Genomic DNA, 110,975 nt, shown 5'->3' on the forward strand with positions numbered 1-110,975 from the left:
CCACCCTGGCAAAACCCTAAGGCAAGAGCCTTAGGCTGAGCGACCCTGACAACACACTGAACCCACCCACAGTGAGCTGCACCTCACCTTTACACAGCTGCTGGGCAAGCACTGAGGGCTGGGGGGCACCTGCGAGAGGCAGGAAGGGGGCAGCGAGGCGAGTGGCGTCTCGCTGGGGGATTGCAGTGCGGCCATGGGGCAGCGCTGGGGGTGAGCACCCGGCCTGCCCGGGTCACAGGGGCCGGCTGGCACGGGCTGAGCGCGCAGAGGGGATGTGCAGCCCCCGTGGGGACGTCCCCGCGCTGCTCCCCGCGGATGTCACCGGGATGTGCCCGCGATTTCCAAAATGTCTCCCTGAGGGCTCCCCCCGCCCCTACCACCCTCCGCGAGAGGGGGGCGCGACCCCCCCTGCAGCGGCGCCCCCTGCGGCAGCGAGCAGTGAGCTGCGCCAGGCGCTGTCCAATCAGAGGCGGCGCCGCGCCGTCACCGCCGCCCCTCTCCGCCAATGGGAAGCCGCGGAGGGCGGGACCGGGGAAAGCGGGACACCACACCGGAAGTGTGCGCTCAGACACAACTCACTCCCCTCTTCCGCCTTCAGTCCCGCCCCCGCCGCTCCGCACGCTGATAGGATATCCCTGCTGTCTGTCAGACCTCCTGAAAGCTGATTGGGCACTCCGCGCTGCTAGTCACGCCTACATCCGGGTCTCGCAGGAGCGGCGCGGCGCCGCCATTGTGGTGGGGGAGCGCGGGGCCCGCGGCTGCCGGTGAGGCCCGAGCGGGAGCGGCGGGCCCGGGCGGGCCCAGGGCGGGCGGGAGCGACGGCGAAGCGACCGGCGGCGGCCTCGTGGTGTTCCCGTACCTCCCCCTGAGCCGCTCTCCGCGCTGCCCGCAGTCGCGCCGCCATGGCCGCCGTGTTCCCGTACCGCGGCGGCTGCGCCCCGGTGCCCAACCCGCTGGCGCCGCTGCCCGACTACATGTCCGAGGAGAAGCTGCAGGAGAAAGGTGGGTACGGCCCCGGCCCCCCCGGTGCTCGGGCGGGGACAGGGCGTGAGCCGCCGGCTCTGTGTCCCCGCAGCCCGCAAGTGGCAGCAGCTGCAGGCCAAGCGCTACGCCGAGAAGAGGAAATTCGGCTTCGTGGACGCGCAGAAGGAGGACATGCCCCCCGAGCACGTCCGCAAAATCATCCGCGACCACGGCGACATGACCAACAGGAAGTTCCGGCACGACAAGCGCGTCTACCTGGGGTAAGGGGTCCCGGGGTGTGAGGGGGAGCTCGGGGGATGCGCTGCTGCTGCTGCCTTGGTGATTGTTGGAGGGACAGATCCTTCCCCAAAGGGCTCTTCGTGCTCGTTGTAGCTCGCTGAGGGTGCCCTGAGGTGTCAGTGCAGAGGAGGGTTAGCAAAAGGAGTTGTTGCTTTGAATTTCTGAGAAAAAACCTTAGCCTGGATCCATCATTGGAGGAGAAGCTCCTTCCCCAAAGGGCTTTCAGTGTCAGCTGTGGCTCAGTCTGCTGCTGTGAGGTGTCAGTGCAAGAGAGCATCAGCAAAGGGTACTGTTGCTTTGGATTTAGGAGAAAAAACATTACCCTGCAGAACACAGAGCCTCTGAAGAGGTTGGGGAGAGTGTGGATGTTTTTTGAAGGATTAAGAAGCATCCTGAGTGCTTCTTTGCTGTTTGGGTGTAGGGAGCTGTTTAGTGCACACCATGGTCTGCTGCAGCAACTTACCATTACCCATAAAAACTCCAGAAACTCACTTAAAAACTTCAGTTTTTGTTAGCAGCATTCCTGAAAGCCAAATCACTAGAAAACCCTGTGGTGGTCCAAAGGCAGAGGGGAAATTCCTGGATTTGCCTTTTGACCGCGGAGCAGCGCGCGGGAGGGAAAGCCGGGAGGTGGCTGGGCTCCTGGCAGGTGCTTGCCTGTCCCTGAGGTGCACTCCAGCGTGGCCTCCCTTGCTCTGTGGCTGCAGGGCTCTGAAGTACATGCCCCACGCTGTGCTGAAGCTCCTGGAGAACATGCCCATGCCCTGGGAGCAGATCCGGGACGTGCCCGTGCTCTACCACATCACCGGCGCCATCTCCTTTGTCAACGAGATCCCCTGGGTCATCGAGCCCGTCTACATCGCCCAGTGGGGGTAGGTGCCCTCTGCTTCACCCAAACCTTCTTTACATCCACCATAAAACCCCCCTGGCTTTAACTCTGCCCCGATTTCCTGCAGCTCCATGTGGATTATGATGAGGCGGGAGAAGAGGGACAGGCGTCACTTCAAGAGGATGAGATTCCCCCCCTTTGACGATGAAGAGCCCCCTCTGGATTATGCTGATAACATCCTGGATGTGGAGCCTCTGGAAGCCATCCAGCTGGAGCTGGATCCAGAGGAGGATGCCCCTGTGCTGGACTGGTTCTATGACCACCAGCCCCTGAAGGACAACAGGAAGTACGTGGCCGTGGGAGCACAGTTCACTGGGAGGGGGGAAAAACAAACAGAATGCATGAGTTAGGTGTGCAGAGCAGTGTGTGACCTTTGTGTGGAGAAAAACCTTCCCTCAAGGGTGGGAGGGAAAACCTGAGTGTTGGAAAGCTGCATCTTGTGCTTGCAGGTTGCTCAGAGAAGCTGTGGCTGCCCCATCCCTGGAAAGTGATCAAAGCCAGGTTGGATGGGGCTCTGAGCAACCTGGGATGGTGGAAGGCTTGGAACAAAATGAACTTTAAGGTTCAGACCATTCTGGGATTTGGTTCAGCATCCAGCAAGGCCCCTCTATCCAGGAGCCCTGTTACCCATCTGCCTGCTAAAACTGATGTTTGTGACCATGCTGTAAAGCTGACAGCCTGCACTCTAGCTGGAATTTGAGGTTTGCTAAAGGTGCACAGATGTTCTGTGTCAGTTGGACACACAGGAGGAGAGGAGCTGGAGCAGCCAACATTTTCAGGGCAGGAGGAGTCCAGACTTGTCTTTAACAGTGCTGCAGCCTTTTTTCAGTCTAGACACACCCATGTGCTACCTGTCCTTGCTGGATGCTGGGTGGCAGAAGGTGTTTGGTGGCTGTGGTGCTGTGGCAGTGCCTGCAGTGTCCTTGCTGTGCCTCCCCAGGTACGTGAACGGCTCCACGTACCAGCGCTGGCAGTTCACCCTGCCCATGATGTCCACCCTGTACCGCCTGGCCAACCAGCTGCTCACAGACCTGGTGGATGACAACTACTTCTACCTGTTCGACCTGAAGGCTTTCTTCACCTCCAAGGCACTGAACATGGCCATTCCTGGAGGTCCCAAGTTTGAGCCTCTCGTCAGGGATATCAATCTTCAGTAAGTGTTTGTGGCATTTGTGTTTTCTGGAAAAATCCCTTCCCCCAGGATTTTTCTCTTGGGAAGCTGAGAAGCCTCAGAGAAAAAGGAAAACAATAATTATCTGATTTGCTTCTCCTGTGTTTTGCTCGTTTTATTAGTTTCTGCTGTAGGTTGTTTTCACTGTTTGGCCAGTCAGTGTCAGGACTCTGAAAAGAGTCACAAGTTTTCATTATTATCTTTTTAGCCTTCTGTAAGTATCCTTTCTCTATTCTTTAATGTAGTTTAGTATAACATTCTTTAATATAGTATCATAAAATAATAAATTAGCCTTCTAAGAACATAGAGTCAGATTCATAATTCCTTCCTGCCACGAGGGATCCCACAAATACAATAAGTGTTGGGTTTAGGAGAGAGATGAGTGGTTACCTAGGAAAGGGCTGATAGGATGTTTTCAGTCGCAAATGTGTGTTTCTCATACCCTGAATGCCTGCATAACAGTTTCTTGTCTCATTTCAAGGGATGAGGACTGGAATGAATTTAATGACATCAACAAAATCATCATCAGGCAGCCCATCAGGACAGAGTACAAAATCGCTTTCCCGTACCTGTACAACAACCTGCCACACCATGTCCACCTCACCTGGTAAGAGCAGCAGCCTCCAGAGCCAGGAGAGCAGGGAGAGGCTGTCAGAGGCTCTGATGCTTATTTTTTGTTGCAGGTATCATACTCCAAATGTTGTTTTCATTAAAACAGAAGATCCTGACCTCCCAGCTTTTTACTTTGATCCTCTGATCAACCCCATTTCACACAGACATTCTGTCAAGGTGAGTCACTGGGTTAACTGGGATAAACCCTAGGTGTGGAAGTAGGGGGCTTTAGTATCTTGCTTCTGATAGCAGCAGACAAACATACATATTTCAGGAGAAGGCACCAGCCCTTTGACCAAAAAAAATACCACAGTTGTCATTTTAGTCTTCTACTTCTGGAGTTGCACAAAGTTGTCTCCTTTGGTTTCTGTAGGATACAGCCCAATGTCTAATTAATAGTGTTAGAGTTTTCTGACAGGTAATTTCTCTTTCTGGTTGCCCTTGGTGTATTCATGGAGCTGACACCTCCCTGAAGTTACTCCATGACACCTAACTCAGGGTCTAGTGGCCGCTGTTTGCCTTGTTGAGTGTTTTTTGCTTCTCTCATGCTCAGTGCAGCCACACTTCTTCCATGAGACCAAAGAGGTGTTTTTTTAACTTGCTTAACTCAGAAACTGAGCTGAAGTAACCAGGAGACACCTTGTGTGGTGCTTCTGTGTTCCAGAGCCAGGAGCCACTGCCTGATGACGATGAAGAGTTTGAGTTGCCAGAGTTTGTGGAGCCTTTCCTGAAGGATACCCCTCTCTACACTGATAACACAGCCAATGGCATTGCCTTGCTGTGGGCCCCACGACCCTTCAACTTGAGGTCTGGCAGGACCCGCAGGGCTCTTGACATCCCACTGGTCAAGAACTGGTGAGTTCTGTGCTGGGGGAAGGGCTGATGTAGTGATCATGACATTTTTACCTTGTTATAATGAAAATGGAATAAAGACATTATGGTGGCTGGTTTCTAGAGATTTTAGGAGAGTTTCTGGACACTTTTTTGTCTGAGGAATGTGAGTTAGCTGAAGCTTTGGAGTGTGATTTATCCATAGGTACCGTGAGCACTGCCCGGCAGGACAGCCAGTCAAGGTGAGAGTCTCCTACCAGAAGCTGCTGAAATACTATGTCCTGAATGCCCTCAAACACAGACCTCCCAAGGCCCAGAAGAAGAGGTGAGTGGGCTCTGTTCAGTGGGGAACTGCTGATCTCTAGGGGATTGAGCTGATGGTGGTCTCTGCTCTCTCCAGGTACCTGTTCCGCTCCTTCAAGGCCACCAAGTTTTTCCAGTCGACCAAGCTGGACTGGGTGGAAGTTGGCCTGCAAGTGTGTCGCCAAGGCTACAACATGCTGAACTTGCTGATCCACAGAAAGAACCTGAATTACCTTCACTTGGATTACAACTTCAACCTGAAGCCTGTGAAGACCCTCACCACAAAGGTACCAGTCCATGTGCTGTGGTACACAAGAGCAGAGTTTATGTGAAGGTTGTTGTGTAGTGGGGAAAGGGAGGCCACAGTGCCTCAGCTGCTCAGTTGTTAACCAGATTTGAGTTGTTCCACTTTTCTGTGACATTGTTACATAAATTCTGAATATTTTGTCTTTTCCAGGAAAGAAAAAAATCCCGTTTTGGGAACGCTTTCCATCTGTGCCGAGAGGTCCTGCGGCTGACTAAGCTGGTGGTGGACAGCCATGTCCAGTACAGACTGGGAAATGTGGATGCATTTCAGGTAGGCTTTTTGGTTTTTTGGTTTTAAATGTGGTGAGAGGAAGTCGAGAGGAGAATTGGAATATTTTATATGGGATGCACAAAGTGGCTGAATGTTGCAGTGTTACGGAGGAGAGGGGAGACATTGAAAATATGCAGTGTGGTTTGAAATTCTGATTTTATATTACTTTATAAGAATTGATCATTGTCTGAGCCAGCATTAGGAGCTTTCTATGGCCTGATACACTCTGTCCAATAAAGCTGGCTGCTGGAGGTGTTGACTGTTGTCCCTGTGTTCCATGTCTCAGCTGGCAGATGGCCTGCAGTACATCTTTGCCCACGTGGGTCAGCTCACGGGGATGTACCGCTACAAATACAAACTGATGAGGCAGATTCGAATGTGCAAGGACCTGAAACATCTCATCTACTACAGGTTTAACACAGTGAGTTCACCTTTCCACATGATACTGACCCCATGTAAACTGTGGAACAAGGGAGGGATTCTGGAATGTCAATAAATGACCTGCTCTTACCATGTCTCTGTTCCTCCAGGGGCCTGTGGGCAAAGGTCCTGGCTGTGGTTTCTGGGCTCCAGGCTGGAGAGTGTGGCTGTTCTTCATGAGGGGCATCACCCCGCTGCTGGAACGCTGGCTGGGGAATCTGCTGGCCAGGCAGTTTGAAGGTCAGCACCCTGTAAATCCTGCACGTGGGAGGAGCGTGTGGTAAAGATTAATACTGTTGGCTTGCCAGCCAGTTTCCTGTTCATACTGGTGGTTTTTATCCATGCTCCATTGACCAGCTTAGAGCTCTTTCAAGATCTGTGCCCCCAGAACAGATTCTGAATGGAAATGGGATTTCCTGCTCCATAGCCACTTAATCATCAATTGCAGACTCCTGGCAGTGTAATTTCTCCAGACATCCTGCACCTCCATGCACTCCTGAATCAGGAAGGGGGATCACTGCCTGGCAGTGTCAGAATTCCTGAAGGACTTTGCCTTTTCCAGGCCGTCACTCCAAGGGTGTCGCAAAGACTGTCACGAAGCAGCGCGTGGAGTCTCACTTTGACCTGGAGCTCAGGGCAGCTGTGATGCACGACATCCTGGACATGATGCCAGAAGGGATCAAGCAGAACAAAGCCAGAACCATCCTGCAGCACCTGAGCGAGGCCTGGCGGTGCTGGAAGGCCAATATTCCCTGGAAGGTAAAACTCTCACTTGGCCTTTGGGTTCAGTTCTAACATCACCCAAGCGGAGCTGCTCTTGGAAGGCTCCCACTCCTGCTTCCCTCAAGTTCCTGTCCCTCCCCAGGTGCCAGGGCTGCCAACTCCTATTGAGAACATGATCCTGAGGTACGTGAAGGCCAAAGCTGACTGGTGGACAAACACAGCTCACTACAACCGGGAGCGGATCCGCCGGGGCGCCACTGTCGACAAAACCGTCTGCAAGAAGAACCTGGGCAGGCTGACCAGGCTCTACCTGAAAGCTGAGCAGGAACGGCAGCATAATTACCTGAAGGTACTTCTGTCCTCCCTGAAACTGCCCAGATTAATGCTGTTTTCATAGGGAAGCTTTCAGTGATTGATTCTGGTGGTGTGGTTCTGCAGGATGGGCCTTACATCACTGCGGAAGAGGCCGTTGCTGTGTACACAACCACAGTGCACTGGCTGGAGAGCAGGAGGTTCTCCCCCATTCCTTTCCCCCCATTGTCCTACAAGCATGACACCAAGTTGCTGATCTTAGCCCTGGAGAGGCTGAAGGAAGCTTACAGGTAAGCAGTAGGAAGTGATCTTTATCTTCAGGGGCACTGGGAAAGGTTTCTATTTTGTTATCCATTATTCCTGTGATGGAGTATGGTGTGACATTTACCCTGGTGGACTGGTAAAGCTGTTGGTTTTGGTACTGCCAGTTTATCTGGGAGTTCCTATTGACTCTGTCAGTTGGGCAAAACCACACCATGCTTACAAGATTGGGGATGTGGATCGTGAGGATTTACTGGTTGAACATTATAATTCATCACTTTAATGCAGTGGCCCTTAGGCTGCTTGTGTGCAGGTGCTGAGCTGTTCTCCTTTGTTCTCAGTGTGAAGTCACGCCTGAATCAGTCACAGAGAGAGGAGCTGGGCTTGATTGAGCAGGCTTATGATAATCCCCACGAAGCTCTGTCCAGAATCAAGCGACATCTGTTGACTCAGAGAGCCTTCAAGGAGGTCAGTGAAAGCCTGGTGAAAGCCCAGCCATGTTATGCTGCATTCAGAAGCTGAATGGCACAAAGCACAAAAACTGTGTTTTCTCTCAAATACCAACCTCAGTCCCCCCCCCCCCTTTTTTTTTTTAGGTGGGAATTGAGTTCATGGATCTCTACAGCCACTTGGTCCCTGTTTATGATGTTGAGCCCCTGGAGAAGATCACAGATGCTTATCTGGATCAGTACTTGTGGTATGAGGCTGACAAGAGAAGGCTCTTCCCTCCTTGGATCAAACCTGCTGACACTGAACCACCCCCACTGCTGGTGTACAAGTGGTGCCAAGGTCAGTGGGCTCTTGGATTCCGTGCAAAAATTATTTTTCCTGTGGGGGAACTTGTGTCCTATGAGTCCCCTTAGGAGCTGAATTTTGCTTTTGCAATTGCAGTCAGTAATTACAATCAGAGATGTATTTTGTGGGTTGATAAATGTGTATATACTGGAGGAGGACAACTTGCACAGCAATTTATGGTTGATTACGTAGTTTTCCTCCCACTTCTGGATAGACTGGAAGATCCAGAGTGTGAAAAAAGGCATTGCAGGACTTTTGTTGAATTCCTGTATCCAGTGACTGCTTCTGTGCTCTGATGTGTCAGATAACACAAGGTTGTTTGTTCCCTCAGGCATTAATAACCTGCAGGATGTTTGGGAAACGAGTGAAGGGGAATGCAACGTGATGCTGGAATCTCGTTTTGAGAAGATGTATGAGAAGATTGACCTGACCTTGCTCAACAGGCTGCTGCGTCTCATCGTTGATCACAACATTGCTGACTACATGACAGCCAAGAACAACGTGGTGATCAACTACAAGGTGATGGTTGTTGTTAGGAAAGGGGGTTTGTGGTAAGAGGGACCCATGAGGGAGGAGGTTTTGGACCCATGGCAAAGAAGGAGCACAAGACTTGCCAAAGAAAAGTGATGAGGGAGTAAAAAAACCCTGCTGGGTTGTGCTGAAGAGCAGCTGCTCAGGTGAAAGGGTTCTGATGTGCTGGGATGTGTTTTCTCACAGTTCCCCTTCATCTCCTCAGGACATGAATCACACAAACTCCTACGGGATTATTCGTGGGCTGCAGTTTGCTTCCTTCATTGTCCAGTACTATGGGCTTGTGATGGACCTGCTGGTGCTGGGCCTGCACAGGGCCAGTGAGATGGCTGGGCCTCCCCAGATGCCAAATGACTTCCTCAGCTTCCAGGACATTGCCACGGAGGTGGCCCATCCCATTCGCCTCTTCTGCAGATACATTGACAGGATTCACATCTTCTTCAGGTGAGACTTCTGGGGCCCTGCTTTCCTCAGGTCAGCACAAAGGAAAGGGAGATTTAATATGCTCCTGCTGCTGGCTTTTGTTCCCTCTGCTGTTGAAGATCAGGAATATTTGAATTGACAGACTTCCCTGGATAACTGCATGTCCACATGCCTCCTCTTGCTTTCTCAGTTTGCTTTTCTGCAGTTTCACTGGACCAATAGAAACACAACAATGTCAAGAAGCACAAATGACCAATAGAAACATGCTCAGTTGTTAGGGATTTGGTAAATTAGAGACTGGCAAAATAAGCCTTTTCTGTCTCTTCATGGAAAGATAACCCAAACCCTGAGTTGCTGTGTGCTAATGAAATTCCCCCATTCATTGAGAGGACACAAAAATAGCATAGTTACCTTCAAACAGACTGACAAACAGCTTTTCCTAATTAAATCCTTCTCTTTCTTGCCAGGCTGGTGCTGCTAAGTCAACCATGCCATTCCAGATGCTTTTGTGTGCATTTCCAGGTTTACAGCTGACGAGGCCAGGGACCTGATCCAGCGGTACCTGACAGAGCACCCCGACCCCAACAACGAGAACATCGTGGGCTACAACAACAAGAAGTGCTGGCCCCGGGACGCTCGCATGCGCCTCATGAAGCACGACGTGAACCTGTGAGTGCTGCAGTGGGGAAGAAGTGGCAGGAAAAAGGGGAAAATCAGTGATTAATAACTGTTGGAGACTGATAGATGCTCAGGGTGAGATGTGAGAAGTGAGGAGCGCTGAAATCCTGAAAAATTAGGGAAGTGTCGCCCTCATCTTCTGATGTTTACATTCTTGTTACAAACTTTCTCACGGACTTTATGTAAATAATTCATTGTTTTGCATTCTTTTCTGGAGGAGGAGAAATTTGATAGACTGTTGCTTTGTCCAGTGTCATTGGAGAGGTGGCACTTTCACCCTCCAATCCACTGTCACTTTTGGAAATCTATAAAGGTTGGAGTCAGAAATTGAACTGCTCTCTTTTTTACCTTGGAGAATCCAGTGTCCACGTCTTTCTATTCATGTCCTAGAATGACAGGGAAGCTCTGAGACTTTGCCCAGTTGTTACTTGTGCAGATGCTGATGTGTCACTGTGCCCGTGCTGTTTCCCAGTGGCCGTGCTGTGTTCTGGGACATCAAGAACCGTTTGCCCCGCTCGGTGACCACGGTGCAGTGGGAGAACAGCTTCGTGTCCGTGTACAGCAAGGACAACCCCAACCTGCTGTTCAACATGTGCGGCTTCGAGTGCCGCATCCTGCCCAAGTGCCGCACCAGCTACGAGGAGTTCACCCACAAGGACGGGGTCTGGAACCTGCAGAACGAGGTGGGCTGGGAGAGCAATCCCTGGCGGGGTTTGGGCTGGAGAGGGGCTCAGGAGGGGACTGATGGCTCTGTGCTCTCCAGGTGACCAAGGAGCGCACGGCTCAGTGCTTCCTGCGTGTGGATGATGAGTCCATGCAGAGGTTTCACAACAGAGTGAGGCAGATCCTCATGGCCTCTGGCTCTACAACCTTCACTAAGGTAAGGGAGGAGGGAGATCCATGACAGCTTTCTACAGGTTCTTGGGAATGAACCAGGAGCTGATCTTTTCCTTTCCTTTCTAGATTGTCAATAAATGGAACACAGCTCTGATTGGTTTGATGACTTACTTCCGGGAAGCTGTTGTAAATACTCAGGAGCTGCTTGATTTGCTGGTGAAGTGTGAGAATAAAATCCAGACTCGGATCAAGATCGGCCTGAATTCCAAAATGCCCAGCCGTTTTCCTCCTGTGGTGTTCTACACCCCTAAGGAGCTGGGGGGGCTGGGCATGCTCTCCATGGGCCACGTTCTCATCCCTCAGTCTGACCTGAGGTGAGTTATGCTGTTCTAACTTCTCCATGACTTCAGTGTTCTCTTCCCCTAAAAATATTCCAAGAGTGCTAAACCATGCCATGGTACAGAGCTGTGTTGCCTTCACAGTAGCTCATGGCAGTGATCAGGGAAGTCCCAGTTCCTCCTAGCTCATTCTTGTCTCTTTGCTGCAGGTGGTCCAAGCAGACAGATGTTGGCATCACTCATTTCCGCTCAGGAATGAGCCATGAGGAGGACCAGCTCATCCCAAATCTGTACCGTTACATCCAGCCGTGGGAGAGTGAATTCATTGACTCTCAGAGGGTGTGGGCAGAGTATGCCCTGAAAAGACAGGAGGCTATAGCCCAGAACAGGTGTGTGTCCACGTGTGGGGGGACAGGCAGCACTGGGAAGTTTTGTGCTGTATGGGGATTGTGGAGACCTTGCTGGCCCTGTGGTACCTGCAACGCTGTTCCTCACCTCTGGCATTTCAGCATCCCCTGCCAGAGCTCTGAGTCATTTCTGTGATCTCATCAGCTGAGCTACTCATTAATGCATTGCTGTAAATTGAGAGGTAACAAAGTGTGGGGATTTTTCTCCTCAGGCGTCTGACACTGGAGGATCTGGAGGACTCGTGGGACAGGGGAATTCCTCGGATTAACACCCTTTTCCAGAAGGACAGGCACACTCTGGCTTATGATAAAGGATGGAGAGTCAGGACTGACTTCAAACAGTATCAGGTACTGACAGGGAATTTCTCATCACCTGAATATGAAGTTCAGATACCTGTTCCAAACAAAGTCCTTCAACCTTGTATTACTGCAGGTGTACTTTTGTCTCTCTGCTGCAGAAGGAATTTACAGCCTTGGGTTGGGACTGGTAGAGGCTGTTTGGAACCAAATGCTCCAGAATTTGTAGCTTATTCCCTTTGGAATCATTTAGATAGATTGCAGTGTATTGAAGGAAACCACAATAAACACAACATATTAAAGAATCAGTTCTGGAGAGAGAAAAATAATTATCCCCCCCAAAAAAAACCATATTAAGTTTTAGTAGCAGTAAAATAACTTGTTATTTAAAGCCTTTAATGACAGCTCTGTAGAAGGCCAGTCCCTGAAAGACAAAAATATCACCTGGGGTTCCACCCAGAGTGAATTACAGAGTAGTACTGACCATGTTGTAGATGAGCTGTGTCCTCCAGCACTGAGGGCATGGGGCTTTTTACCTGCTCCCTGACCATCACCATGGTGTTGGCTCCTGCAGTTAGTGCAGCCAGGGGAGTGATGTGCTCGCTGTTGTCTCCAGGTGCTGAAGCAGAACCCGTTCTGGTGGACACACCAGCGCCACGACGGCAAGCTCTGGAACCTGAACAATTACCGCACGGACATGATCCAGGCCCTGGGCGGCGTGGAAGGGATCCTGGAGCACACACTCTTCAAGGGCACCTACTTCCCCACGTGGGAGGGTCTCTTCTGGTAAGAGGAACTTTGGTGTGGGCTCTGGGCTCAGGCTGTGCTGCTTCTGTTGAGTTTCTGCTGGTTTTCAGTGGTTGTTTCAGAATGTTGTGTAGGTCACTTGTGAGGGCACCTGGGAGGGAGCTGCAGCTGAACTTTCAAATCCATGGAAATTTCTTGGCATGAAACAACCCTCCCAGCTCATGGCTAATCCCTTTGTCTGTTACCAGTGACACATGGCAGCAGGGATGAGGGACATCTCATTCAGTTGAATCAAATTATCTGCCCTTTCTAGGGAGAAGGCCAGTGGCTTTGAGGAGTCCATGAAGTGGAAGAAGCTGACAAATGCCCAGAGATCTGGTTTGAACCAAATTCCAAACAGAAGATTCACTCTCTGGTGGTCTCCTACCATCAACAGAGCCAATGTGAGTACCTGGTGTTTGTCCCTCTAGGAGCAGACAACACTTTTCCACTGAAATGAGAGCAGTTAATTGATCCAATTAATTATCAGGACATCTCTTAGAGAGGTATTAACCTCCTTAACAGGAGATGCTTCATTTTTAAAAATGTCCTCAGTTGTGCTGTTGTGTGTTCTCACAGCTGCTTTTCCTTTGCAGGTGTATGTTGGGTTCCAGGTGCAGCTGGATTTGACAGGGATCTTCATGCATGGCAAAATCCCCACTCTGAAGATTTCCCTCATCCAGATTTTCCGAGCTCACTTGTGGCAGAAGATCCATGAGAGCATTGTCATGGATTTGTGTCAGGTGAGCAGTGTTGCCTTGGTTTGTTTCTCTGCCCTTTTGGAGCAGGACCAATCTTCCCCCAGCAATTTGGCAGAGAAAGGGATGAGATAGAAAATGGGATTTTCCTGACTGCCTTGGTGTTGAGGATAGATTCCTTATCTGGGCTGCTTGAATCTCATCTTTGGCTGCCTTTTCCACAGGTGTTTGATCAAGAGCTGGATGCTCTGGAGATTGAGACAGTGCAGAAAGAGACAATCCATCCCAGGAAGTCCTACAAGATGAACTCCTCATGTGCAGATATCCTTCTCTTTGCTTCCTACAAGTGGAATGTGTCACGTCCATCCTTGCTGGCAGATTCCAAGTGAGTTTCCCTTTTCCCTCTCCTCAGTCTCCCTGCAGAGCAGAGCTGCCAAGCCTGTAATCCAGAGCGTCTGTGTCTCTTGGGCATCTGGGGGACACTGGAGATTGTTCCAGCAAAGCACAGGGCTTGTTTGGGTAGATGGTTGCAGCACCTCCTGGCACTGCCTTTGCAAAACACCAACGCTGGCTCTGCTCCTGTTCTCTCCTCTGGGTGAACTTTTACCTGAGCTGTTGAAGGTTCTTCTGGAAACCCCACAAAGCTGAGCTGGCCCAGGGCCAGGATCTGGAGTGAATCCTCACCAGACAGTCCCTGGGGGAGATGACCCTCGTGACTCACTGCTGCTTTGTTTAAACCTTTCAAAAGTCTCTGCATCCACTGCTGTGCGAGGAGAACAGCAGGGTCCCTTTCCAGGGTGGATCATGGATGTGAGCTGGCTGCAGTGTCCATGCTGGGTGACAATTCTGCAGCAGAATTTTGTGCCAAATGAACTTATTGTGGCCTGCTTTCTCCTCAGGGATGTGATGGACAGCACCACCACCCAGAAGTACTGGATTGACATCCAGCTGCGCTGGGGCGACTACGACTCGCACGACATCGAGCGCTACGCCAGGGCCAAGTTCCTGGACTACACCACAGACAACATGAGCATCTACCCCTCTCCCACTGGGGTGCTCATTGCCATTGATCTGGCCTACAACTTGCACAGGTCAGAGCTGCACCTTCTGTGGTTTCGTTCTAGGGTTGGCATTGGTGGTTTGTGGGTGTTTCTCAGTGCATCGCTTGTATTCCAGGCAGGAGGATGAGGGGAGAAGGCAGAAGATGGAGATGGGCAGTGAGTGGGATAAGGCATCTCAGGTTGCCAGTTTTGCTCAGAAGTAGTGGTTCAGTTCCCTCAGTTCATTAATAATTTGTTGCTTAGGATATTTCTGTCAGGCTGTTGTTGGAGCTGAAGGACAGGCTGTGTTTCAAAGCCCCTACAAGTGAGGACAGCTATTTCTCACTGGATACAAGGGGCAAAGTCAGAAATCAGTTCTCCAGTGTGTTTGTTAGAGAAGGTGCAGCTTTTCTGGGACTGCAGCATGTGTGTGCTGTGGCTTCCCACTGAGGGGGTGTATAAAAGCCACAGGTGCCCACCTCCCAGGGGCATTACAGAAGTCACACTGCAGTACAAATCTGTATTTGCAGCTGTACAAAGGGGCCTGGCTGCTGCATGGAAAGACTTGAGTGGGGCTGTTGCCTCTTCAGGTGTAATGGTAATAACTTCTGTTTGTTTCCTTCTTCAGTGCTTATGGGAACTGGTTCCCTGGGAGCAAACCTCTGATCCAGCAGGCCATGGCCAAAATCATGAAAGCAAACCCTGCCCTGTATGTGTTGAGGGAACGGATCCGCAAAGGGCTGCAGCTCTACTCCTCAGAGCCCACGGAGCCCTACCTGTCCTCCCAGAACTATGGGGAGCTCTTCTCCAACCAGATCATCTGGTTTGTGGATGACACCAACGTGTACAGAGTCACCATCCACAAGGTGAGGCCTGAGGGTGTCTCAGGGAAAGGACTGAATGGGGTAGAGGTTTCCACGTGTGATGGAAATCTGGGAGTCAACACATGGACCCAGATTTTTGCAGAGTGCACAGAGCAGCTCTTACATTTCCCACACAGCTCCTGCTCAAAGCACACAGAGAGTTGGCTCCTGTGTAAAGGTGGGGGTGGGATCCATTTATCTCCCTGCACTTCTCACTCTCACTTTTTCCCTCAGACTTTTGAAGGGAATTTGACCACAAAACCCATCAATGGAGCCATTTTCATCTTCAATCCCAGAACTGGGCAGCTCTTCCTGAAGATCATCCACACATCTGTGTGGGCAGGGCAGAAGCGTCTGGGACAGGTAGGGCCTGGCTGTGCCTTGGCTGTGAACTGGGGCTGGGCTCTGACTGCTTGGGACACTTCCCTGAGCAGAAAACATCACAAAGTTCTTTGTCTTCCTGCCTCTTAATGAGTTTGGAGCTCCAAAGTCCAAGTGATCAGGCAGGCAGGAGCATGGGATATAAAAGTGGAGGAACACAGACATTGCTGCTGCAAGGACTTTGAGGCTCTGAGGTTTAGAGATCCCACATCATCAAGCAGAGCTTGAACAGTGCTCTGCTCCTTGTTACAGAATTCACTCTGACTTGGCTGTACATCCAGTGCAGTGGGAAAGCTCAGGTGGCAAATCCAGGGAGGTGGAGTAGCCAGCTGTTGTTTTCTGAGCCACTCAGGAGTAACTGAGCTCCAGGAGTGGGAGCTGCCCTCTGTGATCAGTAAGGAGGAAATGCTGGGCCTTGTCACTGATCTGGAGCAAACCATAAATTCCAGTTGTATTTTTAGAATTTGGTTTGTGTCCCTATGGTTCCCAGAGACATGGAGGCTCTGCTGGAGGGCAGGGGGATACTTCTCTAACCCTGCTGTCTCTCTGTAGCTGGCCAAGTGGAAGACTGCTGAGGAAGTGGCTGCCTTGATCCGGTCCCTGCCCGTGGAGGAGCAGCCAAAGCAGATCATAGTGACACGGAAAGGCATGCTGGACCCTCTTGAGGTAAGGCTGCAGCTCCCTCAGGATGTGTAAAATCTGTGGGAGATAACAGTCCTGTGTCCTGTGATGTTCTGCAGTAGCTGTGAGCTAATTCCTCTTGATAAACTCCAGGTGCACTTGCTGGATTTCCCCAATATTGTGATCAAAGGCTCGGAGTTGCAGCTGCCCTTCCAGGCCTGTCTGAAAGTGGAGAAGTTTGGTGATCTCATCCTGAAGGCCACTGAACCCCAGATGGTTCTCTTCAATCTCTATGATGACTGGCTGAAAACCATCTCTTCCTACACAGTAAGCACAGATGTGTCTCCTGCATTTTGCTTTGCTGCTGATAAATGAGGCAAGGAACCATGGCCTCAGACATCCCTGATGATTTGTTTGGCTCTGAACCTGCCTGGATTTTCCTTTAGATGGATTTCCCTGGCAACTGCCATGTGCTCAAACAAAGGAATGCTGTACTAGGGCCTTGTACATTTAATTTTCTTCTTTCTAACTCCATCTTCTTTTCATCTCCAAGGCATTCTCCCGTCTGATCCTGATTCTCCGGGCGCTGCACGTGAATAACGATCGAGCCAAAGTTATCCTGAAGCCAGACAAGACAACCATCACTGAGCCTCACCACATCTGGCCAACCCTGACAGATGAGGAGTGGATCAAGGTGGAGGTGCAGCTGAAGGATCTCATCCTTGCTGACTATGGCAAGAAGAACAAGTAAGGCATAATCCTGTCAGCCTTTCCTTCCTGCCCTAAAGGGCGTGGCCAGAGGCCTTTGTCAATGCACTCTCAGCTTAGCAGGGGATCTGGCTAATTTTAATAACCTTGTGATAATGCAGATAAAAATGTCTGCACCAAATCATTCATCTAAGCATCATGTGATCATGGCCCCACTTTTGTTTAAGAAGCTGTGGTTTAATTTTTTCATAGTGCCCAGAGTGGGTGTTCTGAGCTTGTGCCTGAAGGTGAGAAGGCTCCAGAATGTATTTTGAAATACCTGACTTGGGTGAATTTTCTCTTCCAGCGTGAACGTTGCATCCCTGACCCAGTCAGAAATCCGAGACATCATCCTGGGCATGGAGATCTCTGCCCCATCTCAGCAGAGGCAGCAGATTGCAGAAATTGAGAAGCAAACCAAGGAGCAGTCGCAGCTGACGGCCACGCAGACCCGCACGGTGAACAAACACGGGGATGAAATCATCACCTCCACCACCAGCAACTATGAAACCCAGACCTTCTCCTCCAAGACTGAGTGGAGGGTCAGGTAGGAAGGCAGGCAGGGGTGGTGGAAAGGGTTGGAATGCTCAGGGAGGATCTGTGCCCCCTCTGATCACGGTCTCCTCCTCACAGAGCAATCTCTGCTGCCAACCTCCACCTGCGGACAAACCACATCTATGTCTCGTCAGATGACATAAAGGAGACAGGTTACACCTACATTCTTCCCAAAAATGTGTTGAAGAAGTTCATCTGCATCTCAGACCTGCGGGCCCAGGTGAGTGTGCAGGGAGTTTGTTACAGTTGTGCCCCACTCAAACACACCAGGGGGGAAACTCTTGGTGAAGGGCTGGCAACCTGCTGTGGTTTGTCCACGTGAATCCTTCTAATGCTCTTCTCAGAAATTAAAGAGTTCCCACTCACAGCTACACAGAGATCTCTTGTGGCCTTCTAAGGCAAGTGTGTGTGTTTTAGATTGCAGGTTACCTGTATGGAGTGAGCCCTCCAGACAACCCCCAGGTGAAGGAGATCCGCTGCATTGTGATGGTGCCCCAGTGGGGGACACACCAGACCGTGCACCTCCCAGGGCAGCTGCCCCAGCACGAGTATCTCAAGGTGGGTTGAGGTTCAGCTTCCAGGGTGGATGGGAGGTCAGTGACAAGGACCTGAGGTGGTGGAGCAGCTTCCCTTGGTCTTCTGTAGTTGTAGGACTGAAAGGGCTCAGTCTGAAGTCAAACTTGATTGAGACCAAGTGAGGGGGACGCCTGTGATCTGTGTCCTTTTTGCCAGGCTTGAAGTGGTCTCATTTTAAATGGTTTTGATTTTTCTCTAAACCACTCTCTTTTTGTCAGGAAATGGAACCTCTAGGATGGATTCACACCCAACCAAACGAGTCCCCTCAGTTGTCACCACAGGATGTCACCACCCATGCCAAGGTCATGGCTGACAACCCCTCCTGGGATGGGGAGAAGACCATCATCATCACCTGCAGGTGAGGGGCAGGGAGCCTTCTGCTGCAGAGCTGGGGAACTCAAAATAAAATTGTCCGAAAGGGAGTGTTGGCTCATTCCTGCTTTCCCTCCTCTGCCCCAGGCGAGTCTGACTTGCCCCATGTGTTGTCCCTTTCAGTTTCACCCCTGGCTCCTGCACGCTGACAGCCTACAAGCTGACCCCCAGTGGGTACGAGTGGGGCCGGCAGAACACGGACAAGGGCAACAACCCCAAGGGTTACCTGCCCTCCCACTACGAGAGGGTGCAGATGCTCCTGTCCGACCGCTTCCTCGGCTTCTTCATGGTCCCTGCACAGGGCTCCTGGAACTACAACTTCATGGGTGAGCTGGCCTGGGGAGGAGAAAGGAGGCAGTGTGAGGAGCTGGGGGAGGAGGGAATAGCTCCTTACCCCCTCCAAAGCTTCCTCGGAGTGGCTGGCAGGGGTACCAGCACTGTGCCCTGAACTTTCCTTAGTACCAGCATTGGGGTATCAGTTCACTGATTTTTTTTTTTGGTGGCTCGAGAGGAAAAATAGATCCTGTGTCTGTCAGGATTGTAGTGCATGGTCTATCGCCACTGAATAATTAATCCCTGTCAGGCAGAAGAGATAATGGAAAATGCAAGAGAGAAGCTGTTCCCAGTAGGGAGGTCCTGGTATCATGAACACCACAGACAGCTGGAGAAAGGGTCAGGAAATGAGAGTGACAGAACACTCGACTAGCATAAAAGGATTGTAAATCTCTTGAGGGGGGAACCCAAAGAGGGATGATTTTGTGGGTTGGGAGAGTTTGGAACTCTCTCTCCTGGCAGGGAAAAATGGTTGTAGAGAAATGGAGGGCTTTGTTAGGCTCCTGAAGGGGGGAGGAGGCAGAAGGTGGGTGACACTCCCTCTTTTCCAGGTGTCCGCCACGACCCCAACATGAAGTACGAGCTGCAGCTCGCCAACCCCAAGGAGTTCTACCACGAGGTCCATCGCCCCTCTCACTTCCTCAACTTCGCGCTGCTGCAGGAGGGGGAGGTTTACTCTGCCGACCGCGAGGATCTCTACGCCTGACCCTGCCCGCGCCCCTCTTAGTACTGTTGATATTCAACAGCGTGTTCGTGTGCCCCGCTCGCCGCCCTCACCCCGCGCGTTGTTGTTCTCGCCCTTTTCCGCTCAATAAATTTTGTACGAACGGGAGCCGCAGTCCCGCCTCGGGGGCGGGCCGGGCGCGCGGGGCGGGCCGGGCCGCGGCCATGGCGGAGCCGCTGTGGCGAACGCCGCCGGCGCGGCTGGGCCCGCCGCACGTCTACCGCATGGCGGGAGCGCTGGGCGCCGAGCTGCGCCGCCTCTCCGCCCGCTTCGGGCCCGACGCCGTGGCCGGGCTGGTGCCGCCCGTGGTGCGGCTGCTGGAGCTGCTCGAGGCGCTGGTGGCCGCGCCGGGCGCTGAGGGGGAGGCGGCGGCAGCGCCGGCCGGGCCGCAGGAGGCGGAGGTGAGCGGGGCGCCGGTGGCACCGAGCCGGCGCTTGGCTTTTCCCGGGGCGTGGGGCTGACACGGCTGGCCCGTGTTTTGTGGGACGGCTCCGACGCCGCTGTTCCCTTTTCCCAGGGGATGGCTCTCTGGGACGGCTGGATCCCCTGGGACGGCTGTGCTGTGGCTGCTCCGTTCTCCAGGGGCTGGCTGTCCCTGCTGTCCCGTGGGACGGCCCTGATCTCGCTATCCCTGACCTCTGGCGTGGGTCTGACCCGGCTGTCCCCCATCCCTTGGTATAGGTCAGACCTGTCTGGCCCAGTTTCCCCCGGGCTGGCTGTAACCCAGCTGTCCCCCTTTCCGGGGTGGTGGCACTGTCCCCTGGGACGGCAGTGCTGTGGCTGCTCCATTCTCCCAGGGGATGGCTGTCCCTGCTGTCCCGTGGGACGGCCCTGATCTCGCTATCCCTGACCTCTGGCATGGGTCTGACCCAGCTGTAACCCAGCTGTCCCCCTTTCCGGGTGGTGGCAGTGACCCCACTGTCCCCTATCCCCTGGGACAGCTCTGATCTCGCTATCCCTGTCCTCTGCTATGAGTCTCACCCAGCTGTCCCCCTTTCCGGGGTTGTGGCAGTGACTCCACTGTCCCCCATCCCCTGGGAAGCCTCTGCACTGGCTGTCACCATCCACTGGAACAGCGCTGGCCTGGCTGATGCCTGGCCGAGCTGGCTGTCGCTGCCCCGGGGTGGCTCTGACCCGGTGTCCCCGGTGTCCCCGTCCCCCAGGACCCGGAGCGGAGGCTGTGGGAGGCCGAGCGCCGGGAGCGAGCCCTGCACGGCCGCCTGGCCTGCCTGGAGGAGCAGAACCGCCAGCTCCTGGGGCAGCTTGCCGAGAGCCAGTCCCAGGAAGGTGGGTGTCCCCGTGGGTTTGGGGTCCCCTGATGCCACAGGGTGTCCCTGTGGAGCGGCAGGCGGGGTGCAGGGCTGAACCTGTTCTTCTGGAGCCTGGAATGCTGCTCTCCTTTCGCTCACCTTGGAGACCTGTCCTAGCAGGGAGCACAGGCATTACCTTGTTTTGCAAGTCACAGGGATTCCAAACCTGCAGAGCACCTTGAAAGCCCCCAGGAGGGTGGTGGAGGCAGGCGCAGGGTTTGGGCTGCTGTGGCAACACAAGGATGTTCCAGGAATGGTCTAAAACTCTCAGTTCCCTCTTTCGCACTGTGAGATTACCAGGAACAAGTCAGATCTTGCAGAAGCACTGAGGAACTTCATAGCGTTGTGGGCTTGGGGGAGTCCCTGGGGACTCTCACTCCCGTCCCCCCGTCTGCTCTCAGACAGCACGGCACGGAAGGAGCGGGAGGTGATGCTGCGGCTGAAGGAGGTGGTGGACAGGCAGAGGGATGAGCTCCGTGCCCAGGCCCACGAGATCGTCTGCAAGAGCCGGGACACGGAGGCGGTGAGGGCGGGGAGCTCAGGGGTGTGGTGTGCCAAGGGCCCGGGGACCTGCTTTCATGTCACATCCCCCCCGGGCTGCCACAGCTGCTGAGCCTGCTGGGGCAGGTGGCACTGGTGTCCCTGGGTGGGGGCACTGCCTCACCTCTGGCTGCCCTGGGCCCTCCAGCTGCAGGAACAGCTCCATCGCTTCATGGCCATGAACGAGGAGCTGCGGCACAAGGTGGCCGTGGTGCAGGCCCAGCTCAAGAGTGCTCTGGAGCAGAAGTCAGACCTGGAGGCTGCAGTGCTGCAGAGCCAGAGGGAATCGAGCAGGAGGAGCAGGACAGCCCTGGAGAGTCAGCAGCCAAAGCCTGGCGTGGTGAGTCTGGGCCGTGACCCCACACCAGAGCCTGGTGTGGTGAGTGTGAGCTGTGACCCCACACCAGAGCCTGGCGTGGTGAGTGTGAGCTGTGACCCCACACCAGAGCCTGGCGTGGTGAGTGTGAGCTGTGATCCCACACCAGAGCCTGGCGTGGTGAGTGTGAGCTGTGACCCCACACCAGAGCCTGGCGTGGTGAGTGTGAGCTGTGACCCCACACCAGAGCCTGGCGTGGTGAGTGTGAGCTGTGACCCCACACCAGAGCCTGGCGTGGTGAGTGTGAGCTGTGACCCCACACCAGAGCCTGGTGAGTGTGAGCTGTGATCCCACACCAGAGCCTGGCGTGGTGAGTGTGAGCTGTGACCCCACACCAGAGCCTGGTGAGTGTGAGCTGTGACCCCACACCAGAGCCTGGTGATTCTGAGCTGTGACCCCACACCAGAGCCTGGTGACTCTGAGCTGTGGCCTTGCTGCTGCTGGGCATCACCAACACTGACTCCACATTCCCAGCCTTGTGTGGAGCTTTTGGCACACACAGACGTGGCTACTTAAGGAAACTCCACAGCTGAAAACTGAGCAGTGTGGTGCCTGCAATGCCACTAAACCTTCTCTGTAGAAGCTATTATGGACGGAGCAAGATGAGGTGACAGCAGTTAAAAGTAGATGGGACACAGAGGATGAGGGGTTTACCATGTGTGGTGATGGCCAGTGGTTGCTGGCTGAGATGGGGACATTCCTGGGACTTTTCCATTGTTGCCTGTATGTGCACCCAGCCTCTGGGTGGGGGTTTTGAAGTCTCTGCTTGCCTGCTGACTCTTCCCATCCCCTCCAGGAGGGAGCCCGGTCACCCTCAGAGGAGCCGCAGCACCAGGATGAGGGCAGGAGCCCTGCTCACTGCTGCTTCTCCAAGGAAGAGCTGCAGCAGATCCTGCAAGAGAGGAATGAGCTCAAGACCAACCTGTTTTTGGTACAGGAGGAGCTGGCCTATTACCAGAGGTGAGTCCTGTCCCTACAGCCACCCCTGGCCTGTCAGAGGCTGCTCCCACGACAGTCAGGGCAGAATCTTCCCCAGGCTCTTGGTTAACCAGCTGGCTGCTTTTTACCAGGGAGCTGCTGAACGAGGAGAGAATTCCCAGCTTCTTCTTGGACGCAATGAAGTCAAATATCAAAAAACAGAGGAAAAAAATCAGAGCCAAAATGCTGGGAACGACGGAGGAGTCGGCGAGCAGGTGAGTCAGGCTGGGTGCTGGGATCCTCCCGTGCAGGGTGGGTGCTGGCTGGCCTGCTCCAGGGTTTCCATGTGCTTCATGCCCTGGATTGGAGGCTCCCCAAGCCCAGAGCTGCCTCCTCCCTCCAGAGATCAAAGGTTTGATGTCTGCAGTTGATGTGTTGTTCTGGCATAGCTGTGCCACAGGGGCTGGGCTTTGTGCTGCAGCTCGTGTGTCCCTGTCACCAGTCAGGCATGGCCTGGCCAAATGCCACTTGTCCCTGTGTGCATGTGACAAAAGGGAGGTGAGGTGGTGGCACTGGACAAATTCCAGAGTGGCTCCAGCACTTGCTGCTGTGGCTCAGTGCAGGTTTACCCCCATTTCTTTGTGCAGTGATGAAGAGGAGGGCTCCTGGCTCCCAGGTCATGGCACAGACTGTGTGGATGCTCAGCCTCCAGAATCCAAAATCAGGAGCTTGTAAGTTTGCTCCTGTGCTGGTAGGGAAGGGAGGTTCTTCCAGTGGAGAGGTTTGGAGCTGCCAGGGCTGGCAGGGATGCTGCCAAAGCAGGGGTTGCTGTTTTAGGGGGATCTGCCTTGTCCTGGGTGCCACACACTCCCAGGGCCCACAGCCAGGCTGTTTCCTGCTGCCACCACCACAAAGGGAGGTTGGGATTCTGCATCTTCCCTGGGGAGGTTCTTCTCCCCCACAGCCCTTATCTGCTCTCTCTGCAGTTTTGGGCTGTGGTATCAGGGCAGCAGCAAAGACCCCCCCACATCCAGCTGCTCTGGAACCTGGGAAATCATTGACTCACTGGACACACAGCTGGAGCCAGAGGGAGAGAGCAAGGCAGGGCCCAGCTGCCCTGACAGAGCCACAGCACCACTCTGACCCCACGGGAACGGGAGCAGGATCTGTCCTCGCAGCAGAACTTCCTGGATCCTCTTCCTCCAGTGGATTCAAGAGCAGCACAGCAGCCCTGGCACTTCCCTGTGGTGGCAAAGTCCAGAGTGGGCAGGTTCCTGCAAACCCACTGGGACACTTGGGTGTGGGACAGCTGGCATAGGACAGCTCAGCACCTCTGGGCATCTCTGCCCACCAGCCACCCTTTCACTGTGCCCACAGTTTAGCTACAGAGGGGCCCTCTCAGCTGTGCCCCCTCCCCACTGCTCCCTGCTTGCAGCTCAGCATGGTGGGGGTCTGCACCCTCTTCATTCTTCACACCCCAGAAGGGATCTTCCATCCCCTGGTGGCTCTTTGCAAACCCCTCTGCTCACAGCCCACGATTCCATTGCCCCATCCTGCTCTGTGGGGGTGTTTTACCTCACTCCTTTCTGTCTGTAGCTCCCCAGTCCCTGCAATGTGAAGGTCCAGCTGGGGTGTCCCGGGGTCCCCACGTGGCTGGGAGGGGCTGAGCACAGTGCACTGGGTGTCCAGGTGCTCCCGTGGCTGGGAGCCACCAGGATCAGCACCACCAGGGCCACTCCTGCACTTCTCAGGCATGGGGTGAATCAGTTTTGTGCTGGCACCTCTTCCTGCCACCTCTGGCACCTGGCAGACTGGAGCAATCCTTGTGTTCATGGGGGCGAGTCAGTCCCCTCAGGTCGGGTACTTTCTACCTTTAATTTGGAAATAAATCAGTGTCTTGTTTTTCCTCTGAGGTTCTGGCTGCAGCCTCTGCTCTCTGCTTGGGGAGGGCTGGGTGATGCTCCCAGATTTCCCTTACCCTTCTCCTAATGGCTGTGCCCCCTGAGCCCCTTCTGGTGGGTCAGCTGTGATGGGGAGGGGGCTCCAGAGGGGTGATCCCACAGTGCTGGGCATGGAGGAGTTAATTCCTGCGTGGCCAGGGGGAGCACTTTGCTTCTAACCCGGAGCCCCCCCGGCTGAGCTGGCCTTGGGTAGGAAAAAGGTGTTTCCTGTGCATCTGCTGACACAAAGCTCCTGGGGACGTGGCGAGGTGGGACAGTGGCCAGCAGCCCTGCAAAGGCCAACATAGGTCAGGCTGTGTTGCCATGGGGGACATGGGGACCCCTCCTCTGAGCCCCTGCCAGGAGCTGGCAGTGCCATGGGGTGGCTCGTGGGGGTTGAGGCAGGGGGTGGCACTGGACACCTTGTTTGGGTTGGGGGCACATTGGCTAAAGCAGTTTTGGGGGCAGTGGAGGATGGCACAGGAGGAGTGGGGTGACACAGGTGAGGTGTTCAGGCAGGTGCCAGCCCCTTGTGGCTGTGTTGAGCCCCTGGGTGCCCCTTTCTGTGGCAGGGCCAGAAATAGCCTGGGCAGCAGCATTCCCTGCTCCCCCTCCCCGCCGCACCCTGACGTCTGGATCGGGGCGCCTCCTCCCGCGTTTCCTCAGGAAGAAACCCAAGGCTGGAGGGAGGAAGAGGCCGCCCCACGGGTGGGACGGGACAGACGGGACAGAGGGACACCAGCGTGGGGCTGGGGAGCCACCAGGACCGGGGCCCTGGTGCCCTGCTGGGATGGAGAGCGCCCGGCCCATCCTCTGCCTCCAGCTGTGGCTGTGGGTGCAGAGCTCTGCCCAGGAGCTCGACCCTGAGGGCAGGAACGTCTGCAGGTAGGTGCCACGGGGGTCCCCACCTGTGCCACTCCACCTCCTGGGGCCTCTCAGCAGCCCCAGAGGGTTGCTGTCCATCCCTCCTCCCATGGACAGAGATGTGGAGCCTGGCACGGGGTGGGTGCAGACTGGGGTGGTGCTGGGGAGTGTGGCTGGGGCATGGCTGGGCATTTGGGGCATCAGGTCCCTTCTCCGGGGTTTATTTCTCATTCACCTTCAGAGTGCAGGGCAACGGGGCAGTATGGGACCTATGGCAAAACTCATCGTGGGGAAATGTCACTCTAGCAAACCCCAAAGAGCTTTGGGACTGGCGTCCCCTGAATTTGTTGCCACGTTGCCTCTCCCGTTGTCTCCCATCAGTGGTGACACCTTTCATGGCCTTCACTTTGGTGCCTCATTTCTGCACTGCTGGTGAAGCTTTGAGCCTCTCCCAGGGCATGGGACACCCGGCACGGCTCCATGGGGACATTCCCAGCACTTTGGGCAGCCCAGCCCAGCCCAGCCGCCCACCCGGGCTGCAGCCTCCTAAATTTCCTTCTATTTTTCTGGTTTCCTTCCGGAGCGTTGCCCTGGGGGCCACGCCGCCTTCTCAGCACTGGGGCAAGGATCGCTTCGCCTTGGCCGGGGCCGTGGAGCCGCCCTGGTCCCCCGCCCTGGCTGACACCCCCGGTGTCTCCCGCAGGTTCCCGGCCGGCCCGGAGTGCTGTCCCGGCTGGAGGCAGGAGGGGAGGGCGTGCACGGTCGGTGAGTGATGGATGGGGTGAAACCCAAAGTGTGGTCCCCACACTCACCCGGGTGGATTCTTCTGGGTGTTGGGGGAAACCCTGCAGCTCTCCGTGAGCGGTGCCAGTGGGGAGCTCCAGGTGCTGATGGTGCTGCGGCTGAGCCGGAGGGATGGAGCGGGAAGCAGGATGGTGCTTTCCCCGGGAATGCTGTCCCTGCGGGAGCTGGGTGGGTGGCAGGTGGGGTGTGAGCCCCGGCCAGAGAGAGCTGAGTGCCTTTCCTGCCACGACAGCCGTGTGCGAGGGGGAGGACGCCTGCAGAGAGGGCGAGGTGTGCGTGAAACCCGGGCTGTGCCGCTGCAAACCCGGCTTCTTCGGAGCAGACTGCAGCTCCCGTGAGTGCCCTCCCCGCGCTCAGCCCCTGCCATCATCCCCCTTTAAAGCCAGCTGGATCCTCGGGGGGCTGCCGGGCTTCTCCCCATCCTGCCTGTGTCCTTTCCCCTCGCAGGCTGCCCCGAGCAGTACTGGGGCCACGACTGCAAGCGGAGCTGCCCGTGCCACCCCAACGGGCGCTGCGACCCCGTCAGCGGCCACTGCACCTGCGACCCCAACCACTGGGGAGGGCTCTGCCAGTTCCCCTGCCAGTGCGGCCCGCACGGCCGCTGCGACCCGCTGACCGGCGCCTGCCACTGCGAGCCGGGCTGGTGGGCACCGAGCTGCAGGAAGCAATGCCAGTGCAACCCCTCCACCTCCCAGTGCGACCCCCTGACCGGGCTGTGCCGCTGCCTGCCGGGCTGGTGGGGCAGGAGGTGCAGCTTCAAGTGCTCCTGCAACGTCTCGCCCTGCGCGCAGGAGACGGGCAAGTGCGAGTGCCTGCCTGGCTATTGGGGACCGGCGTGCCAGCGGCGCTGCGACTGCGGGCACGGCTCCTGCAGTCCTGTCACCGGCCACTGCAGCTGCGAGCCCGGCTACCAGGGCAGGAGCTGCCGGGACCCCTGTCCGGCGGGGAAATATGGATCTCAGTGCGTGCACAGGTGAGATGGGGGAGCAGAGGGATGCAGCGGGCTGCAGTCAGATCTTGGGGAAAGGCACTGCACCTGTCTGTCCTGGGTTTGAGCATCCCAGGGTGGATGCAGCATCAGAGTTGCCCCAAAAGAAACATCTTGCTAATGCCAGCAGAAAGTGTCACCCTAAAATCTGGTCATCCTTAATCTTGCTCCCCATGGTGATAAAGCAGACCTCTCAACTCAGAACATTCTGTGATTCTGCTGCCCTCCTCTCCTCTTGCTACCACAGAGCATTAGGCACCACTGTGTATTTCCTCTCGGTCCAAAATTATGCTCAATGATTTTGTGGTGTGAAACCTGCTTTTTGTGGGGTGAAAGCAGCTTTTTAGGGGTACAAGGGTGGGCGTTGTGACCTCAGTGCCTCTCTGCCCACACAGCTGTGGGAGCTGCAAGCGCAGCCAGCCCTGCTCACCCGTGGATGGTTTCTGCCTGGCCTGCCAGCCCGGCTGGAACGGGACCCTCTGCAAGGATCCCTGTGCTCCTGGATTCCATGGGGATGGCTGCCTCCAGCCGTGTCCCCGCTGCCAGCATGGGGAGCCCTGTGACCCCCAGAGCGGGTCCTGCCTGCACTGTGACCCCGGCTGGATGGGACCCAGGTATGCCCAGGGTGAGGCCCCTGCTCCCTGGGGCTGTACCTGCTCTGGGCTGCAGTCGCTGATGATTTGCTCTGTTTTGGCAGCTGCAACAGCTCCTGCCCCATGGGCACCTTTGGTGATGGCTGCCAGTTCCTCTGCCCCGAGTGTGTTTCGGGAACCTGTGACCCCGTGACAGGAGTTTGCATCTGCCAGGCAGGCTACTGGGGAGAGAGGTAATGCCAGGAAAGTGTTGGGATAAATTGGGAGTGGGGCTGGGCGGGACCCTCGCTCTCTCTGGGGGCATTTCCCTCCTTTCCTCTCTCTTCCAGCTGCAACGACACCTGTCCTGAGGGCTATTTTGGAGTGAATTGTTCCTCACCCTGCCACTGCTCCCGGGGGACCTGTGACCCTGTGCAGGGTGACTGTGTGCTGAGTAAGACAAACTTCACATTTACTCCCTGGCACTGGGCAAGGGACGGTCACATCCTCATGGGGAAGGTGCTGGGGGGCTGGGATGCATCCTGGTGCCTCCTGGCCCCACTGGGCGTTGTCAGCTCCTGCTCTCTCCATGCAGGGCTGTTCTGTAGGTGCCACAGCCACAGGACGTGCCATACTCAGCCCTTCTCCTCACACAGGTTTGAAGGACCACGGAGCCCTTGCAGCCGCCATCCTTGTCCCTCTCCTGCTGCTGCTGCTCTGTGTTGCCTGCTGCTGCTGTGGTGCCAGCTCAGCAGATGCCAGAGACAGGTATTTTTTTGACATTTTTCAGCCTTTGACACAAATCCCCATCTCCCGTGTCCCTTGATGTCCGTCTCTGCTCTGCAGGGCAGCTGTGCCAGATGATGATGTGGTGGCCAGGATGAAGCACCACGTGCAGGGGGTGCTGGCCAACCTCAGTGCTCTCATGCCCTGCTTTAACCTGGGCACCTCGAAACTTCCCAAAGTCACAGGTGAGCGAAGCAGAGCTGCCGACAGCACTTCCAGAAGTGCTGCACACTCTGCCTGGGGGGAAGCCTGAAACCCTGCTCCCCTGAGCACCCTGGGGTGCTCAAGTTCAGCTGGGTGTCTTCTCTTCCCCAGTTTCCCATCACGACATGGAAATCCCCTACAACCCCAGCTTCATCGAGCCCCCATCGTCTGCGTGGGTGTCAGACAGCTCCTTCTCCTCCTTCGACACCGACAACGAGGGACCCGAGTACTCCGTCCCTCCCAGAGAAGGTGACGCCCATGGCTGCTCCTCCTCCTCCTCCTCCTCTCTGATCACCTCTGGGGTCAATCCTGGCCGTCCCAGGGAGCTGTGCTTGGCACAGACAGTGTTTATTTCCTTGTCCTTGTTTTCCTGTCTGCAGGGCTGTGTTTGGCTGCGTGCGATGGGACGTGCCCAGTGGGGCAACCCCATTTCACAACCTCCTCCCTGGGAAACGATCCCAGGGACAATCCTATTGCATCAGCTCCTGTCCCAGTGTCCCCAGTTGTGTCCCCGGGCAGGGTGGCAGCTGCGGCAGCCGTAACACGTGTCCCCTTGTCCCACAGGGATCCCGCTGCTGGGCGGGGCTGAGCTGCAGGATGGGGCATCCCCCGCTGGCGAGGCGCTCCCGGACCCGTCCGCCTTCGACTCCGAGGATGTCTCGCAGCCCTTCGCCATCCCCCGCACCTCCAGCATCGCCAAGGCCAAGCGACCCTCTGTGTCCTTCGCCGAGGGGACAAAATTCGGGGCTGCCGAGACCCCCAGCCCCAGCCGCAAGCCCAAGGCCCCGTGGGGCCCGTCCAGGCTGACCCCACCGCCGGGGGATGCGGCGGCCGAGCCCCCCAGCGAGAGCCCCGCCAGCGATGGCTACGAGAACCCCGAGCCCCTCAGCAAGGGGGAGGAAAGCCACCGGCCATCGCCTCGGGCCACCCCGGGGGGACGGCGCAGGGTGGTGTCCAGCACCAGGCATGTGGCCCAGAGAGTGGAGGCGCTGGAAGCAGCTGCGAGATGCGGCAGCTGGGAGGCGAAGGGGAAGGAGCCCAATGTCACCACCATCTACATGATGGTGGGCACGGCCGGGCAGGACCCCAAGGCGGAGGGGACTGGCGAGGGACCGGTCCAGGCTGTGCTGAAGCGTCTGGGCAGCTTGCAGAGGGGCAAGTGGGCCGCGAAGGAGGAGCCCAAGGTGAGGAGGAGCATGGAAGCCATCCAGAAACCTCCTCGCCGGGCCCTGGCGCAGCGCAGGGACTCGGAGAGCAGCTGCAGGCAGAGGGACAGTGTGCCGGGGGCTCCTGCCGAGTCAGCCCCTGGCAAGCAGCAGCATCCCGCTGCGAAGAGACTGTCCCTGCTCCTCGCATCTCTCTCGTCAAAAAACGCCGGTGCCCAGGACGGGGCCAGCGAAACCGCAGGTGCCACAGAGAAGGGCAAAAGCCCGGAGTTAGTTGGCAGCCTCGAAAGGAAGGGGCAGGCTGGCGCGGAGGAAGAGCCGAAATACGAGAACGTGGCCAGCAGCGGTGCTGATTCGCCCTCCGGCCCTGGCAAAGAGCCGCCGGCCGCCCCTCCGGCCACCTGAGCCACCACCCCCGGGCTGGGGCCGCGGGAGCCGCCGGGCTCCTCCAGCCCCAGCCGGGGCCCGCTCCGAGCTGTGAACTGCAGGAGCATCGAGCCCTCCTGGTGCCCCCTCTGCTCTGCAGCCTCGCTGGGGCCGCAGAAGGGACAGCCTGCGGGGCTGTGTGCTGCTCCTCCCTGCCCTACCAGCCCCGCTTGTGTCTGCACAGCCCCCGGGGACAGCGATGCTCTGGATGCTGTGGTGGCACCCTCGAGTCCCTGTCACCACTGGGGATGTAGCCAGTGCAGGGCTGCTGAGTGCTCAGCTGGGAAATGCATGCACAAAATCCAGTCTCACCCCATCGGTTTTCACCTTTCCCTGTCTCAATTCCTGTAATGCAGCTCAGAGCCTCTTGCTGGAAAGTTGTTTCTCACTGAAGGGGATTATTTTGTGGAGCTGGGCTGAGATGATGGGCTGTCACAAGCAGCTTCAGAAAAAAATATTCATTTTAGCTGCTTATCTCAAAGGGTATCTGGGTCTGCAGGGGTTTATCTGCGTGGCTCTGGCTTCTGTGGCAGGCCCTGGCTGCCTTTGCTTCCATGTGGAAAAGCTTGTGGCAGGACACAGGGTGTAGTAACAGGACACAGGGAGTAGTGACAGCCTTTTAAACTCCACACAGTTCCAAGCTGCAGTTGTGCAAATGTGGCAGCTGGGCAGTGACCATCACCCTGTGCACCTGGCGCCGTGCTGATAAGGAGGGAGGTTGCCAGGAAAATGGGATTTCCACGGGTGCCCTAAGCTCCTGCCACCTCCCACGCCTCATTCCTGCTGTGAAGGCAAGCTGAGATGCCAAAGAGGATTTGCAGAGTGATCTGGTTTTAGATGTATCTAAGTAGTAGAAGGGTTTTGTGTATTTTTTACGTTATTTCGCGTTGTGTGAAAGCCTCGGAATGAAAATTAAATGCCCTTCAGGAGATGGGTTTCCCAGCCACCCTTTGAGTCAAAGATACAACCAGGAATATTCTCCAGAGTGTGGAAACTGTCAGCAGCCTTAGGCTTGCTGTTTGGGAATTTTTTTTAGATTTTCTGTCTCTGTTGAATTCTGAATTCTCACTCACTGAGCTGGGCCCTGTGCAGAGCCCTAGACTGGAGTGCAAAAGGAATGTGAGTGGGCTGTGAGTGTCCAGAGTCCCTCTGCTGCAGCCTGCACCTCACACAGCAAGTGCAGAGCTCCACATGAATCCTTCTGGTCTGGCACTGCTCAGCTGGGCTTCAGGGTTTGGGGTGTTTCAGAAAACACAGTGGGTTTTGCTGCTTCCCTTTTGCTCCCCTTTTGCTCCACAGCACAAGGCACCAAATTCTCACAGTCTGACGTGGCTGAAGCTTCCAGTTTTGCAGCCAGCACAAAGCACCCTTTCCTGCAGTGGAATCATCTGCTGCTGTGATTATAACACCAAATATTCTGGCATCCAAATAAAACTGCTCATCCTGGCAGGACTGGAGCAGCAGCCTGTTCTGCACGGGCTTGCTTTTGTTTTGACACCATTTTATGACAGCGGCAGGGACAGTCCCACATTTGATTTATAAGCAGCCATTTTTTTTCCCCTAATGGGATGGATATTTTGAGCCTGTGAGCTGAGCAGTGCTGTGCCAGAAGTGAACGTCACATGAGCCAGTTCACTCTGGGTGCAGCATGTAAATAGCTGACAACAACCTGACAGCCTCAAACCAGCGCCTGGTTTGAGAAAACCTTCCGTGTCCGTGGAGCCAGGATGGTTCCCCTGCTTGAAGATGGAGCATCTTGGCCGTGTCTGGGCAGTGAAAGGGGAAGGAGCTGCGGATTTCCAGCGTGTGGCTGCCCATGCACGCTCCTGCAGCGTGGCTGCGCTGGTGTCTGCTTGCTGGGGATGCTTCCGTCGGCTGTGCCGGGGGTTTAGCTCTGGGTGTGGGAGGTCAGCAAGGCAGAGCTGGCAGGGGAATCTCTTCCCGTGCTGGATTTCTGATTTTCCAAAGCTGCTGCAGTGTTTGGAAGGCAGGCAGTGGGAAGGGATTCACGTGCAGGTGCTGTCTGTAAGCAGAGGTGTCCGTGTGCTCTGCTGGGGCAGGGGCAGAGGCTGGAGCTGTTCCTGGGCTCTGTCCCATGGTGGTCTGTCCTTGTCATCCTGTCAGCTTTGTCATCTCCTTTCCCAAACTGCCCAAGCCTTTGAAGAGCACCACATCATTTAGCCCAGTGCCTGTGCCAGAGCAGGAGCTGTCACCTCCCTCCCAGTTAAACTCATTCCCGGCCAGTTTCTAAAAACATGTCTCTGTGTCAGTGCTGTTCTTCGGCTTCACTTTGTTTTTTTTCTCCCCATGCTGTTTACTCAATCCCTGGGGTATTTATAGCTGGCCAGGGATCACCTGATAGCTTTTCTCCTTCTAGGATAGGAAAACTGAGCCCTCCCTGCTCTTGCTGAGGCAAAGGGTTCCCGTGACCCCAGACAGCCTCTGGACCCTCCTCATGCTCCTCCTGTCACAGTTTATGTTTCTCGGACACAGCGGCCAGGTCTGGGTGCTGAGGTCTTCTGGGTCTCGTGCTGCCTCAGCCTTCTTCTACCCCTGCTAAGCACCTGGCGCCGATCCAGGCTGCCTTGTTTTCTTTGGGTTTTTGTTTGTTTGTTTGCATTGGCTCAAATCCCCTTTCCAGCTGTTGAAACGTTTGATCCCTCTTCCACAGCCAAGGCCGAGGAGTTTCCTCTTCCCAGCCGCCACAGGGATGGAGTGGTGGGGACACGTCCGTCCGTCTGGGGCCCTCTGCTTCCTCTGGGGTGTTTACCTGCCACAAATGCTGTTTTCATCTCCTTTGGCTGAGAAAATATCCTCTATAAAGATTCTAGGGATTTATGGCCATGTCCTTTGACCCAGGACCTCCCTGTTGAGGGAAGGATTTATGGAAGGTGTAGAAATACCTCAGAGGAATGCTCTGAAAAACAATTTAACAGAAAAAAAGAAGACAGAGTTGTGGTGAAGTCAGACGTGAAGCTGGCTTGTAATGATATTGCTTTATTTCATGAAGCTGTGCTGTATCCCCAGCAGTGTGATCAACAGGTTTAGTGGCAGGATTTTCCCCCTTTACCCTGCCCACCTAAGACACCACCTGGAGTATTGTGTCCATTGTGAGGATTCCAACATAAAAAGGACAGGGATGTGTTGGAGCAAGGCCAGAGGAAGCAACAATGATGATCAGAGGCTGGAGCAGCCTGCTATGGACAGGCTGAGGGAGATGGGGGTGTTCATCCTGGAGTAGAGTGCAGGGAAACCTTATAGCACTTCCAGTGCCTAAAGGGGATTCAAGAGAGCTGGAGAGGGACTTTGGATAAGGGATGGAGTGACAGGACAAGGGGGAACGGCTGACAGAGGGCAGGGTTAGATGGGATATTGGGAAGAAATTCTTGGCTGTGAGGTAACCCGTGCCAATCCTGGCACAGGTTGCCCACAGAAGCTGTGGCTGCCCCACCCCTGGAACTGCCCAAGGCCAGGATGGGGCTCGGACCAACCTGATCTGGTGGAAGGTGTCTGTGCCCATGCAAAGGGGTGGAATGAGACAATATTTTAGGTTCCTTCCAACCCAAACCTTTCTGCGACTCTTTGAATGAGCTGTGTCATGGGCTGGGGTGTGTCGGGGGTCATTGACCCTGTCCAGCTGTGCCATGACGGCGGTCAGCCCAGGGCTGCGTTGGATGCCTGTTCCCAAAATACCCTTTTAATGGGGTGGAGCAGTTCCTCAGGTCTCTCCTTGAGCAGGACAGGCAGACTTTGCAGGATGGATCCGGTGCCCGTACCCACAGCAGACGGGCCATGCCGCGGTGCCGACCCGGCTCCCGGTGCTCCGCGGTGAGCGCGGTGCGGCTCCCGCGGCTGCCGCCCGGGGCCGGCGGAGACCGGCGGAGAGCGGCGGCGATCCCCGCGGGGCGGGCCCGCTGTCCCCGCGCCGGGCCGGGCGGGGGAGCCGCGTCACCTCCCGCCGCCCAGCCCGGCTTTGTCGCTTTTCCCTGGAAGGCGGCGAGCCCGACCAGCGCTTGGGTGTGTATGTGTGAAGGTCCGTGTGTGTGTGAGGGTCTCTGTGTGTGTGTGTGTGTGTGTGAGGGTCTGTGTGTGAGGGTCTCTGTGTGTGTGAGGGTCTGTGTGTGTGTGTGTGTGTGTGTGTGTGAGGGTCTGTGTGTGAGGGTCTCTGTGTGTGTGTGTGTGAGGGTCTGTGTGTGTGTGTGTGAGGGTCTGTGTGTGAGGGTCTGTGTGTGAGGGTCTCTGTGTGTGTGTGTGTGTGTGAGGGTCTGTGTGTGAGGGTCTCTGTGTGTGTGAGGGTCTGTGTGTGAGGGTCTCTGTGTGTGTGTGTGTGAGGGTCTGTGTGTGTGTGTGAGGGTCTCTGTGTGTGTGTGTGTGAGGGTCTGTGTGTGTGTGTGTGAGGGTCTGTGTGTGAGGGTCTCTGTGTGTGTGAGGGTCTGTGTGTGTGTGTGTGTGTGTGAGGGTCTCTGTGTGTGTGTGTGTGAGGGTCTGTGTGTGTGTGTGTGAGGGTCTGTGTGTGAGGGTCTCTGTGTGTGTGAGGGTCTGTGTGTGTGTGTGTGAGGGTCTCTGTGTGTGTGTGTGTGAGGGTCTGTGTGTGAGGGTCTCTGTGTGTGTGAGGGTCTGTGTGTGAGGGTCTCTGTGTGTGTGTGTGTGTGTGAGGGTCTGTGTGTGTGTGTGAGGGTCTCTGTGTGTGTGTGTGTGAGGGTCTGTGTGTGTGTGTGTGAGGGTCTCTGTGTGTGTGTGTCTGTGTGTATGTGTGTGTGAGGGTCTGTGTGTGTGTCTCTGTGTGTGTGTGAGGGGGTGTGTGTGTGTGTGTGTGTGTGTGTGTGTGTACGTGTGTGTGAGGGTCTCTGTGTGTGAGTAGGTCCGTGTATGTGTGTGTGTGTGCGGGTCTGTGTGTGAGGGTACTGAGGGTACCTGCAGACCGGGAGGGTCCCGGGCGGTATCGAGAAGTACTACAGGAATACCGGAGGAGAAAAATATCAGCGGATACCTGGGGGTGGGAGGTACTTGGGGGAGACATCTGGGGATACCAGGGAGTATATATCGGGGATTGCCGGGAAGAAATGGGGAGGTTACTGGGCGAAGATATCGAGGGGTACTGGTGGGAGAGAGTGAGGGATACTGTGGGATCCTAGGGGAAGATAGCGGGGGTCCCAGGAGGAGATATCGGGGATCCCGTGAGGGGATATCGGGAGTATCCCGGGGGAAGACACCGGGGGGATCCCGTGGGATATCGGGGATCCCGTGAGGGGATATCGGGAGTATCCCGGGGGAAGACACCGGGGGGATCCCGTGGGATATCGGGGATCCCGTGAGGGGATATCGGGAGTATCCCGGGGGAAGACACCGGGGGGATCCCGTGGGATATCGGGGATCCCGTGAGGGGATATCGGGAGTATCCCGGGGGAAGACACCGGGGGGATCCCGTGGGATATCGGGGATCCCGTGAGGGGATATCGGGAGTATCCCGGGGGAAGACACCGGGGGGATCCCGTGGGATATCGGGGATCCCGTGAGGGGATATCGGGAGTATCCCGGGGGAAGACACCGGGGGGATCCCGTGGGATATCGGGGATCCCGTGAGGGGATATCGGGGGGGGGGGGGTCCCGTGAGGGGGGCCCGTGAGGGGAGGGGGGGGGGGCGCGAACCGGCACGTGCCCCAGCGGCAGCGGCGCGCGCGGCCATTGGCTGAGGCGGCGGCCAATCAGCGCGCGCGCCTGTTTTGCCTCGGAGGGCGGATAAAAAGCCCGGGTGGGACCGCGGCGGAGCGGAGCGGGCGCGGCGGCAGCGGCGGCGGTGAGCGGGGCACCGCACCGGGGGCACCGCGGCGGGGCTGCCGGGCGGTCTGCGCGGGATGGGGGGCACCGGGGAGGGCGGGGGGCACCGCGCGTGGGAGTGGCAGGCGGCGGAGGGAGAGCGGATGGAGAGGGGCGCGTGGGTGGGGGGCTGGATGGCGAGCAGGGAGGGGATGCTGCGGGGCTCCGTGGGGCTGCGGGGTGATGCGGGGGTGATGTGCGGGGTGGGCTCTGCTGGGGGGCGGCCGGCAGCGGGGACAGCGGGCAGAGGCTCTTGTCGCAGAGAGGATCGCTGGGCTGGGCAAGGATAGCGGGGCTGGGAAGGGGGCTGTGCAGGGATGAGGAAGAGGAGGAGGAGGTGATGGAGGAAATGCGTTGTGGGCTGTGCTGGGGCCTGCGCTGTGGGTGGTGGTGGGGGGGCTCTGAACCGGCTGCTGTGGCTGGAAGGGGGCCCTGACCCCCAGGCATCACTGCTGGGTCAGACCCCCGTCGTGCCAAAGCACCGGTGCTGGGGTCTCTCCAGTAAGGGAAGCTGCCCTGGCCGGCTGTGTGGCCAGCTGCTTTCCCCACAGTGCGGCTTGAGGTGTGCCTGGGCTGGGAAAACCCTCAGCTTGGCTCAAAAGGCCACCTGCCTTGTGACACTCAGGCTCCCCAGGGTCAGGTTGTCCCCTTGGATAGGTGTGTTCCCCAATTTGATCACTCCCGTGGGCTCCAGGGACTGGCACAAGTGGAGCTGGATACAGTTAATGCAGCTCCAGCATCTGGGGCAGCCTGGAGATGCCACTGAGCTGTGGTGTCTCCCAGCTGGCTGGTCTGGCAGGCAGCAAAAAGTGCTCCTTGGTGATAAACTGCATTTATAGACCCCTCACTCACCTTCCAGAGCAGGTCTGTGCTTTTGCACGGGGCAGAGCAGACCTGGTGGGTCTCTGAAGCCACCTCTGGGCTGTGGGGCTGTGTCCCCCATCCCTGATGGCAGTGGGACATCAGGGTGCTGGCTGAGCCCCCCTGCCCTGGCATTGATTCCTCAGTGCCCCGAGCAGGGGCAGAGGGCTCCAGGCTGTTTGCTGCCTTTCATACCTGCTGCCCGGGAAGTGGAACAGAGTCCTTGAGCGGCCCAGTGTCACTCGGAGTGAGCACCCCGGGGGCTCTTCCAAGGGCACCCGTGCCTCCCCCATCCCTGCAGGTCGCTTGGCAAGCTGGCACCTGCAAAAACCAGTTCTGCACAGTGCCTGACATCCAGCAGGCAGCTTTCCCTGGGTACCTGCTGAGGAGATCCCTTAAGCCACGGGGTTTTTTCATGCTCTTTGGGCAGCGTGGGCTCACTGGGTGTTGCTCCCTGCAGGCTGAGGCTCTGAAGAAGGAGGCCCCCACCCCAGGCAGCCATGGCCCCCACGCTGGCCACGGCGCACCGGCGGCGCTGGTGGATGGCGTTCACAGCCATCATCGAGAACCTGCTCTTCTCTGCTGTCCTGCTGGGCTGGGGGTCCCTGCTCATCATGCTGAAGGCAGAAGGGTTCTATTCCTACCTCTGCTACGGGTTAGGTAAGCATTTTTTGGGCTCGTGTGGGGATAAGTTGCTGCTGAGGTTTGCTGCTGGTGCAGGGTGGTGTGGAAGTGGTTGGAGGAGGGCTGAGCTCCACATCGATCCCAGGAGAGAAGGAACGGATTTGTGCTCCTTCCTAAAGCATCCTTGTGATGGTGCAGTGTGCCTGTAGGTGCTGTTGTTTTGTAGGGTGGTTGGAAAAAGGAGCTTTAATGATGGGGTAGAACTTTTCTGGATGGCCTTTTCTACATGGCCATGAGTTCTTGCTGTGCAAGGGAAGGCTGGATGGGCTCTGGAGGATGATGATTTGTGGGGAGGCTGTCCTGGGTTTATAAGAGGAACTTTGTCCTTAGTGGTGAGAAAACAAGGAGCACGGGTGACAATAATACCAGGGCAGTCCAGTGCTGATGACAATTTGCAGAATTAAGTACTGCTGATTATTCCTCTCCTTCAAGCACTCAGGATGTGCTCAAACCAGGCTGTGTTTCTTGAGGGCTTGAGATTGACCCTCTGCCCCAGCCAGAAGTGGCTGTCCCTGTTGCAGACCCAGCCTGGAAGGGGAGAGAGAAATTTGTGTTGTGGGAATGGTAATCCTGGTAAAACAGCCTGGAGGTGGACATCTGTCCCCAGCCTGGCCATGGTGAGAACTGTGCACCCCACAGTGTGTTTGGGTGGTCAGTGGGGTTAAAAGGAGCCCGAGGGTAAAGGTGTGGTGTGGGTTTGGAAAGCTGCTGTGGTGGCTGAGGGTTTGCATGTGCTCAGAGGAGGGAAGGGCAGAGTGAAGAGAGGCAGTTTGGGCTCTGTCCAGAGGATTGTGATGGAGACTGAGGCTGGATCAGCCCATTGGGGCTGGGGGAGGAAGCAGTTTGTGAAAAGAGTTGGAAATCAGTGCGTGGAGCCTCAGTTGAGTGATGGCTGAGAACAGTGGGGGAAAATGGAGGTGTGGGGAAACAAAGTCCAGACAAAGGTACCTGTGAATGATGTGATGATTCTTTGGGTTTTGCTCATTCATCAGCTGCTTATCTCCCCTGCTTTGTGTACCAGGGTTGGTGCACCTGGCAAACCTGCACATGTTTGAGTCTTTTATCAGCTGCGGTTGGCAGCTCCATCTCCATCCTGTGCCCTGCTCTCAGGGCAGTGCTCCCAAGGTGTCCCTGTCACTCGGGTCCCCAGGAGCACTCCTGTGTGTGAGGGAGGCTCCCAGTGCCTGGAGACCCTGCAGGACTGCCGTTCAAGGCGGCTGTGTTCTCTCCACGTCCTGGAGACTTTGTCACAGCCAAGAGATCACATTAAACCCATCAGGTGGAGACTTTCTGCCACCCAGATAAAGCACACACAGGAGCTGATAAGCAAATGCTGACTGTCTCTGTGAGCAGGCATTTGCTTGTCTGCTTCCTGAGATGTGCTCTGCTGACAAGAGCTTCACTCAGGGCCCACCTCGTGCTCTTTGCCTTGGCTGCTTTCAGTTTGTCCCAGATCAGTGCGGTTCACCTCGGTTTCTCACTCCTGTTCACCAGCCTGTGGCTTTTTTGGCTTCTCCCCATGAGAGTGCACGTGCCCACAGACCACAGGGAAGATGCAGATGTTTGGACTGCTGTGGAATTGCTGCCCTGGGGGCAACTGCTCCCTCCCAGTGGCCAACCTGTGCCCCGAGGCAAGAAAGCTTAATCCCTGAGAAGAAATTTGTGCAGTCAAATGTTCTCATTGTCCTCAAATATCTGGCCATCACTTCTGAACTCGGTGATGGCTTGTGATGAGCTGTGGGGACTCTGTGCTGACTCACTTTCTTTTCTCTGGTTTTGTCCTCTCTGTAAGAGTTTTGTGGGGAAGACTCCTGGCTCCAAGTGTGTGGAGGCTCTCAATTACCAGCCCCAAACTGAGTTTTCCCTTTGCTGGCATTAGGGTGACCCAATGGTTGCCTTTTTCAGTGTAACCTATTGAATCCTGCAGCCAGCTTGGCTGCAAGGCTGGTGCAAACAAATCATGACTAGTAGCCTTTGGGCACTTGTTGTTCCTAATGCTGCTGTGGGCATGTAAGTATTGCAAAGAAAAAAAAGTAGAGTTTTCCTAATGAGCCAAAGGTTCTTGGCAGAGCTTTCAGTTTGTCAGCATAAGCTCTTGCACTTTGTGATGCTTTCCAATGAAAGGCAAAACTAGACCTTGTCCCTTGTGCAGGCTCTTCTCTGAAGGTAACAGCAGCTGCCCAGAAAGTGCTGCAGTTCATGAAGGACTCCTTGTCTCCCTGTTGAATCCCTTGCTTGCCCTTGGCTCCTCGTGTTGGGTTTTACTCAGCCGTTGTACAAATGTGGGGTCCAGTGGTCTCTTAACTCAGTAACGTGAGGGTGGAGATGGACACCTGGGGGAAAAAAAATCCGAAATAACAAAATATTTTTAGAGCAGTTGTGCAACAGGGCTGGAGTGGGGGGTTGTACCCGTTGGGCCACCTCCTGAGGTATGTTTGAAATTCGCTGACAAGGAGCCTGGTAGTAGCACTTTGTTCCCATTTTAATTTTACTACACTACTACTTGGCCTTTAACCAACTGAAGCAGCATCTTTTATTCGGTGCAAGTGCTGACTCCACAGTCTTTATCACCGTTCTGGGCCTTATCAGCTCTTGGGGAATTTGATCAGTCCAGGGCCTTGCCTTGCTATGATGTTTCTGGGATTGGGAAGCTGAATGCTTGAGTCTGAAACGTGCTTGAAAAAAAGAAAAATGTCCTGAACTTGATAATCTGCTCACAGAGAGCAGAGATAAGGGGCACAGAGGGCTTTCCTCTAAGACAGGGCTGCAGAGTACCAAAGGGATGATAAGCTAATTCACTTACAGCGAGTTAACGAGCCCTGACGTGGTCAGAGGGGGAAGGTGCTGCCTTACAGCTCTTTTCCCTTATTTATCTGAGCTCTGGGTGGGGAACTTGCAGTCTGAAGGTCCCTCACAATCTGGGCAGATATGACAGCTAGGATTTGTGGAAGGGCTGCACGTGTGAAGCTGTAAACAGGAAAAGATGGTAAATATTCAGTTTGTACAGGAAACACACTGTGCTGATCAGCAGCTGTCGTGGGAAGGTGCTGGCTGAGAGCAGCTGCAAAATGAAACCACAGCTGGGGTGAGAAGGGGAGTTTAACTGGGACTGTGCCTTTCAGGCACTCAGAGAGGGGGTCTTGGAAGTGCAAGTGGAAGGGCAGGGAAACCCGAATAAATTGCTTTTGCAGTGGTACAAAGCAAGAACATCTCCTCCCAGTTCCCAGAAGTATGACACCATCCTAAAAAGAGAAAACATGTTCTTATGTGGGCAGACTGCAGAATCAGTTGTTTGCACATGCCTTTCAGTGTGCTATTTTTTTAAACCAATACTCCCAGTTCTTGCCCTTGATTTCTGTCTTTTTTTTCCCTCAATTTTTTTTTCTTCCTCTATAAAAAAGAGAGGAGGAAGATGAGGGTGTGCAGGCTGTGACAGAGCTATTGTCAGGGTGGCTGGGGGTGTCTTGCCTGTTTGACTCAGTCTGATCTATGAAATAAGATGAAAGGAGAGCTGCTCTCTGCCATCTGAGATGGCAGTCACTGCTGGAAAAGCCAGACTCGTTCCTCTGGTAATGTGGTGTGTGTGTGCCTGGGATTTGAAGAGGTCAGTAAAGAGCAGTTAATGATTGACCTGCTGCATGGAGAAAGGATGGCTTTAATGTTCCAGCCTGAACAAATCCCAGCAATGATCTTGACATAAATGATTACCCAGGCAGCCTTCTCCTTACCTAAGCTGTCATTCTTTAAATAGTAACTTGAACTACTAATTGGGCAGTAGAAATCCTGCTGCTTGTGTGGGGAGTGCTGTAAAAATAGGCAGCAATGTTCTTGTAATTGATGGTAAAGACGTGTAGCTTCTGCTGGCTTGTCAGTGAGGCAGCAGTGAGTGAGCACAGCCCTGTGCTGCTGCCTTGCCCAGGTGTGACACCTCGAGTGCTGCATGCAGGTGGACTTGGCAAGAGGATTTGGGGAGGGCACCACCGTGGGCACAGGGCCAGTCCTTCCCCAGAGCAGTTTTCCAGATGGAGCCAGGCACGTAGGAGATTTTCCCGGGAGTGTGGCACGCACCGATCTGGAACTGGATCTGAGCTGTGATTGAGGGGAAGCTGCTGTTTGCTGTAACCAGGTGCATTAGGTAGGTGAGTAGTTAGGCAGGTTCTCTGCCCATTAAACCCCTCCTAGCTGCATGTCCTGTGCTGCCACTCACTGTCCTGTGCCAGCGAGCTGCTGGCACCCAAATCCGTGCTCGCGGATGAGTCGGCTCTTGGCTGGACCTTGTGCCTGCAGCACACACCTGCAGCCCTTCCAAAATGTTCTATTTATGGAGGTGGCTCAAAGGATCAGGGGATGTCAGGGTGCCAAGGGCTGCTGGAATCGTTTCCATTACGCCTCAGTGGATCTTCTCTTGTTGCTCAGGGGCTGCTTCTATTTTCACAAACAATTTGTATTTCCACATAGCGCTGTTGCCTGGCCCCTCCTTGGAGCTGGCACCCAGCAGCTGTAAACAAGGTGGTTGGTACAGGCAGGGAGTGAAGTTTGGTGTCCCGTTCCCAGCCTTCCAGTGTTCAGAGAGGGGCAAATTTCCTTGCTGTTTCTGAGCTGTGTCCTCACCTCGTGCACACTCATCATGGGAGGGCCAGCAGGTGTGTGCTGTGCGAGCTCCTTGGGGACACGCAGCAGTGAACACATCAAAACATGAAGAGGAGTTTGTATTCTCCAGCTTTAAAGGCTGAGTATTTCTGCTTGGAGATCTCTGTGTGGGGAGGGTTACTGAGGCTTTAACACGTGCAGAAATTATAAGGTCACTGCACTGTTCGTGTCCCTCCACCCTCCTTCCACTCATCAGCTGAGCTATCTCTGGAGAGTGCTGACACAGGGAAACTGCTACTACTTTGTCAATTCCCCCCCTCCTCCTTGTTTTCCCGAGTTTCACCTCTCACCCACATCTGTTTCCTATGAATTTATCTTTGTGGAGAGCCCAAAAGCCTTGATGCTGTGGGTGAAAACTGCAGAGAGCCTCCTGAACTCTGTCCAGGACTGATTTCTAAGGATGTGGCTCGGGTGCCTCAGGCTGCAGTGCTGCCTTCCGTGCAGAGCAGATGCTGCTGGTGACACACGTGACATTTTGGGGATATTTGTTTCTTACTCTTGCTATCCATGACTAACAGGACAAGAGAAGGGGCAGATTAAGTTATCAGTCAGGAGCACATGGCAGTAGAAAGGAACACAGGCAGTTAGAAGCAATCTTAGCAAAGATGCTGATGAGAGCAATGCAAGTGGGGAGAAATGCCCCAGCCTTCCCTGGAGTGCTGGGAGGGCTCAGAGGCAGCTCCAAGGCCTCAGATATCAGTGCCTGAATTCCTGCTGATACCTGATGGCAGGAAGGTGGAGCGAGGTTTGTTTGCAGTGGACACAAAGCTGGGAGGGTGGTTTAGGGCAGCTGGGAGAGCCAGGGTGAAACCAGTAACTGTGGAGGAGCTGGGGTTTGAGAAGAAGGGAGGGAGGTGCAAGGTGGGGCTGTGCCACCTCCAGAGCTAGCACAGAGCTGCTCTCCCCCACCAGCCACAGCAAGCAGGGAATGGGAAGCCACTTGCACATGAGGGATTCCTGCTAATTAACTAAACCAACCAGGGCTCACTGGGAATCTCCAGCCTCACTTCATGCTGCTGGTTATGTCGGTGACTTCTCTCTGTTCCTCCTTTACTACTGAACTTTGTCAGATCAATTATTAAATAAGAAGGAGAGTGTTTTATATCACTGGCTTGCAGCAGCAGCAAGAGAGCAAGTGCTTTGTCATAGCAGCAAAGGTTCCAGATAAGTGTTGGGAGGAGGAGAGCTGGAGTGCACTGGAGCTGTGAGTTAATGGAAGTCTGAAGGTACGCAGCTCACTCGAGGAGTTGTAAGCAGCCTTGGGATGGGCATGTAACAGGAGAAGAGCTGACATGAGGCAGTAAAAGGGAACTTCTTTCCTTTTTTTTTTTTTTTGAACTGTCCTGTTTCTGTCTTGGTTACACAACGTGGGCTCTGTTCAGCGTGGGAGTTTGCATGCAGAGTTCCTCATGTAAGGGCAAGAACAGAAAGCTGGGGATATAATTGATCTGTGTGACCTAAACCCATTTTGAAATAATAGAAAATGCTAATTACAGGGTAGGACTTAAAGATGCATCAATCCTTTAGAAAAACTGAGAAGGCAGGTGAGCTGCCAGCCCCCCTGGGAACAGGGTAGTTAAATCCAGGAAGGATTTTTCAGAGCCAGGGCAGTCAAAGCAGGGTGGCTGCTGCAAAGCCATTCTTCATCCTGGTGCCTGCAGTGAGGGTAGGAAGCTTTTTATTTGAGCAGGCTGCTGCTCAGTGCCAGGCCTTGTCAGCCTGGTGTCTGGAACCAAAATAACTGATTTGGCTGTAGCTGTCGTTAGTTTTGTTAGGGAGAAGATCTCTGAGAACATGACAGCTGTAGATTAGGAGGACCTTATTTTTGTATCCCTTTGGGTTTAGCAGGGTTTAGTCTCCTGTAATTGCCAGGACATTGCTGTATAGTTGTTTTAATAAATTAAGGACTCTCTATCCCTAGGTTTTTACCCTGCTGCTTCATGGGATATGTGTCTCATGGCTGCTTTTTCCTGCTCAAAGCAGAGCTCATCAGTGTTGGGGTGCATTAGACCAAGAGGTCAGCAGTAGCCGCTGCACATCAGGTTTCCCTCATCCTTCTGCTGCTCTGCTGTTCCATTTCTCACTGATTAGACTAAAAACTGAGCTGTGGGGGGCATATGCCCAGCAGGATTTTTCCCTTCCCTCCTTCCTGCAGCATTTTAAATCCGATCCTAACACACTGTCCTCTCTCACCCCATGTAGAGACCACCACCAACAGCTCTGAGCTCGACAACAGCACAGCATCAGAGCACAAATGGCCTTCCTGCAACGCCCAGGATGAAATGCTGAACTTGGCCTTCACCATTGGCTCCTTCCTGCTCAGTGCCATCACGCTGCCCTTGGGAATTGTCATGGACAAGTACGGCCCCCGCAAGCTGCGGCTGCTGGGCAGGTGGGTGTGCAGGGCTCCAGGGGGCTGAGGGCTCACTTCCCACCCTGTCTGGGTGCTGTGGGCTCCCTGCAGCCTTGGGAAGTGTCTGAGGGATGGGGCTGGGATCTGCACAGGACAGCAGAGCAGCTCTGGGGTGATTTCAGGCAGCACAGTGAATTGCTCCATAAGGGAAGGGCCTGGGACTCCATGTCCACACTTCAGCTCTCCAGTGCTGCTCTGTGATCCCTGTCCAGATGGAGCCTGGAGGAAGAGCGGAGTCATTTGTGAGTCAGGGAGGGTAGCTTTCTCCTTGGGCTGGGAGCTATGTCCTGAGAGGCACAAAACCAAGATGTTACATCATTGTTTGCAGGCTGGGGAGTTAACTCAGGGATAAACATGTCCTGTTGCCTTTCCCAGGGCCCTTCTTTTCCATGTGGTGTGTTGCTTTCTGCCTCAAACAGCAAGGCTGTCAACTGCTTCTGTCATGGCACAGAGGGATCAGTGACTTTTGGGATCACTGTTTTAACTGTCACAATTTTAATGCAGTGAACTTGATTAGGAACCAAACTGGCCTGTGGGCAGAGTGGGAAAAACAGGGCAAGTCTCTGACTCAGACGCTACCAGAGAGGAGTTGAGTGCTGGGGCTCAGGACAAAGGCTGCTGCTGCTGCCTTTGGTCACCCTGAGGTGAGGGCTGGAAAAAACTGTGCTGGAAAACCAGTGGGAATTTGGGTCCAGACAGAGCTGTGTCAGTGCTGGGAGGAAATGTTCCTGCCCCAGCCCTTGTGCAAGGCTTGCCTGTAATACTTGTTTGCCAGTAATATTTGGGTATTTCCCTGGATTTTTCTTTCCAAATTGCCAGCTTCCCTCCCTCTTACAGAAAGTGCCTGTGAGGTGCTGAGGAGGTGGAAGCAGCTGTAATTGACTGTGGGTAAGGCTGTTTGTGGGAAACTGATGGCTCTGGTTCCCTTTCAGTGCCTGCTTTGCCGTGTCCTGTGTGCTGATTGCGTACGGTGCCAGTAACCCAGACTGTAAGTTGGCATCTTTCTGCTGAGCTGGGAGCATTGCAGGGCTCTGGTTTGGGGTTTCTGGGGAAGCAGAGTTCAAACTGTCACCCCCCCAGTGCTGTACTGGGGTCACAAGCCAAGCAATCTCTCAGGCTGAGGGAGCCAAGTGGCTCTGGGAAGGGCTGGTGTTTCACAACACCAAGTGGAGAGTGTAGCAAGGGCCAAACGTCTGAGATACACAGGTCTCTTAGTTTTGTGTTTGGCCAGGGCCAGGTCCTGTAAAGGAGCAATTCCAAACGAGTTCCTGGCTCCTTCAGGGTTGGGAAATAGGTAACAGCACCCAATGTATAATTGATTTTTTTAGCAGAGGTAGATGGAGCTGGCTGCTCAAGAGCAGATAGTGAGATGACCCTTTGGATTGTTTGCTCAAGTAAATCTTCCTTTTGAGACCCACCAGACAAGCTGCATCAGCAAGTCTGTGCATTAGAGAAAAGGAACCCTTCCATCCCCTCCTGAGCTGCCTTGGAGAGCCCTGTCCCTGCCAGGCTGTGTGGCTGGGGACATGGGTGCTGGGTCAGTAGCAGCGTGGCATGTCCTGAGGGTGTTGATCCACAGAGGTTTCCACATGTCAGGGCCAAAGCCTTTAGGGCTCTGTCTCCTTTCCCTCTGCACCCCAGTGGGAGCTGAGGGCAGGTTTTTTATTGTTGCAGCTCTGTCTGTGCTGATATTCATTGCCCTGGCTCTGAATGGCTTTGGTGGGATGTGCATGACCTTCACATCGCTCACGGTAAGTGAAGAGTTACTACCTGACTGCTCTATCCCTCACTGGGGCTGTGAGCTGGGCTGGCAGGCAGCAACAAAGTGGATCTTCTGCCTGTGGCTTGAATAGCACGTGTTTGTGTTTGGTACAAAGGGTCAGTCACCCTTGGGAGCGAGTCCTTGGTTGTTATTCTGAAGCTTGTTTTCCCTAATCGGTTTTTTTTTCACCTGCCCTTTGTATCTCAGGTGAAGGTGGGGGGAAAAAAGGAAGTGTTTTTGTCTAGGGCTCATAATGTGCCTGTACATGCAGTGCTCAGCTGCTTGGCACAGCCTGGACGTGTGTTTGCACTGGATTTAGCATTGACACAGTGCAGGAAGAATCAGCAGGGCACAAACCCTTGCAGCTGGGTATGACCAGCTTTCTGCAAGCACAGTGTGCATCTCGCCCCCACAGTTCTTCCTGGTCACAAAAGGTTTTGCTTTTCAGAAGGGTGAGAGTCCCTCACAGGCTTCCTTAGAAATGCTGTGTTGTTGGGTGTGCACAGCCCCCTGGATATGTTCAGGATTGTATGGAAAGCTTTGGTCAACAACTGTCAGCTGGATGTCTACGTTTTGGGGTTCTTTCTGCCTGGAGGCAGAAGCAGTATCATTCTCCAAATAACTGCTTTATTTTCTGCCTCATTACCCTGATTGTTGTCAGTGTGGCTCAAGCAGGGCTGGGTGGAAAGTCGCCCAGAAAACAAGCCTGGGAAGCACTCATTTTTAATTTTTTTTTTTTTTTTCCCTGAGCTGTAGTTGAAAACTTTCAGATTTGGACTGCACTACCTTGAACTTGCTGCTGAAGTAAAACTTCCTGTTAAAGTTACATCTAAATTAACAGGGCTTAGACACTGGCTGAGGTCCTGAGACATAAATTTGGCAGAGGCTGGCTTTAGAGAGCACTCTGTGTACCATGGTTTTGCTGCTGCTGTTGCTTTCAGATATTCAAAGCTTTCAGAACTCTGTGCAGGTGTTGCTCTCTCCTTCATATGTGGTGTTCTTCATGGAAGCTTTGGCTGTGACCCCAAGAAACTGTGGGGCAAATGTCATCCTGCTTCAAATAAAAGCAAGGAATAGAGGAGCAGTCATGTGGGAGAGGATTCCCATCCTGCTGCTGCCAGTATTGATTATTGTCTCTCTGGGTGATGATTAAGGGGTCACAGATATTTTAGAAGCACTGGTGATGATAGGAGTGAGGGCAGGATAGGGCAGGAATAGATTGGGTGTTCTGTGCTGTGGCTTTTAGCAGCAGAAGTAAGCAAAGCCACTTATTAGTGCCCTCATTAGTGAGCCAGTTCTGCAGTGCCAAGGAAGAGCAGCAGGAAGAAGGTCAGCTCTTCCAAAAAGAGATCCAAGCCTTGGGAGGTCTGAAGGAGGCAGTGATGTTGTGAGGCCACAGAAGCCTCAGGTGGAGCCCATCCCCTCAGTGTGTTCTGCAAAGAGCTGGGGTGGCTTCAGGCCTCACTTCTCCAATGCACAGGCAGGTGTAGCTGCTTGTGCAGCTGCACAGAGGCATTTTGGTACCTGAGGCGTGTGAATGTAATTAAAAATAGCCTCAAGTGGGAGGGAAGCACTCCTTTACCTGCCTAGCTGTGCTGCTGCCTGTTAGAACCAGCTGCATTTTGGTTGTTGGCAGCTTACAGCTTTACCATTCTGCCTGCAAGCTGCTCTTGGTGTGTCAAGAACCATCTTCTGCTGTCGCAGGGTGATGCCTTGTGGATTCCTTCCAGCTGTGGCCCCTGGGGACAGGCGAGGGAGGGACACAGGGACATGGGCTGTGGCCTGAGCACGCTGTGCTCCGCCTTGTGCCCGGGAGGGGACACTGAAAAGACCTTTGTAAGGCCGTTCATTACCGAGGAGATGATGAGCCCTGCTCCTCCCGGTGCCAGGGCAGCTCGGTCTGGCTGCCACAGGCGCTGGCTGCGTGCACAAGTCACAGCAAGGTGACTCTCTGCTCCTGCCAGCTGCAGGTGACCTGAGCTGCTCCAGGAAATGGGTCAGACCCACTGCTGCAATGGGCCTCGGCCACCCCAGGCAGGTTTTGGTTGCTGCTTCGTGGTCCCCACCAGCTTGTGGGGTGTCAGGTGTTGACACCTCCTGGGACATGGTGGCAGGGACCCTCAGTCAGGGATAAACAGGATCTGAGAGGATTAGAGCCTGGGACAGTGTTCCACAAAGCTTTGCCTCTTGAGTTTAAAGCCTTTTCCAGCAACAAGTCCCCAGGGTATCATGAAAGCACATGGCAAGCTGTGGAGCCAAAACAAGCTGCTGCTCCTGGGTGCCTGGCCTGTGGCTTGGGGAGGAGGGGGCAGCCAGCAAAGGCTTCCCAGTTCTGGGAACAAGGTCAGGCTGTGCCTGTTGTTAAAATGCAGAGGGGAGATTCTGCCTCGTGACTTGGTCTTGGCCAATGTAAGTGAAGATTGGAAATGGAAACAGATCTGTGCTGGTGGCTCTGACAGCAACACAGGAATCTGGCGCTGGTTCTGCTCCGAAGCTATTTCATGCAAAGAAATAAACATGTGTGATAAATTACCACAAAGAGCCTTTTATAGATTGTTCTCTGTGCTGTTTTCCTTTCAAAGAATTACAGCTGCTTTGCTCTGATTTTCTGCTGAAAACAGGCCCCTTTAATCAGAGAAGGGGGGGACATTGCTGTATAGGGAATCTTTTTTGCTTGGAAATATTAGGAAAACTTAGGGCTCTGTGAGCTTTTGTTTGCTGGAGAATGGGAACAGGAGTTTCCATATGCTTTGGGCAAAGGGGGCAGTTTGAGGCTTTCCTGAAGAGCATATTTTTAGTGTCTGTGTAACTTCCAAATACACCCTCAATAGGGAAAACAAAGTTTAATTGAACAAAAATACCATGATTCAGTAGTCTAGTTTTCAATGCCTTGATTTTTTTTTTTTTTTTACTGTTCTTTCAAACAGTCCTTGCAAGAAGAGGGAAATAGGCTCTGGTAGCAATGCTGTGCTGTTTTCTGTATATGGAATGTCTCCAGGGAAAAGCTGGAAAACAATATAAATTAGTATAAACTCACTGTAGGGAAGATGAGGAAAAAAAATCTGCAAGAGGAAATGATTTATCAGTTTAGGATTACAGACCTGCAATAAAGGACTCCAGTAAAAAACAGTTACGTGTGGCAACATTCACTGAGTGTCTTTGTGACAGGGCATAAAGTTAATATTGCATTGAGTGTTAGTGACCTTTAAACAAGGGGCTTAAGAGTTTCTGTCGTCATAGGTCTTGCAGAATTGGAGCTGTCATACCGGAATGGGCAGAAGTTAGTGGAGGAGTCACTTCTGGCCTGAGGGGATGAGATCAGAATGAGGATTAGATCCTTTTTGGTGGCAGAAAAACAGAGCTCACTTGCTCCGTGGCTTGTGTTTTTTATTGCCTTTTTTTTTTTTTTTTTTCTCTGTGGTTCATTTTTTCCAATGCTTGCTAGTATAAAGACAGCATGAAAAATGACTTGGTAAATATTGCATGTTGTTTGTGTAGCTGGTCTTAATATGAGACCTGCACAGGCCCTGCCAGTGCTGGCACAGCCTCAGAGGTATTCTGCTCTTGAAGGGACTTTTCCCTCTTCATTTCCCCTCTGCCCCTCCAGGTAGTCCCACATTTCTCTCCCTTCTAAGTGCTCAGTGTTTGCAGTTTCTGCTTTGATTGGGCTGGATAAGACATTAAACCTCTTCTGTCCAATTTTTTTAATCTAGCTGCTTGCTGGACGCCAAATTGGATTTGAGGAAATCTTTAGCCTTTCTAGGACTTCTGTCCCAATCAGGGCAGAAGCAGCCTTGGGTTCTCCTGGTCGTGGCTTCCTGTTCTGTGTCTCCAGTAGCCCTAAGAGCAGGAGGATCCACCTGGAAGTTCCTTTCCTGCTGTATGAAAAAAGCTTTTTGTGGACTCTGGATCTCTGGGGAAAACCAGCCCGAGCCAAGAAGCAGCTGTGTTTGTGCAGCTCTTGCCCTGCCCTGAGCTCCCCAGCAGGAGCAGCAGCTTTGTTGTCATTTCTGGACATTATTTTAGTTTGGGGTGTTTGGGACAGAGCAAATGCCCATCCTGGTGACAGCGACCAGCCTTTTTTACAACCCTCAGCAATTCCACTCTGCAGATGCTGCTTTCTGGGAGTGTGTACATTGAGGCCAGTGCTTCCAAGAGGAGCTTTTTCAGTGCCTGCTAACAGACCTTTGGATCCTTGAGCCGTTTCCTGTCTGCAGCTCCCGGGAGCAGCCTGCTGGCAGCTCTCCCGCATGCGGCCTGATGGGTGTGGGGATGCTCTGCAGAGCAGCAGCCTCTCCTGCCTCCTCTCCTCCTCCTCCAGGGTTCAGGGGCAGCATCAGGCTCAGCACATCGCTGCTGCTGCTCCCCAGCCCGGGGTTATGTGAGGACCTGCAGCCTGCAGTGCATAGGAAGCTCTGCAGTGAGGCACGGGGATGATAAACAGCCAGATGGGTCCCGGAGTGCTCCTGCTCAGGAATATTTTTGCCTTGTAAACACGCCGTGACACAAGCCAGATTTGCTTGCCTTATATGCTGCTCCTGGGAGAGATGGATTTGTTTTTCAGCCGTGCAAGGGGAGTGTGATGGCAGCACTTGCTTGCTCAGGCTGATATTCTCTGAATCGTTTTGTTCAGCAGCCTCTTTGCACAGATGAAGGAAGGGCTGCTCCTGCTTTTGGTCCTGGAAGGCATCTGCAGTGTCCTGCTTTGAGGTCCTCTGAGGCTGACGTGGTAGTGATGCTCAAGTGAATTTGGGGAGTGAGTGACCCAAAAAAAAGGAGGTGGGAGGGAAATGTGCCAGCCTGCAGCAGAATCTCTGCCCATTGACCAGCTTCAGGAGGTGTCAGCCCAGCTCTCCATAGGCTGACAATTTCAATGCTTCTCCCTGTAGTTTCCAGGCCAGCATTACTGAGTGATGGAAACTTCTTCACTTCTGGTTGTTTAGGAAAACAGGGGGTTCTTCCTTACCCAGGAGAGTAGGAAGGTCTCCCAGCTGTTTCTGCCTTTGGGTTTTGAGTGGAAACAGGGGCTGGTGAGCCATCCTGGGAGTGATTTTGCTGTTCAGGTGGCAGAAGTGGTTGTTGTGAACTGTGCTGGCTTACTGAAGCTTTGCTTTCCCAACAGCTCCTTGCAGAGCCAGCCTGCTCTGCTCCCAGCAGTGCCAGCACACCTGATGGGAGGCCAGGCAGTGCAGTGAGGTGGGTGGCAGGAGCAGCAATGTCAGGTGTAGCCTGCTGCAGAGCTCAGTAGCTGTGCTGCAACAAATCCTTGGATATCTGGTGTTTGTGATTCCTTCCCTGCACCTAGCTCTGGGTTAGTGTGCTGAGGCATCTGAACCATCCCAGTGATGCAGAAATGATCAGCAGAGAGTCTGCTGCCACAGAAGGAGCCGTGGAGATGGCTAGAAATGGAAATGCAAACAGCAGCACTGCTTGTGCTTGTCTCTGTTCCTTCTTGTTACAACAGGAACTTTCTGGTCTGCTGCAAAGGATTTGGGTGCTGACCCAAGGTGCATAAACAAAGCTGGCACTTGAAGGTGTTGCAGGGTGTGTTAAAGACTGCAGCCTGTGTCTAACAACCCCTGACTAAAAAGAGGGTGATAAACAGAATTTGGGCACATGTTTGTGGGAGAGGAAAAGTGGTGGCTAAAGGATTGGGGTAAGGAACTTTTAAAGAAAGCACAAGAGCTGGAGCAAATGCTCCTGTGCTAAGGGTGAATGATGCAAAATATGCTGTCAGTCTGGAAAGAAGCAGAGTCAGTAAGCACATAAATCTTGGATTGTAGACATTCCCTGTCTCTGGAGACACCAGAGGAACCTGCACAGTAATATCTTGAAGAGCTAAGTCATGCCTAAGTAAAACTGGCTGCTTCACATTCTGGTATCCAGGAGAATGAATCCTAAATACCAATATCTCCTCAAGAAAGCCTCATTCCCTTGGCAGCAAACTGCTTCAACTGATTTTCCTTTCTCTCCCCAGCTGCCCAACATGTTTGGGGACCTTCGTTCCACGTTCATTGCTCTGATGATTGGCTCCTATGCTTCCTCTGCTGTGACTTTTCCAGGAATCAAGGTGAGGCTGTGGGAACAAGGCTTGTGACTGCTGGGGTTGTGCTGGTGTCTTGGCCTGTTTAACAGTAATGTGGCAAGAAAGAGAGACCATTTGCTGAAGTTCCTTTTTTAGGGATGTGCATTTGCAAGATTCAGTTCCTGTCTTTATTAGAGACTTCCTAAGTGACTACCTCAAGCATGCAGCAGATAGAAAACTTTACAAGTGCTAAGTAGAAGTGAAAAACTAAAGTTTTTTTTTTTTTAGAAAAGATTGCTTTGTTAATCTATAAGTTGTGTGTATATATATTTTTTTTTAAATATACATGTGTATTTTATCTGTGTGATTGTCACCAATGGTTGGCTTTTAACATAATTTATGGCTGGCAAATGGCACTGAAGGGACACAAGATGGTCACCTGGGCTGCCTGGATAGATCACCTGGTTCTGAACCAGGGATGTTTCATTGCAATCTCAGGTGTGCAGGGAAATTCCTGCTGGTTTTCCAAGAAAGTTCTTGTCACAAAATTGTTTTTTGTACCACTTGAGTTCAACCCATTTTAAGTGTATCATGATGTTCTTTCCCTGCTTCTCTCAGACCTCATTCCAAGAATATTGAAGCCTCTTTCTGCTCCTGTAGCCAAACCCATATTCCCTTGTGATTCCCAGGTTATATATGACTTTGGGGTCTCCTTCATCCTTATCCTGCTGGTCTGGGCAAGCTGTGCAGGACTCGTTTTCCTCAACTGCTTCTTCAACTGGCCCCTGGAGCCTTTCCCAGGACCAGAAGACATGGACTACTCGTAAGTCTCCAGGGCTAATCCCATTCCTAATCCTCTGGGAAAAGCTGGCACAAAGAATTTAGAGGAGTAGACAGGGAACCCCTTGCATGTTGTTTATTGCTGCCACCTCTTAGGCTGAGCATTTCTGCCTGCCACTAGCATGTGATTACCTGTAGGACTTTCCAAACTGTGGGAATTACAAAGGAAAAATGATCTGTTCCTAGCCATAAGTATTTTTATATTGATTTATGCCACGTTGGCTCAGGGAAAGTATCTCAGTGTGCTCTGGATCAAAACCATTTGTGGGTCTGTAATGGAAACCAGTGCCTTAAATCCACAAATAGCCTTTCTGACTCCTGCAACGTTGCTGCCTCTGACTCCTCACCCTGTGTTGCAGCTCTCACGCTCTTTGCAACCCAACAGGGTGAAAATAAAGTTCAGCTGGCTGGGATTTGACCACAAAATCACTGGGAAGCAGTTCTACAAGCAAGTGACGACCGTGGGGCGCCGTCTCAGTGTGGGGAGCTCCATGAAGGGCCCCAAGGAGCCAGCAGCTCTGCAGGAGAACAACAAGCTCTGTCTGTCTACAGTGGACCTGGAAGTGAAGTGCCAGCCTGACAGTGCAGGTGTGGTTCTGGGGTGCCCCAGGGTGCTGGCACAGCTCTTTGGCCTCCCTGCTCTGCCCCAGACCTGTTTGGAAGGGAGCAATGTGTGATCCAGGTGTTGCCAGGGCCTGGTGCCAGCCACCAGGACTGGAGCAGGAGTTATGTAAGGAATCCTGTCCTTGTGTCCTTCCCTGAATACAAGTGGTGTAGCCAGTGGTGGGGACAGCACATGGTGTGGCTGCAGGGGGACAGGGCAGCTGGTCACTGCTGGCTCTTAGGTGGATTGTCGCCATCATGACCAAGCCTTCCTTACTCTGGGGCATCGTAGGATGGTTTGACCTGGAAGGAACCTTAAAGATCATTTCATTCCACCCCTTCCACCAGAACACATTGCTCAAAACCCCCTCCAGCCTGGCCTTGATGGTGAAAGCAAATGGTTTGAGGGGCTTCTTTTTGTCCTAGTCCACCCAATCAGGGCAGCCTTCTTTCCTGCTGCCTTGCCCCAGTCACTGGTAGCCAAACTCCAAGCATCTGCAGCTGTTGATGATGATGGGAGTTTGTGAGGCACCAGGTGAGCTCCTTGGAGCTGCCACTGGCACTTCTAGCCAGGAGAGGCCTTACTAGGCCAGAGGGAAACTAAATGTTTGCCAGGGTGTGCTGCCTTCTTCAGAGGCTCTGTTATTCCTTCTGCAGCTACTCCCTCCTTCATGAAGAGTGTCTTCAGTCCCATCCTGCTGCTCAGCCTCATCACCATGTGTGTCACTCAGCTGAGGCTCATCTTCTACATGGGAGCCATGAACACCATCCTGGAGTTTCTGTCTGGAGATGAAAGTCAAGGTAGGGGAACCTCTGAGCACCTTTACCTGCTTCCTTGGGGCTGGGAGCTGAGCCACACTTGGGCAGTGAGGGCAGAGCAGCTGATTACTCAGCAGATACTCTGAGCAGGGCAATCCATGGTGTCCAAGTGCACTGACAGCTGCTGGGAGGGTCCAGGGAAGGGCTGGAAGCAGCCCAGCACAGAGGGGCAGTGAGGTGGGTTCTTGAATGTCAAGCTAATTTTAACCCTGTGTCTGTCAGATACTACCCCATGCTATTTCCCCACATGGGCTCCTGCAAGTAACCCCTGGGGGTGGGCTGCTGATTTTTATTTTAACTGGAAAACCTATTTCATCAGGTATTTGCTTGTTATCCCAAGCAAGCAGAGAATGCAGAGCAGCTGACTCTCATGAGTAATGCTTGGACTCTGTGCCTCAGCCCAGCACCCGGGGGGGAGAAGTGAAGTCAGAGCTGGTTTTTTGTTCAGCTTGGTGGGTGCTGGGGAGGCTCAGGGCTGCTCCCTGTGCTGGACTCCCTGCATTTATAGTTTTGATGAAGTTCATGGAGCAAACAGGAAAAAGTACATTAGTTTACTGTCAAAAATACCCAGGATTGCAAAACAGGACTTAGCCTTTTTTTGGTTTTGTTTTTGTCCTTTGTAGTAAGATCCAGTTTGAACTTGTTAAATCTGGATTGCATGAAGCTGATAAATCAAGAGGCACTCCTCTGAAAGCAGGAGTGAGCTTTGGGGGAGGGAAGGAAACTCAGGAAACTCCAAGTGCCCTGGCATTCCCTGAATTGCTTTGTTTTTTGAGCCTCTGACAGCCTGCAGCATTCAGCTCTTTATCTCCTGGCTCAGGAGCCAGCTTAGGCATTAAACAGCACAACAGGACAAACTTCACACTGCCTACCTTTCCCAACACTGCTTCCTTTTCTGCTTACCTCGTAACTCTGACACTGCTTTTTAAAAAATTATTATTTATTTTTACCCTGGCTTGCTGTACTAATTTAATTTTAATTTCTTTCCTTCTCCTCCCCTCCTTGGAATTTCAGAATTAACATTAACTACATAAGCTGCCAATTCTGCTTAGATCAAGCTCTCTGCTAAAACAGAGATTGTGCCCCTTGGGTATACTGCAATTTTTCTATGCCACCTTTAAGATTTCTTCTTATTTTTTCCCTTCCTCCCCCTGAATGTAGCCTGGGCTCATTGCAGTGCAGTCTCTGTCTTGGTGTTTCCATGGCATCAGCAAAACAGTGGTATTGTCTGGTCTCAGCAGTGTCAGGCTCTGCTGCAAGAGCAGTTCCAAGGCACGTGCAGCTCTCCAGAAATGCAATCTGTGTGTGCATCAGGAGGGGATGGGATGCTGCTCCCTCACATTCCTCGTGATTCCTGCATTTATTCTCTTGGGTGGGGTTTGCCCTGAGATCTCTCTCCACCTGCAGCTGCCCTTGGGAGCACTGGGGGAGGGAAGAGGAGAGCTGAGTCAAACCCTGCAAGTGTTGTGCTCAAAAGTTAAATATTCCTGGGATTACAACAGGAGAGAAGGATGTGGGGGAAATCATGCAGATAAGTAGTGAAGTATTTAATTGCAGTGGGGCACAATGTCCTTGAAAGTTCTTTCTGTGCAGGTTTTGGTGACTTAGACCTGTCAGGAAACCAAAAGGTGGAGAGAGCAGTCAGCCTGTGGCTACTTATCTGCTGAAACCCCCCCAAAAAGATGAGGAAGAAGCTTAAGGGTTCATTCTGTAAATGACTCTGTAATTGTGTTGTAGGAAGGCAGGGGAGAGGAGACCTGTTATGCCTAGAACCTGAAATTTGTCTGCATCCTTCATAAATTGTCACCTTGCTCTCAAATGTGATACTGAGAGACCTTGGGGAGAATCAGAGCTGGAAAACTCAACAGTGTGAGGTGCTTGCTTGGGGTAGTTTTGAGTGGAAAAGCATCTAAAACAGGGAATGTAAAGGCTTGTGCCCATGTGTGCTTCCTTTGCTAGGTATTCTTACTTTTCCTCCTTGGGAAAGAATGTTTTTTAGAATGACATATAAGCTGAGGGGGCCTTGTTTTGTAGCAGCTACTGTCTTTCCTCCCCTTCCCTTGCTGACCCCATAAATTTCACTCCCTAATTCAAGCTGGCCTCTGCCCTTGCTGTTTAGAGCCCAAGATTAAGTGTTCAGGGTAGCATAAAGAGGCAAAACATGACAGCGTGGCTTGCTTCTTACCCTCTATTAAAAAATAACCAGACATCAGTAAATCAGCTCCTGCAGTGCTCACAGAGAGTGATGCCACCTGTTTCTCTTGGCTGCAGCAGTTGCTATAATGAGAGGGGATGTGGGGTCACTTCAGGGCTTGCCTTTGTGGGAGGAACGGGGCCATGAATGTGAGTTTGGAAGTTCCTCTCAGCTCCTTTGCCAGCAGCTGGAGCCAGGAAAAGATCACCAGGTGCCATGCTTGGGCACAGCAGAGCAGCCCTGCTGGGGTTTGCTGCAACTGTTTGGGAGAGAGAGGCTTGTTGGAAACGTTCTCTCCATTACCAAGTGGATTTTGGTGGAAATCCTGGCTTAAGAACAGGAGGGACAAATGAAAATTTCAGCTGCTTTGCTTACAGGGCTGTAACGTGTGCTCTGTGCTGAGATGGGCAGTTTCAGAGCTACATCCTTATTTCAGAGCTGTGGCACACCATGACTCACCAGCCCTTCTGTGTGGTGCCTCAGTCACCACGTGGGCTGCGAGAGGAAGTGGAAAACAGCCTTGCAGGGTGGGGGAACTGCTCAGTAACAGGAGGGGACAATTTCTTCTGAGTCTGCTGGCATCAGCTTTCCCTTAGCAAGCCATGGAGACACTTCTCTCAACGTTAGCACGAAATTTCATCACTTTGAGCTTTTTAACAATTGCTCACAAAGGCTGTTATTTTTAGATGTTAATCTCCTGTCCCCTTTCTTCCAAACTTGTCCATTCAGCACAAACTGGGTTGGTCCTCACCTTCCCAGCCTGATTGTCCTCACTGGAGCATCCCAGCTGGAGAAGCTGTAGCTGCAGCTCCCAGCAAGCCAGGAGAGGAGATGACTAAAGCAGGCCTGGCTGTGCAGCACACAAAGCTTATAAAAACTTTTCCTGCTGGTCCTGCCCAGAATAAACCTCACTGATACTTAGTGGGTGCTGTGTCCCCATTTTTGGAGCCCTACCTGCTCCTGCCCAGAGAATTCCAGTGCAGGAATAGCTGAAGAAGGTGTGCCCAGCATGTCCATTTAGTGTCTGGAAGGCTGATGAATGACTGGGCTTTTAATAAGAGAAGTGATCAATGGGAAGGCTTTTTTCATATTTTTTTCTATCTCTTGGACTGAAAACTATTTTTAATTTTTTTTTTCCCCTGCAGTGGCTTTCTACACTTCCATTTTTGGGGTCCTGCAGCTGCTGTGCCTGCTGACAGCGCCTGTGATCGGATACATCATGGACTGGAGAATGAAAGAGTGTGATGATGGCTCAGAAGAGAATGAGGAGAGCAACGCTGAGCAGTGCGTAGTGTGCGCCACACGGGACATGCAGCCACCTGGCAGGGCCCCTCTGCTCTGCCTTGTGTGCTGTGGGATGAAAGACTGAAAAGAATATTGGCTCTTCAGTATAGAAAAGAAAGCCTGAAGGAAGACTTGATAATTGCAGAGGAAAGGAGCAGACTATCTTCCATGTCCACTAAGATCAGTCGAGAAGAGCAAATTTAAGTTGTAGCAGGAGAGGCTCAGACTTCCCTCCTAGCCTCAGAGTAAGAGTAACAGCACTGAAATAATTACCCAGATGTTCCTCAGCTTCCACTGGTGGAGATCCCAGCACCTCCATAGGCAGATCTGTAACCAAACTGGTGTAGATAGTTGATGTGATGTGTAGAGAATCTTGCTGTGAGTCCCAGCAGCTGCTGGAAGTGTTTGTAACCCAGGTTTTGCTGTCCTTCCAGAGGTGACAAGAAAAAGAAAAAGCGTGACCGTCAGATCCAGAAAATCACCAACGCCACCAATGCCTTTGTATTCACCAACTTCCTGCTGGTTGGATTTGGAATCACCTGTCTTATTCCTAATCTACCCTTGCAGGTGAGTAGGTGAAATGGGTGGGGTGCTGGCAGAGTGACAGCACAGTGCCAGGAAAACCTGCTGGTGGTGGCAGGAGGGCTGGGACTGGCACTGCTGGGAAACTTCCATCCTGCTTTGCAAACCCCACTTTTAGGCCAGAAACAAATAACACTGTGCAGTTTACATCTCTTGGGAAAACCTGAACAAGCAGCTATAGTTAAAATGCCAGTTGATTCAGAATTTATTTGCACTTAAAAGTTTCTGCAGCTGGCCTGTGTGACAACAAATTCTTGCCCATGAAGATCCTCTCAGCAGTGCCTGCACATTTAAACTGGACTTGATTTAAGCTGCTGAAGGTTGGAAAAACTTGCAGCAAGAAGCATAACACAGTGATGTGTACAGCAGCTTTTCCTGCATCAAATGCTGTGCCCAATGGTGCCTGTGGGATTATAAACCTGTTAAAATATTTATTCTGTGGCACCACCTATTTTTGGCAGAGGAGTTTAGTGATTTTATGCTATACTTAAACATGCCTTGATGATGTAGGCAAACAGCTGCAGTTTGCTCATACTTACGTGTTGTCTGCAATAACTTGTGGAAAATTAACTAAATGGTGGCCATGGAAAAGCATTGTGATCCTGGCCAGGGGTTGCTGGGGACACGTCCTTGCAGCTGTGCCACCTACAAATGAGAGAGGTCTTGTGTGTGTGCAATGTAAGGAAAAGCAGTGCCTGGAGACAAGTGTAAATTTCTTCCCTCATGCTGATATTTCAGGTTTTGGATCTGGGTTTCCCAATCCTACCTTAGAAGAGCAGCTTTTAGGAATGGCTGGTGTTGGGGTCTGGCACACCTGAGTGGGTGTCTAGGGTGTGACATTATTCTGTTTGTTTTTTTTTTTTCAGATTCTGTCCTTCATTTTGCACACAATTGTGAGAGGATTCATCCACTCAGCTGTGGGAGGCCTCTATGCAGCTGTGTAAGTCTCTGGTTCCCTGTAAGATGTGGCTGGCCAGATAAACTGGTTTGGGATGTGGGCTGTCCAGGGGAGAGGGAGATCAGGAGTGAGGTCTTCATGGTCAGAGGGGAAAAATGATGCAACTTGTTTCCTCAGTTACCTCTAGACATGACAATAGCTGGACTGAAATCCCATTGCTTTCCTTGTTTAGCAACAGAGACAGGAACAGTTATGTGTGAGACTGAACTATTGACACACAGGTTATATAGTAAAAACTCAAGGCTTTTTTTGTCTTGCAATGAGCAGATGTGCATGTGCCCAGGTAAAACATTAACGTGACTGAAAACATTGCTGCTGCTCTCCTCTGAAGTTGACATTGGTAAAACATTGCTCAAGATAGCATTAGTGATGCCTCCTCCCTTTCCCAGGACAGATCATCCATCCTGTTTCCAACTTAGCAAGTTATCAATAGTTGAATCTAAATACTCTCTTCCTCGTTAAGCAATGTTTTTGGTCTTGAAAACAGATCTGTCCCTCAGTGCTGAGAGGTAGGACAGAGGAACAAAGGGGAGCTGTTCTCTTTCAGGGCATCAGATTTGTTGAGGTGGGAAGGGACCTCTCAAGATCAAGGCTAGCTAGTACAGGTGGTCCAGGAGTGCAACTGATGTTATTTGGATATCTCCACGGATGGAGAGTCCACAGCTCCACAGACTCTTTCTGTCAAAGACTTAGATCCCCATGTCTGGGGAATCTAGGCTAGAGAACACATCTAAGGCTCTTCTTCAGAAATGTATAAACTTTTGGTTCCCTGGCAGCCGGAAGCAAAATATTTTTGTTTTGGGCAAGGTAAATAAATGTATGTTGCAGTACCTATCATCTTGTAAACTAATCCTATTTCACCATTGCAACTCTTCCTGGAGCTGAGGTGTTTTTGCTTTGAAAATGACTTTTTTGAATATTTGAAGGTTTTGATTTGCTTCTTTCTTTCCAAGTTTAGTTTAACCTGACTCTTAAATACTGCTCAGTCATGGAAAGACATGTTAGATGATTCCTGAAATTTATTTTTCCATTAATATTATCTGATACCAGCACTTGCCAGTCAACAGTGTTGTTTAGTTTGACATAGGATCAGACTTGTCCTCTAAAAAGGAAAACACTAACCTGTTGTACAGGTTTCACTCACCTCCAAAGGGAGCAAATTGTTATGACCAGATGAAGATGATAGCTCAGCCACCAGTGTTGTCATCTGGATAAAAAAGCCCTGCTTTTAAGTTGTAAATATCCACACTCTGCTCCCTGTGCAATAGAAACAGGAGCTGTATAAGCACTTCCACTTGCCCACAGCAGAGCTGCAAAACAAAACAAGTGCTGGAGCTGATATTACTGAAGTCTGAGAGCTCAGGATGAGAATAATCTGAAGAAGAAGGCTCCAGCCTTGGCAGCAGTTCCATTCTGCTCTTGAGAGCAGTGTGACACCACAGGATGTTTGTAAATACCCTGTAAAAAGGGGCAGTTACACAGTGCAGGAGACAGTTCTGCACATTATGCCTGTCTTGGGACTGTGCTCTCACGTTGGTCTTTGTTCTTACTGGACTGGGAATGTAATCTGACCTGGGTGATATGAACAGTCAAGGTGACACATAATAATAATGCTGTTGCTTTCTTTGTTGACAGATACCCCTCGACTCAGTTTGGCAGCTTGACAGGGCTGCAGTCGTTGATCAGTGCCCTCTTTGCCCTCCTGCAGCAGCCCCTCTTCATGGCACTGACAGGACCTTTGAAAGGAGACCCCCTCTGGGCAAGTTCTTCTCAGTTTTGATGTGAAAGCTCGGGGGTTAAGATGATTTTTGGCTCATTTAAGGACTCCTGTGCACGGACCAAGGTTAAAAACAGCCGTAATTTTACATGTCCCTCAGTTTGCTGTTACCTTGGTGCTGTCCAGGAGACCTTTCCCTGTGTGAGTAATGACTCCCTGGGCAGGAAAGCCAGTAAACTTTGTAGTGAATGGAAAGGGATGAAGGGAATGCTTTCCACTAACAGTTTATGTGGTGAGTCAGAATCTGTCAGGTAAAAATGGGTGAGTGTGAGCAGACCTCAAAATTGAGGAAAAACACTGTGCTGCTTGACAGCTACAAGCTCCAATTACCAGTAAATTTTGGACTGCTGATGCTAATGTCCAAAAACCCAAATGGCTGTTGAAGGCAGGGCTAATGTGGTGTCTTGCTGAGAGTCTGGGCAGCTCAATAAAATCGTGACATGGGTAATGCTGGGGAGAATTCTGGTCTCTAGGCTACATGTGCCCATGCCTGTTGCTCCTCAGTCAGCAAACTCGGTGTGAAACACCTGCAGCTCCAACAGCCCTTGCCTGTTCTGTGGAGCAAGACTCCCACAGCCATAATCCAGAGTGACAAACTCTTGCAGCATTTAGCTTGTACACACAAACAAGGTTCTCTGGGCACGGGAGTGTAAATATGAAAACAGTGGAGGACGTTGCCAGCACACGGAGCAGGGCGTCTCCTGGTTTGCCACAGCTGGCTGATGTGGGCTGGGCTCTGACACGGCTGCATGCGTGACTGGGTTGTTGTCCTCTCCTAACCAGCCTAATTTTGGTTTGCTTTCCTCCTGCAGGTGAATGTTGGCTTGCTTGGTCTGAGCCTCCTGGGTTTCTGCCTCCCAATCTACCTGGTCTGCTACAGGCGCAGGCTAGAGAGAGAAAAAAAGCAGAAGATGGAAGATGCCAAACTTTTCTTCAAAATCAATGGCACTCCCACTGAGGAAGCCTTTGTTTAAACTGGTGCTTCATGTACAACCTCCCCTGTACAAGTTCCTACCACATCTGTGGGTTCTACCTGTGGTGTAAGCCAGGACTTTTCTCCCCTGGCTCTGCCAGTCTTTGCTCATCACTGGAGTGAGGGCTGGACATCATGACTGAGATTTCCTCAGATATATGGCAGGAGGAGACTTCCCACTCCTTATTCCAAAACACGGGACACTTTTCCTTTTTATAAAGGCCACACAGCTATTGTGTCTTAAATTATCCCCTGATCACACTCTCCAGCAGCAGAGAGTTTGCATGGGAAACTGGGGAGAGAAGGAATAGAGGGATGGGGAAGAGGGAAGACAGACCATAATTTGAGTTTGCAAATGTAACACACTGCAGTCTGTTTTCTCCCCTTCTTCCCCCAAACTTGGCTGACACAGTCTCGGATGCAAGCTGCACTGTCCTCCCTCCCCAAGGCTTCATAATGGTCTTTCTGCTTGATGTTTAGCTGGAACCAGTGGTTTTACTGTCTCTGCAGACATATCCCTGTTTCTGAGGCAGGGAAGGGGTTTTTATTCCTATGTGTATGAGCACAGCTTCAGTGTTTTGCTAAATGTTGGCTGCTAGCACTGACAGCTCCCAAACCCTTTATTACTGCAAATGACACAGACTGTGAGCAATGGATCTGCCTTCCACACTGAAATGAAGAGCCCATAGTGGACTGCTGGTCCTAGACCAAGCCTTGGGAGGCCTGGAATTCCTCTTCTTCCCGGTTCACAAACTCACCTGTACGTGTTTTAAACTGTCTGCAGTCCTGGAGCCTCTGAGATAAGAATTGGATCTTGTTTACCGATGAAGTGCTTTGAGACTTTGTTGCCTTTTGCCTCTCCTTGCCCCCAGACATGCCCCTGGGAGGGGAGCAGCAATGTGTGTTCAGTAAAGTGGAGAAGCTTCTTGAGGCTGAGTTCTGGGGCTTCAGATACCTTGGTGTTCAAGTGCTGTGAGCTGACCTGCTGGTGGAAAGAACCAGGAGTGCAGAACACTCCTTTGTGTCTGGAACTGGATCCTGTGGACATATGGCAGGTTGATGTGGTGATACCATTTTTCCTTTAGCCATAGCTTATTTACCTTGCTATGATAATGGCCACCAAGCTGCTGAACACCAGGTTACTGTGACTGACCAAAATGCTGCCAGTTTGGCTGTTCGAGGAGCCTTCTACAATGCTGGTGCTCTGTCTGGACAGAGCACCTGGTGATTGTAAGGTGAAGCTGACTGTCAGAGCAATATGGTGGGTAAAGGTGCCCCAGGCCTGTTCACACCAGGGAGGGAATACAAAGGGAATTTTTAACCTGTTTATTTTTATAGAGGTTTTCCTTGTCTGAAGCAGACTTTTCTGCCCTTAACCTTCTTGTTGAGGTCGGTAGCTCAGGCTCTGTAGCCCTGTGTTAAGCTGCTGGGAGCAGGGCTGTGCAGGGGTGAGGATGAGCATCCCCGGTGGGTGCAGGCACGACTGCACTGGGCTGAGCTGGTGGCTGCGGGAAGGTTGGGGCAGAAATAAAACAATTAAGGAGACCTATGGTGGTGTTTTACTGCAAACGTGGCAGGGGATCAGACATTCAACGTTGGTTGGAAAAGTACAAGAAACACCGTGCTGCGACCTTCCTGTGACAAATGACCTGGCAGCTGAGCCGGCTGTGAGCTCCTTGGGGGTTTGGAGGAGGCAGATGCTCAGCCCGGGCAGGGCTGGGCTCTGCTGCGGAGCCCCGCGGGTCCCGGTGCCGGCGGGGCCGCGCTCCGTGCGCCGCCAGCGCCCTCTCCAGTCGTGCTGCTCCGCACTCCCTGCTACCTTCCAGTCTTCAGCCGCTGTTTCAGAAGGATTCACCACTTGAGGACTTTACACATCTGTGATTTTTTTTTTTTTTTAATGTGTTGCCTTTATTAAATGTGTTTGTTTCAAGGCAGTTTTACTGCCTGTTGTCAACACTGTATTCTTCTGGAACTTTTTGTGTTTTGGTGATGATTTAGTGAGCTTTCCATCTTTTTTTGAGCAATAATTAAGAAGGCAGAGTTTTGATTCATTTTGCTGGTCACCTGTCTTGTCTCAAGTACGTGTTCAGAGACACACCAGCAGTGGTACAACCAGAGGGCTTTCTGCAGATTTCTGCATTTTATATTACAATACTTCTAAATATTTTGAGAAGAGTCCTGTTCCTGCTCAGAGATACTCATGACATGACAATGACAGATTAAGTATCAGGTGTGTGAGCCTCCATCCATAGTCTCAGTGTCCTAAAGCAGACTTGGTGTTTTGTGTGCTAGCCAGCATTATTCCCACCTCAGTTTCAGAATTGAATGTGATTTCTTCCACTCTTATGTCACTTAAATGCCTGTTACAAATGTCTCAGCAAAATAGTGGAATAGAGAGTGGTATATTTTCATGAAGTCTTAGTGGAGATCATGCTGCCATTTAATTTACCTGCACATACTTCAAAGAACACAGTTTTATTTCTGCCATCTACCTCCCTACTGCAGTTCCTGCCCTTTATTAGGGCTCTCTTCAAATCCAGTTTCATCTGCTAAACTGGTGAATGTGTGTGCTTAATGTCTCTGCTGATGTGCCAGGGTGGTCAGAGGCTGCTGGTCAGCTGCAAGGAGAGCTCATGTCCTGGTGGGTACAGAGTGAGCTTTTAGCTGTTCAGGGTTGAACAGACAAATGGGATCATGTTCTGGGGCCATGCAAAGTCAAACTGGAATGCTTTGCTGCAGAATGTAGTGGGGAACAGAAGTGTCCATGTTTTAAAAGAAGAGGCTGGTTAAACAATGGTCTGGTGCATCCACTAACTCAGGGAGATTTTAAGTTGCTGTAAATAAGGAAGTTATACCAAGGAAAGATTCTTGTCTGCATGTTCTGTCTTGTAAGAATTGGCCAAAGCTGGAGAAAACACGCTGGGCTAAAGTGAAACACTGGTCTGATCTAATGGGGTGAAATTTATTTTGACAGTTGTGAACCAAACTAATTTCAGTCTCATTTATCTATCAAAAACCTGCACCTGCATGCAAGATGTGCAAACACTCTACTGATTGTGGCATAACTGCTTCAGAGCTGCACCTCCTGCAGCAGTGGGGGCAGTGGAGGGCAATACTCTGCCTTCAGATTGTTCTGAACATTGTCTTGCACAGCAGAAACACAGCTGGGATGGTTTTGTCACGTGGGGTTGATCAGGGGCAGTTTGCCTTGTCCTCTGATGCTTAAGGAAATAGAATTGTGGATTATATACACTTGGAGTGGAAAACAGCACTGCTGCTTCCCAGCTGAGTGTTTCAGGACCAAGACGATGCCTGGTGTGCATGAGCCACCTTGTGGGAAAAATAAATGGGCTACCAAAGAGTAGAGAGTCACAGCAGTTAGCATCAATAATGCATTTGGAACTCAGATATAGGTCAATGTGTTGAACTGCTCTCATAAATCCTAAATGATGAATTTGTAGGACTTGGGGTTTTTTGTGTCCTTTGTACCTCCTTACCCTGATCCATATGGGAAGTGCAGGGAGGGTGGCCATGGGAAGGAGCTCCATGGAAGCAACCCCAGCTGAATGTAAGGAAGCAGAAACCTGATCTGTGAGTACCTCAGAGCCAAAGGTGTTGCTGTGTAAAGCAATTGCACCTTCTGGAGACACTGCTCCCAGGCTCTACAGCCTCTCACATGCATTTAATCTGCATTTGTATTAAAATGAAATTGAATTCACAGAGTGGGGAAGGGAGGGTGACAGCTTTTTGCTTTCACTAATCTGTCAGAACCTAAGCCCTGTTGACACAGCCTTTATAGCACTAATGCAATGACACAATGTCAGAAGTAGCAGAGAAAATCTGTGCTGTTCTGCTTAATAGGACACTTACACTATGACAGTCACTGAGTAAAGCTATATCTGGATCCTTGAGATGAAACTGGACACAGATGTCTGGGAAAAAAAAGGGGGCAAATCTTGCTGAGACACCAACTTAACTGCAATGCTGCTACAGCAACTGAAATGTTCAACTCCCACAGCGAAGCCTGGCCTCTTCATGCTCTGTCTGCAAAGGAAAATTGCAGGATAATGAGATTTTAAATAAGTCCGTAAATCACGAAAATGTTTTCAAGTAGGAGATTTCCCTCTTGACAGGCTGATGAATTTGGAAAATATGCTACAAAATTCAAAGCAGATACTGTAGGGTAAAAGGAATAAAATCTGTAAACTACACGTATTTGCTACTCTTTTTTTTCACCTCTGATTTTTTTTTCTGCATCTGCAGAGCTTTTTGGTATTCCCTACACCCCAGTTTAAAAGTGCAAAGTGCTCATAATGGAAAATAGTATTACACTACAACAGATTCCTGTTGGGAATAGACTGGTTTGGGTTTTGTTTTTTGGGTTTTTTAATTTAAAAAAAAGGCCACTTCTGATTCACAATGTTATCTTCTCTGGAATAGCTGAAACAATGATGTGTTATGTAGCTGCAATCTTACATGTTAATTATAAAGCCCACAGGTCCTTGTTTTCCTCCGTGTGCTGCCAGCCTGTCTCTGTGCAATCTGTTTTTGCCAGGTGTCCTGTGCTCCACGTTGTCATCCTACTGCTGTTTGTCACTTCCTTGTGCCTGACCTCTGTCACCTGCTTTTTATTCTGGAGACAATCCCCTCTTTCAGAAAACCCACTCTTTAACCTGCCAGCATTACCTCTCCCACCTTTTCCTGTCCACACAATTTTTTTGTAGCGTTTGCCGAAGTGGAATTGTAACTCCTCGGGGCAGGCCTGTGTCATCTTCTCTGTGTTTGTAAGGTGATGTGCACTCTTGCAGTACTATCTCAAAATAAAGTGATAATAAGTTAATCATTAGTTTTCCTTCTGAGGGTGAACATAATAAAAGCATTGGTTGCTTCCTAATGAGGTTATGGAACCATGAATGCTTTATAGGGTGGCATCTGCCAAAGGGCAGGACCCAGGTTGAATATTTCCTTGACTCTTCTCTAGGTTAGGAGCTAAGAGCCACTGCCAATTAATTTTTTCTTCTCTAAATGAGTTTAATCTCTGAGAAAAAACCCCAACCCCTGTAGGTGGCAGGTTGAGAATGAGATTGAGCTCAGCTGTACAGTGTGAACTGCTGTCAAACAGTGACAAATGAAGAGTGTGGCCTTAGAAGGGATCACAGGTGTCAAGAGCAAAGCTGCACGTCTCGGTTATCCATGCCTTGGCTTGGTGATGCTAAATCTGTGGTGGTTTACTTTTCCAATCCAATAATGACAACCATTGAAAATGCCATAAATCATGACCTAGTGGCAAGGTGAAGCCCATAACCTGAAGCCACTCACCCTGTCTGACTGTAGCACTGACTTATCCCCTGGCTATTTGCGTTAATACCCTGGGCACTCGTCATTCCCCTTCCCCACCCTCCCAAAAGAGGGGGGCCACAAAGTTGACAAAAATACTGGAGCGTGTCCCCTATTGAGACAGGCTGGGAAATTTGGGTCAGTTCAGCGTGGGGAAGAGAAGGTTGTGTGGAGACCACACAGCACACACAGTATCTGAAGGAGCTGCAAGCCAGAAAGGGACTCTTCATCAGGCACTGTAGTGATAGGACAATCCTTGTAATGGGTTCAGACTGGAAGAAAGGAAATTTAGGTTAGATATTGGGAAGAAATTCTTCTCTGTGAGGGTGGGGAGGCTCTTGCACAGGGAGCCCAGAGAAGCTGTGGCTGCCCCATCCCTGAAATGTCCAAGGTCGGGTTGGACAGGGCTTGCAGCAACCTGGGCTAGTGGAAGGGGTCCCTGCCCATGGCAGGGGGTGGAACAAGATTTTGGGTCTTTGGGGTCTCTCCTAAACCAAACCATTCTGTGATTTATGGAGAACCTGCTGGTGGCAGGAGGGAGACTTCTGGGAGCACTGCAGGCGGACTGCTCGGGAACCCCAGTCCCGGGCTGAAACAAGTAACAACCATGCAGTTTACACCTCTTGACAGAACCTAAAGCTGTAGTTTAAAGTGAGTTGTTCAGTTGATCCAGAACAACCCGAGCGCTTGCCAGGAGAACCCTGCCAGCGGCACAGCTGGGAAGACTGCGGCACTGCTCTGGCAAGCCCAGCCTTGAAGCTGAAACAGCACCGCGCGGCTTACACGTCATGACAGAACCTAAAAAAAAAAACAAACCCCAAACACCAAAAACCCAGGCGTTTTAATTTAAAACGTCAGCGCCGACCCAGGCAGAAACCCGTGAGGGAGGCCGGGGGGCGGGAACAGCCGGGCGGGCCCCGCCCCGCCCCGCGCGCGGCGCGGAGCTGACGCAGCCGTTGCCGCAGAGACGAACCGCCCCGGCCCCCCCCGCCGGCCCGGCCCCCCCGTCCCGGTGCGGCGCGGCTCGGCTCGGCTCGGCTCGGCTCGGCTCGCTCCATCCCGCGCAGCGGCTCCGGGACGCGCCTCCTGTCACCTTCAGCGGCGCTGGCCCGGGCGGGAGGCGCGCGGCGGCGCCGCCATGGTGCTCATCAAGGAATAGTGAGTGCGGGGAGCTCCCCCATCCCTTGAGCCGGGCCGGTGCGCGCCCGGAGCCTGGCGCGGCGGCGGCCGCGGGTGGGCGGCCCGGCCTGGCCCCGCACTGCGGCCGCGGAGAGGGAGGGAGGGAAGGAGCGGGGAGCGCCGTGAGGGCCGCGGCGGCCGTGGGGGCGGCATGAAGGTCACGGCGGGGCGGGGGCCGCGGCTGCCGGCGGGCACCGGGGCCGCTCGGCCCCTCCGCGGCTCCGCGGCTGCCGCCGGAGCCCCCGCGGCCTCCGCACCGGGTGTTGCCGGTGCCCGGGTGCCGCGGGCCGGAGCCGGCTCAGCCCCGCTGAAGGAGCCCTGATGGAGCTCTGAGGGAGCCCTGAGGGAGCCCTGATGGAGCCCTGATGGAGCCCTGATGGAGCCCTGATGGAGCCCTGATGGAGCCCTGAGGGAGCCCTGAGGGAGCCCTGAGGGAGCCTGATGGAGCCCTGATGGAGCCCTGAAGGAGCCCTGAGGGAGCCCTGAGGGAGCCCTGATGGAGCCCTGAGGGAGCTCTGAGGGAGCCCTGAGGGGGCCCTGAGGGAGCTCTGAGGGAGGCAGGGGCGTCTTGCCCCCGCTCCTTGTTCCACAGCCAAGTGTCAAGCCTGGCTTCGATCCCCTCCCGCCTGCCGGCTGTGTGATCCCCAAGGAGGGGCTCCCGAGGATGTCAGAAGTGAGGTGGCTCCAAAATATTTGTTGTGTGTGGAAGCCTGGCCGTGGTGTTCTTCACTGACCCTGAGGCCGCTGCGGCTGTCCTGCCCGGTGATGGGGATGGAGGGGTGGAAAACTGGCTGGCCGTGAGGGTGTGTAGCTGTTGGTCACGTTGCTTGTCACAGTCCTTGGTTCAGCAGCTCTGTGCTTGCTGGTGTGGAATATACTCTTGGACCGGTGCACTTTGGCTGGGTGTCTTCAAAGCTGTGTGCACTCTGCACACAGTTCTTTCCTGAATTCTTAAGGTTAGCTCAAGTGCATTCCCAAGTTAAGTGCATTCCATAATTTTAAACTTCTTTTGGCGGATGGAAGAGGCTTTCTGTTTATTTTTTCTTTCTCCTCTTCCAAAAGATACCTGTGATCCCAGTGATAAAGTGGGTTTTCAGGTCTTCTCTTAGACACATTTACCTACATGACTGTGTCCTCCTTACAGGAATTACTTTGCAAGATTATGGACCATGGTGTAGATTTAAATATTAAAACCATGTTGAGGGTTATACTGATCCTTGTAGTTGCCTTTAAACTTGATTAACTTTTTTTTTTTTTTCCCAATCCTTAAACCCCTGCTATTTTTATCCAAATAGGAGTGTAGAATTCAGGATCAGCAGCAGAGCTGCTCTTTGTAACACAAAAATACCTTCTGTAGTGTTAAACTGGATGGCAGGCAGAAACCTGGCCTAAGTGCTTAGTTTCAGGTGCATGAAAAGATAATTAATTCCTTTTACAACATCTGTTTTGTTGGTATTTTCCTGTGGATTTACTGCTTTCCCTCTTGGAGCACCTTAGCTGGGTTATCGTGTCTTTTTCATGCCTCTGCTCACAATCCCTTACCCTGTACCACAGTAAAGCTCATTATCAATGAGCTGTGCTTTAAAGGTGAGAACATATGTACTTTGAATCAGATTTCTGACACCACGAGCAGTTCATTTTCGTGACTATCACTTCCAAAAATCGTTCTACTCAACATTATTTACCTCACCACATCAGCATCCTACTGGTCTTTCACACTGCCTGCTTCAGAAACAAGGTGTGAAGTGTAAAGGTTAAAAGACCAGAATTACTACATTGGTTTTCTTTTACAGTTTTCCATTTGTATTTTCAAAAGGGTCACTAAACCTTTTTAGTGTTGCCATTATACTGTTTCTTTTCTTCCCTCTGTTTTGCTCTTAGTAAGATATATGTGGCTGTAAGGACAGTCAAGGTTGCTGCTGGACTTTCCAAATGAACATTTATTTTTGACATTCTGAGATTGCCAGCCACCTCTGACAGTTGCACATTCAGAGTTGTGTCAGTGTATTGGCTCATATTTAAATATTCTTGATGTTGTGCGTGCCCAATTTACATCCTTTTTGAGAGGGTTTTTGATGAAATCTCATGTTCCAGGAAGCAGTTGTTTAAGGCATGTTGAAACCTCTCCTTTTGGTGTGAGCTGGCTGTTTGAAGTGCTTTGCTGTTACTGTTTTGCTGTTACTTATGTTAGTTCTGTTTGCATGCAGGTAATTACTGCCTTCCTACCATAGGTGGTAAAAAGCTAAATGATCTGTAACTTCATCTCATCTGAGCAGATTATTCTTCCATCTCTGTGACCCCTTGTCACACTCCCCCTAGTAAATCAGATGGGTTTTATTATGCCTGTAAGTATTTTAGGAGCTGATGCAGAAATAGAGCAATATAACAAAACCTGATGTCACATTTTATTATCAGCCAAGTCTGTATCATCATTTCTCTACAGCTTCTTGTCCTGATGGTTGTGCAGTGATGCCTTTAACCCTTTCATCTGATGCCCTGTCAGACTTTGAGACTTATCTTGCATTTCTATCCATCCGTGCTGCAGACCACCTGCATGGATTTTGCTCATTTGTTTGCATTTTTTGGGTGTCAGGGTTTGTAAATGGAGTCTTGCTTGCTGTGCTTATTTTGATTGAAACTGCCTTGGAAGACCTTGAGGAGAATCAGAGTGTGGAGACTCACTTCCCTTTCCTGTGAAGTGACGATAATGCCACTGACCTTCCCTGCAGCTGTACTTCCCTTTGCTGTCATTTGAGGCAGATTTTAATCTAACAGGGATCTTAAATGTTCCTCACCATTTTCAGGCTGATCACATCATATAATTTCTCATAAATTGGGCAAGTTCTGTCCTAAAGTTAGGAATCTTTGTTCCCATTGCTGCTCCTGCAAAGCTTTTCCTCCAGATCCTCTTGAGCAGTCTTCCCTCCTCCTGCTTTATCACTTGACTACCTGTAACTGGTTTTCACCCCCCCTCTCTTGGTTTGCTGGGCTGAACAAACTGTAAACCATTGATCTTGTTTGTATTTCTGTTTCTCCATTAACTCTAAGATGATAATTCAGATTTAGTGTCTTCCAGTTTCCTAAATGGAATTTCATTCACTTACAGCAATGTTTTACACCAGATTTTCTGAAGAAAAATGTTTTAACTCCATTCCAAAGAAATTGTTTGTTCCCTTTTTCTTGGTCTTTCACTTTAATTTATCATGCAGCCCCTCTTTTATTGCACTTTTATCCAGTTAACTAACCCAACATCATGCTCGATGGCAAAGTCTACCTGTGAAAATCCCTTTCCTTTTTTTGATCCTCCCTTACACCACACTGGTGTTGATCCTCTTCCCTCTTGCCTTTCAGCAGGTATTTTCAGTAAACAATATGTAACAGTGAGTAAAACAATTACAGTTCAATGTATCCTACCAGCAAGTGGAAGATGGATTTCCATGAATTGATCAAATCCCATTTAAAAATTGCTTTTACTTCCTATGTTTGGTAAGGAATGCCATGTCTTCAGTAGATGTGACGTAAAGAAGCACATGTGATTTGGTCTAAAATTTGTTGCCTAATGATTTTTCTGTTGTAAAACAGTCACTGTTCCTTCTCCATTCACTTTTTTTTGCATCATTTATGATGTCTAAAACTCTTCCATACCTGAGCCTTTTAGCTGGTTTTTGTCCCAAGTCTGAATTGCTTTCTTCTCCCACAGAAGCTTTTCCCCATCTCCAATAATATTTTTTAACTTCCTTCACTTGTTCTGTATCCTCTTTGAGATAAGGTGACCAGGACTATGGGCAATATTCAAGATATTGATATGTGGGAGATTCTAGTGACATAATTGTCTTTTTTGTGTGTGTGTCTGTGTGCTGTTTCCATTTCTAATACTGGATTTACTTTTGAACTGCCACTGAGCTGGTGTTTCCTGCTGCTTTTCCATAAAGGCACAAGAGAGTGGCAGTAACTAACTTGGGGCTCATTAACCCCATGTGTTTGGTGAAAACGAGTGCCTGTAGTGCATTATTCTTTTTTTTTTTTCATTGAGACTGAACTTGATTTGCAGTTCTCAGTAGTTCTTTCTGCAGTACTTTGCAGTCAGCATAAAGTGTTGCTGTCACAAGTAATCTTGCATAATCTGTAATCTTTTGCCCCTATTGCAGTTTGTTGTTTTGATAAAGTGTAAAAAAAGAATTCTATTTTCACTACTATTGCTTTTTCATAATCAGTTTATTAATACAGAGGGCTTTTTTCCTGATTGTGTCCTAGTTCCTTTGAGACTAATTCCCAAATAATTGGGAATTCTTCTGCCCATGGTAGCCATATCCATTTCCTGTGTGTCTCTTGCTTTGGTTCCTTGTTTGACATCATCCTTGCTGAAAGCAGAAGTCAATCACAGATCCAGTTTTGGAGAAGACCTTAACAAGCATCTATTTCTGTCAGCTTTAAATGGATCCTTTTCCCAAAAATCTGTGTGACTTCAGGCAGTTTTTGCTGTGTTGTCCAGTCAGTTGATTCTCAGAAGCATTCAGGAAACACAATAATAAAAAAAATACTCATTTGAAGCAGTGGCAGCACCCAGCTTTGCAGTGAGCTCTGAGAAAGCCTTTCCTCTGCTGTTTGCTGCTGTTTGGGACATGTGAGCAAATCATGCAGTGCCTTGTGGCTATTGCAGATCTCTGCAGAATTGCTGAGGCTCACAGAAACCTCCCCAGCAGCTTGATGAGGAATAAGATGGGATTGCTGAAAGGATGGAGTGAGAGGGATCACCACTGTGTTGGTGCTGTGTGGGTTTGTAGGCCAGTGAGGGATCACCAGTTGAATTACAGAGTTTTAACAGAGGATTGCAATTATGCTCTATCGTGTATTGGTTCTCTTTGAGGTTGTTATATAAATAGTCTTTGGCCTAAGGAGTGCTGGGTGGATGCTGGAATTCTGGGGGGAGAGGAGAGCTGTGCAGCCATTGCTGTGAGGAATGTGGGAATTTTGGGGCTGCAGGGATATTTGCTAATTTCTGTCTCTGTTTCCCTTCCAGCCGCGTTATCCTGCCCGTGTCTGTGGAGGAGGTAAGTTCTTTGCTTCTTGCTTCCTTGCTTTAGGACTGGAAACAAACCTGTGATCAAAGCATGAAAAAAACCTGGAAAATGCAAGCTGTCTTCAGGAGCCCCTGTGAGCTGTTACTCATTCACCATCATTTTTGACCAAATAATTGTATTAAGTCTGAGGGTGCCAATCATCTTTCTTACAAAATACTTTCAGATATGCTGATTATAAATCTTGAGTTGTCAGGCTGTTTTCAAGTGCAGTTTCCTTTTCATTAGCACTATTGTTCTTTTCTATTTTTTTAACATGAGGGGAAGCTTTAGTACAGATTTAAATCACCTTTTAAACTGTTTTGCTGGAGTTCTTTTGTTTTATACTCTTAGGCAAAGATCAGTAATTACTTAGGAGGCTCATGTAGCAAAAGGACTTTTTAACATCTGTGCTATTTAGCTCTTACAGCAAACTTTCTTTTTGTTTAGATGAAGGTGAATTGAGAGAAGAGATGTAGTTTCTGTTGGACAGGGTGATTTTCATCACCAAACCACCATGGAATAGCTGTGCAGACTCAGTGGCTGTTTCCCTCCTGTTCCCTCTGATTTTCAGTTTGCCTCTCCTTCCTCCCTCCTGCACTGAACATCTCTCTTGAAGAGAATCTAACCATATAAGTGTTTTGAATTTTTTAATCGTTATACTAGCAAGGTAGAAATTGAAATGACTGAGTCTATAGCACTTCCACAGCAGATTCCTTCTTCTGGATGTGTTTTAATTTTTCCTTGTGATCCTTGGCTGGAAGCCTTGGGTTTGTGAACTCTGATCAAGGCCTAGTTCTACCTCTGTGATAACAGCACTCTTGTTCATTTTTTTTCCTCTGAATATAGCAGCTACTGTGGCGTAGACAGTGGTGGGCTGGCTCATGGCAGCACTTTTTTAAGCACATCCCTTTTATAACTCTCACTCTTTTGACAGAACACAGTTTAGAACTTCATGTAGTGCATTCCTGCAGCCATCAGACTGGCTAGTAAAACAAAGGCAGCGTCTAAGCTGAGTTTCTTGTTCCTGTGGCTCAGTCTGCTGTGACAGGTATCAGGTGCTGACAGAAAGCCCAGAACTCTGATCAGGGATGGGTTTAGATCTCTGTTCTGTGTTAGTGCAAGAACAAGGCTGTTCATGCCAGAAGTTGTGTCTGTTGCTTGCTCCTTCCCTGTAGCTTTTATGCTTTCTGCATGAATCTGTTTCCAGCAGTTTTAACAGAAGTCAGCCTGAAGTATGAGAGTAGGGAAGTTTGGATCCTTTATTGTCCCTGAGCACCACTCACAAGAGTAAGAGCTTGACAAAGGCAGGAGTAACATGATCAGCTTTATCAAGTAAGCACAGGATGCAAACTTGCAGGTTAGAGAAAGCTGTGGGTAAATGGCAGGTTGCTTGAGCTCAATGGACAGAAAGGACCTTCCTGAATAGCAGGAACCCTGCCTTGGAGTGATATGGCTCCTTGGTGTCAAGCTGTGTAAACAGAAAGCCAAGGCAGCAGCATACAGATTGTTTCTTTGAGGGGGTTAGACTGGATGGAGCCCAACACAGGGTTTTCCTAAGTTCTCTGATACTGGGATTAGCCTTCATCCAGTTAAAGCGAGTCCCTGGCTGTGCTCTTGTCCCTCCCTGCCTGTTCAGAGCCTTGTGTGCAAACTGCCTGTGTGGAAAACTGAGGGTTTGGGCTGTAGATGAACCTGTCAGTCTCTGGCAAACTCCTTGTGTGGGTGCCCTGGGATTATCTGTTTCAGGGCATGTATTGCTCTACTCTGGGTCCAGTGCTTGCCTTGTAGAGAAACCTGACCAAATCAAATTTCTCCCCAACTTGCACATTGTCACTGTGTCCCATGAATGATGTCCCTTTCCAAGGTCTGCTGTTTTTCCTGTGATAGGGCAGACTTCAGGAGCAAATTCCCTGAGCAGAGAGGGTTCTAAAGTTCACTTAGTTTTGCCTATGTAGCTGGGTGTGCTTAAGAAAAAAGGTTATTTCCAGTGTTGACTCAGAGGATGATGCTGCTGTGTTTATTGCCTCATCCCCCTTCCTGTGTGCAAAGATGCTGACACATCTGTGCATCACTTGGTCACTGCACTGCTGTCTGTTCTACAAACCAGCTGTTAAACCTTCATTGCTTTCAAGGATTTCCTTGTGTACAAAACTCTTAAATAGGGCTCTGGAGACTTGTTTGCTCCTGACTGTGTAGCTGCTCATGAAACATCTCTGGCTAGCAGGAGGTGTTCTGATTTCATTTTTATATGGCTGATTTTTGCTCAAAAGGCTTGAGAGTTCACACCTTCTGCATGCAAATTGCTGGCAAAAGTCTGATGCCAGCATGCAAGATAGGGAATGAAATTAATTCTAACTTTGAGAGATCATGAAAGGGTTGAGGGAGGTTCTGTGATATACCAGGGATTCTGTGTTCAGTCTCCACCCTTAGCAAATGGATTTTAACCAATAGTATGGAATTTAGGAGAAAACTGGTGATCAGGAAGGCATTGGGGAGCTGTGACTTAATCAACACAGAGCTCAGTGCTGCTTAGCTAGCCAAGCTGGGAACCAAACAGTGCAAGAGGAGCCCTGGCGATGACTAAAACTCCAGAGCTGGCATGTAGGAGTTAGACTGTAGCAGTCTGTCTTCTACATGGAAACCCTGCCAAAACACAGTCCTGCTCAAGTGCAGGCTGCAAGCTGCACTGCTGTGTTGGTTCATCCCCTGTCCCCCTGTGGGGAGCAAAGGGAATCTCCTTGTTGAGTGTTGGGTGCCAGGCTTTGCTCCCGTTCCCTGACCAGCATCAGGTGCCAGCTTGGGGAGCCTGGACTCATGTGGGTGTCTGTGCCAGCTGCCACTGAAATGCTGGTATGGATTAGAGCTGTGTGTACACATTCTGTGCTGCCTCTTTGTTCCTTTCACATGGCAAGGAGCTTGCCAAACACACAGGAATCTTATTAATGGCGTTCAAAGCAGCTTTCAGGAAAACAACTGCTCTTGAAGATGGTTGTGTTGAGATCAGGCCTGCTGGAGGAGATTTGGTGCAATGAAGATATTCTCTCAGCTGTATAAGAGGTGTTTGGCACAGAGCAAGAGGGATGACTTCCTGCAGAAGAGAAAAGAGTTTTTTGGTGCTCTCAGGTCTCTGGAGTCCAGTTTCCTAGAGCCAAAATCTTTTTCTCTGTTTACCTTTGCAGGGAGAAGGATATGGGATTTGCTCATTGGGACAGTTTTATTTGTGCCTTTTCCTCTCTTATCAATGCAATTAAAGGCTCAGAAATAACAGGGAAGTTTAAATAGTGAAGATGTTAAACCCAGGGGTTTATCTTCTTAGTGTCTGAACTTTGATCCAAGTATTTGAAAGGGAGAATGAATGAATAAGAGGCTGTTACTAAGAGGAATTAGTTGGTGCTCCTTGAGCTCTGTCCTGGGACTTGGTGCAAAGCAGTCAAAGCCATTCAGTCCTCCCCTGTAATCCTGTGCTTACCAAACTCATAATAAACTCTGTTCTATGAGTATTTGTGTGGCTCTTACTCTGCTAAAGCAACTTTGCTTCTAAGGTTTCACAACTCTGATGTTTTGCTCTGGAGGGAGGTGAGTGTTCTGCTTTGTGTGGGTCATTTTTAGGGAGTCATAAGGAAGGCAGTGTGCTGTATGAAATGTCAGCAGGGAGAGACTTGTATTGCAGCCCAAAATGCAGACTGAAACCCAACCTGCTGTGACAGTGCAGGAACTGTCCAGCCAAGTGAGGGCTGCTCCTGTAACCTGGGCAGGACCTTCCTGGAGAGATCCAGGGCTGCTGCTCTTAGCTTGAAAATGGTCTGATTTTTGTTCTGCCCCACATGAGCTGAGGCCAGGACCCCTAGCCTTGTTACTCTGGCTCCATCTATTCTTCCAGCAGGCCTTTGTTGGTACCAGATGGCACAAAATACCAGAGAGCTTTGGGTACTGTTGTTATTTTGGATGCTGTGACAACAAAATTTAATGACTGTAGAAATCTTCCTTCATTGCAGAAGATGTTCCAGCCCAGTGAAGTATTTCTGGGTTCTCAGCTCTGAGCAGTATTCCACTTTTCCAGGCAGCCTTTCAGAAGTGCTATTCCTGTTCTGATGCAGAGCCTTATGCTGTGGAAAAGGAAGATGGCCTGAACAGTGTTGCATTGCTTTGTAGTTATGTTATGGAGTTTTTGGAAGGTTTTGGTGGTTGATTTTTTTTTTTCATTGCACTTCTGGTGCCAAACACTTTGTGGTTTACCCTTTCAGATTGTGTCCCTGTACTGTTGCCTTTGGCAACAGTTGTTGTTTTGCTCAATTAAGAGTTCTGAAGACTTAACTCTCCTAAGTTAGAACTCTTCCTTTTAAGTCAGTGGTGTAGGTTCTTCATCCTCAAACTTTGCTCATCTAACTTTGCCTCAGAGAGACCTGTGTGAATTTTCTTCATTTGATCATGTTTCTTTTGAGCTCTGCACCCCCTTTTTCAGCTACAAGAGGCAAGAGTGTATTCATCTTTACATCTTCTGCAGAGGAGAATGTTCTTTTTTGTTTATTTTTGGTTTTTCCTCTGTTCTGCCCTGGGAAACATTTGTGAATGCCTCTTATGAAATAAATGGTGTAGTATCAAGTACTTCAAGTGATTCCTGGGAAATAATGCTGCCAAGTGAATGTCTGTAGGAGACTGAGAAATTATTTTAGGGTAAGAATTTTACTGTATGTTGAAATTCTGTGCTCTCCCTGGGAGTGGTTTAAGCTTGTGCCTAAGAGGAAGTGTGATACAGAGGAAAAACAACACAACCCAAACCAAAGATAATAGGAAAAATATTAGTGGGAGCAGTGCATAGATCAACTGATCATTTGGAACACTGGCTCAATTATTTAATTAGATAAAGTTTTGAGAATGAAAATACCCTCTTTACTTCAGTTGTTTGAACTGCACCTGGGGGATGCTCATCTTTGGCCCTCAGGGCTCCTGAGCTGTGCACATTTAACAAGTTTGTTTCTTGGAGCACTTAAATCAGGTGGTGCAAGCACCCTTGATCTTCTGTCTCCCTTATGAAGTTTTTCCCTCCCTTCCCCCTTACCCTGCATTTTGTAAAAAAGCTTGATGTGAATTTCTTTGGGACTCTTCTGGATGCAGCACTGCCTGCTTATTGATTCAGGACTGGCAGTGCCTTATTCTTAGTTTTGTGAGGACATCTGTGTGTCACTCAAAAAGAGTGAAACCCAGTGGATTTTGCTACAGTATCCCTGAGGTCATCTGTGTTTTCTTACTTTCTGATGCTCCTTTCATCTTTCCTGCTTTCTCCTGATTCTGTGTTGGTTTGGAGCTTGAGATGGAAGGGTTAAAGGTGTTTTATTGGCAGTGCTTTCCTCCTAACTACCACTCAAGCTTTCTATTTCAAATGAAATTAAATGAGCTGCTTATCTGCCCATACCAGTGGATGTCCTTTTCTCTGCCCTCTCCCCAGGTAATAAATTTGTCCTTGGCTTCTTCTGGCAAAGTTATTACTTCAGCTGAATTATAGCCATGGTAATAATGTGTCTTTAACTTCTCCAGTATCAAGTGGGGCAGCTGTATTCTGTGGCAGAAGCCAGTAAAAATGAAACTGGTGGAGGTGAAGGAGTGGAAGTCCTGGTGAACGAACCCTACGAGAGGGATGGAGAGCGTGGGCAGTACACACACAAGATCTACCACTTACAGAGGTATGGGAACCAGTTCATAACCAGAGGGATTGCAGCAGCTGTAAATCCCAGATTATATAAAGGCTGAAAGATGCAGAAGGCAGGAGCATACAGCACCTGGCTGTGAGCATCACTGGGACACCCACCCTCCCCTGTAAACGTGGCTGTTGTCCCAAGAAAATCTGGCTTTGAGCTTTTCAAAGCAAGTCTGATCCTGCCACCCAGTATTTTCATACTTGAATTTGGCTAAAGAACAAAATATCTCCTAGATTTCAGCCTGCTTTCAGCCTCTTTTTTTTTAATTTGTTTTATCTTTCATTATGTAAAGAAGATTTATTTTAACATGTCTGATTTAGCATTTCTGGAAAACATCATAATGGGTTTGGGGAGAGCCCTACCAATTCCAGAACTGTGCAAATCTCTAGTGTTTGCATGCCAGGTGATGTCCTGCCTGTCTCAGTTCTCATTCCATGTAGTCCTTATCAATGCCTTTCTTCCTATTTCCAAATTCTGCAGCAAAGTGCCAACATTTGTGAGAATGCTGGCCCCTGAAGGAGCTCTGAATATACATGAAAAAGCATGGAATGCCTATCCCTACTGCAGAACTGGTGAGTGCCTGAGGAAGGACTCTGGATTCTTCTTTTTTGTTTTCAGGGGGGACAAAAGGTGGGGGGGGGTATAAGGAAAGATGCAACTAATAGAGAAACTGGTTCAGCTCTCAGATCTTGGATTCCTGTTCTCTAAACCCTTTGCGTGGTCAGGAAAAGCAAAATACAGTGCTGAGGAATTAAAAGAACTGCCCTTGTCTGATGTGCTGCTAATGGGTGACCTTTATGAGAGGGAAAGAACAGACCAAGAAATATCTGTTAGTCTTCCTGAAGGAATAGCTGTGTAACACAGATGAAATAAATACGTGAGGGGTGATTTTATGTGCTTCAGTGCAGCATAGCCAGGTGGGAAAAGGTGGAAGATGCAGGAGGGGAACAGGGCAGATCTCAGGTGCCTCTTGCTTAGTGCAGGTGAGGGGAGCAAGTGTTCAGTGATGGGTGTTTGCTCACTTAGTGAAGGTGAGGGGAACAAGTGTTCAGTGATGGGTGTTTGCTCACTTAGTGCAGGTGAGGGGAACAAGTGTTCAGTGATGGGTGTTTGCTCACTTAGTGCAGGTGAGGGGAACAAGTGTTCAGTGATGGGTGTTTGCTCACTTAGTGCAGGTGAGGGGAACAAGTGTTCAGTGATGGGTGTTTGCTCACTTAGTGCAGGTGAGGGGAACAAGTGTTCAGTGATGGGTGTTTGCTCACTTAGTGCAGGTGAGGGGAACAAGTGTTCAGTGATGGGTGTTTGCTCACTTAGTGCAGGTGAGGGGAACAAGTGTTCAGTGATGGGTGTTTGCTCACTTAGTGCAGGTGAGGGGAACAAGTGTTCAGTGATGGGTGTTTGCTCACTTGCAGGATCTGAGCTCAGTGAGGGTTGAACAGAGGGTGCTGCAGATGAAGTGAATCCATCTGTAAAGGCAGGGCTGGGGCTCTGGAGCTGTGTGAAGTGCTGGAATAATGTCAAACCTGTTTTCTACAGGAGTGGTTAGTATTTCCTTACTGAAGTTACCAGCAAGTGTTTAACCACTGCAGCTTCTCTGGTATTTACTGCTGTAAAATGAAAATTTGACTTTGCCTCCAAACTTATGTAGTGTTTTTGGCAGCATTTTGTGCTGTTTGTATCTCTGAAGGACATATTTGCTGCTGGTTGGTAGTGGTACAGTTGCTATGGGAACGAAACACTTAAAAATTCCAACTGTTCTTGAAACTCAATATATAAAACCCCCCTTTTTTACAATTTACTTAAGTGAATTTTAAATGAAGTGTTTTAAAAGAAGGAAAAAGCTCTGCAGTGGGAGAGGATAGTGTTACTTCAGTCTGTGAAATTACATGCAGCAGTCTAGTGGAATGGATATTTCAAACACAAAATTCAGATACTGCCATCAGCTTCAGAATAAATTTTTAATATCTCACAGAAGATGTGAAAACAAAGTTGTTCACAACCTTTCTAAGCTTTATGCACTTTTCTTACTGCATGTTACTTAAATTAGTTAGCAAATGTCTAGTTTATTTCCATGTTAAGCCCATGAGCTGATTTAAATGCCTGGCTGTATCCTCCACCTCCTCTTTACCTTCTCCACCAGTTTCTGAAACAAAGGTATGGAGTTACTTCTTTTGTTGTTCTTAAGCTGCTTATCCTTCAGTTACACACTAATAAAATTCCACTGAAGAACAGGATACTAAAATCAAGTACAAGACTTTTCAACACAATCAAAGAAATTTCAGATTTTGATATGCTAGTAATGATAAAAAGCAAAAAAAAAATAACTCAACTGTAATAAACAGCAACATAATATGAGATAAAAAGTGCTTTGTTGTGGGGGTTGGAGCAGAAGGCAGTTTTGATGCGGAGGCTGATAAATCTGTTTAGAGAATCTGCCAGCCTGACATGAAGCAAGGGAGCTTGGAAAAGTTGCAGAAACCTTCCTTTGGCTGGGATTGGGCAGGAGGGGAGAGCCCTTGGATGTGAGAGCCTATGGATGTGAGAGGGAACCCTTGGATATGGGAGCCCCTGGATGTGTTGTGGGGCTGCATTTTGACCATTTTCCTTTGGGTGCTCTCGGGTGTTTTGGTCAGATGTGGGGAGACTTGGATGCCCTGCTGTGAATCCTTGGGCAGCAGAAGATGCTGTGCTGGCTCAGAGCAGCCAGGCTTTCAGCCCTCTCACTAGAATTCTCTCACTAGAATCTGCAATTTCAGAGCCAGGGACCCAGCAGGAGCTAAACCTGAGTGTAGGAGCTGCTGGTGCTTCTGCCCGTGCCCTCCTGTCTGAGATGGTGTTGCTGTGCTGTCCCTGGAGCACAGCTTGCTTGTTCACAGAGCCTTCTAAACTGGAATAAACCAGTGCTTTTACTTAATTGTGCCTTGTGGTATTTTTTTTTAATTATATGACTGCATCCTTCTTCCATTTCCCTATATGTCCTCTGAGAAGCTCAATTAATATACATATTATGGGCCATTATCAAAGTAGTGCTAGAGATTGAGGGAATTTAAATGCCTAGCTTATAACTTTCTACAGTTCTGCACACTTCTTTGTGCTGTAATGTGTTGTTTTTATGTACTTTGAATGGAAGCCTTGCTTAGTTCCTTTGAGAGTATAAAAAGTAAGTGAGGTTGTTGTTATTGTATGGTTTCACAACTTCTGCAATAAAAATGAAGTGAGGATTGTCTAATAGTTGTACCTGTGGGCTGGTGCCAAGGGGAACAGTGTCCTTCTCTGCAGTCTGACTTAAATATTAATGTTGCTTAAATGTTTTTAGAAAAGCAATTTGATGTGTGTTCCACTCTGAGTGTAACCATGGCCTGTGGCCAAATGTCAAGAAACTGAGAAGTTATAACTGCACTTGAAACATGTAGGAGTTGCTGCTGTAATGCCTCAAGAAGCAGGTCCTAATTTGTAGCAAGCTGAGCATTGAAATTTCAGTGGACATTTCTGAAGAGATTAATTTGTTTCTTTACAAATGAGGAGTCCTCCCCACAGGGAAGAAGTTAAGGAGGTGAAGGAACCTGTTTTGAGGCAGCTGCAAAGTCACAGCACACAGTCATGGCAAAGTGGGAAGGCCCTGGTTTATAATTATTGCTGGTTTATTCAGTATTTTGTTGGACTAGCAGGAAAGAAACCCCACTTCCTTCTTGCAGAAATAATGAAATGTTCTTTGAGATGAAGTTCAGCATTTGAAAAATTAGCCTCAGCTCTGCTTTCTTGTTCTCTCCCTCCAGCCCAACATGCCAGTCTAAATAATTGGCTTTCTGTAAAATTGCTGTAAAAAGCAATTTTCACGTGCTGGGGATTTGGAACAGTCCAAGCCCAGCAGTGGGTAATTAAGGCAGCTGGATGTGCATGATAGGTGATGTGGGGTGGAACTGTCTGCGGGATGCTGCTTGGAAACTCAAAAATTGTTACAATACCTTTAAAACCAAATTGTTCCTTAATCAAGCCCTGATGTTAGACTTCAGAACAGACCAGAGAACTTCACCTCCAGCTTCAGACTTCCTTCTGCTTGAGTAGAATCGCTCAGGTAGAGCAGATGCTGACTGTTACAGGATCTTTAATTGCTTTTCTGTGTTGAATAATTGAGCCTTGGTGTCCAGGAGCTCAGTTACCACGAGCAGCACAGATGCAGAGGGTCTGGTTACTCCAGGCAGGGCTGCTCTGGCCTGAAATCCAGCATGGGTTTCCTTTGGAACTGTGGTGAGGCTCCTTATCTGCAAGCTGAGAGAGGATTGGTAAAAAGCTGTCAGCTGAACATACTTATTCCATCTTCTCATCCAGCTGGCTGCAGGCCAGGGAGCACAAGTGGCAGTGCATAATTAATTGCTGCTCCTCTGGGTTTCTCTGAGAATTTCCAGAGGAGAAGGGGGTGAAGGTAGCTGGGTTCTATCAACTTCCATGTCTTTTCCCTCAGAGGTACCTGGGAAGCTGGAGCTGTCCCTATTTGCTGAGAGTGGGAGGAGGGCAGTGGTTGCTGTACAGTCTTTCCTCACTAAAGTACTGTGTCTCTTTCTTTCCATGTGTTGATTTCTTGGACCAGTTATTACAGTAAGTATTGCTTTTACTGATAATCTGTGGAATAATGACTGAAATGAAGTGTTCTGGGTAGATTAACTGCCCTTACCAAGTGTGGTGTGTCCGTGTGACCATGGACAGAGATCTGTCTGTGCTCAGCAAAGCTCAGCTTTACAAATGGGAACAAGCCCTTGCTTGGCTGAACTGAGTAAAAGCCAGTCAGCTCCTGCCATGCTGTCTCCTTGATTAATCTCTTCTGAATTTGATATTTCCTTTCTACATGCTGAGTGTTTCACTGGCCTGTGCTTTTGTTTCTACTGCCCTGAGGGAGGATAGGGTTACCTTTGGGAGTCCTTTGCCACTCACAGTAATAGTGAGAAATGGAAAGTTTTTTGCTTACTTGGCAGAACTGTGCTTCTTGTCCCTTCCCTTTCAGCATCAAAAGCTCTCAGCACATCAGTTTAATATTGTTATTAATGTGAAAAGTTGAATCAAAATATGTACTCAGTGCTAGATCAATAATCTCTGGGGAAAGACAGTTTCTGCCTAGCTAACTTATGTTACCCCTTCTAAACTCTAAATAGAGTGGCAGATATTGTCCTTTCAAGAAAAAGCTGTTTATAAACTCCAAATGTTTCACTAAAACAATAGAATTTGTGGTGGTTTTTTTGTGAACAGCTTGTGGTTTATTTAATCCTAAGTAATTAATGATCAATCAATTTTGCTGAAAGCAATGATCTGGTTACAAATAATTCTGAAATTCCCTAAGTTGGACCCCAGTCAAATGGAAAGTTAATTCTTTGAATTACTCAGTTCTTTGAGTTGACTCTCCTAATGCTTATCTGCGTAATAAGAAGACAAATTATATATTTGTCTTATATAGTTATATATCCTAGAATAACAAGAAGCTTTATTTTGATGACAGAATGAGTATATGAAGGATGACTTCCTGATCAAAATTGAAACCTGGCATAAATCAGATCTTGGAACACAAGAGAATGTGAGTACTTGTGTCATGTGTTTTACTCATCTCTTTAATGTCACAGTGCTGCTTTTTGTGTTGGCTTAGAGAAGTGCTGTGTGGAGCTGTCTATTCACCATGTTCCTGCATTTCAAATGTTTGTCTCACTACCAAGGCAGACTCCCTTCTCTTGGCTTCTCACATGAACTGAATAAAATTGACCCCCAAACACTTGTTCTGTGTGAGCACCTTTGCTTCTTGAGAAACTCTCCCACTGTGTGTTTACCTCTCTGTGGGTGGGAAGGGGAGCACTGGGTGTCTGCATTTCCATCTGGCTTTGTATTTTCTTAGGCTGGGAATGTTCTATCACTGAAGCAGCTCCTTGGGTGATGTTTTTTTTCCCTGCAGGTGCATAAACTGGAGCCAGAGGTATGGAAGAGTGTAGAAGCCATTTATATAGACATTGCTGACAGGAGCCAAGTACTCCCCAAGGTATGGTAGGTGGGTAGCAGCTCCCTGGGGGAGAGGCCTTGTGCTAAAAGGGGGGATCATGGACAAACTGCACTTCCAGGGATGGTCACAGGCAGCAGGACAAGTGGGAGGATGGACAGAGGAGGAAAGGCCTTCCTTAAAACTGCTCATGCAAGCCAGAGGAAAAGCTTTTAAAAACTGTCAGCACTGCCTGTAAAATGTGTTGCCTGTGCATGTAACAGTATTTCTCCAGCAGTGCAGCTGACTGAGGTGCTTGAATAGCAGGAAATGGCACTCCCCTTTCCATACAGGATCTCTCCTAAACTTCCCTCTTTTTGATACTGACCCAAGGCTTCGCAAGTGTATCTGGAAATGATGTAGCCAATACTTGGTTCTAAGGATCACTCCAGTTACTGTGAGAGAGAAAGGGGTGTTTCTTTACTGGGAAGAAAAATCAACTGTATAAAAATGGAATGTAGGTTGAGTTTCCTGACTCTCAAACAGTATTTGATACCATTTTCATGGTAGTACAGTGAGTGTGACTGTATTTTTGTTCTAGTGAGCAACATGTGAGCATCACACTGATACAGTGCTGTGAAAAATCCTAGATAGTACAGCTGCTTTCTGTAACAGCAGTGTTTAGCTCCCAGAGAACAAGTGGTTACAGGAAACATATCCTACAGAACTTCTGATAGCCTTACAAAGGTCATATCAGTTTGTTACCACTTCTTCATAGGTCTAGGACACCACACGGTGGGGAGATACATTTCCTTGGGGAGTGTCTGACCTAAAGTTAAGGTCTGAAAACAGTAGCTCTTGATAAGGCAGAGGTCAGTCTTGGGCCAGGAAAATAAATCCTTTGTGTGAGAGAACAGCTGGAAAACAGTGGGATAATTTGTGTTTAATCTTTGTGTCTGTCCAACAGGATTACAAGGCTGAAGAAGATCCAGCAAGGTTTAAATCTGTCAAGACTGGACGTGGGCCTCTGGGTCCCAACTGGAAGGTTTGTATTGATGAATTCAGGAACTGTATTGGGACAGATACTAGGGTTTGGAGCCAAAGATACATCTGCAAAACACTGGAATCCCTTCTGCAGAAGGAAATGCAGAACTCAATCCTGAATCTGTTCTGATTTTAAAATAAATTAAAAGAGCTTGGTACAAAGAGAATGATTTCCAGGAAATCTCTAGAGCTGTCTGGTGCTCAGCCCAAGGGTTCACCCAAGAGAATTCAAGAATGAGATAGCTGAGTAATGACCAGCAGTGTGTAACCTTTCACTGAAATCCTTGGAATCTGAAGGCATTAAAGTGCAGATATAATCCCAGTCTTTGAAAGGGACCCTGGGTGGGATTTGGGGAGCTACTGGTGTGCAGGTCTGACTCCTAGCAGGCAAACTTGGCAGAAGCTGAGGTTGATATGATTCATTTGGGAAGAGTGGTTATGGCTCCTGTAATGGGAAATAGGAAACCTTGTGGAGTTTTCTTTAAGACTTTATAAGCATGACTCAGATGATATAATCTAATTCCAAAATGTTTTAGGTAGGGACTTTATCAAGAGACTTTTAAGGAAGCAAAGTAGCCGTGGTATAACAGTGAAGATGCTGAAAGACATAATTTTAATGGAAGAAAGAGTGGACAGCAGAGGAAAGGAAGGAATAGTTCTCAGAATGGAGGGAAAGCCACCTGTGAAGGAGACCAGGGTCTAGTTTCATCATGCCTTGAAAAAGGGTGAGCAAAGGTGTGACAAACCTTGTCAATAAAATAAAAGAAAGGTGTAACAATGTAAGAGGATTGTGGGGAATTGTGGGAAGACTTCATTATTAGGACTGAAGGAGCTGCTTTCCTGGCTGCAGGCTTAATGTGAATATCTTTGTGTCTTTGCAGAAGGACCTGGGGAAGCAGTCAGATTGTCCATACATGTGTGCTTACAAGCTGGTAACAGTCAAGTTCAAGTGGTGGGGTCTGCAAAATAAAGTGGAGAACTTTATACAGAAGGTGAGTTCTGTGGTGGGGAGAGATGTGGCAATGGGGCACATTTTATCACTCACCTGCTGTACAGGCAATGCCTCTGCCTGAAATTCTGCACTCAGTTAAAGCTGTGTTCAGTTTGCTGCTGAGGATCTTTCTGCCAAGTCCTAGAGCTCTAGCCACACTTTCCTCTCCTAGTCTGCTGCTTGAAAAACCTGTGTTAAAAATAAGCAGATGATGGGAAACTTTATTAAATTAAAACATAAATGGTATCTTGAAAAGAGCTTTTTTGTGGCAGTCTATAACCCATGAGCTGCAGCAGGATGCTACACCTGGGAATGGTTGTGTGTGGTTTTCCAGGCAGTGCTGTGTTCATAAAACTCCTGTGCCTTCAGATCACAGAGACTTCTCAGTGCTTAACATTGATAAACCACAGAGCTGCTTCTGCAAAAGCAATTGTCTGGTGATACAATCTAAAGGCAGCTCCAAGGGGGAATGACCATGGTGCTGCAGGATTTCAAATACCTCTGAAAAAAGCTCTGAATAAAGCAGTGTCTTCAAACTCTTTCTATTTATGAGTATCTGCAGGTTTGCATCAATGTATTCAAGCTGCTTTTGGTGAGATATCAAACCATAATTGGTAAAACTGAAGTGTCCTTCCTTAATGAGGTCTTTCCAAGAGGCATTATATATCCCTAATATAATGATTTTGCCTGGTTTATCTCTTATGAAATGGAAGTGAATTGCTCCAAACCTGGAGTAGTTTGTGCACATTAGTCACCTCAGCTGAAAGGTTTTCAGCTGTGAAAAACAAGTTTAGGCATTTTTTAGGTCACTTCAAAAGCAAAAAAAATAAGATAGGTGCATGTCAGCCCTTTACATTTTCTAACTTCTAGTTTTTAGCAAGTTAAGGATTTAAAAAATACCTGTTTCTCCTTTTTTCTGCACTTCTAGACCAACTTTAGTGCTCTAAGTAAACCCAACTTGGAGCACTTTATTCAATCAGAACAATACTGTCAAATCAAAGGAAATTCACTAATTCTTTCAGTGCAGCGTGCAGACTGCTGTCTAGGTTTGGAGGGAAAAAAAAAAGCCATTTCTCTGGGGATTCAAGGCTCTAGATTAGATATTCTGATAAAAGAATAAAAATCAGCTATCTCCAGTTTCCAATTGTGGCAGCTAGATGGAAAGGTGGGCGAGGGAGCCGATTCCACACATCTCTGAAAATTGTTACAATGCTGTGAGCTCCATGGTAATTGCCCTGTGACTAAGCTGGTTTGTGTTTTATTCCTCCTTTTGCAGCAAGAAAAGAGGCTCTTCACAAACTTCCACCGGCAGCTCTTTTGCTGGCTTGATAAGTGGGTTGATCTGACTATGGAGGACATCCGTAGGATGGAGGAGGAGACCAAGAGACAGCTGGATGAGGTCAGTGGCAAAGCAGGGCAGGTGTGGGATGTGTGAGAAACTGCTTCTATCCAGGGAGGAAAGGCTGCTGCACTGTCAGGGCATGGTGTGAATTGTGCTCCTGCTATTTAGGTCATGCTGTGTGTGCTTGGAATGATTGGCCATGAGTCCATCGTGCTGGCATCTCCTCCTAATCATTATGGAATTCTCCTGTTTGTTGTTGAGCCAATAAATGTATTGAACCACAGGTAATGAGGGGCTGAGTGGCAATGATTCATTTACTGCCTCAATATCTTCTGTTTGCTTTTACTCAGAGCTGAATGGTCGATTTTGTCCTCATTAGTTACCAGAAACCTGTTGAGTAAAAGGGTTTTTAGCTCTAAGTACCATAAGCAGGTAGTGGGGGTATGTAACATTCTTACTCTGAGAAACACAAGTTTGGTAATAATGAGAACCTTGTTCTGTGCTTTGTGTCCTGCCCTGCACCCTTCTCTCCCTTCATGCCTCAGGATATTTCATTATGGTTTCATGTACACTCTTGCCCTTTGGATAATGGTTCCAAATCTGCTGCCAACCCACAGCTTAACCAGAAATGATGCTGCATGTGCATTTCACAACCACTGATTTGAGGTGCTGAGATACAGTCGATGTCTTACACACAGGGGGTGTTCCATACTGATAAACTTTGAGATAACACATGTACTTGAACACTTCTTTCCTCTTTCAGATGAGAGAAAAAGATCCAGTGAAAGGAATGTCGGCTGCAGATGACTAATGTGACTCCTTCCTTGTGCACTGTAGGTATCAAGAGATTTGACAAAAATCTGTATTGCTCTATTTGGTTTAAAACCCCCAACATTTCTGTGAGAAATGATCCCCTTCATAGCTTCTGACAGGCAAATCTGTGCTATTGATTGGTTTATAGTGAACCCATTTCACTGACAGGTTGATGAGCGAGGTTTACTGCCTCATTTCAGAACTATTCTAAAGAAAATCTGAGTGAAAAGTGTAAGAAAAATGTGTTAGAATATCCTGTAGTTTACTGCTATTATTTCTGTAATGCATATGTTACTTTCCATGACTTGCAGAGAAACTTTTGTCAGTCTCAAAAAAGTGAGTTAGACATGCAAATACTTAGAATACAGTTGGAAATGGAGCATTTCAAGCATTTTGTGAGGAATTTTTTTTTTATTTCTTGTTAGTAGTATCTACTAGTGGGCCAAGGCTTGGAGTAACACTTGGGCATTGCAGGAGAAGCAGCAATGAAGAAGAAACCATTTTAAAGTTCTTGACTTGTTTTCTTTCTATTCTGTTAAATATGTCATCAGTTTGGGGGCTGGTTTTGCCAGATTTTTCTTGGACACTGCAAAAATGTTGTACAGTATTAGAGAGGTAAGAAAGCAAGGAGAAAGAAGGGATTGTCCATTTATGTTGGGAAGAACAGATTATTAGGGCAGTAAAATGCCATCCTAGGAAGGAAAATGTTATCCTTGGAAGGAACAGGGTGGGGCAGAACCACATCCTCCTGGAGTACTCACTGTTTACTGCTGTTTGCCCTCTGTTATCTGCTGGTTGTTTGGTGGTAAGTGGGGAGTGTCTTCTGATAGAAATACTTCAGTTTTTGAATGCCACTTGAAAATCAACCACTTGATTTTCTTCTGCCCCGTTTCCTGCGGATCAGTGCTGCAGTGTCACCGTGCATTGTCTGCCTGGTGACAGAGTGACTCACATCTGCTCTCTCAAGGTTGTCTGACACCTCCCTTGGCACACTGCTCTCCCAAAGCCATCCTGAAACATTTCCCTGTTGTCTCTTTGTTTCAGTTTGCAAGACAGTCATCAGGAAGGCCCAGGGAATCCACACCCTTGACTGACGGACCATCTCTGGATCAAGCCTTTCTCTGTCCAACTGGCAGGCGATTTTAAACCTCCCATAGCTAATTCTAGATGCCCCTTAATATTGTGAGCAAATAGACAGTCTGGTACTAAGCACTCCAATGTTAGCACGTGCATCCCAAGGAGTTCCCTCCTCCTCGGGGCCGTGTGACTTAGAGATCGCTGTATTTACAACTCCTCCCTCCTCTTTTTTTCATTGTGTTCAGACCAATTTCCATGTGGCCCTGTTTGATTTCCAAGTGACATTTTTAGCTCAAATAGTCTTGTGATGTGGTGACTTAGAATTTTTTTGTTTTGTTTTTTTTTTTTCCAAGTGGGATAAACTGCCACCTTTGTTTCTGCCCAGCCCTTCACCATTCTTTGAATGTCTGCTTGGAGAGGGAAGTAGTCCATATTTAAAAGTGCAAAACTCTTCCATGAAATGTTCTGCTCTCACCCTTGCTCCCAGAGGGAGATATTTAATGGCAGGTAACCTGAGTACAACACGAGGAGCAGCCAGAGAGTTCTTGGTTTGTGATGAGTTGAGGTTTGTGGCTTCTGTAGGGCATAACTTTGTTCTGTCTTAACAAACATGAATTAAAGACTGTCCAGAAGCTGCAGTCAGGCCCTGTACTGGGGCATTCAGCACTTACCTGTTGATTTTCCACTGTAGGGGTCTCTGGCCCATGTAGCTCTGTTGTCCTCCAGCTGTGCGTGTCAGTCTTACAGAATCTTTCTTGACACATGTTGCAACTTCCTGGTTCTTTAATTAAGACTTCCCATAACTTATAAAGCTGGAATGCTTTTGACTAATAATAACAGTGTGATTCTCCCTGGACAAATTGGGATGTTGCAAAGGCTGGTGTGCAAGGGAGGTGTTGGCATCTGGTTACATGCAGGTGCCTGGGGCCGTGGTTCTGCTCAGCAATAATATTCTTCCCATTGCAAGACTGAAATATCTCCTTTTGTGCTGTAAGAAAAGCTACTTATAAAGACCTGCAGTTTGCTAGGATATCTGTTGGTTATTATAAATCATAGAGGATACTGTTAATGTAAAGAACTCTCGTTATTTAATGAACTTAGATATTTACTGTAATTATCCTTATGTTGATATCAGCTTTAGACAATCAACTCAGCAGAACAGAATCAAGGAAATGCTGCTTTCTTCAATACATATGAGGAAAAAAAATCCTACTTCTCTGCTTATCCCTAAGGCCCAATGTTTGATTTTTTTTCCCTCCCCTAGTAGTAATAACTTTATTTTCCACTTCTGTGTTTGGCAGCACTAACATGAAACCCTGAATGCCAAACAGTCGTGGGTGTATCACCACTTTTGAGGAGTCTTTTCAGCATTCTGTAATACTCTGACTCCTCCAGCCCTTCCCACTCCTGCAAGCAGGAGATCCTGAAATGATCCCATGCCCTGCTGAACGAGGCTGTGCTGGGATCAGAGCTGTTTGCAGTGTGAGCGAAGATGGGAATGCTCTGCAGGGAGAGGATGGCATTGGTTTCTGGGGAGGGGGCAGTTTATCCCTTTATTTTTAGTTTGTTATTTTGCCTTACTCATGTCTAAGTGCAATAAGCTCTGAATTGTACCAGTAACTCTGGCAGGCTCTTCTCAGTGACCTCAGACAGTTCTGTGGGGTTGGGGTGGGGTTTGAGGGGTTTTAGCAATCTCACCAGGCAGAAGTAAAACAAGTTTATTGTAAAATAGCTAAAGAAACTAAATTTTAATCTTTGAGGCTATTCGGGACCAGGATGTTTCATGACATGTTGTACAGCTGTTCCTGAAGTATTCTAGGAGTGTAGGCCCCAGTTAGAGTTCTTTCAGTTTGAAGTATTTTTAACAGAGAATTTGTGCACTGACTTCAGTTCATGTTTGTTGGTAACGTTTTGAGGGATTCTTACACTTGAGGGCAACCTGAGAATACACATAGCACACTTGTTCTTTCAGTCTGTGTTATCCAAGAGGCTTTTTCCATCTGATGACACTAATCGCCGTGGAAGCAGATTGTAACATTCCACCATTGCAATCCTTTTTTGATCCTCTGATTTCAGAGTAAGAGCTTTTACACAAAGCTTTCCTGATTAGTGGAAAAACTTGGAGGGAGGGGGGGTGAAACTGCAGGACCTTCAGCCTCAATACTCCCCCTCTCCTCCCTGCCCTTTGTTTTCTCTCCTTTGATCCGAAGTGAAAGCATCCCTCAGCCTTTGGATAGACAAATCCTGTAAAGACCCTTCAGTCTCGACGCTTGGTTCCTGCTAGTGAGCATAGCAAAGATCTCGCAGCGTTCCCGTGCCGTATCTTCCATCAGCTTGGCCGAGAGCCCCGGGACGTGGCGGCTCCCGGCGGGATCGGCTCCACCGAGGGGCTGGATGCGCTGGCATCGCCGCTCCCATCCACGCCGGGTGGCTTTGGGGCTCCAGGGGCAGCCCCCTCGCCCCAGCCTGCCTCAGGCTGGTCTGCTGACAGGGCTGCTCGCCCCTCGTATCCCTCTGGGTTCCCCGCCACGTCCCCACGGGTTCTCCGCGCTCTTTCCTTTGGCGACACACACACACACACTTTGTAGAATGGGTTAGATTATCTCGTCGTTTCTTTAAATGTGAGTTTGTGCCTTTTTTGTCTCCTAAATCTTCCAATACAGGCATATTGGAAACGAAATCTAATAAAATACTAGACATAGCCTCTCGCCTCCGCCTCCTTTGTTTTGGGGATTTTGGGGATTTTTGGAGGGGGGGGGAGGACTCGGTGCTGCTGTGGGTCCTCCCGGCCGCCAGGGGGCGGCGCGGCGCGGCGCGTGCCCGCCCCCGTCACGCGCGGCGATGGGCGCGGAGCGCTGAGGGCGGCGCGGAGGCCGCGGCCGGGCCGGGCTGGGCTGCGTGAGGGGAGCGCCGGGGGCTCCGCCGGCCCCTTCCCCGTCCCTCGGGCAGCGCTTCCCTGCGAGAACCCCGGCATGGAGACCGCGGGCCTTCCCACCAAGGAGCTGAGGTGAGTGGTGGGCGCGAGGGCGGCTCCGAAAAGTGGCCCCGAGCGGTTACGTAAATGGGGGAGAATCAGCGAAACTTGTGTGTTCGTGCTTATTAGCGCAGAATTACCCAGACTGGCGGCGTTGCGTAGTCACATGAAACAGAGGAGAAAAGCTGATTTTCTGCTTTGGAAGGTCGGTGCTGGAGTGGTTCAGGGAGGCTTATGGGGCATTTTTGGGATTTCCCGGAGCTCTGTGAGGGCACGAGCATCTGCGCTTCTGTAATGGACCGGCTGTCTCCACTTGTCACTTTCCGTGAGGAAGGAGAAGCTTGAGTAAACACAGAGCTTCTGCTTTTACGGTGTTTTTACAATGTGTCTTCTCTCTGTGTCGGTGTCCCGTCTGGGCTGGGTTCCTACAGAAACCTGCTTAGGTGGGATTTGGGTAACAGCCTGTGACAGGAACACTTAAACAGCCCAACTAACAGCTGACAAGAGCTCAAATATCCTAAAAATCCTTTGAAGGCTTTATTATGAGCACTGTGACCCTGAGAAATTCTCCGCTATTGAGTCATTTGAGGATTAGCAGCAGTGATGCTAAATAATGACTTTAGTAGTTGCTTGTATTTAGGACAGTGTTTGTTTCTACCTCTGAGATCTGTTTTTAGCAGTGCTGTGGTCACTGGGCACCTTGAGGAGTTGAATTTCTGTCTGTAATGACTGATGGCTTCAACATTATTTCAGTTTTGTTTAATCAGGTAATTGTCTTACAAAATTAGTAATTGGAGAGCATTCCCAAGTGATACATTTCCGGTGGCAAAATTAGATCTGCAGCCTACCTTCATTTTTTTTCCCCTAGAGATTTGTTTTGGAGTAGCTTTTGTGTGACTTCAGCTGTGTTACAAAGATACACTATTAGTGAGGGAAATTATGTATCATTTTAATCTATTGTGCAAGGTTGTTTTCCAGCTTTTCTGTATACATTTCTCTTGATTGTGGGATAAAAACACAGCCTTAATAATGGATGTATTGATGGGATTCAGTAATTATCATTGTTCATAAGGCCATTCTGGAACTCTAAGATGATGGAAAATTAACAATTTATTATTTTTAAGCCTGTCTGTCGTGTAACAAGACTGACAATAAAGTGAATCTGTTTTTAGAAGCTCTGTTACTGAAATAACCATTTTGTAAAGAAACAACAGTGCTGTGATGTGAATGTTGAGTCAGTGGCTTTGCCTGGTTCTGCTCAGAACTTTGAATGTTGGGAGCTGGAGATTACATTTCTCCTTGCCTGCAGACAGGCACATGATCGATTCAAATCAACAATAAATTCTTTTAAACCCTGAGCTCGTCGAATTAACCACATTAAATCTATTATGAAAAAAACAATTCGCTGTGTGTGGTAGGACGTGACTGCAGCTTTTGTAACAACCCAGCCAGTGTGGTGGGAACACCACAGGTTGTTGTTTTTCCAGCACTGCTGCACCTACATTTGCCCTTTTGCCTCGGAAGCAATGCTGAATCCCACAAGATCTGAAAAAACCCTTATCGATCTCTTGACTTGAATGGGCCGGTCCTTCAGGGCATAGCTTTACCCCGGAGCAGATGGCGTCGCCGAGCAGCGAGGATGCATTTGAGCACTGCCAGGGGCTCTCCCTGGCCGACGTGGAGAGCGCGCCCAGCCTGCGCAGCCGCTCCGCCAGCCTCAGCAGCGCCGGCTCCAGCGGCCGCCTGCAGCTGCGGCACAGGGTGGCCCAGCTGATGGCCTGCGTGGAGGACATCAGCTCGGATGACGAGATCCACGAAGAAGTGTCTCGCACTCTGGATGAAGCTTTCCTCATCTGGGGGAGAAAGCTGAAGGATAAGTGGCAAGAGTTCAGGTTTTGCTCCCTCCAGTTGGTTGTTTTCGTGTTGGCGGCTAGATTTGTGGTTGATGAAAAGTGGCAGAAATTCACTTAGAAATTAGGACGTTCTTAGAGTCGGTTGCCTGTCCGCATTTCAATTTTAGCATTGGTTTTGTGTGGTTTCTGTTTGTTTTTAGATTGCATTTAGTTACCTGGAATGTGGGCACAGCTTCTCCCCCTCCCGATGTCACAAGTTTACTCCAGCTCAACTCGCTGGGCCCCACCACGGACATGTACGTGATAGGGTGAGTGATATTAAAGACTTGCTTTGTGAGTTAACTGCAAATCTGCTGGGTCTCAGCATGGTGTGTGTGAGAGGACTGTGTGATGTGAATCACTGCCTGGGAGATGGTTTAACACCACTGCTACCAGAGGGTGAATACTAACTTAGTCTAACAGGGGACTAACTTAGAACAGAGATGATTTATAGCAGTTGGCTGCTGCTGTGTGGTGACAGAATGCAGAATATCTTTTCTAAACATATAAAAAGTTTGGGCTGCTGTTTATATTTTTGATAGCATGTTCATTTTGATATGAAAGTTATTGGAAATTCAGCATTTTTTAAGGGAATTTGTGCCTAACAAGCTTGCACTATCTGCCACTGTGTTTTCCAAACTATGTTGAAATTCTGACAGTCAGGTTTTTATAACACATCTTGATTCTGGCATTGTCTTAAACTCTATCTTCAGGTGTATATTTTGTTTTACTCAGTGTCAGATGTGTTAGATCTGTGTGTGGGTTAAACTGCTTGAATGAGAATGAGCAGCAAGAAATTTCTGGGGTCTGTGTTCTGCAAAATTCCTGTGAATTCTGTCCAAACCAGCTGGTGCAATGTGAGTAATTGTGATGTATTCAGCTTACAGGAGGTGAATTCAAAAATCACCAATTTTCTGTCTGACTTGGCATTTGATGATCCATGGAGCATTTTTTTCATGACTGTCCTGTCTCCCTTGGGATATATCAAGGTAATTATTAACACAACTCTTACATGTCACAGCACTGAAGTAAAAGTCTTAATTTTTTTCCCTCAGATTATCCATAAAAGAGAAGTTGATGGTGTTTTTGCAGGTGTCTGTCACTTCCATAGGTATACGTGTTACAAGTGATTCTTCATCACACCTGTGTTTTCCTGTTTTTCATGTGATGTGAACTCATACTGAACAGCATTATTTCTTGTGGCCACAATATCTTTATCTCTCTCTTGTTTGTAGAAAAGTTTTTTGCTCTGTGCAATATTGGGGAACTGTATTGTGATGCTTCTAATGTAGTCTTGCACTATAAATATCCCAAGCAATGGCAGTGATTTTCGTTAACATTGGTAAGGCTCCTTTATCTTGTTTTGTTTTTGTTTTTTTTTCTTTTTCCAATTTGTTTGCAGGTGAAAATAAATTGCATATGTGTAAAATAGGATTTTAGTGGGTATATATATTTATGTGAGGACTTGATTTTTAGTTGAAGACCTATAACATTATATTGGAATTCAAATGATAAGATTTTGGGGTAATATCAGGGACATAAGAGCAGCTGAAGTACTGGCTATTTTAATAATGCCAACAATAAATGTAGGAAGATATCCTGAATTTCTCTATAAAGAGAAATTCAAAGCCTTTTGTAGTGGTTTTCTAAACCAAGCACTATTTCTGGCTGATTTTGCTGAGGTGATTGCATTATCTGCACGCTAATCAGACTCAGTAGTTGTGCTGTTCTTTTAATTGTAATTAAACAAAACAAAGGACCCATTGGGAGTTACAAAAAGAAAAAAACCCACATTGTTCACTCTGGTCTAAGTCATTGCTGATAAAAATTCAGAATCTGGCCGTGGGCTGACATTCAGGCCCTGTATACACACAGTTAAAAGAATCCCTGCTGGTATGCCTGGCTGATTTTGAATTCTAATTTCTAACAGAGGCACTTTGGAGCACACTAATGAATGGATGCTGCCACCTAATGGCTTTCAGCAGGACTTGATTAGCTCTAGTAATCAGGGGGAGCTGTCAGGCCGGGTCAAAATCAAACCAGGCAGAAGGAAAGGTTATCCCAGGACTTAGCCAGGAATTTGGCTGAGCAGGAGAGGAGCACTTACCCCTTGGCTGACCTGTGACGAGGGTGGGTGTGGAGGGAGAGGTGTCATCCTTGGGACATTCTGTCCCCTCAGTAGCAGGGTCTGTTTTCAGAGTGTTCAGTTGGTCACAGTCCATTCTTCCAGCATCCACAGGATCGTGTTCCCTCTGTGCAAGGGCTTTGCTTGATTTGGCTCTGAGGGCTGGTGGGGCTGCTGCTGGCTCCAGCAGGGGAGGGGTCAGTGCCTGCTTGTGCTCAGATCCTGTAGATCTTGAGAAACCTCTGCCACGGCAGAGTGAAGTAAAGCAAATAAATAATAAAAGGCCTGGAAGATCTTGGTGCCTCATGAATGTAATTATGGAAAGGAGAATGCTGACTACTAAAATATTTATGCATCGTTGCAGTAATTGCAGTCCATTGTTTCAGTATTCTGTGTGGTATTTTCTTGGGTTCAAGGACAATGCAAACATTAAAATATATTCTGAAATCATTTAATTGTGTAGATAGGGAGACAAAGAAGGAATTCTGCTTTAAATTTTGGGCTGAATTTTTAGTGCTTCTCTAGCAGTTGTATAGTCAGTTTTATTCTAATGTAGTCTTTTTCTAAATTAATCCAGCACAAAATTGAACTACAGTTAATGTATTTCAATGCCTGTATTTTAAATTGAATCATGATCTTAAAACACAATGAATCTTGCATCTCATGCCAGGATCATTGTAAAGTCCATAAATGTTCAATGAAGGACATCTTTATTAGACTGTTTCCACACACAAACCAAAAAAACCCCAAACCACAAAACCCCCTTGTCTTGTATGCCCTCTAAGTGTTTGGTAAATCAGTTTTTACAGGCACTGCAAGGCAGGAGTTTCTGCTGTTTGCAGCTTATTGTTTTTGCAGATGCCTGGAATTGACTGCTGTGCTTTTGAAGGCATTTAGAATATTTAATGATCTGCTCAAGGATGCTTCAGTTTGAAAAAGCTGCTGCTGTTGGAGGACTTGTAGGTGTGAGTTATAAAGCTTTTAGTGAAAAATGAAGGATTTGGTCCTTCATGAACAGGATTCTTAAAGACAGAAAGAAACAAGAGGCTGGTGAGGCAGAAGAAAAGTCTTTAAAGAGGTTTGGCCAGGTGCATATTTTGAGGGTGACTTCTAATTGAAATATAATGTTGGAATTGTGTTAATTAGATGAGGAATTGATCACATTTCTTTATAAAAAATATGTTTTTCACAGCACTGAAATGAATCTGCATTTACTGTCACGGTATTGAGGCCAGGCTTGGCAAGGGAATTGCATGACTTCTGCTGTGACCTTCTTCCCTAAAAGCTCCTGTGAAGTAAACCCAAGGAGCTCCTGGAAATGACCTTTCCTTCTTTTCTCTCCCCCCAGCTCTCCTCCGTTCGCATGCAGGGGTTGCTGCTTCTGATCTTTGTGAAGCACGCGCACCTTCCCTTCATCCGCGACATCCACACCCACTACACCCGCACAGGCCTCTATGGCTACTGGGTAAGGCCTGCCTCTGGTCACTGCTGGTGCTCCCTGCTGGGACAGAGAGGATGTGCTCTAATTAAAAATTAATAACCTGACAAGCAGACTCATTTGTTTGAACCTCGTGGGCAGCACAGACCGTAATTTCAGATTTCAGTTTGTTTGCTGATACGCAGCAAGTTGTGTGAAGGAAATTGTACTGATTTAAATCTTAATTGCAAGAATTAAAAGGTTGTAGGTGGTGTTAGTTCCATTTGCAGGCACTGACTGCAGTTTCAGGGAAAGTTGTTCATCTTCCTTGCCAGGGGAACAAAGGAGGAGTCAGCGTCCGCATGTCCCTCTTTGGGCACACGATCTGTTTCATGAACTGCCACTTGCCAGCTCACATGGAGAACACAGAGCAGCGACTGGATGACTTTGAGAAAATTCTGGAAATGCAGTTTGAAGGAGAGGGTATTCCAAGTCCCTTGGATCACGAGTGAGTTGTTCACTCAGTTCTGTGTTATTTTTATCTGTTATAGGGTGAACTCTTGCACTGAAGAGTTTTGGGTTTGGATTTTTCATCCATCATTTTATTTTAAATGTCCCTTCAGCCTGACCCTGAACTCTGGGAGAAAAAAAGACAAATGTCTGTTTTACAAGACTGTTCTCTTCCAGTCTCTAATTACATTGATTTGTTAGCATATAGATTGTACATGTCATGCAGGAAAGCTTTAGAAGCTAAAGCGTGTTTGTACCAAAAATCCTTTAGGTTGCTGTTAAATGTTCAGAGATGCAAGATGCAGGAGCAGCAAGAATGCAAGAGACTTAATTTACTGTTTCAATTACTTAATTTTTTTTGTTGTTGTTTAGCAGCAGGTCCCTGCGTAAGCTTATCTATAGCTACTTAATGTTTGTGTTAAAGCTGTTTGCGTTAAGTAATGAAAGTGATTAGAGCACCTAATTAGTGTAATGGCTAACATTCTGTCAAATTCTTCCTTTGAGTTAATAGATTCATCTAAATCTTCCTTGTTTGATGCATCTTGGTTTGGTTTTCAGGCTTCTCTTCTGGTTTGGAGACCTGAACTTCCGGATAGCAGATTATGGGATACACTTTGTCAGAGAATCTATCAATAACAAGCGTTTCAGTCTGCTCTGGGAGAAGGACCAGGTGGGTTGGCTCAGTCCCTCTGGGGGTTTGGTTTTGGTTTTAATGCACACAAACACAATGTGGGAGTTAAATTACACCCCGAGCTTCTAATTTCTATTAAAGGACAAAAACTCAGAGCTGTCATGAGGTGGAACATGAGGTGGTCATAAGCCCCAGCTAATTGCAAACTTTTTCTGCTTTTGTGCAGTTTCTTACTCATTTACAATGCTCCTGTTTGACTGGAGATTTCTTTGAACTTCTTGTCTTGTCAGTTGTTCCTCACCTTTATCTCTCCTCCCAATAATTCTTTTTAAGACAACATTAGTCTGGATGTTTTGGGTAGAATTGCCTCTAAACTTTTAGATGGATTGTGTCAAGAGTTCTGGCTATAACAAAGAGACCCTTCTGAATTTACCTTTCCAATGCTGTAGTGACTGCAATGTTGAATTCTTGGAAGATGCTCTCCCAATCATCCCTTAAGCTCTGATTTTTTGAACATAATCTTTAAAAGTTACTTTTTATTTCTGCAGTTAAATATGGCAAAAAAGAAGGAAGCATTTCTGAAGGAATTCAAAGAGGGTCCTCTGCAGTTTAAGCCCACCTACAAGTTTGACCTTGACTCGGAAGTTTATGACACAAGGTAAAAGATAAAATGAGTTTAGATGTGGAATATGAGAGTGAGTGTGGTGCTTGGTTAAATATCACTTCAGTAATCAGCAAACTTGAATTTCCTGTGTGCTGGGGCTGTTGAGCTTTTCTGTTGGGCTTGGATTGATCAAATCTGAATAAATGAATATTTTTGGCTGAAGAAGCTGGGGTCTGCTGATTGTATGAGGGAAGTAATGAAACAACCCAGCTGCCTTTTTGGAAAGACCAGATTAACAAAATAAATGAGCACTTGTTTAAGCTGCTTCTGTTTTGTTCTTTCCTACTAAAAATGCTCACTGGTTGTCAAAAAGGAGCAAAAGAATAATTGTCTGTCATTTTTGCTTCCCTTCTCTGTTTAATATTTGAAAATTAATGTATATTTGTCTTTATTGATTGCTTTAAGTTGAAGATGGGGTATCTTAAATTTCCAAAGTTTTTCTGTGATATTAAAGTCTGTTTGTTAAGTATTAGTGTTATGTTTCCACAGAAGGATAAGTTCCTGTCCAAACAGGGTTTTGTACTGATCTTTGTCTTTATTTCCAGAGAACAGAAGTCCCTGTTTTGGTTTAAGTAAGAAGAGAACTTTCTGAATTTTGTAGTTATTTTTAATATTTCAGAATCAAAACAAGGCTCCATCTGAGCTTTTGCTTTGATTTTTGTGAAATATTTGAAAATCAGATGGCAGCTGATTTTCTTTAGGGATTTTCTCTAACCTGTCTGAAAGCTGCAGTGTTATCTGCTCTGCTGTTGCACTGAATATTGGAAGTTATTCATGTGGACCCATTACATTTTGCTTCACAATTTAATATAACGAGATGTAATGGGACCAGCAGTAAATCCATCTTAAAAAAATACTTAAGATAATCCAAACCTGGACATTTTACAAATGATTCATAGCCTGGTTGTCTGTATTGGCTGATTTGGAGAGCAAACAGTGTGGTTACACATTCTGTGTGCATCCTGCTGCTGTTCAAGCTACCAGAGAGACTTTGCTCAGATGGGGGAAACCAGCAAGACCTCGAGGCAAGCACCCTGCAACGGTTGCATTTACTGAAGCCCAGAGAATTTTATTTTTGGTACTCCTTCAGTGTGAATTCTGAGGGTTTCTTTCCCATCTAATACTCCATTTTCTCTAAAACAGGGAGTGTTTTACCTTAAGTTGTTTTTTTGGTATTTCCTGCACAGCAGAGCAGACATCTGGCATCTCCTAAAGATTTCTGTTGGTTTATGGAATTACTGCAGTAAGTGGGATAAGGCCCTTAGTAATTTCAAATCTTTCCACTTTATTAAAGGTAGGAAGGGGTAAAACAAAATTATGTTGAATATTGAACCAAATGGCCTTGGTTTTGATATTTAAACTGACAGTTTTCTTTACACATCCTGCTTTTAACTTTCACAATCCAATCCAGTCCATTCTAATTCCTCTTCCATAGGGTATGATCTTTTCTCCATTTCAATTTGAAGTGATCCACCCATCCACAGAGCTGCTGTTAAGCCTTCCTCCCACTACAGAGACAGCCACAGAGGGCTCATGTCTTCTGGTGTAATTGATATGGTATAAAAGGAAACTCTGCATTGTGATAACAGTTTGATGTATAGTACAGTTGCAGGCACAACTTCCTTGATTATGGAATTTTGAAAGCCTGTTTTTGTGAGACAGCAGTAGTTTGCAAACCTGAAATGCAGGCTGGTACAACTTAGAAGAACTTCTAAACAGAGAATTGCTGTGGCACCTGTGATGACCATAAGCTACCCAAGTTTGTCCTGTCTTGTGTTGTTAAAGGAAACTTGCTCTCAAATATTTTGAATAATTTCAAACATCATTCAGACTCTTCCTACATATTCCTTATGTTTAGACCCTCATTTCTCAGAATATTGTATATTTGGAGCCTGGGGCAGTTGTTGTATTATCTCTAAATTCATGCATGTTTTTACAGGGTTTTAGGAGAAAGTATCATTTCCTGTATGAAGCCAACTAACCCACTGAAATGTCCTTCTCCCCTTCATTTTACTCCTCTTTCAGAATGCCATGATCTGTGCTGAATGGAGTTCAAATTAAGGAAATGTTGCTTGTAAAACACATTAATCAGAGCTGTAAAATTAAGCTTGGATATGATTGCCTCCTTTTATTAATATGTAGCTCACAGTCTTTGAACTCTGAGTAGATTTTGCACAGCATTCTTAGCTTTTGGCAACTTGTTTCTCTGCTCATTTCACTTTTTACTTACATTTTTGCAGTGAGAAGAAAAGAAAGCCAGCCTGGACTGATAGAATTCTATGGAAAGTGAAAAATCTCAGCGAGGCTGCATCAAAAGAAGGCGAATTCCCTGAAGAAGAGAATCCAGTTTCTGTTACTCTGACTAGCTATGTCAGTCACATGAGCTATGGCATCAGTGATCACAAACCTGTCACAGGAACTTTCAAGCTTGAGGTGCTGTCCCAGTTATGAAAAAGTTTGTTTTACTCAGTATTGCCTTACAGCTGCTGATCTCCTAAACCATAATTTCTGTTTCATCTCTGACCATAGTAAAGGCAGCAAATTGCTTTCAGGTTATTTCCAGTCAGTTAAAGAGTCCCACAGGTGGCAGTTGTGGCTGAGAAGAATAACTGAAGGAATGACAGGCTTGACTGAGTTTAAACTTTGTTTTTTGGTGTAGATGAAGCCTCTTGTCTCAGATCCCTTGGTGGTGCTGAATCCTGAGGGTGACTGGAGTGCAGAGCACGATGTTCTCATCAGCTACTCCGCGGCGCCTGAACTCCCCAGCAGTGCTTGGGACTGGATTGGGCTCTTCCAGGTAATGTCACCTCATCGTGGCTCTTCAGCAAAGATGGGGAATGTGACTGCAGGAGCTCCTGGAGAGTTTGAGAGCACTGATTCTTGCTAGGGCAGAGCTCTGTGAAATAGTTGTGTGCTTGATTGCTGTTAGTTTCTGTGTGCTGACAGTTTAGCTCTACAGCATGTGAGTCCTTCCACACCCTTTAAATCCTCTGCTAAGGTAATCTGGTTGTTTATTGAAGTAAAATGTTGCAGAAGCTGTGGAAAGGAGCTGATGCAACAAAAATAAAAGTCAGTGGAAGGGTGAGAGAACAGAGAGTCCCACCCTCCCAGAAACAGAAGATGTGTGCATGTCCCCAAAATGTTTTGATCCTAAGAGTGTTTTAATTACTTCAGTGAAACAGTAAACATCTCTTGCAACTTTGTTTTTCATGTAGTGTGGTTTTTGTTTCCATCAGGAAGCTGATAGTTTGTATCTTTCTCTGCAGGTGACTTTCAGGCATGTGAAGGATTATATTACTTATGCTTGGGTGGAAGATGATGAAATTTCTTCCAGCAGAAACAGCAAACAAGTAAGTCAGTTGTATTTCTTTCTAATGTAGCTTTTCATAGAGTGGCATTCGAGGTCTGTTCCATATCCCCTTCCCCTCAGGGGTTCTGTATCCTCTTCCTAGTTGAAGCTAATTGAGAACAATATTATTGTTTAAAATCCCTCTTCCTAATTCTTCCTATTGAATGTTTTGGTCCCTCTTTAAAAACTGCTGTCAGCTACAGAGCCTTGTAGTCATGATTATTTAAAGTTACTTAAACAAAAAAAAAAAAACAAAAAACAAACAACCAAAACACCTTATTTTGATGCAAATGATAAATATTCAGAGATACTTATCTGAACAAACAGAAGTTGAAATTGGGAACAGAGGCTCCTTGGGACAGGAGCAAGCCACGCTTGTGGATTGCTCTGCTGTTGCCACCAGGAGGCAGCTCCACTCCCTCTGCTGCTCTCTGGCTTTGGCCCTTCCCTTCCAGCCACTCTGGGTCTCTTCTCCCTTGTCACTGAACCAGGCCAGCCTGCTGACATGGTGAAGGATATTCCTTCTCCTCCCTGATTTAATTTTCAGATGGTTTCCTGAGTTATTTTCATCCCCATCCGTTTTAGCTTACGTTTTAAAACGTGATTATAAATAGCAAATACTGATTTTGATGGTGGCCTGAAGGGCTTTTTTGTAAACTTCTTTTGCTGTGGAAGTTGCTCATTGCCTGTTCTTATTCTTGCCAGGTTTACATGAGTGCTTCAGAAATACCCAAGATGGGAGGAGAATTTTTGCTTTGTTATTTTAGCAATAACTTGCAGTCAATAGTTGGCATCAGTGAACCTTTTCAGGTAATACATTAGGAAGCGTTGATTAATGTTGATGTGATTTTTTTTTTATTACTCCATTTGTTTTCATATGCCTCTGAACATAACTGTTTTAGTCCTTGGGAAGGTGGCAGCAGAAGGAATTTTTAAAAGGATATGTCCTGGCTAAAAAGGATTTCCTGATGTGCTGAAAGACTCTGAGAGTAACTGTTAGAGCATCTTTATATAAAGATGTGGATAATACAAAGCAACACAGTGCTTTTGAATTGTTCATTTGGTTTTTATCCTTTTTTTCTCCTAGATTCAGCCTAGCCAAACACCAGTTGCAAAGGGTGTGCCAGAGGAAGAGAGCAGCTGGCTGCACAAACCTGACAATCCAGAATCAGCTGGTGGTTCTGAAAATAGAAAAGACATTTAATGGTCCTGGTTCAGCAGTCAGATGATTCTTTATGTCTTAGTGATTGTAAGCTTTTGCTCTTAGAAGATGGAGTAAGACAGGTAGGAATGTTCAGAAACTTTGGAAGCTTGTAGAAGATAATTTATTGTGGAAATGGTTATTTTTATTCTGGGGAGAGTAACTCTCTTGCACTGGATGAGAACTGTAAAATAGCACTTAAGGAATGCTGTATGTTTTAAGGTGATAGGCATTTCTGATGCAATGATTTAACCTAAGGAGGTTGCAATGTTTAATAGGTTTTTAGGCTTGTTCCTTTTTTGTAGAGGATATTTTATTTACGATGCAATATTTACTATGCTGTAACCACTTAATAATTGATTTCCAAATTTTGAGTTTAAATGAAGTTATTTAAAAATTATTTATTAGATACAGCTAGTTAGCTTGTTTTGAAATTTTGACTTTCAGATGTAAGCTAATTACCTTTTGGGAAACACCAGTGACAACAGGTCACATGAAAAACAAAATCTTTGGAGTGTGTGAAGTCTCCTTTGGTAGATCCTTCTCTTCATGCCTTACTGAAGAACTCTTGTAGGATTTTCAATTTTTGATTCTTCCAAATTGAAATACATTTATCAAAATGCACTATTCCTGATTTTTGAAATTCTTATTTTATAAAACAAGCAATTTGCCTGTTGCCTTTATCTCCCTCATTAAAAAAACATAAAATAAGCCCATTTTTATACCAGTCCCTGGCTTGGAGTGAGCCAGGATCCCACAACTTCTGAGGGAAATTGCAGAAGTTGAGAAATGCTTTAGCACAGATGAGCAGCTCATGGTTGATGATTTGGCATAAACTTTGAAAGCTGTAAATATCCTCAATTTATAGCAGTCTGTCTGCAAACTTTCTGTTTTTCTAGAGGTGCTCAGACCTTTCTGTATCCTGTGCACTTGAGGGTGGAGATGGAAGAGAAATTTCCTGTACCTGAAAGGTAGTTAGCTTCTGAAAGGGTCTTGTTTCTTGATGGGGAAATGGAGATCTTTGGAAAGGGTAGGAAAGGGCACCAACATTCCACAGAATCTCAGGCTGCAGTGCTGGGACAGAGCACTTTGGGTCTGCCATGCTCTGTAGCCACAGCTCCCTGCCAGGTGTGGTGGGCAGAGTCAGTCACTCCTCACTGGCACAGGGATGGAGAAGAGCAGGTTTGGTTCAGGTGGAGGAGCAGGGGGTGTTGGGATGCTCATCCTGGAATTCTGCTTCACAACTGAGTGGATTCCTTTTTGCTCTTTTTCTCAAAGCCTTATTTTTTTCAGGGTTGTTTTGAGATAGAAAATTAACACCTTGATAGGATATTTGTTTTGCTTTTATCATTCACTGTACAAAACCTTTTGAGGTCCAGGTGTCTTTGTGTCCTGTTGGAGCTCTGACATAGGTTTCTGGTTAGGTAGTTGCAGTGGGCTTTAGGAACACTTGGCCTCTGTAGGTTTTAGCTGTATCTCAGCTTGATGCTTGGTGTTGGGAATACTTGGTGAGTAGTGAGGGCAGGTTCAGAGGATACTGTGTTCATTGCATGGATTTACACTGCCTTGAGGTTTACAGTTTGTACATTCCTGTTACACTTTGGAACCATATTAGAAACAGTTTGCCCATTTATACTGGTCTCCCAAGAATTTGTTTTGCACTGAATCTTCCAGATACGTGACTTCTCTTGCAATTAGGGCATCAGACAAACCCCTGCTTTGAACTGCAGTCCCTTCTGCAGTCCCTGAGTTGTGCTCTGTCTCTGGTTTCACTGGTGTAACTCTCTGACCATTCTCCATGCAAGGAGATTCTGTGGAGAGCCCCAAGAGCAGTGGGCTTTGAATTCCAGACCACAGCTGGCAATTTACTGTGGACCAAGATCCAGTTTCTTCTAAGCAGGGTGCATCTGCTGGGCAGGAGCAGCTCAGAGGGAGCCATGCAGCCTCTTTGCAGGGGCGAGACACTCGAGATCCTTTGTGTTTGTGGGAGCTGAGAACCCTCTGTCACTGGACACAGAAGCTGCATTTTGTAAACTGATCCTTTGAACCACAGGACTTCCCGGAAAATGCCCCCAGCAGCTGGGATTGGAGCTGCTTGTGTGTAAGGAGGATGCTGCACAGAACTCTGCACTTCTTTCTTCAGTATTATGCACACAGAGGCACTTTTGTTTACTACTGTTACCTATGGTAGCTTTTCAAACTATTCCATGACCTGTAATGATGCAATTTCTGATGAAATTTATCTTTTCTTAAAACACCTTTAATTGGATGTTATAATCACTGGAAATGTTTTTATACTCATGTGTTTTTCTTTTCATGTACCTCTAAAATAAATCCTGGCAGTGAAGTGTTGTGCATGGCTTCTGTTAATTGAGAAGGAACAGACTGGTTTGGGTGGGGAGGATTCATTTGTAACCTTTCTCCAAAGCACTTGTTTTGGTCATGTTTGGTGCACGGATACAAAGTATTTTAGAAGGAAATAAGTAACAACTTGTGGAGGGCTTGGGCTGCAACAGAAGAGCAATGATAAATGCTGTTTTTCATTTGGACAAAGCAGATTAATCTTTTTTTTTTTTCCCTATTTCAGTGAATCCAGTGTTAAATGCTCTTGTGGTTTTGCAGTTTCTGCCCCTCTTCCCCATTGAGGTTTTGACATTTTCCTTGTAAAAATGCCCCACTTGACCACTTGACATTGTTTCTTAATTTTTGAGGTTCTTCTAATTTCACTTTTTCACAGTGAACTTTTCCCAGTGTGATTTGAGGTGTCCCTTTTGTCTTTGTGAAAGATCTGCTAAGTTATGCATCATATTTTAAATTTTATGTATTTTAATATAAATTTGCACTCGTTTCCATCCAAGGATAACTTTTCATAACTCCCTGCTGTTGAAGAATTAATTTTCAAATGGGAGCTATATATCCCAAGGGATGTTATCCAGTCTAGCCTCGTTTAACTCCCCTATATTTCTGATTGCTGGCTAACCTCAGGATGTGCAGTGTATCATTGCACACAGATAGTACAGCTCTGTGTAAACAGGAAATATTTCTAAGATGTCTTGCGTGTTTGTGAGACCCTAAAAATACTTTCTGATAAAGACCATTGTTTCTACTACCACTGCTTCCTTCTCTGCTCCTGGACACTGAGTGACACCCAGATGAACTTGTCTGAATTAATATACTGCAGTGGAAAGGCCAGTTGAACAAAGCTGGAGTTAGGTTTTCCTTGAGAGAGGAAATGATACCTTTTTTGAGAGCTCTGTGCTGCTAACAGGAAACTTCCTGTGGCCCTTTCTGCCCCTGGGTTTAGGAATTGCTGTTTGCACGTGATTGACACAAAGCAATTTCTGTTTAATATACAGTTACTCTGGAAAATTATCTGCTCAGGAACTGCCCTGAATTGTTTAATTGCTTCAGTTTGAGGAACATCATGGATGTGTGTTTGTACATCCCACCTCCCTCTATTACAGTAGAACTGTCACCTTCCACTTACAGGGTGTCTGCAATTAAGAAGAACTTTGGGCAGCCTAGAAAGCAGCAGGAGAAATCTGTGTGGGAGCAGCTGAACACAGCTTGGGAGAATCACTGGAGTCAAACAGGGAAGTGTGAGATCTGGGGATGCACACTGGCAAGAGGAAATGCAGAGGTGCAGGAAAAATGCAGAAAATATGAATATAGGCACTACAGAAGGATGAAAAGTAGAATAGCAAATGTTTTAACCTGCTAACCATGCTTTGAAACTGGCAGTTCTCAAGTACAGACATCAGCTCTGGTAGGGAATGCTTCAGCATCATTTGTCAAGTTCTAATTGCAGTGTAACTGTGGTTTTACACCTCAGGCTCATCAGAGACCACACTCTGCTCCTCTCTGCCCTTTTTATTTTTTTTCTTTTACATTTTTTTCCTCCAGCTTCTTTCTGCTGTCTTCACCTCTTTTTATTTTTTTTCTCTTACCACTCACTTGTAGCCCATTTTCAGGTTTCTTTGCACGTAATTCTGATATCTTCACCACGAGAGCAATTCCACTAACACAGCTTTGGTGTTCTGACCGTTGTGATTTCTCTCCATAGAAGGGGGAGGTAAATCAGGCTGGGTATTGCTCCTTATTACTGAGAATAGGGCGGGTTTGTTTGGGCAAGTGACAGTGTTGGGTTTTAAAACGTGACAAAATCTATTTTTTTTAGTAGAACTCTGTATTGGGAAGTAAGTGCTCAAGGAAACAATTGTTGGACTGGAACAATCTTGTGTATAGCAGCTAAGGAAGCATAAGAATAATTCCAGATATGAAACACAGAACCTTTCTTTGCAGTTACTGAACAGAATTGTGTTACCTGTATCCACTCTGGAGTAGTCAGTGCTTGTTAATCTTATTAATTAATCTTGTCAATGCTTTCTTGGCAAGCATTATCAACTGCAGTTGGTTTGTAGTAGAGCTGAAAATTCAAATTTGGCTCTTCGAAGAAGATAGAAAGAGTTATCTCCTCAGGAAATCTTAAAATACCTGAAATTTAGATTCTTTTTTTTTTTCCCCTCAGTCACAGGCAAGATATGTGATATCTTTTTTTGGAGGTCTGGCCACTCCATTAAGGGATGGCATGATCATTGTAAAGCTCTGTAATTGCACTCAAACCAGCGTTCACCAGATTATTTTTCTCCTATTTGTAGGAATTTTCATGCAGTAACGTGCCAATTAATTTCCTTTGCCATGATTAGTGAGCTACTCAAGGACTCAATTAATAATGATTCTGTTCTGCAGCAGTTTGCAGAACTTCCTGTAGTTACCATGGGAGCAGTCAGGGTTTTTTATTGCTTGCTCTTGGAGGCAAAGATGAAGGATTTTTTCTGCACAAAATCTCTTGGTAGATTTTTGAAGTCCACCATGGGATTGTTCCGTGCCAACACCTCTGAAACAGCATCCGCAGCGACCTGACTTTCCTGAGCCCAGTGGGACAGAAATGGAGCAGCAACAAAGCTGGAGGCAATAAACACAAACATAAATTTAGGCTTCTTGGAACTGTCGTGGCACATTGGAATGAGTGGAAACCAGTCTTGAACTTCATTGTTTCAGCTCACACCTAACACTTGGTATAAATACAGAGGTTCATCTTTTCCTCTCACAACAGGGCTTTGAACCAAAGGCTGCACTTAGTCAAGGTTGGCTGCTGCTGCTGCACACTGAAACCAGAACTGTCCATAAAGAATAGAGGGATTTACTGACTTTCCTTGG

The 110,975-nt window shown here is 48.9% G+C and overlaps 6 protein-coding genes across 10 annotated transcripts; all 6 read left to right on the top strand.

The window, feature by feature from the left end:
* The first annotated feature begins 712 nt into the window (after positions 1-712).
* Positions 713-19,472, top strand: PRPF8 (pre-mRNA processing factor 8). The gene is made up of 42 exons (XM_064394334.1): positions 713-1,002; positions 1,076-1,244; positions 1,971-2,135; positions 2,220-2,438; positions 3,093-3,305; positions 3,805-3,930; positions 4,007-4,112; positions 4,600-4,790; positions 4,972-5,091; positions 5,167-5,356; positions 5,527-5,646; positions 5,933-6,067; positions 6,177-6,306; positions 6,629-6,825; positions 6,932-7,138; positions 7,228-7,391; positions 7,704-7,830; positions 7,959-8,151; positions 8,489-8,676; positions 8,894-9,132; positions 9,634-9,780; positions 10,262-10,472; positions 10,553-10,669; positions 10,753-11,000; positions 11,174-11,353; positions 11,584-11,719; positions 12,285-12,454; positions 12,729-12,858; positions 13,051-13,197; positions 13,377-13,537; positions 14,052-14,243; positions 14,821-15,058; positions 15,290-15,418; positions 15,989-16,102; positions 16,211-16,384; positions 16,611-16,804; positions 17,112-17,351; positions 17,438-17,579; positions 17,777-17,917; positions 18,154-18,293; positions 18,431-18,633; positions 19,192-19,472. Exons 1-42 carry the CDS (start codon positions 903-905, stop codon positions 19,344-19,346), a joined length of 7,008 nt encoding a protein of 2,335 aa, XP_064250404.1. The 5' UTR covers positions 713-902; the 3' UTR covers positions 19,347-19,472.
* A 21-nt stretch (positions 19,473-19,493) lies between these two features.
* Positions 19,494-24,421, top strand: RILP (Rab interacting lysosomal protein). 2 transcript variants are annotated; one of them, XM_064394335.1, is made up of 8 exons: positions 19,495-19,765; positions 20,528-20,651; positions 21,076-21,197; positions 21,363-21,554; positions 22,387-22,550; positions 22,661-22,783; positions 23,156-23,239; positions 23,495-24,421. In XM_064394335.1, the coding sequence occupies exons 1-8, from the start codon at positions 19,529-19,531 to the stop codon at positions 23,649-23,651; spliced, it is 1,203 nt and encodes a 400-aa protein (XP_064250405.1). In that variant the 5' UTR covers positions 19,495-19,528; the 3' UTR covers positions 23,652-24,421. The 2 variants fall into 2 exon arrangements, with proteins under 2 accessions (XP_064250406.1, XP_064250405.1); XM_064394336.1 differs by lacking the exon at positions 23,156-23,239 and having other exon boundaries at positions 19,494-19,765.
* A 502-nt stretch (positions 24,422-24,923) lies between these two features.
* Positions 24,924-31,204, top strand: SCARF1 (scavenger receptor class F member 1). Its single transcript, XM_064394731.1, has 11 exons — positions 24,924-25,333; positions 26,016-26,077; positions 26,349-26,450; positions 26,564-27,089; positions 27,500-27,718; positions 27,802-27,930; positions 28,027-28,130; positions 28,333-28,444; positions 28,523-28,647; positions 28,778-28,915; positions 29,231-31,204. Exons 1-11 carry the CDS (start codon positions 25,239-25,241, stop codon positions 30,235-30,237), a joined length of 2,619 nt encoding a protein of 872 aa, XP_064250801.1. The 5' UTR covers positions 24,924-25,238; the 3' UTR covers positions 30,238-31,204.
* Positions 31,205-35,981: 4,777 nt separating this feature from the next.
* On the top strand, positions 35,982-67,340 carry SLC43A2 (solute carrier family 43 member 2). Its single transcript, XM_064394210.1, has 14 exons — positions 35,982-36,055; positions 37,397-37,596; positions 44,473-44,662; positions 45,616-45,671; positions 46,358-46,434; positions 52,423-52,515; positions 53,160-53,293; positions 53,696-53,898; positions 54,571-54,714; positions 58,072-58,210; positions 58,645-58,777; positions 59,659-59,732; positions 61,386-61,509; positions 62,340-67,340. The coding sequence occupies exons 2-14, from the start codon at positions 37,437-37,439 to the stop codon at positions 62,499-62,501; spliced, it is 1,689 nt and encodes a 562-aa protein (XP_064250280.1). The 5' UTR covers positions 35,982-36,055; positions 37,397-37,436; the 3' UTR covers positions 62,502-67,340.
* Positions 67,341-68,778: 1,438 nt separating this feature from the next.
* PITPNA (phosphatidylinositol transfer protein alpha) lies at positions 68,779-93,694 on the top strand. Its single transcript, XM_064395094.1, has 12 exons — positions 68,779-68,995; positions 74,037-74,067; positions 79,612-79,757; positions 80,253-80,344; positions 84,361-84,368; positions 85,261-85,335; positions 85,705-85,788; positions 86,693-86,770; positions 87,651-87,761; positions 89,037-89,159; positions 89,866-89,935; positions 90,960-93,694. Exons 1-11 carry the CDS (start codon positions 68,976-68,978, stop codon positions 89,911-89,913), a joined length of 816 nt encoding a protein of 271 aa, XP_064251164.1. The 5' UTR covers positions 68,779-68,975; the 3' UTR covers positions 89,914-89,935; positions 90,960-93,694.
* Positions 93,695-93,825: 131 nt separating this feature from the next.
* INPP5K (inositol polyphosphate-5-phosphatase K) lies at positions 93,826-108,102 on the top strand. Of its 4 annotated transcripts, none has more exons than XM_064395088.1 (13): positions 93,826-93,999; positions 96,020-96,127; positions 96,739-96,847; positions 99,332-99,448; positions 99,736-99,908; positions 100,469-100,580; positions 101,090-101,199; positions 101,751-101,777; positions 103,446-103,638; positions 103,865-104,002; positions 104,472-104,555; positions 105,260-105,364; positions 105,642-108,102. In XM_064395088.1, the coding sequence occupies exons 1-13, from the start codon at positions 93,965-93,967 to the stop codon at positions 105,756-105,758; spliced, it is 1,428 nt and encodes a 475-aa protein (XP_064251158.1). In that variant the 5' UTR covers positions 93,826-93,964; the 3' UTR covers positions 105,759-108,102. The 4 variants fall into 4 exon arrangements, with proteins under 4 accessions (XP_064251158.1, XP_064251159.1, XP_064251156.1 ...); XM_064395086.1 differs by lacking the exon at positions 93,826-93,999 and adding an exon at positions 94,242-95,858; XM_064395089.1 differs by lacking the exon at positions 101,751-101,777 and having other exon boundaries at positions 93,828-93,999.
* Positions 108,103-110,975: the final 2,873 nt, after the last annotated feature.

The sequence above is a fragment of the Passer domesticus genome, chromosome 19 (genome assembly GCF_036417665.1).
Source record: "Passer domesticus isolate bPasDom1 chromosome 19, bPasDom1.hap1, whole genome shotgun sequence".
Classification (NCBI taxonomy): Eukaryota; Metazoa; Chordata; class Aves; order Passeriformes; family Passeridae; genus Passer; species Passer domesticus.

What these genes read in the sequence shown, in the direction of transcription:
- SLC43A2 (XM_064394210.1), top strand. Translation starts at nt 37,437, where the DNA reads ATGGCCCCCACGCTGGCCACGGCGCACCGGCGGCGCTGGTGGATGGCG. An exon ending in TGACTTTTCCAGGAATCAAG is followed by an intron (nt 52,516 to 53,159) that starts GTGAGGCTGTGG and finishes TGTGATTCCCAG; the next exon opens with GTTATATATGACTTTGGGGT. An exon ending in GGAGGCCTCTATGCAGCTGT is followed by an intron (nt 59,733 to 61,385) that starts GTAAGTCTCTGG and finishes CTTTGTTGACAG; the next exon opens with ATACCCCTCGACTCAGTTTG.
- SCARF1 (XM_064394731.1), top strand. Translation starts at nt 25,239, where the DNA reads ATGGAGAGCGCCCGGCCCATCCTCTGCCTCCAGCTGTGGCTGTGGGTG. An exon ending in GGATCTCAGTGCGTGCACAG is followed by an intron (nt 27,090 to 27,499) that starts GTGAGATGGGGG and finishes CTGCCCACACAG; the next exon opens with CTGTGGGAGCTGCAAGCGCA. An exon ending in GAAACTTCCCAAAGTCACAG is followed by an intron (nt 28,648 to 28,777) that starts GTGAGCGAAGCA and finishes TCTCTTCCCCAG; the next exon opens with TTTCCCATCACGACATGGAA.
- PITPNA (XM_064395094.1), top strand. Translation starts at nt 68,976, where the DNA reads ATGGTGCTCATCAAGGAATA. An exon ending in AAGATCTACCACTTACAGAG is followed by an intron (nt 79,758 to 80,252) that starts GTATGGGAACCA and finishes CAAATTCTGCAG; the next exon opens with CAAAGTGCCAACATTTGTGA. An exon ending in ATCTTGGAACACAAGAGAAT is followed by an intron (nt 85,336 to 85,704) that starts GTGAGTACTTGT and finishes TTTTCCCTGCAG; the next exon opens with GTGCATAAACTGGAGCCAGA.
- RILP (XM_064394335.1), top strand. Translation starts at nt 19,529, where the DNA reads ATGGCGGAGCCGCTGTGGCGAACGCCGCCGGCGCGGCTGGGCCCGCCG. An exon ending in AGAGCCGGGACACGGAGGCG is followed by an intron (nt 21,198 to 21,362) that starts GTGAGGGCGGGG and finishes TGGGCCCTCCAG; the next exon opens with CTGCAGGAACAGCTCCATCG. An exon ending in GAGCTGGCCTATTACCAGAG is followed by an intron (nt 22,551 to 22,660) that starts GTGAGTCCTGTC and finishes GCTTTTTACCAG; the next exon opens with GGAGCTGCTGAACGAGGAGA.
- PRPF8 (XM_064394334.1), top strand. Translation starts at nt 903, where the DNA reads ATGGCCGCCGTGTTCCCGTACCGCGGCGGCTGCGCCCCGGTGCCCAAC. An exon ending in GCATGCTGGACCCTCTTGAG is followed by an intron (nt 16,103 to 16,210) that starts GTAAGGCTGCAG and finishes GATAAACTCCAG; the next exon opens with GTGCACTTGCTGGATTTCCC. An exon ending in GACTATGGCAAGAAGAACAA is followed by an intron (nt 16,805 to 17,111) that starts GTAAGGCATAAT and finishes TTTCTCTTCCAG; the next exon opens with CGTGAACGTTGCATCCCTGA.
- INPP5K (XM_064395086.1), top strand. Translation starts at nt 95,584, where the DNA reads ATGGCGTCGCCGAGCAGCGAGGATGCATTTGAGCACTGCCAGGGGCTC. An exon ending in CCAGCAGAAACAGCAAACAA is followed by an intron (nt 104,556 to 105,259) that starts GTAAGTCAGTTG and finishes TATTCTTGCCAG; the next exon opens with GTTTACATGAGTGCTTCAGA. An exon ending in GCATCAGTGAACCTTTTCAG is followed by an intron (nt 105,365 to 105,641) that starts GTAATACATTAG and finishes TTTTTCTCCTAG; the next exon opens with ATTCAGCCTAGCCAAACACC.